Genomic DNA, 132,367 nt, shown 5'->3' with positions numbered 1-132,367 from the left:
TGCCACAAACCACACCTATTTAAGATGGCAAATTTAATACTTGTGTGTTCTGACTGTCCACCACTTATTTCCTCATCTTTTTTCCCCCGGGCCTCCCTCTGCCTGGAAACACAACAATATTGAAATTAGACCAGTTACTAGCCCTAAAATGGCCTCTAAGTGTTCAAGTGAAAGGAAGAGTCACACACCTCTTACTTTAAATCAAAAGTTCAAACTGATTCCTCTCAGTGAGGAGGGCCTATCAATAGCCCAGAGCAGGCCCACAGCTAGGTCCCTTGACCAAACAGCCAAGTTGTAAATGAATGCAAAAGGAAAGTTTTCAAAGGAAATGAAAAGTGCTGCCCCAGTGAACACATGAATGATCAGAAAGCAAAAGAGCCTTATTGCTGATACACACAAAGTCTGAGTGGTCCAGACAGAAGATGAAACCAGCCACCACATTCCCTTACGGCAAAGCCTGAGCCAGAGCAAGTCCCTAGCTCTCTTCAGTTCTGTGAAGGCTGAGAGAAGCAAGGAAGCTGCAGAAGAAGAGCTGAAGCCCGCAGAGGCTGCTTGCTGAGGTTTAAGGACAGAAGCCGTCTCTCTGACTCCAAGTGCAAGGTGAAGCAGCCTGTGCAGGTGTAGAACCTGCAGCAGGTTGTAGCTAAGATGTAGTCAGCTACGCTAGACGACAATAGCGGGGACTGCCTTCCGTTGGAAGGTGATGCCACCTAGGACTTCCATAGCTAGAGAGAAGAACTCAATGCCTGGCTTCAAAGCTTCAAAAAACAGGCTGACTCTAATGTTAGGGGCTAATGCAGCCACGAAATAAAAAGACGCTTACTCCTTGGAAGGAAAATTATGACCAACCAAGACAGCATATTAAAAGCAGAGACATTACTTTGTCAACAAAGGTCCATCTAGTCAAGGCTATGGTTTTTCCAGTAGTCATGTATGGATGTGAGAGTTGGACTGTGAAGAAGGCTGAGCGCTGAAGAATGGATGCTTTTGAACTGTGGTGTTGGAGAAGACTCTTGAGAGTCCCTTGGACTGCAAGGAGATCCAACCAGTCCATCCTAAAGGAAATCAGTCCTGAATGTTCATTGGAAGGACCCTGTTTTCAATGTTCATTTGAAAAGACCCTGATGCTGGGAAAGATTGAAGGTAGGAGGAGAAGGGCACGATAGAGGATGAGACGGTTGGATGGCATCACCAACTCAATGGACATGAGTTTGAGTAAACTCTGGGACTTGGTGATGGACAGGGAGGCCTGGAGTGCTGCAGTCCATGGGGTCATAAAGAGTTGGACACGACTGAGCAACTGAACTGACTGAATGCAGCTAACATTGAGCCAATACTCAGATTCTGAAAACCCTGGGGCCTTTAAAAATATGCTATATAACTCTGCCTGTACTACATAAATAGAACAAGAAAGTCTGGATGACACCACGCTTTTTGATAACATGGCTTACTGGATATTTTAAGCCAACTGTTGAAACCCACTGCTCAGAAGAAAAGATCCCTTTTGCGATGATGGCTCACTGCCAGTGCACATGGCTGCCCAAGAGCTCAGAGGGAAATGGACACTGAGATCCAGGCTGCTCCACACTTGCTGACACAGCATCCGCACTTGAGCGCCTGGACTAAGGAGTGATTTCAACCTTCGAGACATTATGTAAGAAGTACGTTTCCTATGGCTATAATTCCCATCAGGAAGCTTCCACAAGCCTCTTATCCTTATCCATTAGAGGGCAGACAGAATGAAAACCATAATCACAGAAAATTAACCAAACTGATCCCATGGATAACAGCCTTGTCTAACTCAATGAAACTATGAGCCATGCCATATAGGGCCACCCAAGACAGACAGGTCATGGTGGAGAGCTCTGACAAAACGTGGTCCATTGAAGAAGAGAATGGAAAACCACTTCAGTATTCTTGCCTTGAGAACCCCAAGACCAGCATGAAAAGGCAAAAAGATAGGACACTGAAAGATGAACTCCCCAGGTCAGTAGGTGCCCAATAGGCTACTGGAGAAAAGTGGAGAAATAACTCCAGAAAGAATGAAGGGATGGAGCCAAAGTGAAACCAATGCCAGTTGTGGCTGTGACTGGTGATGGGAATACAGTCTGATGCTGTAAAGAACAATATTGCATAGGAACCTGAAATGTTAGGTCCATGAATCAAGGTAGATCAGAAGTGATCAAACAGGAGATGTCAAGAGTGAACATCGACATTTTAGGAATCAGTGAACTAAAATGGACTGGAACGGGCGAATGTCATTCAGATGACCATTATATCTACTTCTGTGGGCAAGAACCCATTAGAAGAAATAGAGTAGCCATCATAGTCAACAAAAGAGTCCAAAATGCAGTACTTGGGTACAGTCTCAAACACAACAGAATGATCTCTGCTTGTTCCAAGGCAACCCATTCAATATCACAGTAATCCAAGTCTAGGCCCCAACCACTAATGACAAAGAAGTTGAAGTTGAAATTCAATGGTTCTATAAAGACCTACAAGACCTTCTAGAACTAACACCAAAAAAAGATGTCCTTTTCATCATAGGGGACTAGAATGCAAAAGTAGGAAGTCAAGAAACACCTGGAATAACAGGCAAGTTTGGCCTTGAAATACAAAATGAAGCAGGGCAAAGGCTAACAGTTTTGCCAAGAGAATGCAATGGTCATAGCAAACACCCTCTTCCAACAAGACAAGAGACAACTCCACACATGAACATCACCAGATGCAATACCGAAATTATATTGATTATATTCTTTGCAGCCAAAGATGGAGAAGCTCTATACAGTCAACAAAAACAAGACCGGGAGCTGACTGTGGCTCAGATCATGAACGCTTTATTACAAAATTCAGACTTAAATGAAGAAAGTAGGGAAAACCACTAGACCATTCAGGTATGGCCTAAATCAAATCCCTTATGATTATACAGTGGAAGTGAGAAGTAGATTCCAGGGATTAGACCTGACAGACAGAGTGTCTGATGAACTATGGCTAGAAGTTCATGACATTGTACAGGAGACAGCGATCGAGATCATCCCCAAGAAAAAGCAGTGCAAAAAGGCAAAATGGTTGTCTGAGAAGGCCTTACAAATAGCTGAGAAAAGAAGAGAACTGAAAGGGAAAGGAAAAAAGGAAAGATAAAAGCATCTGAATGCAGAGTTCCAAAAAATAGCAAGGAGAGATAAGAAAGAGTTCCTCAGTGATCAATGCAAAGAAATAGAGGAAAGCAATAGAATGGGAAAGACTAGATCTCTCTTCAAGAAAATTAGAGATACCAAGGGAACATTTCATGCAAAGATGGATACAATAAAGGACAGAAACTGTATGGACCTAACAGAAGCAGAAGATATTAAGAAGAGGTGGCAAGAATATACAGAAGAACTATACAAAAAAGATCTTAATGAGCCAGATAACCACGATACTGTGATCACTTACCTAGAGTCAGACATCCGGGAATGTGAAGTCAAGTGGACCTTAGGAAGCATATCTCCGAACAAAGCTGTGGAGGTGATGGAACTCCAGCTGAGCTATTTCAAATCCTAAAAGATGATGCTGTGAAAGTGCTGCACTCAAGATGCCAGCAAAGTTAGAAAGCTCAGCAGTGACCACAGACCTGGAAAAGGTCAGTTTTCATTCCAATCCTAAAGAAAGGCAATGCCAAAGAATGTTCAAACTACTGCACAATTCCACTCATCTCACATGCTAGCAAAGTGATGCTCAACATTCTCCAAACTAGGCTCCAACAGTATGTGAACCAGGAACTTCCAGCTGTTCAAGCTGGATTTAGAAAAGGCAGAGGAACCAGAGATCAAATTGCCAACATCTGTTGGACCATAGAAAAAGCAAGAGAGTTCCAGAAATACATCTACTTCTGCTTCACTGACTGTGCCAAAGCCTTTGACTGTGTGGGTCAGGACAAACTCTGGAAAATTCTTCAAGAGATGGGAATACCAGACCACCTGACCTGCCTCCTGAGAAATCTGTATGCAGGTCAGGAAGCAACAGTTAAAACCGGACATGAAACAATGGACTGGTTCCAAATTGGAAAAGGAGTACGTCAAGGCTGTATATTGTCACCCTGCTTATTTAACTTCTATGCAGAGTACATCATGCAAAATGCCAGGCTGGATGAAGCACAAGCTGGAATCAAGATTGCCAGGAGAAATAGCAATAACCTCAGATATGCAAATGATATCACCCTTATGGCAGAAAATGAAGAGGAGCTGAAGAGCCTCTTGATGAAAGTGAAAGAGAAGAGTGAAAAATTTGGCTTAAAACTCAACATTCAAAAAACTCAGATCATGGCATCTGGTCCCATCACTTCATGGCAAGTAGATGGGGAAACAATGGAAACAGTGAGAGACTAAAATCATGGTCCCTTCAGTGTTGGGACCAGATGGATGCCATGATTTAGTCTTTTGAATGCCGAGTTTTAAGCCAGGTTTTTCACTCTCCTGTTTTACCTTCATCAAGAAGCTCTTTAGCTCCTCTTTGCTTTCTGCCATTAGAGTGGTGTCATCTGCATATCTCAGGTTATTGGTATTTCTCCCTGCAATCTTGATTCCAGATTGTGCTTCATCCAGCCTGGCATTTCGCATGATGTACTCTGCATGTAAGTTAAATAAGCAGGGTGACACTATATAACCGTGACGTATTCCTTTCCCAGTTTTGAACCAGTCCATTGTTCCATGTCCAGTTTTAACTGTTGTTTCTTGACCTGCATACAGGTTTCTGAGGAGGCAGGTAAGGTGGTCTGGTATTCCCATCTCTTTAAGAATTTTCCACAGTTTGTTGTTATCCACACAGTCAAAGGCATAGTCAATGTTTTTCTGGAATATTCTTGCTTTTTCTATGATCCAACGGATGTTGGCAATTTGATCTCTGGTTCCTCTGCCTTTTCTAAATTCAGCTTGTACATCTGGAATTTTTTGGTTTATGTACTGTTGAAGCCTGGCTTGAAGGATTTTGAACACTACCTTGCTTGCAAGTGAGATGAGTGCAATTGTGTGGTAGTTTGAACATTCTTTGGCATTGCCCTTCTTTTGGATTTGAATGAAAGCTGACTTTTTCCAGTCCTGTGGCCACTGCTGAGTTTTCCAAATTTGCTGGCATATTGATTAATGAAAGCAAAAATATAACATTTCACTTCACTGTAGTGAAAGCACTGCTTAGAAGGAAATTTAGCTGAAAACATAGTAAAAAGGGAGAAAGGTCTCAAATCTATAATCTTCCAGTTTAAGATATTAGACAAAAGAAGTGCAGACAGAACCCAAAGCAGGCAGAAGAAAACAATAGAAGTTAGAGCGAAAATAAATGTGGGCATTCAAGAAAAAAGAAAAACCAACAAAACAATCCCTCTACAGAAGTCTGAAAAAACTGACAGACGTGTAGCTAGATCGATCCAGAAAAAAAGAGTGAAAATCAGGAAAAGAAGAGGAATTCTAATAACCTCATAGAAATCAAATGAATTTATAAGACAGTACTATGAATAATTATATACCAACAAAGCTACTAATCTAAATGAACAAATTCCTAGGAAGATAAACTATCAAAACTGTTTCAAGAAGGGGTAGTATAGAAAAGTCTGAGTAGGCTTATGCTACATAAAGACATTGAATTAAAAAAAAAAATCCCCATGAAGAAACGCTCGGGACCAGGTGACTTCACTGGTGAATTGTACAAAACGTTTCAAGAAGTAACACCAGGCTTTCAGAAACTCTTTTTAAAAACAGACGAGAGGGAAACATTTCCACCTGGCTCTGTGAGGTATTAACCTCATACCAAAACCAGACAAAGGCATCTTAAGACCACTACAGAACTATTCTTTTATGAGCACAGATGCTAAAGTTATCAACAAAATAGTATCAAACCAAATCCATCACCATCTAGAAACCTTCATACACCATGAATATCCCTTATGAATACAGACGCAAAAAGGCATCAAAAGAAAAATACTATCAACTCAACTATATCAGTGCTGAAAAAGTATCATAGGAACTTCCCTGGTGGTCTGATGGTAAAGAATCTGCCTGCCAATTCAGAGCACACGGGATGATCCCTGGTCCGGGAATTAAGATCCCACAAGTTGCTGGGCAACCAAGCCCGTGTCCCCAGAGCCCACGTTCTGCAGCAAGAGAACCCACCGCAGTGAGAAGCCCGCTCACTGCAAGGAGAACGGCCCCGCTCACCACAACTAGAGGAAGCCCTCGGGCAGCAGCAGAGACCCAGCGCAGCCAACAATAAACGTTACATACCATGACTAAGTGGGGCTTATCCCGGGAATGCAAGATATGTCCAACATATAAAAATAAGTCAGTGTAATACTCCATATCAATAAAAGCGGCAAACACTTGATTATCACTATTAATGGAGAAAAAGAATTTTGAAGATAAAAACAACTAAACACTAGGAGTAGAAGGAAGCGTCAACTATGAGAAGCCCACAGCTGACATGAATGAATGAATGAAAGCTTTTCCCCAAGATCAGAAATGAGGCAAGGATGTTCAGTCTCACCTCATCAACCCAACACTGTACTAGAGGTTCCAGTCAGCACAATTAGATGGGAGGGGGGAAAAAAGGTGTTTATACAAAAGGAAAAAGTTAATCTATGTGTAGATGACAGGATCTTGTATATTTGTGGTTGTTCAGTCACTCAGTCGTGTCCGAGTCTTTGCGACGCCATGGACTGCAGCATGCCAGGCCTCCCTGTCCATCACCAACTCCCAGAGCTTGCTCAAACTCATGTCCATTGATTTGGTGATGCCATCCAGCCATCTCATCCTCTTCTCCTCCTGCCTTCAATCTTTCCCAGCATCAGGGTCTTTTCTAATGAGTCAGTTGATGGCAAAGTAATGTCTCTGCTTTTTAATATGCTGTCTAGGTTTGTCATAGCTTTTCTTCCAAGGAGCAAGTGTCTTTTAATAGAGAAAACCCTAAAAACTCCACCAGAAAATTATTAGTGCTGTGACGTTCAGCAAGGTTGCTAGAGTCAAGATCAATATAAAAAATCAACTGTATTTTTATACACTTGCAATTAATGATTTAAAATGAATTTAAAAGAACAATTCCATTTATTATAGCATTCCCCAAAATACTTGGGAATAAAAATAAAAGGAATTCGTACACTAAAAATGACTAAATAAGAATACATCCTGTGTTCATGAATTGGAAAACAATATTATTAAAATGGCAGCACTCCCCAAATTATAGGTTTAATGAAATATCTATCAAAATTCCAGTGATTTTTTGACAAAAATCTTACAAGATGACCCCAAAAAGTTCATATGGAACTTCAAAGGATCCAAAATAGCCAAAGCAAATTTAATGAAGAACAAAGAGGACTCATGCGTCCCAATCTAAAAACTTACTACAATGCTACTGTAATAAGGTCGACTGCGATACTCACTCAAGAACAGACATACAGACCAGTGGCACTGCGCTGAGTTTAGAAATAATCCCACTCATTTATGGTCAGTAGATTTCCGTAAAGGCACCAAGATAATGCAAAGGGGAAAAAATAACCTCTTTCAACAAATGGTGCTGGGACAGCTAGATGCTCACTTGCAAAAGAATGAATTTGGACCCCTACTTCACAACATATACAAAAATTAACTTCTGTGGGTCTTAGATCTAAATGTAGGAGCTCAAGCTAGAAAATATTTAGAAGAAAACAGCTCTAAGTCTGTGCCCGTGGATGAGGTATGACACCTAAAGCACAAACAACTAAGAAAAAACAGATAAATTAGATTTCATCTTAACGATTTCATCACAAAATTAAAAACTTTTGTGTACCAAAAACCAATATCAAAAAGTGAAAAGACAGCCAACAAACGGAGAAAATATTTGCAGATCACTTATCTGGTAAGGGTCTAATATTCAAAATAGAGAACTCCTACAACTAAATAATAAAAAGAAAATCCGGTTTTTTTACGTGGGCATAAGGTTTTATTTTTTCCGGACTCCTCATTTTGCATTCGGGTGGAGCCGGTCAACAGCTATGTGTTAGTTCAGGTGGACAGCGGAGGGATTCAGCCGCACACACGTGAGGATGAAATGATGCCATTTGCAGCAGCATGGGCGGACCCGGAGACTGCCACACTGAGCTCGGTCAGTCAGGGGAGAACTATCCTAGGACATCCCTTGTATGTGGAATCGAAAAAGAAAGACACGAATGAACTTACAAAACAGAAAGCGACTGACCAACGTAGAGAACAAACTGGTAGTTGCCAGCAAGGAGGGGCGAGAAGGGGTAGTTTGGAATCGGGATGGACACGCACACGCTGCTGAGTGTGCAAGGGTCATCACAAGGACCTACCGCACAGCACGGGGAACGCTGCTCAGGGTGACGTGGCAGCCTGGATGGGAGGGGAGTCGGGGGGAGAATGGAGGCATACGATTTTAATCATTTCTTCAAAAAAGATATGTAAGTGGCCAATAAGCACTTGGAAGAATCTTCAGAGCTTCCCTGGTGGCTCAGTGGTGAGGAGTCACCACCACTCCTGCCAGGGCAGGAGACACCCGTTGGACCCCTGGTCCGAGAGGATCCCACGTGCGGCAGAAAAATGGGGCCCGAGCGCCACCCGGAACCGCGGCTTCTGAGCCCACGCTCTGCAGCTCCTGAGGGCAGAGAGCTCACGGCTCTGCAACAAGAGAAGCCGCTGCAACAGAAGCTCTCACACTGCAACGAGGAGCAGCCCCCGCTCGCTGCAGCTAGAGAAGAGCCCAGGCCCCACTCGCCGCAGCCAGAGAAAAGCCCAGGCCCCGCTGGCCCCAGCTAGAGAAAAGCCCAGGCAGCATCGAACACCCGGCACAGCCACAAATGTAAAATTTTTCATTAAGAAAAGAAAGGTACGTCTCATTATTTGCCATGAGAGAAATGAAATCACACCCACAACGGAAACCACAGCCATTGGGACGGCTATGATTTTAACAGACGATAACAAGCACTGGCAAGAATGTGAAAATATTGGAATACTTTAACACTGCTAATAGGGCTGTAAAATGATGTAGTCCCTTTGGAAAACTCTTGCTGCTGCTGCTGTGCGACCCCATAGACGGCAGCCCACCAGGCTCCGCCGTCCCTGGGATTCTCCAGGCAAGGACACTGGAGTGGGTTGCCATGTTCTTCTCCAAAACAGTCTTGACAGTTCCTCAAACAATTAAACACTACCCTATGACCCAGCAATTACTCTCCTAGGCGTATACACAAGGAGTTGAAAACACATGTTCACATATATAAACTTGTGCATGAACGTTCATAGCAGCATCATTCCTAATAGCCAAAGGTGGCAGCCCCCTGAAGCCCACTTACTTATGAATGGATAAACAAACGCGATGCGTCCATACAGTGAAACGTTATTCAACCATAAAAAGGAAGACCTTGTACGCGGTACACAAGCATAAACCTTGAAAACGATACACCAGGCGGAAGGAGGCAGGAACAAAAGGCCACCTGGGGTGTGATTCTATTTAGAGAGACTGTTCAGAATGGGCAAATCCACAGAGATAGGGAGCATGTCAGTGCCTGCCACGGGGGGTGGGCGTGACTGCTCGTGGGCACAGCGTCTCTTTCGGGGGGGAGGGTGCTGGTCCCAGGCGGGGCTCTCTCGGCGGGGTGCTGGGGAGGCCCTCCTCCTGAGAGGCCTCGGCAGGCGCTGGGACAGACAGGCTGCCGGCAGGCCGCGGCTGCGCCTTCCCTAAGAACGGCACTTCTTCAGCTCACTACTGCCTCTCACTTCCTCTTGGAGGAAAACCGCAGACAGGCCCAGCTGCACCTTCATGGGAAACCGCACCGACCGGCCACTTCCCCCAAGCCCGATTCCGACAAAAGTACACCCCGGGGCGTCCCGCCTCTCTGCTGTGGTCCGGATCAACGTTTGCTTCCTGAGTTTCAGGATCGCAGCTCACAAAAGCATATCATGACCATGAGTCATGGGTGCTTTTTTTTCTATCTTGAAAATGATTTATTCTGCTCATTTCCCCTACCCTCCGCTTTGCTCTGCCATCTGGCAACTGCTTTTCATCGTGGAAGCCCCCCCTCATTTCTGCTTTGTTTGCAGTTCGTTCTGAATCTTCAGTAGATAGCAGCTCGGGGAAAGTTCTTGGTGCTCTGCTCGCGGGAGCAGAAGGTGCATCCAGCAGGTGCCTCAGAAGCGTCACTGGTGAAGGAGCTGCACCACGCCTGCATGTAGGCCTGGCCTCTGTCTCTCTCGGGCTGATCTGAATCATCTCGGCAGGAAGCAAGATGTGCATTTCTGAGATGATTTCTGCTTCCCTGGGGCGGCGGCCGTGGCCACATCCGGAGCCGCATGGCGCCGCCAGCTCACCCCTCCTGGGTCTGCGCCAGCATCTGGTGGGAGAGGTCCCCGTTCTGTTCCAGGGGGACCGCCCGGGTTTCCTCGGGAATCCTGATTTGCGTCTGCAAATTCCCTGAAGGCCAGACTGATTCATTCCAGGCCTTTGCAAGCAGGCAGTGAGTCAGTGGGTCTTCACTTCTTTCCCACGTGAATGATTCAACACACATTCCATGCAGAAGAAAACGGGCGCAACAAGGTCAAATAAACAGGCGAGGTCTGCATGGGGAAGTGCAAACCAGGAGGCCAAGAAAGCAACGGCCAGTCTGACTCTAGGATCTGTGCTCTTTATTATCCTGCCTGAGAGCCAGAGAAGGGTCCAGAAGGGCCACACTGTGGGAGACGGGCAAAGAATCTCATTTTTCGCTTTGTATAATTATAGTAACAGTTAATTATATATTATATATATATATATATGCACATACTGCTTTAAAACACCTAATTTATAACGGAGATGAAACTAGCTATATCTTGAAGAGGCAAATCACATAAAGCTAACTATCCATTTTCTTTAAAAAAAAAAAAAAACTATCCATTTTCCACTTTAAAAATGATCTGAGATAATTACTAGGCATAGAGTCAAAACAACTTGGAAATGTTGGACACAAGGAATACCGACACCAGAGGCCTGAAAACGGTCTTCACACACTGAATACGATTTTGCATCTACAGTTCACTCTGTGGGAGGTCCTGCTCCGGCTGTGGTGGGCTCTCCAAAGACACCTGTCCAGTGACTGGATAAAGTCTGCATGCGCCAGCCCCAGGCCGCTCCAGCCACCTGTCTGCAAGGAGAAGGCCCTGAGTTCACAGCATCGCTCCATCCCTTACAGCTGGGCAGCCAGAAGGCGCTTGCCCAGAGCCAGTGTGATTTATTGACGTGCCTGGAATCCCTGGATGAGACACACTGTGCCCAGGAATCCTATTACTCATCTGTTCCCATCACTGCCCTCTCTTCAGCACTTTTTCCAGCCTCTCTCTCTCTCTGGGGCACAGCCCTCTTTCTTTCCAGTTATGCTGAGGCCTGCCTGACACATTCCGATCACTGGCAGAAAGGCAGATTTGAGAAAAGTTTCCCCTCTGTTTTCAAAAGCTGCCTCAGGCTCCACATTGCTGGGGCTGCCTGTGGCTGTGGCATGATGGGTCCGAATTCTGGCCACCAGTAGGGAAAAGTCCCCACGGCAGCCATTCTAAGACGGCTTTTGCTTTGAGTGTTCTTACCCTCGATAATGTTTGAGGCTTGTGAAATACCCGTATATCCTGGGAGTCACTTAATCAACAACAAGAAAAAGCACACACGACATGCAGAACTAGCCGTCTTGTGGACATGTGAAACGTAAGCTGACGTTTATTTCTGTTTGAGCTCTTAAATCAATTGTGTGATGAAAGATCTGCTGGAGGAAGAAATGGCTTGAAAAATAGAAATGAGAGTATAAAATACCAGAAAATACCTCACTAATTTCCACCTAAGAGGGAAAGACCCTGGCGCAGCCTGTCTCCCTACCTCCTCCCTGCCTCCCAGATGGGCTCTGGGGCAAAGAGGAGGTCCCACTGCCGTGAGCTTCAGCCTGTGTCGGTGTGTGTATGTGGCGGGGGGGGCATTTCCAAAACCCCCTAGTCCCTCTCATATAACCGCCCGTAGAGAGCTGCCGTCACCAGCCCAGAGGACAGTCCCCTCTTCTTCAGGAAATACTGATCACTCTCCCAGCCCAGCTGGTCAGGGGTTTCCAGCATCATCCCTGAGGTCAGAAGCATTGGGAAGATATAAGAAGTACTGAAGTTCCCCCACAGGTGAAACTCGAACATCCCCATGGCCTCTGTGATCTCCTGCCCACACGTGTCAAAGCCAAGACCCCCACACTTGACCAGGGCACAGACTTGGACATAGTAGGTGCCGTGCACGGTGTGAAGACCATCGAAGACCCCCAGGGCATACAGCTCCTGGGACACGGTGGGCCTCTGGTAAAGCAGATGACAGCAGAGGCCGTGTGCACAGACGTGGACGTGGCCGTCCCTTCCCCACACGGGAACCAGGGTGAAATTGTCATACATCATCTCAGAGTTAAACGTGGGAGAGGCATTCGTGGTTGATTTGGGGGCCGCATCACAATGGACGTCCTGGGCATCCTTCTCTGAGTAGGGATCCCCTGCCAAGAGTTGTAAAAACTTCCTGTGGAATGGGTCCGTTTTCCCTGTGGCGTTCCCTGCACTGATGAGGCCCGGTGGGTTTCTGGCCACCTCAGCAATTATGAGGTGGCCTTCAGGGCTGTCCATGCTGTGGTGCCAAAAGGACTTCAGAGGGGTGTGTATGCCACTCCCCGTCATCCCCAGAGATGGGTGGTGGATGTTCGCAGCCAGAAGGTTGATGCCAAAGGCGATGGCAAAACCTCTCTGAATCTGAATGGCTGCCAAGAGTGGCAGCTGGTTCATCCAGGCAGTCGGATACACAACGTGCTTCACCTCGGAGTCCTGGAGGAGCCTAACGGCAGGGTCAAAGAACAATATGTCAAAGCAAGTGAAGACGCCGAACTTGCCAGCGAAGGGGGTGTCGAAGACTGTGTGATCCACCTCCAGAGGGGTATCGAACGCTGCCTCAAAATAGAGGTTGTGTTTGCGGTAGCGGTCAACCAGGGTTCCATTACTGCTGAACACAACGTTCGTGTTAAACTGGTATCTACCGTCACTCGGGCACCCTGGGTCACTGCTATGGCAAGGCTGCTTTGTCCCAAGATTGGCCACCAGGAACATCTCTCCCTTCATAGCCATGCAACTCAGGCGCTGGAGGACCTAGAGGGGGAAATGAAAGTGTAAACGAAGGAAGTTTTAAACCCTGCCTCCTTCTTATAATTTTAGAACAGTACCTGTATTATGTCCATAATATGTAAACAGCTAACATAAATCAAGAAGAAAAGAGTACCCACCACTGAAAGCACGCAGAGAACACGGACAAGCGGGCTACAGATGAGCAAATACAAAGGGCCAACAAACACCTGAGGAGACGCTCAGTCTCTTTAGCAGTAAGGACACGCAGATTAATATGACAATGAGGTGTCATTTCTCACCTCCATAAGACTGGCAAAAATTAAAAAGGCTATTCTCTCTCTCACTGACCAAAGGATGGGCAAACAGGCACTCATGTGCTATTACTGGGGATGCAAAGTGCAACAAAGTCCTTTAAAGGGAAAACACAGTGCTCTTGAAAAAATAATTTTAAAAGTGTTTATCCTGGCGGGGGGCTGGACGTCCAATCAATGTGGCAGAATAGGGGGATGTGGAGCTCACCTCCTCGCACATACACATCAAAATACACCTCCATCTTGAATAATTCTCACAAAATACCCGCTGAATGCTGGCAGACCATCTCAAACACCCAAAATCGTAAGAGAAATCTCCACACACCGGATAGAACGAAAGAAAAAAAAGCCGAGGCGGGGGTGGATTGGGATGGGACTTGCACCCCTAAGAAGTAGCTGTGAAAGAGGAAAGGGTCCCGCACCCTGGGAAGCCCCTTCACCAAGACAGAAAGGGAGCTTCAGGGGCTCAGAGGCGAGCCGAGCCACCCACCTGGGGCAGACAGAGCAGAGAGGCCTGCAGGGATGGTCCAGCCACCAGCCTGCACTAGAGACACGCATCCACCGATGTCTGCAGCAGGGCTGGGTGCTGAAACTCAGGCTTCAGAGGACAGCCTGAGGGGCAGGACTGCAGTGGGCTGCACGCAGACAGCCTGAGGGGGCTGGAGCATGGTGAGGGGCAGGGGTGTATGTGGAAGAAGCCTGGGCCGGCCACAGAAGTGAAGAGCCTTTGTTAACAAGTGTGTGAGGCGAGGGTGGGCCTGCCGTAGGAGCCTCAGTCTTGGCACGCTCATGGAGGGCTTGCACCCCCATCAAAACCCCACTGTGAATGCACACTGCCCAAACAGAGGGGTGGGTCCACCACAGCAGCCTCTGTCTCCATGGGCGCTGATGACAGCTCTACCTCTGCAAGTTCTGCGGGAGCACCCGTGGGTTGCCTGCATGTAAAGGCAGGAATCCGAGCCCTCCCCCTGACACTGTGCGGGGTCACCCCACCACTGCCCGCTCTGTAAGCTCAGCGCCCCTGGGACATCCCAGTGGGCAGCTCCCGGGCCTGGGACAGGTCCGGCCTTAGCGGCCGTGTGCTTGTGGGGACATGCACACGGGGGCCCGGCAGGCTGCGGCTTGCTTCCGCAGGTCCTGCAGCAGATCCAGATGTGCACTACTGTGCTCGGGATGCCTGACTTCAGCGGAGCTGCGCTGGCCTTGTGAGAACGCCACCCGAGGGACACCAGGGCAGGCTGCCCGTTTTCCCATGGTTGAGAAGGGACGGAGAGCAGTGCCAAGAGCAGAGGCTTTGTATGCCTGTGCGACAGGTGACAGGTGACACCACAGAGCACACTCAGGGAGGATGGTGCTGGCAGAGGAATACTTAGTGGCTCTCTCCCAGCAGGAGTGCTCCAGGCCCCCTCAGCTCCCCGGCTCCCTCGCACCCCAGCTCAGAAATGGGTCTGGGGGCTTCTGCCCCAACAGCTCGGGAGCAGATCTGGCCCTCAGTGGGCAGTGACAACCACTGAGCAAAGAGGAGGCCCTGCTCAACGTTCAGCGCAGGCTCTGGTCACCACGACACCTGTCATACCTCCTATCCAGGGGATAATGACCAATATAGACCTAGGGAAGAACAGCAGGCATCTATACCAAAGACAGCCTTCACACCAAAAATACCAAACCCACACAGGCTACCCAGGGAGGCTACCCCATAAAGCTAGACTAGACCTCCAAGACCACAGCAGATCACTGTTTCTCCTAAACTCACAGAGCAAGAGAAATATAAGTCAAATACAGTGGAGGAACCATTCCCAATTAAAAGATCAAGAGAATTCCCCTGAAAGAACAAACAATGTAACAGACCTCATCAGCCTAATATACACTGGATTCAAGAAGGAGATAATGAAAATACTGAAGGAATTAAGAAGAGCGATTGATAAAAATGCAGATTACCATAAAAAGGACCTAGAAGCTATAAAGAGGAGCCAAGAAAAATTAGAAAACTCACTTGTCCAGACAAAAGCTGAGCTAAAGGCAATGAATAGCAGATTAAATAATGCAGAAGAATGAATAAATACTTGGAAGATAGAATAATGGAAATCACCCAATCAGAAGAGCAGACAGAAAGTCAAATAAAAAGAAAAAAAATGAAAGCAATGTAAGGGACTATGGGATAATATGGGCTTCCCAGACAGCGCTAGTGGTAAAGAGCAATGCAGGAGACACAAGACCCACGGGTCTGATCCCTGGTTGAGAAGATCCCCTGGCAACCCACTCCAGTATTCCTGCCTGGAGAATCCCATGCACAGAGGAGCCTGGCAGGCTACAGTCCACAGGGTTGCAAAGAGTCGGACACGACTGAGCGACTGAGGACACGCGTGCACACGGATAATATAAAGTGTGCCGATTTAAGCATAATGGAGACTCCAGAGGAGAAGAAAATCAAAATGGGATCAAAAATTTCTTTGAAGAAATTATGGCTGAAAACTTCCCAAAACGAAAGAAAGAAACAAATATCCAGATATAGGAAACAAAGAGAGTCCCAAACAAGGTGAACGGAAACAGACCTGCACCAAGACATTCTATAATTAAAATGACAAAAGCCAAAGATAAAGAGAGGAGTCTACAGGCAGCAAGAAAAAAACAGAATTAATTACAAGGGAACCCCCTAAGGCTATCAGCTGATTTCTCTACAGAAATGGGCTTCACTGGTGGCTCAGAGGGTAAAGCGTCTGCCTACAATGCAGGAGACCCCTGTTTGATTCCTGGGTCAGGAAGATCCCCTGGACAAGGGATAGGCTACCCACTCCAGTGTTCTTGGGCTTCCCTGGTGGCTCAGATGCTAAAGAATCTACCTGCAATGCTGGAGGCCTGAGTTCAATCCCTGGGTCAGGAAGACCCCGTGGAGAAGGAAATGGCAACCCATTCCAGTATTCTTGCCTGGAAAATCTGAGAGATGAAGAAGCCTGGTGGGCTACAGTCCATGGGGTTGCAGACAGTTGGACATGAGTGAGCAACTTCCGTTTCTTTCTTTCTTTCTCTACAAAAAAGTTGCAGGCCAGAAGGGAGCAGTAAGATACACTCATAAAGGAGTCTTAAGAGTTTTTAAAAAGTCTTAAAAGGGAAAAATCTGCACTTCCCTGGTAGCTCAGCTGGTAAGAAATGTGCCTGCAATGTGGGAGACCTGGGTTTGATCCCTGGGTTGGGAAGATCCCCTGGAGAAGGGAACGGTTACCCACTCCAGTATTCTGGCCTGGAGAATTCCACGGACTTCAGTCCATGGGGTCGCAAAGAGTCAGATACGACTGAGCGACTTCCACTTTCACTTTTCACAGGATAGTCTACCCAGCAAGATTATCATTTAGAATAGAAGGAGAGATAAATATTTTCTCAGACAAGCAAAAACCGAAGAGAATACAGCAATACTAAACCTACCCTAAAGGAAATATTGAAAGGTCTTCTCTAGATAGAAAAGAAGCAAGAATCTATGGAAAAGAGAAAATCACAATTGGAAAGTAAATCACTTCAATAAACTATTATACAGGTTTAAAAAAAAAAAAATCAAACATTTTGTGAAGGCAATGAACAGCAAAAGAATAAACATGAAGATGAAAAAGAGGACATGAAAATCATAAAATGTTGGGGAGGAGAGTAAAGAAAAGTAGATTTTTTTCAGTGAATGTGTTTCAACCCATGTGACTATAAGTCTAATGCAAGGAGATGTAGGAAGGGGTTAACATACTTGAAAAACAAGGTGACCACAAATCAAAAACATACAATAGATTCACAGAAAAACAAAAAGAGAACCTAAGTATAATACAAAATCATCAAATCGCAAAAAGAAGAAAGAGAAACAAGAAATTAACAAGTCAACTAGAAAACAAAGTCTACAATGGCAATGAATACATATCTATCAATAATTACCTTAAATGTCAACGGACTAAATGCTCCAATCAAAAGAAAGAGTGGCAGATTGGGTTTAAAAAAAAGTGCTTACAATATCCTGTCTACTAGAGACTCATTTTGGGCTTCCCTGGTGGCTCAGAGGTTAAAGCATCTGCCTGCAATGCAGGAGACCTGGGTTCGATCCATGGGTCGGGAAGATCCCCTGGAGAAGGAAATGGCACCCCACTCCAGTATTCTCGCCTGGAGAATCCCATGGACGGAGGAGCCTGGTGGGCTACAGTCCACAGGGTCGCCAAGAGTCAGACACAACTAAGCAACTTCACTGCACTAGAGACTCATTTTAGAATGAAGGACATACACAGATTGAAAGTGGGGGATGGGGACTTGCCTGGTGGCCCAGTAGTTAACACTCCTCACTCCCAATGCAGGGGCCCCAGGTTCGATCCCTGGTTGGGGAACTAGATCCTGCATGCTGTAACTAAGATCCACCACAGCCAAATAAAGATAAGTTAAAAAAAAACTGAGGGGATGGAAAAAAATAATTAATGCATATGGAAATGACAAGAAAATGAGGGTCACAATATTCATAGCAGACGAAATAGATTTTAAAACAAGGACCATAAAGAAAGATAAAGAAGGACACTATATAATGTGTATATAATTACACTTGTCAATATATATTCACCCAGTATAGGATCACCGAATGTTTAATGCATAAAACAAATGCAGACATAAAGGGAGAAATTGACAGGAATACAACAGTAGTAGGAGACTAACAGCTCACTCACATCAAACACAGATCTTCCAGACAGAAAATCAATAAGGCACAGCAATCCTAAATGATACAATAGAACAGTTAAACTTAATTGATATTTTTAGGACCTTACATTAAAAACAAACAAACAAACATTCTTTTCAAGTGCACATTGAACATTCTCTAGGATTGACCACATACTAGGGCACAAAATAAGCCTTAAGAAATGTAAGAAGACATGAATTATTTCAAGCGTCCTTTCTGACCACAACGGCATGAGATTAGAAATCAACCACAGAAAAAGAAATGAGGAAAAAAGGTTACATGGAGACTAAACAACATGCTATCAAAAACCAAAGGGTCAATCAATTATGAAATCAAGGAAGAATCTTAAAAATACCTTGAAGCAAATGACAATGAAAACACAGCCATACAAAACCTATGGGATGCAGCAAAAGCAGTCCTTAGAGGGACATTCATAGTGATACAGGCCTTCCTCAAAGTCAGAGGCTCCCCGGGTGCCCAGGGGTAAGGAGTTCACCTGCCCATGCAGGAGACACGGGTTCAATCCCTGGTTTACAGAGGATCCCACATCCATGGAGCAACTGGGCCTGTGGGCAACAACTGTTAAGCCCGCGCTCCAGAGCCCGGGAACTGTGACTACTGAGCCACGTGCCACAGCTGCTAAAGGCTGCACACGCCCTAGAGCCCAGGCTCCACAGTCAGAGAAGCCGCTGCGGTGAGGAGCCTGCACGCTGCATTCAGAGAGGAGCCCCTGTTCACTACCACTAGAGAAAACCCACAGCAACGGGACCCAGCACAGCCAAAAACAAAGAAATAAAATTTATATATATCCCCTAAAGGCATTAGAAGGAAGGAAATAATAAAGATGAGAGAGGAAATAAAGATTAAAACAACAACAGAAAAAAAATCAATAAAACCAAGACCTGGTCTTTTGAAAGGTTGAACAAAATCAACAAATCTCTAGCCAAGCTCAACAAAAACAAGAGAGAGAGAGGACCCCAAATAAACAAAAGAAGGAAAAAGAAGAGATAAAACTGATACCACAGAAATATAAAAGACCAGGAGAAAATACTGTGAACAATTATGTGCTAACAATTTAGACGACTTAGATGAAATGGACAAGTTTCTAGAAACATACAGCCCACCACAACTGAAGCTAGAAGAAATAGACAATTTGAACAGACCAATCCCAACAAGGGAAATCAAAGACACTCTAGGAAGCCACCCTCAGCCTGATACTAAAACCAAAGCCGCTACCAAAAAAGAAAAGTACAGGCCAATATCTTTGATGAATATACATGGAAAAATTCTCAACAAGATATTAGCAAACTGAATCCAGCAACACATAAGAAAGATCATATACCACAACTGGGCTATTCATCCTAGGGTCACAACCCCGGGTCACAGGATGGTTCAGTGCACGCAAATCAACATGAGATACATCACACCAACCGGAGACAAAAACCACAGAAAGAGCTTTTGATAAAATTCAACATCCATTCATGAAAAAAAACTCTCACCAAAGTAGAGATGAGAGAGAGAGGGAACATATCTCAACATAATAGAAGCTACTTATGACAAACCCACAGCCAATATAACACTCAATGGTGAAAAGCTGAAAGCCTTCCTGCTAAAATCTGGAATAAGACAAAAACGCCCATTCTCACCACTTGTATTCAGCACAGTATTGGAAAGCCCTAGTCACAGCAATGACAAGGAAAAAAAAAAAGGCATCCACATTGGAAGGGAAGAGGTAAAACTGTCATTTTATGCAGATGACATGATTCTGTTTACTGGAGTGGGCAGCCATTCCCTTCTCCCAGGGATCTTTCCCACCCAGGAATCGAACCCAGGTCTCTTGCATCGCAGGCAGATTCTTTACCTCTGAGCCACCAGGGAAGCCCAATACTATAAAAAAAAAAAAAAAAAAAAAACCCTAAAGATCCACACAAAAACTACCAGAACTGATAAACAACTTCAGTCTGGTAGCAGGATACAAGATTAACGTACAGAAATCAGTTGCATTTCTCTACACTGAAAATAAATTATCAAAAAGGAAATGTAAAAAAAAAAAAAAAAAAAACTCTTTTAAAATTGTTTCAATAAAATAAAAATACTTAGGAATAAACCTGACCAAGGGGTCGGGAAAGACTTATATACTGAGAATTATAAAACATTAAGAAAGAAAACTAGAGATGATTTAAAGAAATGGAAAGATATTCCATGCTCTTAGATTGGAAGAATTAATTTTGTTAAAATGGCCATACTATCCAAAGCCATCTACAGATTTAATGTGATCCCTATCAAATTATTCACATTTTCACAGAACTTGGACAAATAACCCTAAAATTTATATAGAACCATAAAAGACCCAGAATTGTCAAAGCAATACTGAAGAAAAAGAATAAAGCAGGAGGCATGACCCTTCCACACTTTAGACAAGACTACAAAGCTACAGTAATTAAAACAGTGTGGTCTTAGCACAAAAATAAACATGGATCAGTGGAACAGAGAGAGCCCGGAAATAAACCCACGTCGCTTCAGTCATCTCCGACTCTGTGCGACCCCACCGACGGCAGCCCACCAGGCTCCCCCGTCCCTGGGATTCTCCAGGCAAGAACACTGGAGTGGGTTGCCATTTCCTTCTCCAATGCATGCAAGTGAAAAGTGAAAGTGAAGTCGCTCAGTCGTGTCTGACTTTAGTGACCCCGTGGACTGCAGCCTACCAGGCTCCTCCATCCACGGGATTTTCCAGGCAAAAGTACTGGAGTGGGGTGCCATTGCCTTCTCTGAAACCCACTTACCTATGGTCAACTAACCTTCGACAAAGGAGGCAAGATATACAACAGAGAAAAGACAGTCTCTTTAGGAAGCAGTGTTGGGGAAGTTAGACAGCCACATGTAAGTAAATCAATGACCTTCACACCATATACAAAGTAAACTCAAAATGGCTTAAAGACTTAAATATAAGACATGACACCATGAAACTCCTAGAAGAGAACGTAGGCAAACATTTCCTGACATGAATTATAAACCAATGTTGTCTTAGGTCAGTCTCCCAAGCTGAGGGAAAAAAAGCAAAGTCAGACAAATGGGACCTAATCAAACAGCTTTTCTACAGCCAAGGACACAATACAAAAAGTCAGCCTACGGACCAGGAGAAAATATTGCCAATGATGTGACAGATGATGGCTCAGTTTCCAAAATATACAAACAGCTTATACAATGGAACAACAAGAAAAACCCAATTGAAAAATGGCCAGAAGACCTAAATAGACATTTCTCCAAAGAAGACACATACAGATGGCCAACAGGCACATGAAAAGATGTTCAAGATTGCTAGTTATTAGAGAAAGGCAAATCAAAACTGCAGTGAAGTGCTGCCTCACTCCAGTCAGAATGGCCATCATTAAAAAGTCTACAAACAACTGCTGGAGAGGGTATGGAGAAAGGAGAACGCTGTGGATGGGAATGCAAATTGGCGTGGCCACTGTGGGACACACGATGGAGGTTCCTCAAAAAACCAAAGGGATTTCCCTGGTGGCCCAGTGGTTAAGACTCTGCCTTGCAATGCAGGGAATGCGAGTTTGATCCCTGGTTGAGGAACTAGGATTCCACAGGCCACGGAGCAACTAGTGTGCCATGACTAGTGAGCCCGCGAGCTGCAACTAGAGAGTCTCTGTGCTGCAAGGAAAGGTCCCACCGGACACAACAAAGATCCCAGGTGCAGCAGCCAAGACCCAGCACAGCCAGGGGACCCAGCAAGCCCACTCCTGGGCGTGTACCTGGAGAAGACTAATCCCAAAAGAGACACACTCCCCTGTGTTCACAGCAGCACTACGCACAATAGCCAAGATGCGGAAGCAACCTAAGCGCCCACCGACTGACAGAGGGATGGAAGACGTGGTGCGCATACACAGCGGGAGGTCACTCAGCCACGAGAATGGAGTAATGCCATGGTCGACAACAGGGGTGGGCTCAGGAGATGATCAGAGTAAGCGAGGTGAGTCAGGAGACAGACAAGCACCACGCGGTATCACTTTGATGGACTCAGGAGATGATCAGAGTAAGCGAGGTGAGTCAGGAGGAGACAGACAAGCACCACGCGGTATCACTTTGATGCGGAACGTAAAATAGGACTCAAACGAACATATCTATGAAACAGGGCTTCTCGGGTGGCCCAGACGGTAAAGCGTCTGCCTGTAATGCGGGAGACCCGGGTTCCATCCCCAGGTCGGGAAGATCCCCTGGAGAAGGAAATGGCAACACACTTGAGTGTTCTTGCCTGGAAAATCCCACAGATGGAGGAGCCTGGTAGGCGACAGTCCATGGGATCACAAAGAGTCGGACACGACTGAGCGGCTTCACTGGATGACATAGAAACAGGCTCACAGATACAAAGAACAGACTTGCAGGGGCTGGGGAGGTGGGGAGCGGGCTGTGGGAGAGCCGGGGAGTTGGGGTGTGGGCTGCGGGAGAGCCGGGGAGGCAGGGTGCGGGCTGCGGGAGAGCCAGGGAGGCGGGGTGTGGGCTGCGGGAGAGATGGGCTGGGAGTTTGAGGTTAGCAGATGGTGGCCGGGGAGGTGGGGTGCGGGCTGGAGGTGGGGCGCGGGCTGTAGCAGAGCCGGGGAGGTGGGGTGCGGGCTGCGGGAGAGCCGGGGAGGTGGGGTGCAGCTGCGGGAGAGCCGGGGAGGCAGGGTGCGGGCTGCAGGAGAGCCAGGGAGGTGGGGTGCGGCTGCGGGAGAGATGGGCTGGGAGTTTGAGGTTAGCAGATGGTGGCCGGGGAGGTGGGGTGCGGGCTGGAGGTGGGGTGCGGGCTGCGGCAGAGCCGGGGAGGTGGGGTGCGGGCTGCGGGAGAGCCGGGGAGGTGGGGTGCGGCTGCGGGAGAGCCGGGGAGGCAGGGTGCAGGCTGCAGGAGAGCCAGGGAGGTGGGGTGCGGCTGCGGGACAGATGGGCTGGGAGTTTGAGGTTAGCAGATGGTGGCCGGGGAGGCGGGGTGCAGGCTAGAGGTGGGGTGGGGGCTGCAGGAGAGCCGGGGAGGCGGGGTGCAGCTGCGGGAGAGCAGGGGAGGCGGGGTGTGGGCTGCGGGAGAGATGGGCTGGGAGTTTGAGGTTAGCAGATGGTGGCCGGGGAGGTGGGGTGCGGGCTGCGGGAGAGATGGGCTGGGAGTTTGAGGTTAGCAGATGCAAACTGCTGTCTATAAAATAGACAGACGAGGTCCCACGATACAGCACAGGGAACCATATTCAACATCCTGTGATAAACCAACACGAGAAAGAACACAAAAAACGGCGTACGTGTAAGTGAACCACTTTGCTGTGCAGCGGAAATTAACACGTGGTGAATCAACCGTACATCAACGAAGAAACTTTAAAATAAAAACGACGTCACTATATGCTGGATGCATAGACAAGAATATATTAATAGTTGGAGGTGCATCCAATCATTTATAGTTTTCTCTAGAAAGCAGGGTAGGATGGGGCATGGGGCGTGCTGAAGTGGACTTGCATTTTTTTAAGTTTTTACAATAATTTTATTTATTGATTTTTGGTTGTGCCGGGTCTTTGTTCCTGGGAGCCCTTCTCTCCGGCTGCAGTGAGTGGCGGCGGTGTCGGGCTTCTCGTTGCGGGGTTTCTCTTGCCGTGAAGAGGGGGTTCCAGGGCCGCGGTCCCCGGGCTCCGGAGCACTGGCTCAGAGGTGGAGCCGCTCCGCAGCACCATGGGGTCTTCCTGGACCAGGATCGAGCCTACATCTCCTGCAGCTGGATCCTTTACCACTGAGCCACTGGGGAAGCCCCGCTTCTTTAACTTCTGTTTGGTCTGTTGTTCTAGCATATATTCATGCATTCCTTGGTGATTGAAAACCACAGTGAGCCGCAGGTGAGTAAAGGCCTCGTGGTAGCGGACACTCTCTAACTGTGGGGCACAGGGAGCTTCGGCTTGGTTTTCAGGATCTGAAGGGCTCTGCACGTCCTGGCTCCTGGCCCCTGGCCTGGCCCAGCTCCGTGTGCCTCCTGCCCGCTTAGGAGGGAAGCCAGGCCCCTCACTTACCTCCGTGTCATTGAAGCGGTGGGGCTCCAGGCACGGGTTCCACCTGACTGAGCGGGGAGATGGCATGAAGTCCAAGAACGGGTAAATGGATGTCCTTGTAAAGTTGAATCCGTGGATGCCGTCTTCTGGAAACACTATGATCTGTGCACCCTGTAAGTCAAAACATCAGAGGACAGTCTGTCAGCAGATGCCGGGAAGCAGCCCGCATGCCTCCGACAGCCGTCCTGCAGCTGCTCGGAACCAGGGACCGGAGGGCCAGGGATCTGAGCCTTGGGGGGAACAGTTCACTGGGTCTGACTCTCAGGGAACCGAGACAGTGTCCTCCAGGAACCAGGGACGTGCCTGGGGCTGGTCAGGGGCGGTAGGGACAGGTGAGCCTGGCCGGAGGGAGCGGGGTTAGGAGCCGGGGTGGTGCCCTGGGGGCTGCAGTGGGAACTACAACAGGCCCTGAACACCATGCTCAACACACACGCTACCAGTAGTCCAGTGGCTTTCAGCCTTCACTGCGCTTTTCCGTCAGGCAGGGGAGCTTCTTAAAACATACTGGCTGTTCCAGGGTGATCCGGCGGCCCATGCCTAGAGTCTGCTTCTGTCAGCTGTGAGCAGGTCCCGGGGACAGAGTTTGTCTACAGGGCCCCAGGTGACTCTAACGTGCAGCAGAGGTGGGCGCCCCCTGGGCTGGGGTGTCAGGGTCGAGCTGATTTCAGCATAGGAACCAGGACTGGGCTGTAACTTGTGTTTCTCTCCCTGGGAGTTAGGAGACTCCGTTTAGAGCCCTGGGCCCCTTACAGGCCTCTTCACAACTGGGGCAGCCCAGGGGGATGGCAGCCGCCTGAGACAGCCGGAACGGAAGGGCCAGGCCCTTTGCAGCCGCTCTCTTCTTACTGGGCTGAAGGTGCCAAGCCTGGAGCCTCAGCCACGGCGAGTGGTGGCAGAGGGCGGCGGGCAGGCACGAGTCATCGAGAGTAACAGGCAATCTGAGTCACTGCTTTCCGGAATGCACTGCACACCCTTATAACTTTTTCCTGGCTATATAAAACCCATGAAAGCTTATTTGTAGAACATTTGGAAAACAGAAATTATAAAGGAAGAATTCCTAAGCCTGTATCATGAAGATAGGAATTGCTAACATCCTGATTTCATTTTTCCCCTCTCTGTCTATGTGTGTGTGTGTGTATAACTGAGACAATAATAAACATACAGTTTTCTATCTTGATGCTCTCACTACAGAACCATCAAGACTACAAAGGTGCCAGGACTTTCCTGGAGGTACAGTGGGTAAGAATCCGCCTGCCCATGCAGGGGACGGGTTAAGTCCCTGGTCTGGGAAGATTCCCTGTGCTGCAGAGCAGCTGAGCCCCAGCACCACGTCGGCTGAGCCCATGCTCCCTGGAGCCTGCAAGCACCGAGTACCCAGCTCGAGTGCTGCAGTCACTGAAACGCGAGTGCCTACAGCCCACGCTCTGCAACAAGAGAAGCCACCTTGATGAGAAGCCTGCACACCCGCAACGAAGAGTCGGCCCTGCTCACCACAGTTAGAGACAGCCTGTGTGCAGCAGGGAGTCCAGTGCGGCCAGAGGTAAATAAACAAAATTATTAAAAAAAAAAAAAACTACAAAGACACCTTCAGAAACATCACTTGTATTAGACGCTGGATAATATTTAAGAAGACACCACAGTTTATCCTCTGTTGCTGGACAACTGTGGTGACCATCTGCCTACAGGGTACTCAAGACACTTTCTGGATGAGCACTGTACACAAATCTTTGATTGGAACTCTGGTTATTTCTTTATAAATAAAGCTTTATAAGTATAAAGCTTTATAAGTGAAAATACTGAGAGTCAAACATAGGAAAAAAATTTTAATTCTTAACATACGTTGCCAAATAGCCTTCCAGAAAGATCACAGCAAAATTCACTCCCTCCAGCAGAAAATGCATTCGGTCATCTTACTGCACATTAGAAAGGAAAATTATCGCAAACTCAGAAATAAACAAGATGAAGAATGTCTGTCTACGTTCTCTGTATACGTATGTGTTTCCACGATACAGCAGAGTACTGACTGACAAGCGCGTTCGAGGACCATTTATCTAGTGAATGTACCATTGTTTGCCTTTGCTGTTTAACAAAACATCACCCTAAAGATGATGATTTATTGCCCTGTAGGACTAAAGAATCCTCCTGCAATGTGGGAAACCTGGGTTAAATCCCTGGGTCGGGAAGATCCCCTAGAGGAGGGCATGGCGACCCACTCCAGTATCCTTTGCCTAGAGAATCCCAGGGGCAGAGGAGCCTGGCGGGCTACAGTCCGTGGGGCTGCAGAGTCGGACGCGACTGAGCGAGTAAGCACAGCACGGACACGACTGAGCGAGTAAGCACAGCACGGCACAGGGCAGCACGAGCCACTTTTGTATCCATTAGCAGATTCATTTCCACATTCATTTGACTGATGGATACACTCACATCTCTTCCTCAAATTCTCTTTTGAGCCAGCTTTACCACCTCACTGGTTCCTTGGCTAATTAATGAGTTAAATAAAACCTTTGACACATGTCCATTCTTCTCTATGTGTAAGAGTCACGTTTCTAACTTTTTGCAAATTATACTTGGACAAATGTTTTTCCTCTATTAAAAACTAAAGCTTTGAAAGCACTGAATGGTTACCTGTGGAAAGTAACAGTTATGTATACCTATTAATATTAAATTGCATTTCCTAACTACACGCCTGCCAGGAATGAGGACTCAGACTGGAGCAGAGGCAGAACTCGGGGTCTGATGCCTTCTAGGAAGCACTCTGCATGCCTGACAAAGGGCTTGAGCAGTTTCCTGATAGACCAGTAGCCCAAGAACTCCTGAGGAATTCCGAGTGCCAACCCAGGTGAGCTCCCAGCCTGATATCTTGAAGCATGACTCCTTTTCTTCCCTGTAAATGCCTCTGTCAAGAGAGAACTTGTTGGCCTGCAGGAACCTGTGCCCTTATAGCACGTTTGATACAAAACTTTGACACACACTTGACATCAACCTGTCTTGGAGGTGACTTTAACACACATAACCATGTAGGGAGCTAAGATGTCTGTAAGTCCTGAAAATGACCAGATCAACGGCTTCATCCCCGCTCCTGGACCACAAGTAGAGATGCAACGATGTCTGCAGCCAGTGTATGTCTAATAAAAACATGTTACATGTTTCATTTGGGGGCAGGTGATGAAAAGGCAGGGATACTGCAGTCACGGTCTCTGGGTTTCAGTACGGCATCTGCCGAATGTCTCAGCATGGTTTTGTGGACAGGATGGAGGGAAAGGGGGTGACATTTCAGCACGGTGCAAGCCAACGCCCCCGTGCAGAGAATGGATCTGTGTCAGGAGAAGGCCTGAGCGCATGGCCTGGGATGTTTTTACACCGACTTCAGGGCAGACTGAAACAAGCTGTGTCCAGGAGGTGTGAATGACGTGAGTGATGGTAACTGATACGCAGGACGCCCGTATGGATCCCCAAATAGCCCAACAGGCTGGAACGATGAAATTTAATGGCATCAATGGGAGGCTTTGCTATCAGATTAAATCAATTAACCTTACACGATGGCACAGCCTTGGCAGTGTGTATGTCTGTGCGAAAAGGGCTCGGGGGCTGCAACTGACAGCAAGTGCCTGGCAAGCCCACAGCGAGATGTAACTGAAAAGCTTTTCGTCTGGGGACAACACTTAGACTGAGAATGGAGACAGGTCTGCTCCGCCCTGTCCTCAACAGAGCTGTGCGCAGTTCAGGGTATGGGGTAACCCAGAAAGCCTTGAGGGAAGGGCTGGAACCGCCCCTGTCCAGGAGCTGCGGATGGGCCTGGGGACAGATCCCGATGCGCCTGGGGAGAGATCCCGATGGGCCTGGGGACAGATCCCAATGGGCCTGGGGACAGATCCCGATGGGCCTGGGGACAGATCCTGACGGGCCTGGGGACAGATCCCGATGGGCCTGGGAGAGACCCCCAATGGGCCTGGGGAGAGATCCCGGCCGTGACAGCCAGGCTGCGCTCTGGGGGAGGCAGCGTGGGTTTGGGGCGGGGGGTTCAGTCTGTCCTGTTGGGCTCGGAGGACAGGGCGATGGGCGGCAGTGGCAGGGAGGCTGACTGTCGCTCACGGAAAGAAAGCTCTTTCCTAGGAGTTCCCACCGTCCTCAAGTGGACGGGGAGCCCTGGGCCCTGGAGGCGTCCAGGGCTGGGCATCGGGTTGGGAACAGAGGAGGAGGGTCACCCATCAGAAGCAGGAGGACGCGGCCTCTAGGTGCCCTTCCAACATCAGTGTGCTCCACGTACCTGCGCTACAGGCCGCATGTCAGAACGTGGCCGGGCAGGGCTGGCCTCCCTGTGCAGGGGTGGGGGGCTGCTTGGGCAGGTGGTCTGCCCCCGACCTCACAGGCACGGGCCTCTGCCCCCAGAGGGTCCCCGCCTGTCCCCAGGAGCGGGGCATCCTTCAGCAGCCCCGCTGGCCCTTCCCCCCGGCCGTCCCTCCAGCTGGTCCCGCTCCGTCCCCGGCACAGAGGCGGCACCAGTCCACTCTGTCCGCTGGGCTCGGTTCTGTCTGGACCGGGCCCTCGGGCTGCTCGGGGTCCAGCACAGGGACCAGCAATGAGCCCCCCGCATCGTCGGGAGGCAGCAAACCCGCTCCGGGGTGGCTCCCTGGTTCAGTTAGACTCTGAAAGCCTCCAAGAGCGGGAGCGGCCAGCGGGCAGGCAGCTTTGCAGTGTTTCTGCACCTTCTTCCTACCGGGGGTGCCTTAAAGAAAGCCAAGGCCCCCGCCTGCACCCCGGCCCACTCTGTGGGCGTGGGAGCCACCAGACACCCAGTTGGTTTAGCAGGCCCCACGTGTGATAACCAGGGGCCTGGCCCGGCATGTCCCCCAGGCTGGAGGGGAAGCATCACCTGGGGATCTTACAAAATAATAGATTCTGACTCTGCAGGTCTAGGACGGGGCCCTGTGTTCTGCATTTCTCACGGGCTCTGGTGGGCAGGCTGATGCTGCTGGTCTGCAGACCGCCCTCTGAGTAGCGGGCCTCTAGCCCCCTGATGCGGCTCAGTCCTGAGTATTCTTTGGAAGGACTGATGCTGAAGCTGAAACTCCAATACTTTGGCCACCTGATGTGAAGAACTGACTCAATGAAAAAGACCCCGATGCTGGGAAAGACTGAAGGCGGGAGGAGGAGATGACAGAGGATGAGATAATTGGATGGCATCACTGATTCAATGGACATGAGTTTGGGTGGACTCCAGGAGTTGGTGAGGGACAGGGAGGCCCGGTGTGCTACAGTCCATGGGGTTGCAAAGAGTCGGACATGACTGAGCAACTCTACTGAACTGAGCCACCTAATTCCTTCAGCTCAGCGCTCTGGGTCTGATTTCGCAGAGGGGCTGCAGGGGACCACCGACCCGGGGCCAGCCCGCCCTGCTGAGCACGCCTTGCCTTTCGGGCCGCAGTTGTCACTTGCTGCTCGTAGACGTCGAGGTTCCGATGCATGAGCTCCAAGGCTTGCTCGCGGCTGGTGAGGGCCAGCGGGTCGGGACTCAGGAAGGATTGGTGCTCGTACACAGCGGCCACGTAGCGGGAGGCCTGGTGGGGCTCAGCCGGACAGCCCTCCTCGGCCAGGCCCCCCGGGATGGCCACAGCCACGCAGCAGCTGCACAGGAGAAGGGCCAGCTGCCGGCCGGCTCTGGACATGGCGCCGCTCGTCAGTCTAGAAGGGGAAGGGGTGAGGAGAGGACGGCTGAGGCCAGGATCCTGCCAGGACCGGGGCTTCCGCAGATGCAATTCGTTATTCCCGGCAACTAGACGTACCCGCCAGGACGCTGAAACTCAAAGGCTTTACTTCACGTTCCTAATAAAAGGGTGTGCGATTCTCTCCAAACATGGAGCGAGGGCCCCTTAATAAAACGGCTCACTGTGTTAACCGTCTGGATCAGAACATTTCCAAAACAGACCCAGTGTTGGCCACGATTGTTTCCCCAGCAGGACTCTTCTAGCTGCAGGCTTCAGATTTAGGCAATAATAACTAGTCTAATGGTTTTACATCATTCTGTGACGTACCCCCTCACCCCACAGCCTGCCCTCCATATGCACGCTCACGCTGCAGGTCAACCGTCCAGACCGGCTGTGATGGCTGTGGTCCTCTAAGTACAGCTCGGCTACCCTGGCCATAAAACCTGAGGCATCACAACCCTCCCTGCCTTTCTTTGGTTGGGAGTGAATATCTATATACTTCTATAAAGGCTTACACATAAGCCTCCCCTTAGCCAGCACAACAGTCTTTAACTTGGTGCAGAGAAACTGCCGACTTAAATTCTACTTAAATGTCAGTTTACAGATGGGCTAAAAGAAGTCTGCCATCACAGCATGGCTCCCCTCACCCCTCCTTGAACTTGAGAATTGCCATCATACACTGCGACTTTTTCTACTCCTGTCTCTGGGATTTCCAAAACTCCTGGTTTTTTTTTTTTTTTTTAAAAAAAAGCATACTTATTTGGAAATTAAAATCCTTCAGCAGTAATAAAATGCAACTTTTTGAAAATAAATGAGAATTTTCTGGAAAGGAAACTCAGCTTTCTAGCTCTTACTGTAAGAGATTAGAAGTAAATCATATCACTTACAATGAGACTTCTGTGTGTGCCTTTTCCCCCCAAGAACAGGAATTTTAATATTTAATAGTTATCTGTCACTGGGCGTTTTTACACACAGTTCTGCCTTGAAAATCGACCTGGTCTGGCAGCCAAAGCCCCTCCCCTGGCACACAGATTTGCCGGGTGGTGCCAAGGCCGGGCCCCCTGCTCTCTGGAGATGTACCCAGGCTGACCAACCACCCAGGAATCCAGCTAAACATCAAGACAGCAGAAACAGATCAAGAAACCATATTCTGCTCCTTAATGAGAAAATGACGTCCCGCCCAAGTCGGACTCAGAGGCCCTGTGCTTGCTTTCCAAAACCAGACTCTCCAGGCACCACAAATTTCTTTTTCTTGCAAAAGTTCCAAAAATAAAAGCAACTCTAACTATTTTCAGGAGCAGCCCGGGCTCCGGGTGCTCCGTCAGAACCCCCACGGACTCAGAGACTGCTCCGGCCAGGCAGCACCCCTTCCCCTGCCCCAGCGGCCCCTCGCAAACTGCCCCTCCTTCCCTGGGGAATAAAGGGTCCACCCAAACGCCAGGCCCCGGGGCGCTGCCGTGTCAGGAGGTCAGAACAAGGGGCCTTTGAGCCCACGGTCAGGAGCTTTTGAACAGAAACAGAAGTGCAATTGATAAGCTTTCTTACTTGAGTTTTGTTTCTGAAGACCAGCAAGGAATAATTTTTGAAGTCTCAAAATCTGTTTAACATTCCAGCTCTGGTTTCAGAATGATGATAATGGAGAGTGGTTTGAGGGGGGATACATTCATCTTCAAAGTCACATTCGCAATGTAAGGCCGTGGCCTCCCTGAGTGAGTGAGTGAGTGAAAGTCGCTAGTCGTGTCCGACTCTTTGCGACCCCATGGACTATAGGGTCCATGGAATTCTCCAGGCCAGAATACCAGAGTGGGTAGCCTTTCCCTTCTCCAGGGGATCTTCCCAACCCAGGGACTGAACCCAGGTCTCTCCCTAAGAGGGAGGAAAACGAGGCCCCTGATGGGGGTGCGTGTGGGGCAGATGACCCGGGGCCGGGTGCGTGCAGGTCAGGAGGCCCTGGAGCAAGGGCGCTGTTTGCAGGCCCTGCTTTCTCAGCTAAGAGCTGCCCACCACTGATGTGGGGACGCAGAACCTTTGTTTACGTCTCAGGGACTGCAATCTGGCAAAGCAAGGAACTCGCGGAAATGGCACGGAATCACCTTTCTTTCTATTTTGAGAAAATAAATTTAGATTCTTTACAAAAGGTGCCATCATTTCTGCGTGAACAGAGGTCAGTCAGGAATGAGCGGTTAGGCAGATTCAGCCAGGTAGTCACGCTCCAAAGGAAGTAAGCCTACTGAGGCAGCAGAGAATGAGTCATTCAAGTAAAAATAGGCACCACAGCGTCCCTGCTGCAAAGCGGTGCCACCGCAGACGTTTTAACCGAATTCTTCATGTGGCAGGAGCTCTGAAAGGCAGGGCTGGGGGGCGGCCAGGATGCGAGGGGGCCCGGAGTTGGCTCGGGAGCCATGCCCGTGGCTGAGGGGTGGGGGGCTTCCCGGGAATACCAGGGCCCTAGAGTCAGGAGGTTTCTGGCAGCCCAGCAACTGACCCCCCTGCAGAGCTGGGCAGGGCCTGGACCCTGAACACAGAGGTGGCTGGAGGCCTGTGTTCAGTCTGAAGAGTGAGCTACGGAGCCTCCTTCCATCATAGGTATTTGACGTGAGATGAGACTCCAAGAAGGGCCCGGCGTGGAGGCGTCACTGAAGCGACACCTGACTCCCACCCCCTGCTTCCTGTGCCCCCCTGAGCCGGCAGGGAGATGGCAGGGCTGTCGGACACTCATTTCAATGTCCATGTGACGCCTGCCCGTGCCAGATGCGGGCGCTGGCCTCAAGGACCCAGTGGTGAAGGTTCCCAGCCCTTCCGAGTGGACCACCCCCCACCACGTATCTGCCACAATGCACATAGAGGGTCCCTCACTCGTGACTTTATGATGCTGTGAAAGCTGTATGCTTTTAGCAGAAACCGTGCTCGGGACTCAGAATGGGGGCCTGCCTAGCGACCCTCTCTCAGCCTGCACGTGGCAGACTGGACCCTAAGATCACGAGGCTGAACAACCCGCACTCTGACAACCATCTAGGCCCCACACCTCGTGCTGTTTCTCCTTTCCAGTAGGTGTTCCAGAAATCCCGTGAGACTTCCACCCTTTATGACAAACCAGGCCTGGGGTTAGAGGGTTCTGCCCACCTGCAGACTACTGTGAGTGCTCTGGGCACAGTAGGTGGGCTGGGTGTGCTGAGTGCACTTTCTACCTTCAGATCTTTCAACTGATGACGAGTTTATTGGGACATTAATCCCACCGCTATTGCCCTGCTGACTGTACTTCATGCAGCAGCTGGCAATAAGTAGGAAGGAAAGATAGAGACAGGGGAGAGGGCAGGGAGGGCCGGCGGTGGGGGTGGGGGCAGGTTTTAGATCAGGAAGGGCTCAAAGAGACCCTGGTATCTGAAGAAGGTGCAAGACGAGGGCTGTGGACTCCTGGTGGGGAAAGGGCTCCAGCCAGAGGGCTGCTTGGTTACAAGGGCCAAGTGGGGGCTTCGGGGATGGCTCGAGAAACAGCCAGGAGAGCAGAGGGCTGGGAGGTGGCGGAAAATGAAGTCAGAGGGCGGCAACGGGCAGCTCCCCCAGTGGTTCCCCCTCTCCTCCGGCCCCTTCTCCACGGAGATTCAGGTAGAGCCTGAGCGCTCAGAGCCGTTCCTCTGTTCAGAATCTCCCAGTGACTCCCAGGCGCCCCCACAGGGAGGGTCAGAGCTCTCACGGTCCCGACAGGAACGGCGGCCGGGGTGGAGGGACTCCTTCACGCCAGCATCCTCACCTGCCCACTGCCTACAGAAGCCTCTGCTTCTCATTTCATAAGGAAGCATGCTCCCTGGATGCTCATTCTGCTCGGGAAAGTTCCTGCGATCCATGAGGGAAAGCAATCAAAGCCTTAAATCATGATGTGGAAATCGATTTTGTGGAAATTTGGTAACACGTCAATCATGAGATATTTTTACACACAAGGAACTTGGATTTTCCATCTCGCTACATGAGTCACTTTGATAATTACCTGTGCTTCCTTCCTAGCCTTGCTATTACAGTAGTGTCTTTTGCAATAAAATGAAAGGATTATTATGAAGGTATTCTTAATAAGATAATTTCAGAGGTGGGTATACACCTTTAAAATTTTATATTTAGATGTCCTGATTGTTTTAATAAAAGAGCTTGTCACTTTTCACTTGCCGGGGAGAATAACAGCCCCCTTATTCGGAAAGAGGCAGGAAGAGTTGGCAGAGGAAATGTTACATCCCGTGGAACAAAGCGGGACCAGATAAGTTATTAGGAACGTGTGGAATACACCTCTGCATGTGTCCGACAGGACTCCAAGAAAAACACTGTGAAGCTCTAAATAGTTTTAAACCCATTCTCATGAATTTTGTGATTTCCATAAGTCCTTTCACATAAGTAAGTATGAGCATCTTGTAAGTCAGACAGGAGAAATATGATATCCCTTATATGCAAAATCTAAAAAGAAATGATACAAATGAATTTATTTACAAAACAGCAACATACTAACAAACTATGAGAACTCATGGTTGCGGCGGATGGGAGTGGGAGGATGGAGGGAAGGGACAGTTAGGGAGTTTGGGATGGACATGGACACACTGCTGTATTTTAAACGGAGAACCAATAAGGACCTACTGTAGGGCACAGGGAACTCTGCTCCATGTTATGTGGCAGCCTGGATGGGAGGGGAGTTTGGGGGAGAAGGGATACATGTATGTGTACGGCTGAGTCCCTTTGCTGTCCACCTGAAACCATCACAACATTGCTAATTAGCTATATTCCAATAGAAAATTTAAAAAAAATTTTTTTTCTAAAGAAATCAGCCTATGGCTGATTCATGTTGAGGTTTGACAGAAAACAGCAAAATTCTGTAAAGCAATTATCTTTCCATTAAAAAAAGAAAAAAAGAACGAGTGCCCCTCTCCATCTAATTTATATAATCTGAATTTAAAGAAACCCCAAGGAAGCCCCCTCCTCTAGAGCAATGTAAAGCCCCACGGCGTTGGAGCCCAGTTTCCTGCGAATTTCCGCCACCAAGACTCCGGTGCTTCAGGGGGCCGCGGAGGGTGGTGCTGGGGTTCAAGGCTGAATTCACACGGGACAGTGAGTAAGTTACCAGGCACTGCAGGCTGAACTGGTAGGTCGTGATTTCCCTTAAAAAACAGCCCAGCTGTTCTCACCAAACAAGAGAGGGACACACAGGAGTGTGACCACGGCCAGGCCTTGGGCTGGCACCTCTTTCTGTCCACTGCAGTCACTTCTCGTGGAACGCCCGATGAGCAATCACAGATCACTTGAACTGAAATAGGGCCACCTTTCTTTTCCTCAAATGGGATATTATCTCTATAATTGAAGACAAAACCGCCCCGAGACGCGCGGGTGTTGAATGAATGGAAGAAGGCTCTTTTTTTGTTTTTTTTCACTCTTGTGCAGAGAAGACGGCCCGTGAGGCTGAGCCTCCAGGTCTGCAGCTGCCACCCTGTGGGCAAACTGGGTACCACTGTCAGCGCGAATGCCACAACAGTGGTCCTTCTTAAGAAGTAAACAGGTGTTTTTCCCCCTCCTTTCCTTCTCCCTTTCATTTCTAACATTTCACCTATCTTGTTTACAGTGAAAAAACTAGAAAGCATTTGATTTTCCAACACTGGGGTCTCGTGAAAGCTATTTTTTTTTCACTTTGTCATGTTCCTAGGACCTATTGCTTCCTCTGTATTCACAGGTGCTAAGCTAGCTGTGATTTCTAACAGCTGTGAGTGGGTGTGCACAGCAACACAGCCCACGGCAGACGCACAGGACTGTTCACAGGGAAATCTGGTCGGGGTAAAGCTCTACAGGGACTCTTTTATACGGACGCGGCCTTGCATTTCACATCGCATGCTAACATTTTCAAACCACTTTAACATCCACTGTTTCATTTTATCTTCCTGTCACACAAAGCAAGAAAAGCAGATGGTAAAACGCCACTTTCCTGGTGAGGGAGTCCTCCAGGACCAGTTAGTGGTGACAATAGAGAAAGCAGTTCTCCTGGCTCCTGGTCCAGCCCTCCCAGCACACATTCAAGACAAGGATAGTTTATCAGAACTTCAAAGACCACGGTAGTGTCTTCAATGCAGCTGCAGCAGAATTCGACAGAAATTCACAGCACCCTCCCATGAGTATGGGTTGTCAGACCAGAGCAGGGGTTCTCAAACGTGGGCCTGATGCTGGGACACCCGCAGGGCTTGACCACGGAGCTCCGAGGACCCTGTTCCTGGGAGTTTTAACTCAGAAGCTCTGGGGTAGGGTCCGAGAATATGCATTTTTCTAACAAGTTCCTGGGTGATGGTGGAGCTGATGCTCCCAGCCTGGGTCACCAGGAGAACCACTGGGCTGGAGGGTAAAGGCAGGTCCATTGTGTCTCTGTCTTCTGCTCACGTCAAAGAAAAATGTGAGCCAGAACCATCACCTTTATTTCTCAGGAGCCTCTCCAACAGGGCTGAGAGAACGTGGGCAGATTTCAGAGTGTTTCCACTATATTACTGAAAATGAGCAGCGAAGTAAACTATCAAATTGGAGGTGGGAGGAGTCCCCAGAACAATCTGATCCAGGTCAGTTAAATAATTCAGTGCTTGTTTTTGCCTCAAAAGGAATATCACAGTAGAACCAGATTGTTGCTGATTTTCATATGTTTAAAGTCCCTGATTTTAAAAGAATAAAACAGGGGTAATAGATAGATACTCCATTCAGTAATTTCATAAGATGAATAAGAAATATGTAGAAATACAATAAAATAAATGACATATTTATAAATTTTAATTTTTAATTTAAAAAATTTGTAAATAGTATACATTCATAAATAAATAGATAATCTGAAAAATCTTCCAGCTATATTCTGCAAAAATGTACCGGATTTCTTTTCAAAAATTTATCTGAAATCTTAGGGAGCCAAAAATGAATTGCTGAGAGCTCTTCAACTGTGGTTCATAGACCTTGGATAAGGGAGCAGGGCGAGCTCAGAGCAGCTGTGCGTCCTCACTCTCCGCGGGTCTTGGGCCAGAGGAACAGTGCGGGCGGTTGTGGCGACCCTGCTCTTCTGGGACATCTATGACTTCTGGCTGGGCTTCACCTTCCCAGCCTTCCAAAACTGTCATCAAGGTCTCTGAAATAAGCCTCCATGGTGTCAGCAAAGAACTGTCTTTCAAAGCCCTTGAGAAGCGCCGCCCCCCCCCCCCCCCCGCCCATTTCTGTATTGGACTACCTTCAATCAGAGTGGTCAGAAGAAGCACCTTTTAGAGAATGAGGCCCTGAAGGCTGGACGTGGAGAAACACAAGCAGTAGACAGAAAGCACGATGCTCTAGAACCACAGGTCAAATATTCAGGGAAGATGTGCTCAGAAGTGGGCACAATGGAACGGCTCTTCATGAATTAAGCGTATGGTGGACACGATATCCCTAAGGCAAGACAGGCCAAAGATCAGGACCTCAAGGCTTGTCACTCCCGTGCTGGCGAGGGAGACACCCACGTCACAGGACCAACAGGATGGTGGGGATGCCCTGGATGCAGGCAGCGGAGAACAATGGAAACCACGGTCCCCAAGTCAGAAGAACAATCCCTAATAGGACAGTCCAGAAACACTGAGAATGGGTGACAGTAGGAAGAGTAAATGAAACAACAAAAAAAGCTAAAGCAAAACAAAGCACTAGAGAAAACCTGCCAAAGGCCACCTCCTCCTACGGAGGGTGCATGAAGCATATACGGGAGAGGCACAGCTACGCTCCCCAAGAGAGGAGCAGCGACAAGCAGGCAAGTGGGTCCAGGTGCTGTCAGTCCTGAGTCCTGGTGGACGATGCCTTCAGCACAAGCGTGGTGGCAAGATGTAGGTGACCCACCGCCAAGCAGAGCGCAGCACACAGTCCTGGGTGAGAGTGACCGTCTCACGTGCGTGGCAGAGAACTGGTTACCATCTCTGCTTTTGTTCTCCTGGAGGCGCTGAGCATGCCCGGCTTTGGATAGACTGGGCATTTTTTGTGTGCCTTTTCCCCTCTGGCAAGGGTCCCAGCTCAGCCATGACTACATCCTGGGACTAACGCAAGTCCCATTGCCCTGGGCCATGCAGAGCATCTGAGGGCAGACGCCTGACTGACTGCTGCAGCTTTCCCAGTTGGGGAACTTTGGCCCAAGTTCCCCAAGCTCATAGGTGCGACATTCCTCAGCACTCAGGGCGAAGCAGTGGAATACAGCCTGGCTCTTTTGGAAAAGAGGCTACTCCTCAACTTGAAAGGGACCAACATCTAGAACCAGGATTCAATTCAAATTAATTCTGTCCAAAGGCCTACACTCTTTTCATGCCACCACACTCAGAATAACAAGAGGAAAAGTTTGACTGAAGAAGTGATATTGGGATGACTGAATAACAATTTGGAAATAAGTTTAAACTTACACCATACACAAAAACAAACTCAAAATCAGGAGTTAAATATTAAATGTTAAGAAAGCTAGAATAAATTATAATTGGGTATCAGAGGGTTGATGAAACAACGGTCTAAAATCTGAAGCAGTTAAAACAATAAAAGAAACAGATCAATAAATTAAAGTTTAGATGCAAAATTGAACCTCAAGATAACACTTACAACTAGGCGAGGAACAAGAACAGATGTAAAGAAGAAAACAAATCATAAACGAACACTCTGAAAGACTCTGAACTTACGTACAAAATAAACATTAACTTGTACTATTTTAAAATACTAAATTTGGACAAATAAACTAGTAAAGTAATAATAAGTAGTAATTTCTTATTGGGAAAAAAAGTTTGACAGTTTGTATTATAAGTCACAAAAGTATGCTTCCGGGATTTGATCTTAGGAAGTCATTTAAGTAAGAAGAAAGTCAGTTGAAATGACAGCATACTATGGAAGTAAAGAATATGGGCTTTTGAGTTTTAAAATATCTGATCTGAAATCCTGGCTCTGGGACCTTCCTAGTGGTCCACTGGTTAGGACTTTGCGCTTTCACTGCTGAGGGGCCCAGGTTTGATCCCTGGTGGGGGCATTAAGATTCCACAAGTCATGCAGTGCAGCCAAAATAAATAAATAGAGTAATTAAATTCTTTAAAAAGGATCCTATAAGAAAAGCAAACTAAGATTATTCGCTAGCAAGTTGCCACAAAGCACATAAACATTGTAACCAAATATCTCGCCATAAATGAAAAAGCCCCAAACAATTGGTTTATAAGACAAACACACAAAAAAAACCAAACACAAAATCATTTTTAAAAGGAAGGAAAAAGAGAGGCGGGGCAGGGGTGGAGGGGTAGAGAAAGGAGAAGAGAGAGGAGGGGGAGGAGAAGGCAGGGGGGGGAAATGAAATGTTATTTGGTAGAACTTAATTGGAGGAGGAAATGGCAACCCACTCCAGTGTTCTTGCCTGGAGAATCCCAGGGAGGGCGGGGCCTGGTGGGCTGCCGTCTATGGGGTCACACAGAGTCAGACAAGACTGAAGCGACTTAGCAGCAAGAGAGAAGGAAAAACAAACACCATCAAATAAATTAAGGCACACTTCCAGTTACAAAATAAGTCCTGGGATGTAATGTACAGCATGGTGACTATAGTTTATAATACTGTATTGCATATCTGAATGTTGCTAAGAAAGTAAATCATAAAAAATTCTCATCATAAAAAATATTTTCAACTATGTGTGGTGACTGTGGTGATCATTTAGTAATGTACACAGATATCAAGTCATGATGCTGTACACCTGAAACTAACATAATTTTACATGTCAATTACACCTCAATTTTAAAAATGAACTTAAATTAAAAAAAAAAAAGAAACGAAAGCAAGTACAGAACAGCACAAAGAATCTGATGACGCTGTAAATAATATACGTGACAAGGGGTCAAGAATGAGAAAGTGAGCAACGTGAATGGAAATGTAGAACTGAAAAGGAATCTAGAGGAAATGACAGATAGGGAGGGCTGGTGAATGAGAGCCAACATATACACAATTGGGAAACCCATAAAAGAAAAGAGAAATAAATGTGCCGTGGAGACACCCTTCCCTTGAATGCAGGTAGAAGCTATGCTTTGCTTCCAGTCAACAGAACATAACAAAGGTGAATGGATTTCACATGTAATTAAAATCTCAAATCAGCTAATTCTGAGTTCTTTAAGAGATTATCCTGAGTGGGCCTGACCTAATCAGGTAAAGGACTTTGAAAAAGGAACTGGTGTCTTCCCTGGAGTCAGACACTTTCTCTTCTCCTGTCCTTGAAGAAGAAAGCTACCAGGACTTCTACTATTGCAAGGAAATTATTCTTCTAAACACCAGTTGAGCTTGGAAGAGGACTCAGCCTTGGATGAGACTGTGAACCCAGCTGACATCTTCACTGTACCCTTGGGAGGTCCTGCTCAAAGGGTGCAGTTAAGCTTGCTCAGACGCCTTGACCACTGAAACTGTGAGATAATAAATATGCTGTGTTTTAAGTTACTAAATGTGTGGTAAGTTGTTACACATAGATAATACATAATGATACAATAATAGATAATAGATAATGGAAGAGGAACATTATTTAAAGATGTAATTGAAGAAAACTTTCCAGAAAGAAAAGCAGATTTGAACTTACATATTGAAAGGACACACCAAAACTCAGGAAGGAAAGAAACAGAATCTCAACACCAGTACATCGTCTAGTAAGATTCCTAACCTTCAAAGACAAAGTGGGAATCACTTGGAAAGCTGAGTAAAATGATCAAGGGCATTTATAAGAGCACAAAATCAGGCACTCCTCAGACTTCGCCACAATAACGTCAATGCTAGTAAACCCTACATAGAGTCCTTCTGAAGAAGAAAATATGAACCAGGAGTTTTCTTCTATGCCAAACTGTGTTTGAAGTATAGAAATAAGAGATAATAGACTGGACAATGCAAGAACTCAGGGAATATTATTTTTATCAGTCTTTCTTGAAAGAATACATATAGGATAAACTGCCAACCAAGAGGTGATTTTAAAAATATGGCAAATAAACTGACAATAATCCTTTAACAGGACAGCTGGATCCAGAGACTGGATTGAACTCAGGTTCTATCCTTTGGGGATGACTATGCATGGTAGTATGTTCTTTTGGCATGAGACGTGTGTCTGACTCTATTTTTATGATCTTAGAACAAACCATCAATCCTTAATGCCTTTTTCTATTCATTTAGAATTGCAATGCTGGTAGTCTATTATTTCATTTTCCTTCATTAATTGTAGTGGTTTTTATAAAGAGATATTTTATCTATTATTTGGTTATCTAATGGTACAGTTCATATAGCAAAGACAGGATAAATGCTAGATTCTCTCTCTCAATCTTTTTAAAATCAGTTTTCAAGACAAGTAACTTATTATCTGAAGGTGACTAATTTTTTAAAAATATTATAAATTCAAGGATTTGAACATATTTCATGGGTTTTTTCCATTGCAATTATTATCATTATAGAAACTCATCCTTGACTCATAGTAGCCTTTTCGAGTCAGCCCTTGATTCCTCTTGACATCACTCTAATAGTTTTTGACACCTTCTTTGTAATTTAACACTAAAAGATGTCCCAAGCTTACTGTATACATTTCCTGGCTCAGAGTTGGAAGTGGCCATTTCTCCAAGAAGTCTTGGGCACAAAAACTGGTTCTTTGAAAGGACTAATGAAATAAACAAGACTGCATCAAGATAGATCAAGGAGAAAAGTAACAAAAACACATGTACATGTACATGAAAAACTAAACAGGAGCACACTTGTGATTACAACGGAGATCACAGAACTGATTACTGGATGCTCTGGTACAAATATGTGTTAAAAGGATATCTGGATGAAAATGCCAAGTTTTTTAGGAAAATAAAGCTTGCCAAAACCAAGTTCAAAAAGGATAGGAAAATGAAGCAGACCAATTTCCCAAGAAAAATTAAATTATCAAAGACTCTCTCTAAAAGCACCAATCCTGGTATATTTTTCAGTAGAATTCTCCCAAACATCCAAGTAAAGATACATACTGTATCTTTTTTATACAAACATATTTAAACATAAATATTGTATACAAACTATTCTAAAACTTTTTAAAGGACAGTATAAGTATAACCTTGATACCCAAGCTAGATAAGGATAGTTCAAGACAGGAAAATAACGGTTGACTTTCATTCTTAAACATAAATGCAGGAAGCTTAAATAAAAATAATAGCAAACTTAATTAAGCAATGTTTACATCATGACCAAGTAGGATTTATCAAAGAATGATGAATCATTTAATATGAGAAAGCATATCAATTCACCACATTAACACATTAAAGGAAATTAAAATGTCACATATCAGTGCTTCTTATCTATACTGTATTGGAGGTCTTAGCCTGTGCAATAAGATAAGAAAAAGAAGAAGTATATATGCAAAGGAGAAATGCAGATGGTCCACAAGCACCTGAAAAGATGTTCAACATCACTAAACATCAGGAAAATGCAAATCAAAACCACAATGAGATATCACCTCATACCTATCAGAATGGCTAGCATCAAAAAATACAAATACAAACGTTGGTGAGAATGTGGAGAAAAGGAACCTGTGCACATTATTGATGGGAATGTAAATTGGTGCAGCCACTGAGGAAAACAGCAGGGAGGTTCCTCAAAAAATAAAAATGAAACTAGCAAGTGATCCAGCAATTTCACTCCTGGGCATAGATATAATGCTAATTCAAAAAGACACACGCACCCTAATGTTCACAGCAGCACTGTTTACAATTGCTAAGATTTGGAACCAACCTAAGTATCCGTCAATAGATGAATGGACAGAGAAGACACACAGAAAGCAATACTACCCAGTCATATCAAAGAATGAAATACCTTACATGTGCAATCTAAAAAACATAAAAAACTAGCAGATATAACAAAAAAGCAGCAGACGCATAGAGACAGAGAACAAACCAGGGGTTACCACTGGAGAGAGTGAAGAAGGAGGGGGCATTAAGTGGTACAAACTATTATGTACAAAGTCAGTCACAAGGATATATTGTACAGCAGAGGGAACATAGCTAATATGTAATAATAACTATGAATGGAGTACAGCCTTTAAAAAATATTTTAAAATAATTGAGGAATGTTAAAAAATACAAAATATAAAAGATATAAGGACAAAAAAAAAGACACAGAACTTTCATGAATATGACATGCTTATCAACAAAGTCACCCAAGAGAATCTATGAGCTAATTATAGTTAACAAGAAAATATAGTAAAGTAGTTAGATTTGGGACCAGCACATGAAAATTAATTGCATTCTAATACACTGACCCCTCCAAAAAAACTAGAAAATGCAAATAACCAAATAGTAAGATACTTAGACATAAACATAATAAAAGATTTTTATTAAAGATTGAGAAAAATAAAATAAATGGAGAGACATATATCATGCTTATGTTAAAACAGACTTAATATAAAGATACTGTTCTATCCAAGTTAATTTATGAACAATGTAATTCCAATTAGAATCTCAGAGTATTTCATGGAACTCGATAAACTGATTTTATAATTTACACAAAAGAGAAAAAGGCCAAGAATAAACCCAGTGGCAGGATAATGGCCCCACAGAGAGGTTCACATCCCAATCCCTAGAAGTTGTGAATATGTGGAAAGGGGGAATTAAGTTTGCTGATAAACTGACTGAAATAGGGAGATTACCCTGGATTGTCCAGGTAAACTCAGCATAGTCACACAGCCCTTAGGAACAGAGAAGCAGGAGAACCTGAGTGAGTAGGACTTGGCCTGACACTGCTCACTTTGAAGATGGAGCCAAGAATGTGAGAGGCCTCCCGAGGCTGGAAGGAGAAAGGCGTGGATTCTCCCCTAGAGACTCCAGAAAGGACTGTGGTCCTGCCAACGCCTTGATGTTTTATCCCAGTGAACCCTGTGTCAGATGTCTTAACTACAGAACTCTTAAAATGATAAATTTATGTTGTTTTAAGCCATTCGGTTTGTTACGGCAGTGGCAGGAAACTAATTACATTAGGTGAGATGGTTTCAAAATGACAAAGTAGAACAACTTATCCTACCAACATAAAGGCTTATTTCAAAAATGTAGAAATTAAGATAGGATTGGACTGGATTGGGGTAGGAAAAGAACAGAGAGTCTAGAGACAGGCCAACATGCATGGCAACTTGATAAATAACCTAATGGATCACTGGGAAAAGAATGAAGTACACTATCAAAGACGCTTGGACAACAGGTATTTTAGTAAACTGACTATACAAACGGCTAGAAATTCTTCTCTCTCTGTTCATGTTCCTTTATCATGAAACACTAATGCCATCCCACTCAGAGTCTTAGCTCCACTTGTAATGCACTTTGGCTAATGGGATGTTAGCAAACGTAGGCACACAGAGGCTTTCACGGTGGGATTTGTCCCCTTTTGCAAACTGCTGCCAAACAAAGAAGCTCAGGGAAGCTTACTGAATGATGAAAGATACATGTGCAGTGAGGATAAGCCTGCCACCCCTGGGGATATGCAGTCAACCTCCAGGGGCAGAGTGACCTTGCTAACTAGCAACTGACCACAGATAATGAAGAAGCCCAGTTGAGCCCAGCCTCACAGGATTACAAATTAAATAAGTGGTGGTTGCTTTAAGTCACTGAGTTTTAGAATGGTTAATTACACAGCAAAATCTAATTGATATAGACATATTATGTATCATTTGGGGAAAAAATACTGAATTGCTACTTGTCATCATATATAAAAATCAATTTCAGGTAGACCATGAAGCTTAAATACATATATATATATATATATATATAAAACACATATATATAATATTTATAATACTTGTAAAATATACATATAAATATATATAAATACATTTATATATATAAAACCTAAACTTTAAATAAAAACACACCAAAAAAATTCCTTACAACTTCAGTTTACGGAAAGTCTTTCTCAAGCAAGATACGAAGAGATAAAACATAAAGGAAAGGAACTGTCAGTTGTGGGAATTCCCTGGTGGCCCAGTGGTTAGGACGTCACACTTCCACTGCAGGGGATGTGGGTTCAATCCCTCATTAGGGAACTAAGACCCCATAAGTGGTGCAACTCAGCCGAAAACAAAGGAAAATAAAACAGAATAATTATCAGTTGTGACCACACACCAAGAAAACCACAAAATTCTGTACATCAAAAGTAACTATGTGCTATGTGCTAAGTCGCTTCAGTCCTGTCTGACTCTTTGCAAACCATGGAATGTAGCCTGCTTTCTCTGTCCATGGGATGCTCCAGGCAAGAATACTGGAGTGGGCTGCCACGTCCTTATCCAAAAGGAACTATAAACAAAGTTAAAAGACAAAGAATAAGCATCCAGAATATATTTTTAAAAAATCTATAAAATAAATAAGAAAAAGATAAACAATAAAGAACAGGACAAAAGATATAAACAGGTAATTCACAGAAGAAAACCCAAGGATAAATCCAAACACATAACTGTGTTAGGTAGTTAGAACAGGAAAAAGGAGTCCAGAATGGTGGTGGCTAGAAGACAAGGAAGGGAAAAGCCCACGAAAATGGAACAAAGGAAGGTCTGAGGACCTGAGTGAGGACCTCAGGTAGAACAAACAGCACTCGTGGCTAGCCCAGTTTACACAGGGCAGGCCTAGGGCGAGGAAAAGACATATAAAAAGAGGAGCCAAAGGGCTGGGGGTCTCTCTCCCACGGGCGCGCTCTCTCTCTCTTCCCTTCACGTCTTTTAGGTCGGTATACGCTCACACCTCGAGGATGTATTTTCCTTTATTTTCTAAATAAAACTGAGCTGTAACACGGAGCTGTAACACTGTAGAGAGCTGTGACACACTGAGGGCTTTAACATCCATTGCTTCAAATTTTTGTTGTGATGAGACAGAACCGAGGAAATCACACACTCCCTTGACAGGATGCTCCAGGCAAGAATAATGGAGTGGGTTGCCATATCCTTATCCAAAAGTAACTATAAGCAAAGTTAAAAGACAAAGAATAAGTATCCAGAATATATAAAAACATCTATAAAACAATAAGAAAAAGATACACAATCAATAAAGAACAGGACAAAAGATATAAATGGGTAAATCACAGAAGAAAACCCAAGGATAAATCCAAATATGTAACTATGTAATCTATATCTGTGTGTGCGTGTGTGTGTTAGTTGCTTAGCTGTGTCCGATTCTGTGCAACCCCATAGACTGTAGCCCACAAGGCCCCTCTGTCCATGGGATTCTTCAGGCAAGAACACTGGAGTGGGCTGCCATTTCCTTCTCCAAAAGGAACTATAGATAGAAAGAAAGTCAAGTCGCTCAGTCGTGTCCGAGTCTTTGCGACCCCATGAACTAGCCTACCAGACTCCTCCATCCATGGAGTTTTCCAGGCAAGAGTACTGGAGTGGGAATCTATATCTAGATATGGAAATGGAAATGAAAATCCATTTCACAACTATAAAATTGGAAAAAAAAATTTTTAATTCCACAATTGAGGATGCAGAAAAAGGGGAGTTCTTATATATAGAAGTCAGGGGTATAAATTGGTACAGGAAGTTTAGAGATCAATTTTTCTAGTAAAACTGATGATGACCTGCCCAAGTTAAAGCAGTCATCTAGCTAGAGGAAACCACACATCTTGTAAACAATGGGGGGTCCTTGGACAGACAAAGAAAAGCAAGAATCTAACCAGACTAACAGGAAACTACACGTTGGGGGTGGTAAGTGTCCTGGAGGCAGACAAAGAAAGGTGGGAAAAGGCAAGAATCGCCAGTGTCTGAATGTAACCTTCTGTTCACTATGCCCTCATTACAGTAAAATTAGCCTTGCAAATAAGATATTCCCATCATGCACCAATGCCATGACATTTCTGATTAAGGCTAAATAAGGACAGAAATGCCTCCTCCCTAAGGAAGGCAGAGCTAGGAAGAAACTCAGAGAATACAATGATCCCCAGACCCCTGCCTCCCCAGTGAACGTTCTATCCCTTCATTTCTACACTCCATAAACCAGCCTGCCAAAGAAACTCAGTGCAGTTACTCACCTGAGACTGCCTGCTCTTGCCTTGAGAGCATCCTTTCCCTTAAATAAATCCTCACTTTGCTTTCATGACCTTCCTAGCTCATCTCTGAATTCCTTCTGCAACGAAACAAGAACCTACCTTCTGATAACACCTCTAGATACAAACGCATACAAGTTCACTCATACGCACGAGGAGACACGCAAGAACGTTCAGGGAAAAATGCTTATAACACCAAAAAGCTTAAAACAGCCCAAATGCCGTTGCCTAAAGAATGGACATGTGGGAATGATAAACACTGAAGTCAAGTAGTGGCCACCACTATGGCACGGGGGCAGATGTGATGGGGGAGGAAACACAGACTCTGCCCTATTTGTAATGTATTTCTTAAACTAGGGCCGGGTACCTGGGTGTCTATTAATCTCTCTTCTTATTCATGTGTCTGAAAGATGTCATAAATGACATTAAGTATATATATATAAAACATATAAAATCAAAAATATAAATTATAAATGTATAAAAAAGAAAGTGAATAAAACAATACATCACAGCTAAGCTGTAAACAGAAACTCAAAGGTCACAATGCAGAAAAAAGTTTAAGGGCTTGCGTTCCTCATCATGAAGATGTCCCTCACCTCGGGTTATACCTCAGTTCAACTCCAAACCCTGGGAATCATTCAGAGTTTACCCTGGAGCTGACACAGACTAGATTAGAAGCAAAAGAAAACAATACAGGGACCTCCCTGGTGGTCCAGGGGCCAGGACTCTGTGCTCCCAATGCAGAGCGCCTGGGTTCACCCTTTGGTCAGGGAACGAGACCCCACATGCCGCAGGAAGATCACAGATCCCATGCAGCAGAACTAAGACCTGGCACAGTCAAACGAGTAAATGAAATAAGTTTTTAAAAATATGATACAATATAAAAAGCTAAAGGAAGGGGCTCAAATGAAGGCTGGTGGTGAAACAGAAGAAACACATGAAAACAGAAAACATTTTAAACACTGATAACCATGTTTCATAGGTGAGGGCTGCTGATGCCCTAGCCCACAGACCACTCCCAACTGTGGAGTTCCAGCATATGGAGACATTCTATATTACGACTTCTAAGCCATCTGAAATAAACCACTTATGTCCTCACAGCATGACCTATAGTTGTCACCATTTCTGGTGCATTTTCCAAAAAATAGACACCTTATCAGTGATCTAATAATTGCTGATGTCAAACCCCATATTTGTTTAAAACAAAACAAAGCTCCTTCAGTTTCTGCCCCCGGAGTGCTTCCACTCCAGTTCTGGGTCTTGCTGAGTCTCATTGGCATTAAAAAACAAAGCAAAGGTGAAGAGCCTGCAGACCAAGGGCAGGGATCCAACCACTCTCTATGTCACACAGCAACTGGGAAAAACTCCCAGTCCCTGTCTGCCAGTGACAGCCATTAAATCTGGCCCTGCTGGTTCAATAATGAAGTTGCTTCTCACTGGCTTCACTTCAGACCTATTTCTGAGATTCGGTACAGTTCATAAGCTTAATGAGAAGCAAACAAAATTAATTTAACCTGCTTTATTCAAAGAACCATTTGATGTAGTTTTCAAGTTTGGTTTAAAAAAGAGTGTTCTACATAGACTTCCTTTTGGGTTATTGTTGCTTTTGTTTGTATTTAAGATACTCAGTTTCAGTTTTCTCCTCTGTTTCAGTCAATTTTATTTTATTTTCAGCCATTCTATAATGCATCATGCTGCTGCTGTGGCTGCTGCTAAGTCGCTTCAGTCATGTCCGACTCTGTTCGACCCCACAGACAGCAGCTCACCAGGCTCCCCCGTTCCTGGGATTCTCCAGGCAAGAACACTGGAGTGGGTTGCCATTTCCTTCTCCAACGCATGAAAGTGAGAAGTGAAAGTGAAGTCACTCAGTCGTGTCCGACTCTTATCGACCCCATGGACTGAAGCCTACCAGGCTCCTCCGTCCATGGGATTTTCCAGGCAAGAGTACTGGAGTGGGATGCCATTGCCTTCTCCAATAATGCATCATAAATAATCCCAATTCATTTCTTCACACAATAACCAAACACTTCACATTTTGATAAAATATGCCTACGAGAATATTTCTTACAGGTTCAGTTAGTGTTATGCTTTCAAATAATCACATGGATTTTCAGTGTCCTTGTTAGTTTACTAAAGTTAAAACACAATATCATAATTCTGGGGCCTAAGAAGTTCCTGGGGTTCCCTGGCAGCTCGGTGGTAAAGAAGCCACCTGCAGTGTAGGATCTCAGGTCTCGAGCTCACAAATAGAGTAACCAGTATGAAAACTCTCTGATGACTGACTCTGCTCTTTGGATAGCATGTTATCATTACTCCACCCTTTTCTTTTAAAAAACAAACAAACTAGACTTACTCCTCCTTTGGCCTCCTTCCACCAATAAACAAGGCAAAACAAACAAAATTTCAATAAAATATCCAACAAATAAAATTCCATGCCTACCACCAATTTAAATAGTAAACGACGTGGTTAATGCTTACAGTGTCTGCATAAAGGCCTTGGATAAGTTACTGAAGAATCCTGGAATCTGCTCACTGCCATTGGATTGAAGGCAGTTGCTCCAAGTGCCTGCAAATCTTGGAGGGAGACTCTCAGTACTTCTGCTGAATCATGAGACCCAAGTTCACCATGGAATGTTATGCCCTGTACTCAAAGGTGTAAAGGTGAAACAAGTTTCAACAGACTCATCGACTTCTCCCCCAGCTAAAGGGCAGAGTCTACTCAGTTGAGAATTTATCCTTTTGCACAATGTTAATCTGAATTCAGGGGGTTTGTTCCAATTCATAGTTCAGTTTTCACACTATACTGAGTGATTCTGTCAGTGAATCTTTTGGGACACCAGTGAACCCAAGTCCATGAACTGACTAACCACCACCTACACATTCTGTGCTATTAATGTCAAACTAGCCTTGAACCCAAAAATCCAAATTAAGCATCAGTATTTGATAATAGGCAAGCACACGTTTAATTATTAACTCATGCGTGCAGCATGAGTATGGAGCTGGTGCTTCTCAAGTCAGGCTGCAAATCAAATTTAGATAGCAGCTTTAAAAAAAACACAGGTGACTAATTTGTCCTAAGATGCTGATTCAGAAGATGTGGGGTAGGCCCAAGCAACTGTATATTTAAAAAAACTTTCAGGAACTTCCCTGGTGGTGCAGTGATTAAGACTACTTCCTGGTTGATGAACTAAGATGCCACATGCTTGACTGTGTGCTATGTCGCTTCAGTTGCGTCCGACTCTTTGTGACCCCATGGACTGTAGCCCGCCAGACTCCTCTGTCCATGGGATTCTCCAGGCAAGAATACTGGAGTGAGTTGCCATGCCCTCCTCCAGGGGATCTTCCTGACCCAGGGATCGAACCCAGATCTCTTACATTCCCTCATTGGCAGTCAGGTTCTTTACCACTAGCCCCACCTGGGAAGCCCAAGATTCCACAGGATGCTGGGGAACGAAGCCCTCAAGCCACAATTACTGAGCACTCCCGCTGTAACTAGAGAGAAGCCCACATGCCCACAACAAGGAAGCTTCATGGCGCAACCAAGACCTGACACAGCCAAAAATAAATATTTTTAAAAATAAAAGGCTTTCCACGCAATTCTGATGCTTGGGGGTAGAAACTGTCACATAGGTGCTGACAGAAACAATCCCACACGATAGAGAGATGAAGGGTCAATGCTTCTCAAACAGGGGCAGGGGACATTGTGCCAAGGATTATTCAAAGACACACAAAGAACATTTTGTGTTCAAAGTTGGCATCTTTCCGGAATGCCAACTTTCATAGGTATTTTAAAATGTCATTTGTATTTCGGTGGCTACAAGTGTCATTTAAGAGCTGTACATTTAAGTATATGTTTACCTCAATTAAAAAGATCACTTTTATATTAAAATATGGGCAGATTCTGGAATACAATGCAAGATCTGCTTTTATTTTTTAGATGAACTCTAAAACTTTAAAGAAATCTCCCTCTTAGATGGGCTACATTAGGCTGGGTCCCCATACCCAAAGATGCAGCCATTCTCATTCCTTTGCTTAGAATGGGAGTTAGGACTTGAAATGCAAGGGGAAACCTTTTTGGAAGAGCTCAAGGAGTTTAGGAATTCTTTCATTTCCAAAGTTTCTCATTCATTTCATTACCCAGGACCCACTCTCCTTGCTTCCGGCTTCTTTGCCTGTTTTAAGCCGCTCAGTTGTGTCTGACTCTTTGCGACTCCATGGACTGTAGCCCACCAGGCTCCTCTGTCCACGGGGATTCTCCAGGTAAGAACACTGGAGTGTATTGTCTTGCCCTCCTCTGGGGGATCTTCCCCACCCAGGGATCAAACCCCTCTCTTCTGTCTCCTGCATGGGCAGATGGTTCTTTACCACTAGTGCCACCTGGGAAGCTGCTCTGGTTTCTTTCCTTCCCACATATTACTAGTCTTTCTGCTTTAAAACACTTCAAATCCTCAACAACTTAAAGTTCCACTCTTCCTCATGATGTGAGAAGTTCTGTTTGCTACTAAGCAGGTAGTCTAATGCCCCTGAGGCCCTGGCATCATGAACCACACACTGTAAAGACATTTTCACTCAAAAATGCATTTTAAAAGGTTGTCTTCCTGTGATAAACCATGATAGAAAAGAGTATGAAAAATAAGTGTGTACGTAGAGGCAGAACTGAATCACTTCGCTGTACAGCAGAAATTAACACTGTAAATCAATAAATACTTCATCACTTTTTTTTTTTTTTTTTTTACAAAAAGGTTCTCAGCTGCAGGAGCTGGTTATAATGAGAGGCTGACTCTGAAGATTCAAAACTCTCCCCACCATTTCCTGACTTCACTGTAAAGGCAGGGTGAAGGGTTATTAGCAACGATTACAGAAAATAACCGTTAGAAGTTAACTAGGCTCAAGGGGCCCTTCTTATCTCTTGTGGCCAAAGGGCGGAAGGGTGAAGGGAGCGCAAGACGTCTGGTCCAATGGCTCTGGGCAAGTTACTTCAGCTGTCGCTGGGAGATTCGGTGTCGTAGTCTAAGTTAAAGAGTACGCATCCGCCTACGGATTTAACTAGTTGGCATTCATCTTTAAGGATTGCAAAGTTACGAACGTATCCATCAAATAAGCGTGTACGTCAAAGCCTAGAATACAAGGGGACAAGGGGACGCGGGGACACGACCACACAACGCAAAAAAAAAGCCGCATCGACCAAAATCCGGCGCCAACCCACCACTCGCGTCCCAGCAAAACCCGCGCTCAGCCCCGGAACCACGCCCCTTTCTGCCGCGGCCCCGCCCCTGACCCCGCTTCCGCCGAGCTCTGCGCAGGCCCCACCCGCCCTGCCGCGTTCCGAAAAAGCTGCGGGGCGGGGCCGCGAGTGCGCGCCACGCCCCCTTCTGCAGCGGCCCGCGCCTGCTTCCCCCTCCGCCCAGACTCTGCGCAGGCGCCACCCGTTCCGAAAAGGCTCTAGGTGGTAGGCTGAGGCCCAAGACCCCACTGCGGGCCCACCTCTCACGCGCTCGGCGGAGGCCTCCGCCTCCTCCTGACTGACGCTCCGCGGGTTCCGTGAAGGGCGGGCCGGGGAGAAGGGCCGGCCCTGACAGGAAAGAGTGTTTACCCGGCGCCTCAGCGCCAGTGGGCTGGCTGCAGCCCCGCTCTCCGCCCCTCTTTAAAGGTGCCGATCGCTCCCCTCGTCCCTCAGAGGAGCGGCCTCACGGTTGGTGTCCTCAGGGGTGCCTTGACAGGGTGACTCCGCGCTAGCCTGCTGTCCGCTGCGGTGGAAGATGTCGGAAAGTAACCTGGCGGCGCTCAGTGACGGGCTTGAGGGGCAGGTGTCCGGGGCGCGAGTCATCGCCCAGGCCCTGAAAACCCAGGTGTGAGACCTGCCAGCCGCAGAGAGCCCTACGGAAGCCCGACGGGGCCGCTGCGTTGTCTTGGAAACGGGAAAGCGGCGGGATGGGGAGGTGGGCAGAAGGGAGGTTTGCGGGAGGTTTTCTTTTTACCGCCTCGGTAGGGCGGGCTGGGGTCCCGGCCTCATTCCTCTGCTTTTGGCCGCCCCCCAGGACGTGAATTACATGTTCGGCATCGTAGGCATCCCGGTGACCGAAATCGCCCTTGCTGCGCAGGAGGTGGGCATCAGATACATCGGGATGAGGAATGAGCAGGCAGTAAGTATGGACTCAGAGCCCAGCGGGTTCTCGGGGATGAGTAACAGTGATGACAGATAATTGACTGCAGACAGTAGCTGCTTACCGCTCACTCCTCTAATACTTTACGCTTATCAATCACAACGCTCCTGGGAGCCAAGACCGATTGTTAGTCGTCATTGCAGATGAGAACAATGAGGCTCCAGTTAAAAATAAATAAATATAAAGTAAAATTATTAAAAGAGAGATGACAGCCCCCCCCCCCCCGCCCACACACACACACACAGAAGTGAAGAAACTTGCTCAAGGAGACAGCTGGTATTGGCGGAACCAGGATTTGAACCCAGGTGTTCTCGTTCTGGAGTCCTTGCTCTTACAACTACAAAGTATGAAGCTCTGCCAGGTCTACAGTGTCAGAATCAGAAGGGACAGCCACCTGGTCTGAATCCTGGCCCCCTGTGCTTCATTCCTATAACTAGCTATTGTTGTGTGTCTGTTTCTGTGTATTATTTGCCTCGTCTGACTTCCCTATTAGGCTGTGAGTTCCAGGGGGTCACAAATACGTATTTCTTCTTCGCACATCTGTATCCCCAGTTTATCCGTGGGGCCTGCCCATGATAGTACCTGCAACATGAATGGGGAAAGGTCACGTCTCAGGTTGTGTAGTAGGTGGCTCTGCAAGGTGACAGGCATCACAAAGGATAAAGCCATGACTGAACTCCAGAGATGTCCCAAGACCCAGGCCAGTGCTCATTCCACCTCATCACATTGCCACCGTTCTTAGAGGCTTATTTGGAAGCCCAAGAAAGGAAGTTAGGACGTTTTGTCTCCCCGTCTCATTTCTTCCTAAAGGGCATTTAGCATTTTCCCAGGTTATCTTTTGTGTTTAGCACCTTCCCCCTCTTTTATAATGAGCTGGAGTACAGTTTAAAAATAAAAACTAACCATATGAAGGCCATAAAGGAAATTTCAATACATCTCCAAGCAAGGATTGAAAATATACAGTATGTGTGACCAGACCATGTGGAAATAAACTGGAATTTAACAACAGGAAGATGGAAAATCCCCAAACATTTGAAAATTCAATGAATGGTAAATATTTGAAAAGATTAATTAAGATCAATAAACTTCACAGCAGATTGATTAAAAGAGAAAAAATATATAAATTACCAGTATCAAGGATGAAGAGGGAGATGTCACCATCAGCCTAACTAACCAGTGGGGTGAAGAAGAAATCCCAATGGAAAATGGAAAACATTTTGAATTTAATGATGATGAGAAAATGAGATCTCAAACATGTGAGCAACAGCTAAGCAGTTCTTAGAGGAAATAGTTTTAAATGAATCTCTTAGTAAAGAAGATCAAAAATCAGTGCCCTGAACATGCATTTTAAGAAGCTAGAAGAAGGAAACCAAAGTAAATCCATCAAAACCACTATGAGGTACCATTTCACGCCAGTCAGAATGGCTGCGATCCAAAAGTCTACATGCAATAAATGCTGGAGAGGGTGTGGAGAAAAGGGAACCCTCTTACACTGTTGGTGGGAATGCAAACTAGTACAGCCACTATGGAGAACAGTGTGGAGATTCCTTAAAAAACTGGAAATAGAACTGCCTTATGATCCAGCAATCCCACTGCTGGGCATACACACTGAGGAAGCCAGAATTGAAAGAGACACGTGTACCCCAATGTTCATCGCAGCACTGTTTATAATAGCCAGGACATGGAAGCAACCTAGATGTTCATCAGCAGATGAATGGATAAGAAAGCTGTGGTACATATACACAATGGAGTATTACTCAGCCATTAAAAAGAATACATTTGAATCAGTTCTAATGAGGTGGATGAAACTGGAGCCTATTATACAGAGTGAAGTAAGCCAGAAAGAAAAACACCAATACAGTATACTAACGCATATATATGGAATTTAGAAAGATGGTAACAATAACCCTGTATACGAGACAGCAAAAGAGACACTGATGTATAGAACAGTCTTTTGGATTCTGTGGGAGAGGGAGAGGGTGGGCTGATTTGGCAGAATGGCATTGAAATATGTATAATATCATATATGAAACGAATCGCCAGTCCAGGTTCGATGCACAATACTGGATGCTTGGGGCTGGTGCACTGGGACGACCCAGAGGGATGGTATGGGGAGGGAGGAGGGAGGAGGGTTCAGGATGGGGAACACATGTATACCTGTGGTGGATTCATTTGGCAAAACCAATACAATATTGTAAAGTTAAATAAAATTAAATTTTAAAAAAAAGTAAATCCAAACTGAAAGTAGTAAAATGATAAACATGAGAGTGGAAATCAGTGGAGGAGAGAACAAAGGAACAGTAGAGAAAAGCCACAAATCCAAAAATTATGTCTTTGAAAAGATCAATAGATTTGGTAAATCTCTAGCAAGACTGATAAAGAATAAAACATAAAAAGCACAAATTATCAATGTTAGGAATAAAAAATAGGGCATTCCTATTGATCCTGCAGATGTTTAAGCAATTATAAGATGATATTATGAATAAACTAGATGATATGGACAAATTCCTTGAAAAACTAAATATCAGATTTAGATACTTAAGTGATTATCTGAAAGGTACAGATAGAAGATTACTTGTTAAAATGAAAAATATTCCATTTTCCCCTTATTGAGAGTAAATTATTACATACATACTTTATACATGTATAATACTTATTACTTAACATGATTTAGTACTATAAAAGTTCCAAAATGCTTCAGTCCCAGTGTTTTTTCTTTGTAGGCTTGCTATGCTGCCTCTGCAGTTGGATATCTGACAGGCAGGTAAGCTCAAGTCTATGTTTTATTTCAGCTTCTTTTTTAAACTTGAGTTGTAATTAACATGTAGTATTAAATTAGTTGTAGGTGTCCAACATAGTGACTTGATATTATTATACATAATGAAATGGTAACTACAGTAAAACCAGCTCCCATCTGTTACCATACAAAGTTGTTATATACAGTGTTATTGACTGTGTTCCCTATGCTGTACATTTCATCCCAATGACTTAGTTATTTTATAGCTGGCAGTTTATATCTCTTAATCCCCTTCACCAATTTTATCCATTTCTCTACCCACCTTCCCTCTAGCAGCCACCAGTTTTTTCTCTGTGTCTATGAGTCTGTTTTGTTTGTTCATTGTTTTGTTTTTGAGAGTCCACATATAAGTGAAATCATATGGTATTTTATTTTCTCTGATTTATTTCACTAAGCATAATATCCTCCAAGTTTATCCATGTTGCCACAAAGATTTCATTCATAAGATTTCATTCTTTTTTATTGCTAATATTTTATTGTGTGTGTGTGTGTGTGTGTGTGTGTGTGTGTGTGTATAAATACCCAGGATGGAATTGCTGGATTGTATGATAGTTCTATTTTTAGTTTTTTGAGGAACCTCCACATTGTTTTTCATAGTGGCTGCACCAATTTAAAGGCTGTCTTAAATAGAGGTTGCTACTTTATAAATTGAAACTGGTAAGCTGAATTGTATGGAGATACCATTTTCTTCAGTGCTTTAAGCTTAGAAAGTCATCTAGGGTAAAGCATTCAAGTTCAACTTAAAAAACTGGAGCAGAACACTGCATTTCAGGATTACTTTCTGTCAAAGACCAATTTACATTATATATTTACTTGTTAAGAAATTTTTAAAAACCAGCTTTTTTTACATACAGAAGTACACTCAGTAGTCAAAAATTTGCTTCTGTATGCAATCACCTTGATTTAGCCCAAATATAGTAGCAAAATATGAAATTTAGTGAAATACAGTGTGAGGATGGTAAATACCTTATTTCTTGCAGGAAGACTGATATCTTTTTTAAAAAAACTAATTCAAAAATATTCTGATAATTGCTTTACAGCTGTAGTAAAGACCTATGTACCCTTCCTTTGAAGTCCAGGAAGATTATGTTCCACCCTAAAGCGGTATGAATCAAGTAGTACCTTTGACCTGCTTTTAATGTAGTCAATTCTGTTTTGGTTTCAGGCCAGGAGTCTGCCTTGTTGTTTCTGGCCCCGGTCTTGTCCACAGTTTGGGCGGTATGGCAAATGCAAACAAGAACTGTTGGTAATTAGATTCTTATTTTTTTTATTATTATTATTACTGAGTAATTAGATTAGTATTTAGTAATTAGATGAGTACCAGATTAGTACTGGTAATTAGATTATTATTATTATTATTACTGAGAACACTTTCCTGAAAATATCAACACATGATTTTATCCAGTGGAGAACCACTGCTCTGTGGTGGGAAGACGAGGGGTCATATGCTTGAGGAAATGACTTAGTGAAAAATTAAGAAGAGTGTTAGGAAGAAAATAAAAAAACATGGATAATTCTTTTACCTAGAGAAAAACACTTAATATTTGGGGATGAATATGTGTATATTCCATATCTATATATGTAAGTGAATGTGTGTGTAAGTCTCTTTAAGTGAAGAATTGTTTATTAAAGATCCCAGCTCAGTCTGCAAGAATGTATTTAATTTTTCACCTTGTCTTGCATAACCAGCAGGACAGTTGAAATTGTATTTATTGAGTTGGTATTATAAACAGATTAGTTGCTCTTGTCCTTAATCCTGGTTCTTAATCTCTGATTCTTTACCAGTACAATCATGTTAAAGGGGGCTGTGTCTTTGTCTTTTTCAATAATTTAATTTATATCTATTTGGTTTTGACTGTGTTGGGTCTTTGTTGCTGAGTGGGCTTCTCTCTAGTTGCGGTGGGTGGGCTTGTCATTGCACTGGCGTCTCTCGTTGGGAGGACAGGCTCTAGGGCACGTGGATTCAGCAGTTGCAGCACATCTGCTCAGTAGCTGGGGCTCCCAGGCTCTAGAGCACAGGCTCAGTGGTTGTGGCACACAGGCTTAGCTGCTCCGCTGCATGCAGGATCTTCCTAGATCAGAGATCACTCCTGCGTCTCCTGCATTGGCAGGAGGATTCTTTACCACTGAGCCACCAGGGAAGCCCAAGGGGGCTATATTCTGTTCAATTCATACAATGTTTAAATTTCCCATGGGAAGGGCATTATTTTCTTTCTTGCCATGTGTTTCTTTCAGGTCCTTCTTTGCTTTCTTCCTACACTTTCTTATCAACTTCAGTGTCTCATAATTTTTAAGTAACTTTAGCTTTGCTATCTTTTATTTCTCCCTGAGAATTTTATTGCTGAGGGATTTTTCTCATCATTCTGCCATTTCCAAATAGACTTAGTTAGGAAAGTGCAGGAAAAAAATGTTTCCTTCTCTTAATCTCGAGAATAATAGGAACAGCATAACAATTCATTTTATATCATCACCACCCAGAAGTTTTAGCATCAGTATCCAGAAGAGGCAGGGGAGAGAGGGGTATGGAGAAAAAATATTTACTATAAATTTCAGATTTTTCTGAAATTGAGGAAGTGTTTTCTCAGACCAAGATGTTTCCTAAATCTTTTTAAATTAACAGTTTTTTAAGAGAAAATGTAATTCTCTTTCTTCTTTTAACATTCACTGAGTGTTTTCTATTCTCTGGGCACTTGTTGTAATTCTCTTTTAAAAAATTAATATTTCAGGCCCGTTGATTGTGATTGGTGGTTCCTCTGAAAGAAGTCAGGAAACAATGGGAGCCTTCCAGGAGTTTCCTCAGGTACCCGTCTCTAAGATCTTCCCTCTGTAGTATAATTATACTCCATTAAGATTTATGGAGAAGAAATTAAAACTCCTATCTGCAAAATAAACACATAAAATAGAAATACCTGAGATAACTTAAAAGGTGATTTTCTTCAACTACAGGAAACTCTCAATGTGAATGTTAAGAAAGCTTAGGCTCTACCTAGCAATCTTCCAAGAAAGATAACCTTTTTGACAGAAATTTAAACTCAGAAAATAAGTTCTTTAAAGAATCAAGAAAATTCAGGAATAAAAATGATTTGGGACTTTCAGACTTTGAGGAAGAGAAAAGTTGAAAGGAAAAATAAGGAAAAATCCCGCTCACACCTGCGGGACTAAAACTACCAACTATTCCATAGATTTTATACCAAAAAGTACTAAGACAGACAGTTTCTATATAATGCTTCAAAGTACACTAAACAGTGAAAAATTAGCAGTACTGAATTTATGCCAAACAGCATAGCAACAAAACATATAACTGGAAAACTGGCAGAAATGTAAAAATAGATTATTATTATTATAATGAGATATAACAGATAAAGTTGTGTATCCCTGGATGTAGAATTTCTGGGTCCAAGGATATTCTTACTTACATTTTTAGGAGATATTGTCAACTTCTCTCCCCATTTATTTTCTCACCACGGTTTATGACTGTTATTACCTAACTTTTTCATTTTTGCCAATCTGAGAAATGAAAACGGTGTCTTGTTTTGATTTTCTTCCTGAACTATACCAAGGCAGATGTTTGATTGTGCTTTGCAGAGGCTTTTAAGAAACAATCCAGATAATGCATTTTTCTCCATCTTTCCTCTAAACATAATAGAATGTAGTGACTCAACATTTCGTCTTCTTTCAGAAGAGTAATGTGATACATGCGCTTATTTTAAGTGACTTTCTTTTCACGTATAGGTTGAAGCTTGTAGACTATATAGCAAGTTCTCTGCCCGGCCAAGTAGCATAGAAGCTATTCCATCTATTATCGAAAAGGTATAGTATTTAATTACAAGCTGTCTAGGTCCACTGGTTTTTCTCAGTTGTTTATACCTGTGTTACTTTTATTCTCAATAGAGACAAAAAAATTTGGAATATATCATGCAGTTAACAATGATATTGATAAATAGCTACATACATTTTAATATTCACTATCCTTAACTTACTGAAAGAACCACATAAAAGAAATTTTTTGGAAGGATTTTTTCCTGTACTTTAGTTTTTAATTTTTTAAATTATGGAAAAGTAGAAAGAAAGATAAAATGAAACCCTGAGTGCCTTTTCTCTTATACTTCTGTAAGATTATTTTTGAAAATTAGTACTAATGCATATAAGACCGTCTGTTAGTTGATTAAGCAGTGTATTAATAAATTGTGTGATTTTACATTTAAGCTGTTTCAAAAGCCATGTATTAATAGAAACCATCTGACACGTATTACAGCATCACAGTTTCTGAAATCTTTGTTAAATCATTAAGATTAGAAAGTAGGTGAAAGTACATGTTACAAAAACTTGGCAGGCAGAACCTAGTAGATAATTTCTAGGACTAAAGCGTAGTGAAAAATGAATTTTAAAGCCCTAAGTGAGTACTTTCTTATGTCTCCCCTTTGAAACAAAAATATAGAATCAATAGAGTGCATTTCAATTTTAATTAAAATTGCTTATTTCTAAGGATGTTGCATCAACTAAAGATGTCAAGAAAAATTAAAATAGTATTTATTTCACAATTTTAAATTATATTTGAGTAGGATGTGATAATGAGGATTGAGATTTTTTAAATTTTTTCTTCCGTTTGTAATGAACTTAGGCAGTGAGGAGCAGTATTTATGGTCGTCCAGGCGCTTGCTATGTCGACATACCTGCAGATTTTGTGAGCCTCCAGGTGAACGTGAGTTCTGTAAAGTAAGTAATAGTTAATCGGAGTTCTTTCTCAATTATGTTACCGTAGGCTTACCCTTCTAAAAGAATTTACCTAGCAGCTTATAAATTACAATTTTCACTTGTCTTAACTTTTGCAGATTTGGTGATTAAATTGAATCCTGGCCAAAGGGCTTAATTCTCTTAATTAAAATTGTATTATTTAAGAATTACCTTGGGGTTTAAATACTAAGTCAAATACTTGGAGCTTCCCAAAGTCATTTGAAATTATTCTTCCAGTAACCATAAAAATTTAATCCTCATATAGTGTGGTTATTTAGAGTCTTTATGGTTGATATAAATCAAGAGTTGAAATGACTATTGAAAAATTACTGTAACTCAGCATAAAAAATTTTAATCTGTCTCTGTGATTTAAAAATAGTTCAACACCAGATGTTACTATGATTTGCCAAGTCCCCTTATTCCGTACATAAGCACTGAGTGAACAATAAGTACAACAAACTGGTAAATAAGTCACCCGATAAGGTTGGCTACTTGGATTAATGCATCACCCTGAGTGCCGTTTAGCACATTTCTGCCGTCAGGGACTCGGTGGTCCTCCAGTTACTACTGAGATACAGCAGGCATTTCTGTTCACTCAGGATACCAAGTCTGGCTTCCATTTGGGAGTCAGTCAGAAAGGGTGTCGATTTCTTATAATTCCTGAACATGAAGATCAAAATAAGATTATTGGGTTTGCAATTTTTGTAAAGACTTGAATGTCCTTTTTTGGTATTATATTCCCAAGTTTTGTATAGTATGATGTTTATTGATTAGGGTAAATGAAATAAAACACTGAGGATTTGGTGTCTAGAAATAACTATGATCATTTTAATATTTCTTTTACTAATGCATATTGTGGTACTAAAATGTGGACTTAGTGAGTGGTAATATAGTGAGGTAGGTAAAGCATGGACTTTGGAGACAGAACAACTTACTTCAGCCTAGTTGCCACACACCATCCAGGGATCCTGGGCAAGTTACTTACTTTCTGAGGAGTTGTTTTTTTCCCCCTACAGTAATGAAATGGATGTAATGATAATACCTAATCTTATTATTTTGAAAATTAAATGAAAATACATGGCACATAGTATTAAATATTAGGATTTGTTTTATTATTTCAACCACAGTAACTACCACTTCATTGCAAAGTCATTAGCTCTGTTTTCCTGTTAATGAATTGCTTATTTGGCTATTAGATGATCTTAGGGAATAAATGTTGATTTATCAGATTTTATAGATATAATGGTTATATAGGAAAAAGTGTTTATCTTTTAGTTTTTAAATCTTGCTGCTATAATCTTCTTTAAAATGGCTTAGGAAGAAATGTATATGTGTGTTTATGTGTGTACAGGTGAAACAAATGTAAAATATTAGTAGTGGCCTCTACAGGGTGGGTATATGCAGTTTATTATACTATTTTTTCTACCTTTTTTTTGTATTTGATATTTTCATAATAAAAAAGTTTAAAATTTGGCATCCTTTAATTAACAGAGCTCTTTATTTCCAGGTATGTGGAGTGCTGTATGCCACCTCCTATTAGTATGGCAGAAACCTCTGCTGTACGCATGGCAGCATCTGTTATTAGGAATGCCAAGCAGCCCCTTGTCATCATTGGGAAAGGTAGCATTGAATGGAACTCTAAATCTTGCTAGGCTTTCAAAAGAATGCCGATTCTGTTTAGAACTTGTCCTCATTATTTGCTTCCCTGACGTATCAGACCATAAAGAATCTGCCTGCGATGCAGGTTCGATCCTTGAGTTGGGAAGGTTCCCTGGAGAAGGAAATGGCAACCCACTCCAGTATTCTTACCTGGAGAATCCCATGACAGAGGAGCCTGGTGGGTTACAGTCCATGGGGTCACAAGAGTCAGACATGACTCAGCGACAACAGCTGGTGGACAGACCTGATCATCAGTAAGTGTGATGTGTGTAGAGAACTGAGGTGGGTTCTCGGGAGATAGCAACAACGTTCTTGTTTGGTGATGTGGAAAACAATTCAGAAGAGATGATGCTGTAGCTGCCCAGTGGAAAAAGACATGGGTCGCTGGTCACGGAGTGAACACAGAGAACCCAGGTAGTCCAGGAAGAGGGAACCGAATGGACCAAGATATTGAGGCAAGAAGGAGAATACAAGGAAGTGTTCTGGATTTTTAAAAAAGTAAATATTTTTCATCCTGCATGGGTGAGAAAAGATTGTAATGTATTTTTATAGGGGTGAGCATTACACGAATCTGAATATACTACACCATTTGCTTGGATTCAGCAGAGAATTATAAATACTGGATGTGGAGTAATATTTACTAACTCTGAGGAAGAGCATAAAGTTAAATAGCTAAAATGACAGCCTTGGTAACATGAGAAACGAAATCATTTCTGTATCCAAACAAGGAGTTGTTTCTAGTGCCATTGAGAGTGTAAGACATGGTTATTCCTACAGGCACGTAACTATAAATAAACAAATGGTGTGACTGCCTCGGGGTTAGTCCTGTTGCAGTCACTGGATTATGGAACCTGCAAAGTGATCTACAGAGCTTTAGAAACTTAGGCTCCTTGTTAGAATTTCCATACATAGACTAGGCCTGGTTGGCTGGTGGTGGGGAGCAATGTGTGAGGTTGCTTTTACCTGTCAGAGCAAGGTCTTTGCTTTCCCACCTGCACCTCCCAGTCTATGTGTGTTCAGGTAATTGTTAGTGGTAGTAATTCAGGAGGAACAGCATAGAACCGACAATTAAGAACAAGAAGAGTGGAAGGTGCAACTTTTGTTTGTGGGTAGACATACTTCAGAATAATTGATACTATTACTTGGCCAGGGGGAGGGAGGAATTAGAACTACTGCCTTCTTAAACATTTTAAAATACCAAAGATAAAAAACTGTAAGTCACCGTTTGTTTCGAGTTTAAGCCCTGAGCAGGAGAATCTTTGAGAAGTTCTGAAAGCAATCTCACATGAACTCTTGTAAGTGTCTGGAGCTTAACTGCCTTGTCCAGTACATTTGGATTCGTTGTAGGTGCTGCTTATGCCCACGCAGAGGAGAGCATCAGGAAGCTGGTGGAGCAGTGTAAATTGCCGTTTCTGCCCACCCCCATGGGAAAGGGTGTTATCCGTGACAACCATCCAAACTGTGTAGCTGCTGCCAGATCCAGGTATGGGGCAACTCCAGATTTTAAATACAATAGCTTGGCAGATTTCAGGCTCATTTAAATTAGTTTGTGACTTGAATGAATCTAGTAGAAGTTCTGAAAGAATCACGTATTTTTAAGCATACCTGTTTCTTTTTACTTTTCAGCACTTTTAATGCTGTTCTGTATCTTCTGACCCTCGTAATTTCAAATGAGAAATCTGTAGTCATTTGAATCTCTGTTCGCCTATATGTAACACTATCTTGTTTTTCTGTGGCTGCGTTCAGAATTTTTTTTTTTTTGTCTTTGGTTCTCAGCAGTTTGATTATGATGTGTTTGGACACATTTTTTTTTAAATTTATCCTCTTTGAGATTTTCTAATCTTCTTAAATCTATGCATTGATATCTTCACCAAATTTGAAAAGTTTTGACCATTATTTCTTCAAATATGTTTTTCGGCACCAGTCTTTTTTTCTGGAGTAACACAAGATCGTTGATATTGTCCCAGAGGTCCCTGAATAAGTGTTTCATTCTTTTTAATCCTTTTATCTTTTTTATATTTCCTCTTTCTCTGCTGAGAACTTTAAAAAGTTATTTATTTATTTATTCATTCATTCACTGATTTGTTTTTGGCTGTTCTGGGTCTTTGTTGCTGCACACAGGCTTTTCTCTAGTTCCAAACCAGCCGGGGTTACTGTGGAGTCCAGGCAGTGTGGCTTGCAGGCTTCAGGAGGTGAGGTGTTTGGGCTGAGTAGTTGTGGGGCACGGCTTAGTTCCATGGCATGTGAAATCTTCCCACACCAGGGATTGAACCCGTGTCTCCTGCATTGGCACGTGGGTTCTTAACCACGGGACCTCCAGGAAAGTCCTCTCTGCAGAGAACTTTTATCTTCCCACTTATTTGAAAAGTATTTTTGTCTACCTTATGGAACATAGTCATAATAGCTGATTCAAAATACGTTTACTAATTCTAACATCTGGGTCATCAGTACAATTGGTGTCTATTCCTTATATTTTCTTCTGAAATTGGTTATCTTTTGTGTGTGTGTGTGTTGAGTAGTTTTTGACTGTATCCTAGAATTTTGAATACTATGTTGTGAGATTCTAGATCATATAGAAATCCTCTGTAGAAGGTTGATTTTGTTTATTTGTTTAACAGGCAGTTCACTCGGTTGCTTTCAGACTGCAGGTCCTATCTCACTCACTGTGGGCATAGTCCCAGGGTCGGTTAATCTCCAAGCTTCTGCTGTTCTCCTTTGAGGCTGCCCAATCGTGCCCAGCCCAGGGGTGAGCCGCAGCCCCCATTCTGGATGTGAACATGCTAGTTCCTATCCAGAACAAGGGATTTCCTTTCTCTCTTAGGACACAGCCCAAACCCTACTCCCATTTCCCAGAATCCCTGTTCCTTCCCCTTGCTGATACCTTATAGTACCATACAACAGGTGCTGCCTTTGAAGCAATGTAGCAGAAAAAAAAAAAAAAGATGTTAAAAAAAAGGGACATGCCCCCATACTTTCCACACCACAGGGGCCTCTTTTCCTAGTTCCTCTTGCCTGAAAAATGAAGTTTCTCTTGGGAATTTAGCTGCTTAGGACTGTGGTCCAGTGGTTAATGAGACTGTGTACTTCCAAGCAGGAGGCGTGGGTTTGATCCCTCATGGGGGAAGGTTGTGCATGCTGTGCGGTGTGGCTGAAGAAAAGAGGCAAAAAGACTTACTGCAGTGCTACTGTGCTGCACTCAGAGCACAGTTGGGAAAGAGACATAGAGAAAAAGAAAATTACAGAGCTTTTCCTCCATGCTTTCAGGCATCGCAGGCCCCTTTTCCTGATTTTCTGGCCAAAACACACTTTCTGATAGACCACTTTTTTTTAAATTTCTTTATTTTGAAATATTATAAATATACAAATGAGAGAGTAATTTAGTGAACACTATGTAACCACCGGGAGATTGCCGGGAGAAATACCAATAACCTCAGATATGCAGATGACACCACCCTTATGGCAGAAAGTGAAGAAGAACTAAAAAGCCTCTTGATGAAAGTGAAAGTGGAGAGTGAAAAAGTTGGCTTAAAGCTCAACATTCAGAAAACGAAGATCATGGCATCCGGTCCCATCACTTCATGGGAAATAGATGGGGAAACGGGAAACAAATCACTGCAGATGGTGACTGCAGCCTTGAAATTAAAAGACGCTTACTCCTTGGAAGGAAAGTTATGACCAACCTAGATAGCATATTCAAAAGCAGAGACATTACTTTGCCAACAAAGGTCCATCTAGTCAAGGCTATAGTTTTTCCTGTATGGTTTTCCTATGGATGTGAGAGTTGGACTGTGAAGAAGACTGAGCGCTGAAGAATTGATGGTTTTGAACTGTGGTATTGGAGAAGACTCTTGAGAGTCCCTTGGACTGCAAGGAGATCCAACCAGTCCATTCTGAAGGAGATCAGCCCTGGGATTTCTTTGGAAGGAATGATGCTAAAGCTGAAAGTCCAGTACTTTGGCCACCTCATGCGAAGAGTTGACTCATTGGAAAAGACTCTGATGCTGGGAGGGATTGGGGGCAAGAGGAGAAGGGGACGACAGAGGATGAGATGGCTGGATGGCATCACTGACTCGATGGATGTGAGTCTGAGTGAACTCCGGGAGTTGGTGATGGACAGGGAGGCCTAGCGTGCTGCGATTCATGGGGTCGCAAAGAGTCGGACACAACTGAGCGACTGATCTGATCTGATCTGATGTAACCACCACTCCACTTCATCTAATATCAAATATGTTGTTGCTTAAGGTTATTTCTGAGAAACAAAATATGACAGATTTGTTTGTAGTCCCCGCATGTCTTACCTGATCCCATCCATTTCTTCCTCCCTCTCCACAGTTCACCGTTGTGCTACACTTGGTAATTTTCATGTTGTTATGCACACACTCAGTTAGCTTTGAGGATTTTTAAAATGTAATGTTTGCTGTTCAGCCTTTAATGTTACTCATTTAATGCTATTTTAATAGGCTCATAACTGTCCCTTTTTTTCATAATAGTATACATTGTATGGGCTTCCCTGGTCGCTCAAACGGTAAAGAATCTGCCCATAATGCTGGAGACCCAGGTTTGATCCTGGGTTGGGAAGATCCCCTAGAGAAGGGAATGGCAATCCATTTCAGTACTCTTGCCTGGAAAATTCCATGCACAGAAGAGCCTGGTGGGCTACAGTCCATGAGGTCACAAGGAGTCCAACATTACTGAGTGACTAACACTCATACATTGAACAGGAGCCAAATTAATTATTACACTGTTTTCTTAAAATATACTTTAACTTGGGTTGAACTGAAATTTATCTTCATTCTTGTTGAATTTTAAGAAGGTAATATTAATGACATTAATAATGTAGAAAAGATTGTAAGGGGCTATAAATAATTGTATCAAGAATTTTATGGGCTTTGGAGTATCTATAAGCAAATCTATCTCTCCATTTCCAGTTTTTATGTGTTTGTTAAATTGGACCACAGGACCAAAGCAGTGTATAAGGATAGTTTTTTTGACCATATAGTTAAAATAATAGCTAAATTTCTGTGAAAAATAGCATAAACCACTACAGAAAACAAAAGCAAAAGATCCTCTTTGGGCAAAAGATAAGAAAAAAGGGAAACAGTCAAGAAGTAGAAAGAACAAAACCTATGGCAATTATGATAATAAAAATTATCCTGCAAAAAGGCAGAGACTTTGAATTGGATCAATAATAATGATGGTTATATGTATCATTAGAGCCACAGCTAAAAATGATACAATGTAAAAACAAGCAAAGATGTATGAGGTAAACAAAAGGGAAGCAAGAGTTGATAGCTCTGTTACTATCAGAGTGGATATCAAAGTAAAAATAAAAAGCAAGTTACACTGACAAAAATATTAGGATATTAATATGTAAAACTTACAAATACACTTGGTGTAATATTTTTTGAAAGCAGTTTGGAAAAGTGAATCAATCATCGTAAAAATACCTGCTTCTAGGAATCAATACGAAGTGGTCAAATAAAGATATACAACCCAGACTATTAATAGCAAAGAAAATATTTAGCAGTTGAGAAGAGCTGAAATAAATTTGTGTCCAACAAAATGTGTATCTTTTAAAATTTGTATTTAAGAATAACTTAATAAGAAAGGAAAGCATATGGTAAGCAAAAGTGCATGAGACAGTATTTAGTATATAAGCTCAACTATTTAAAAATATACATGCGTAGAAAAAAAAGTGAAAGTAAAAGTCGCTCGGTCGAGTCCTGCTCTAGTCCATGGCATTCTCCAGGCCAGAACACTGGAGTGGGGAGCCTTTCCCTTCTCCAGGGGATCTTCCCAACCCAGGGATGGAACCCAGGTCTCCCGCATTGCAGGCAGATTAAAGACTAATGAAAATATGCCAGGATATTAATAATAGTTTATAAGTTGATAGTAATATTGGGTAATTTAGGCTTTTTCCTTATACTTTCCTGTTTTTTCTTGATTATCTACAGTAGACTTGTATAATTTTTCTAATGATGAAAAAGTAATAAATGCTATATAGTATGGTAGTATTTTCTGCTTATGTCAACTTTTAGATTACCATTTAAATAGGATGACTTCATAAATTATTTCAGTTTGAAAGATCGAATTTACCATTTAAGCCCATTCTGAAGAGCAGGGCAAACTCCAAATTATTTAGACTTTTCCAAATACTTTAGAAATTAATTTTAGAATAATTCAAATAAGAATGTAGATATACTTTTTGTTATATCAGATTTTTCTTTTTAATAGGGCTTTGCAATTTGCTGATGTAATTGTTTTACTCGGTGCCAGATTAAATTGGATTTTGCATTTTGGACTGCCTCCAAGGTATCAGCCAGATGTGAAGTTTATCCAGGTACTCAAAGAAGAGAGACTTAAAGTCAAAGCTATGTGTCCTTCATTGTTCTCTCAGCATTACCAGCTCTGCTTTCTTCTTGACTTTTATAATGAACAGTTTCTCTTTTTACTTAGGTAGAATTTTATAAATTGTCTAGCATAATTACAGGTACCAAAGTGAGCTGCCTTTTCAAGCCTGTGAAACATGTTTCACTTTGCTTCTAACCAGAAAACCTTTCAAAATCAAGTTTTAAATAGTTTGAAAAGCACAATTTGCTTCTTCTTTAGAGTTAAAGGTAGACAAAAGAGTTTCAAGTAGGAGGTAAATTAGAACAAAACATTCAGCACTATTAGGAATTGAGTAGTTTCTTTAGATTCCCAAACTTTCAAACACCCTTTGGTTAGAAACCTCTAAACAGTGGTGCAACTATGTCATTAATCAATGTTTAGAATAAGCTTTTTATCTTTATAAACCCATTTCCCTACTGGTAGAAAAACCAGTACTAGTGCGTGTACAAACCTGCTTGCCCTGCATAGATTGTGTAAAGTAAAGACCTTGCTACAATGCTGTCTTCTCCGTTTACCTTTTACTTCCTAAGTCAACTTCTAGCATTGAAAACTAAAGCCACAGACAAGCAAGACCTGGGTTGTACTGGAAGATGCTGCCACCTCTTGATTACAGAATAGAGTCCATCCTGAGTTACTTCTCAGGAAGCTGTCTTCACTGACCCACGGCCATCCAGAAATGGAGCAGAATTCTGAGTAAATAGGGCATAGTCGTGCTTTTCCTGGATTGTTGTTCAGCCGCTCAGTCATGTCTGACTCTCTTTGACTCCACTGGAGTGCAGCGCACCAGGCTTCCCTGTCCTTCACTATCTCCTGGAATCTGCTCAAACTCGTGTGCATTGAGTTGGTAATGCCATCCAACCATCTCATCCTCTGTCACCCCCTTCTCCTGCCCTCAGCCTTTCCCAACCTTTTCCAATGAGTGGCTCTCAAAATGTGGTTCCCGGACCAGCAATTTCAGCACCACTGGGAAGTCTGTTAGGAATGCACATTTTGGGGCCCCACGCTAGACCTCTTGAGAGAAGAAACTGAGGTGGATTCTTGCAGTCTCTGGTTTAACAGGCCTACCAGGTTGTTCTGATACATGTTCAAATTTGAGAACTCCTGCTCTGAATAGGAATTCTAGTGTAATTAAGTATTCAAAACTTTTATTAAGTATTCAAAACTTATTATTCAAACCTATAATTGATCAACTCAAATGTATTCCTATGAGTATAGTGGAATAATACCGAAATTCTACAGAGTAGATTTTAAAATGAGAGAAGTTAGTGAGGTTTCTGTACTAGCCATGATCCTCATAGAGTTCATGGATTATTACTTTTATTAAGGAACTTCTTGAATATCAAATCTTAATCATATGCTTATGTGTAACATGCACAGTCCATTTATTCAGTCTTGATTCTTTAATTATTTTTAAGAATAAACATGGCTTGTTCTTTAGTCTTGTCTCTTTTTTAGGTTGATATCTGTGCAGAAGAATTGGGGAATAATGTAAGGCCTGCTGTGACCTTGCTTGGAGACGTAAATGCTGTCACTAAACAGGTGAGAGCTTTCGCCCAGGTTCTAGTTTATGTGGCTTGGTCTCAACTGAAGTCAGTTCTTGGGAATGTTTCACTTGGTAACAGGTCTTTTAATATATAAAATAAAATTTATGATAGAAAGCTATTCTTAAATATAACTATAGAACTTAATAAATCCAACTCCTTATATATAGATCATTTGTATGTGAGTAAGTTAAGCATTTTTTAAATGAGTGACAATTTAAAGGCATTTGTTTGGCAAACTGACCCAGCTATCTGAAAGATTATTACACAGCTTCCAGAGGAACTGAACTTACAGCCAAGAAATGACTTTACCTACTGGAAAAAATTCTCACTTAGTGTTTCTTTTGGCAATAAAGATATTTTTACTCTTCAAGCTGTTACCAGTGACTTATCCAGATTCTTATTATTTGCATATAATTTATACATTTCACTGTGATAGGAGATAAGATATAGCACATTTATCACTTGACTTTGGATATAAATTAGTGTCATAATCATCGTTACACAAAATTAGGGTGTGATCCCAACCACATATTAAAACACACTCCGGAGCATTTGACCTGTATCATGGGAATCCCTGGGTATTAGGGCTCTGAACCTTCTTGCCCAGGTTCTTTGATTTTCCTTCTAGTGTCAAACGGAGAGGACTGTGAACGCCCCTGCCTGTGATGTGTGCTTGGGGCATCACTTCTGTTTTGTCTTATGGGATCCCAGCTTCTGGCAGAGGTTTTCTGTGGTACCTGTTCATCTTCCATCAGTCGTTTACTGCCAAGAGGAAAAACAGAACATGAGTGGTGTGAAGGGTAGGCTAGTGTAGCTGTGTTGTCTTCTTTAGAAGAGACTTTTATGCTAATATGGTTTAAGCTTATTTTGAAAAAGGAAAGAAAAAAATTTCTTTTTTTTTTTTTAGCTTTTAGAACAATTTGATAAAACACCATGGCAGTATCCTCCTGAGAGTGAGTGGTGGAAAGTTCTGAGAGAAAAAATGAAGAGCAATGAAGCTTTATCCAAGGTAATACGGGACCCACTGAAATTCAAGAATGCTGCGGGTCCGCGGTTGTTAGTTCTGTCATAGCATGCATACATGTGCATCCCTAAAATCACTGTGCATAAGATACACACACACATTCATGTATGTATTATGATAAATACAGCACCTGAGTTTCTTGTGAAAGTGCCACTGGAAGGGTTACCGGTTGTGAGTTACCGCGAAGTGGTGGAAAGTGGGGATCTGACACTGGGCAGAGCGCTAAGAGTCAGTGTGGATGGCTGGGGCTCCTTAGCCTCAGTTTGACCTTGGTACCAAGTCACAGGAGATCTTTTGGAACCTTAAATGCTGGGGCATGTTTTTCTGCCTTTAAGGTGTAAGTTCTTTAAGGCATTCATTTAAATAAGTGTTTCATCAAAATTGAAAATTTGATCTAATGTATAGCCACCTTTTTCTTTTTTTTATTTCAATTTTATTAAGGTATAAAATTATAAAGTAAAGTACATCATGGTACTTTGGTATATATCATGGTACTTTGGTATACATGCACACTGTGAAAGAATTCTCCCTATCTAGTTAATTAACACATCCATCCCCTCACTTTTATGTTACCTTACGGTATGTTATGCTGCTGTGTTCTGTTCTGTTATGTCATTGAGACCATTTGTAGCCTTCTTTTTCAATTGAAATTTTTGTATCACTGCTGGAAATTCTTTCGCAACTTCCTCATCTGTCCTCAGGGCTTTACCTGGTAGCTGAATGCTTTGGAAATTGTAGTAATGTATGAAATTACCAAACCATCCACTCTTAGCCCAAAAACGTACCACTTCTGCAGGATTCTTCAGTTTCTATTTAAAGTCTTTACTTACGGATAGTGTTTTCTCTTTGATGGTGGGAAAGGTTGTTCCTGATTATTCCCCCCACTGTTCTATGTCTTCCTCTGCATCTTGGTTCAGCTGGGTGCAGTTTTCTGTGTTTGGGTACTGTTTCTAACTGATAGAATCATGCATAAGCAAATATGAAATTCCAGCTATATTCACTGTTCCCTAATATATCAATTGTCTTGGAATAAATTTGCATTTTCCAAACAAGTAGGGTTGATTATATATGATTCTTTCTTTGGAATTTTAATCAGTGTCTGTTTCTTCTATCAAGAGCCAGTCACACTTCTTTTTCCCGAATGATATTGTGATTAATTCCTTCTTTTCTGTAGGAATCGCCTTGGTTTAAGATGGAAGGATCTTCCCTGTCTTCTCTGGTGCAGGAGTACAGGAGGGTCCCTCATCCGTCTTGGGTATAATCTCCAGCAAATGAAAGTGGTCCAGGTGAAGAAGCAGTACTGGGACCAGATGGGGCTCTGCTGCTGATAATCTTAAAGGCATTTGGCCAGACAAGGCCCTTGACCTTGACCCTCGGGAGTAGTGGGTGAAGCACAGCCCCTTTCCAGTGCTGTGTGTAGGGAAGGACTAGACTTTCAGATTTTCTAAAACCCGAACTTCATTTTTTATTTTTAGTATAAGGCCATATTTTATATGAAAATCTTCTAGAATAAAATTTTCACTTTTTTCCTAAGGCAGTGTTTTCCTGAAAGTGCTCAAATAAGACTTTAGTTTTGCTTAACCTAGTGTTTTTAGCTGTCTTTACTATGGCACGTCTCGGTCTTTAATATGCTACTGTGCACTGTGGATCTTCAGGAAGAGATTATTTCTTGGCTTATTTGATTGTGTCTCAAGTTGGAGCTGGAACCTGTTTTGCTTGGTCTATTCTCTCGGACTGTATACAAGTCAGATAGCTTCTCAGAGTGGTTGTCTGATGGCCATTTGGGAATTTCATAGCTTACATTAGGTTGGTGAAAAAGTAATTGCGGTTTTGGACTGTTACATTTTAAATCATTATAACTAGGCTCGAACATATCTTTATTAATCAAAATAGGACCCGTTACAATTAACACATTTTTGCCAACAAGAAATAAGATTGTTTATGCCTGTAGCATGAAAATCCATGCTTTGGGATTCAGTGAACTCTTGGAAAGCATTTTCTACCTCCTGTTGGTTATGGAAGCATTTTCCCTGTGAAAAGTTGTCAAGATGCTTGACGATGTGGTAGTCGGTTGGCAGGAAGTCAGGTGAACGTAGCAGGTGAAGCAAAACTTCAGCCCGTGGGCTGTGTGGCATGTGGTCGGGTGGTGTCGTGCAGAAGAATTAGGCCCGTTCTGTTGATCAGTACCAGCGGCGGGTGTTGGAGTTTTCAGTGCATCTCATCGATTTGCTGAGCATACTTCTCAGATGTAATGGTTTCACTGGGATTCAGAAAGCTGTAGTAGATCAGATGGGCAGCAGACCACCAGACAGTGACCATGACCTTTTTTTGTTGCAAGTTTGGTTTTGGGAAGAGTTTTGGAGTTTCTTCTCAGTCCAGCCACTGAGCTGGTCATCGCCAGCTGTCATGTAAAATCTACTTTTTGTCTCACGTCACAGTCCAATCAAAAAAGGGTTTGTTGTTGTTGCATAGAATAAGAAAGGACAACACTTGAAAATGACAATTTTTTTGATTTTTGGTCACCTCATGAGGCACCCACTTAGGTTTTTTGCCTTTCCAATTTGCTTCAAGTGCCAAACGACTGTAGAACGGTCGACATTGAGCTTTGGACAACTTCTCAGGTAAGGGATCAGCTTACAGTCAGCTTCAGTGATTACTCTCCGTTGGTCACTGTCAGCTTCTGATGGCTGGCTGCTGCACTCCTCATCGTCAAGGCTCTTGTCTCCTTCGCAAAACTTTCTGCACCACCACTGCAGCGTACACTTGTTAGCATCTCCTGGGCCAAACGCGTTGACGTTGTGAGTTTTCTCTGCTGCTTTATGACCCATTTTGAACTCGAATAAGAAAATTGCTCGGACTTGCTTTTTGTCTTAACATCATTTGCCTAGTCTAAAATAAATATAAAATAAACAGCAAGTAATGTCATAAGCAGAACAGCACAAAGTGAGAAACGCACATGAAAATGATGTGTAACAAAACCATGTTTATTTAAGGGTGCATTCCAGTGTTGAACAGCAAAGCTCAGCAGTACAGAACCACGGTTACTTTTGCACCAACCTAAATAGTTGTTGCAAATCAGTTTGAAAGTAGCTTATTGATGATTTTTATTCTCATTGTGTCCTAATCTAATTTGATTATATTTCCTTCTAATGTTTTAGGAATTAGCTTCCAAAAAATCTCTGCCTATGAACTATTACACAGTATTCTACCATGTTCAAGAACAACTACCCAGAGAGTGTTTTGTGGTGAGTGAAGGAGCAAATACTATGGATATTGGACGTACTGTGCTTCAAAACTACCTTCCTCGCCACAGGTAAGGCTTCCAAGAAAGGAATTATAATGAAATAATGTGTTCAATTAGAAATGACAAAAAGCAAATTAATAAAAACATTTGAAAATTCTATGTGTCCATAAGGACATACTTCATAAATATATTTTTAGTAAAGGTTTTGGAGCACTTCTGTGCTTGGTATGAGACTGACGAGCTGCCTGTTGCACTAAAGAGGCAACTTAAAAAAACACTTGCTCCTTAGAAGTAAAGCTATGACAAACCTATAGCATATTAAAAAGCAGAGACATCACTTTGTCACCAAAGATGTGTATAGTCAAAGCTGTGGTTTTTCTCGTGAGAGTTGGACCATAAAGAAGGCTGAGTGCCAAAAAATTGATGCTTTCAAATTGTGGTGCTGGAGAAGACTCTGAGAGTCTCTTGGACTGCAAGGAGATCAAACCAGTCAATCTTAGGGGAATTCAACCCTGCATATTCATTGGAAGGACTGATGCTGAAGCTGAAGCTCCAGTACTTTGGCCACCTGATGTGAAGAACCAACTTACTGGAAAAGACACTGCTGCTGGGAAAGGTTGAAGGCAAAAGGAGAAGGGACTGGCAGAGGATAAGATGGTTAGATAGCATCACTAACTTGATGGACATGAATTTGAACAAACTCTGGAAAATAGTATAGAACAGAGGAGCCCGGCATTCTGCAGTCCATAGGGTCAAACTCGACTTAGCGACTGAACAGCAATGCTTGGTGTGCCCTGAGGTCATGTGATAATTTGTGTACTCAGTGTTCTGAGGATATATTCACAGTCTTCCAAGCAATCATAGGTGATTTTTCCCATTCATTCTGCTTATCCGCAACAAATTAGTTTCTCACAGTCTTAAAACTTAATAATAAGGAGGATGTTTTTATTGTTCTTTATTGTTCCACGAGCCATGTGGATATGACTAGATTTGTGCCAACCCCACCATCTGTGATATGCCCAGAGAGTTTCATTTTAGCTCTGTTCCCCAACAGACTTGATGCTGGTACTTTTGGAACAATGGGAGTCGGTTTGGGATTTGCCATTGCAGCTGCTATAGTGGCTAAAGATAGAAACCCAGGGCAGCGGGTCATCTGTGTGGAAGGAGACAGTGCATTTGGATTTTCTGGCATGGAAGTAGAAACCATCTGCAGGTAAAAAAGCATCCTGAATCAGGGTATTTCTTTCTCTGAAATATGAAAAATTATACCCAAGACCCACTTGCCTAATGCAAAACAGGGGAGTAGTTTTTAGGTCACTGAAAAAAGTTCTGGTCTGAAAAACTCTTGATTTCTTTGGGGAGATAGCACAGCTTGGTGGTTAAGAGCACAGCCTCTGGGTCAGATGGCCTGGATTATTTAAATGCTGGCTGTTCCACTAGGACCCAAAATAAGTCTCTTAACCAAATTTCAGTCTCCTCTAAAACAGGAATAGGAGTCGTACTAGTTTCTACCTTAAACGACAGTTGTGAGGAACAGTTGAAGTAATCTAGGTGCTTCAGGGGGTGGATTAAATATGGAAGGTTTCATTCTTGTTAGCACCCAGATCTGTGAAAACCAAGGTTCAGAAAAACTCAGTGATTTGTCCAAGGTACACAGCTGCATAGTGGTAGGACCAGTCTGCCAACCACTAACCTTTCACTCTTTCTACCGCTCCATGATATTTCTGTTAATAATTTGATAATCTTTATTAGGGTTTCCCTGATAGCTCAGAGTGTAAAGAGTCTGTCTGCAGTGCAAGAGACTGGGGTTCCATCCCCGGGTCAGAAAGATCCCCTGGAGAAGGGCATGGCAGCCCACTCCAGTCTTCTTGCCTGGAAAATCCCATGGACAGAGGAGCCCGGCAGGCTACAGTCCATGGAGTCGCAAAAAGTCAGACACAACTGAGCGACTTTCACTAGGATAACAAATGCTTAATTTTTAGTCTTATCCTAATACTACAAAAAAGCTTATGGAAAACTATCCATTTTCAAGTTAAAATTTTAATCCAATGAAAAGAAATTGCTTTCGAATGGAAAATTATTTCCTTTATATTTTGCTTTCAATTTTAGGTACAACTTGCCAATTGTACTTTTGGTGGTGAATAATAATGGAATTTATCAAGGTTTTGATACAGATAGTTGGAAGGAAATGTTAAAATTTGGAGATGCTACTACAGTGTAAGTAACCCAGAATAACATATATTTACTTTTCTCATCGAGTTTAATCTGTTTAAAAAGTGTGCTGTACCGGAATGTGCCTGCGTGGTGTAAGTATTGCTTCTTTCCATGGCTGGCTGCTCTACAGGGCAGGAGTTCTGTCTGCATGGTTCCTTTTCATACAACCATCCTTGATTGGCACTTCAATGAGCAGTTTATGATCAGGGAGCCACTGAAGTCTCAGGTGAATGAGTTTGATGTCTAAGCCTTGTTAACAAAAAACTTATTGCAAAATGCCCCTAGTCCTACTATTCCTACTGTACAATATAGGGATATAGATGTTTACATATTATTCATGATACAGAGGTCTTCCTTTTACCACGCTAAATTTTGGTCATCTGATGCCACAGTCACCCTGAGACAGTACTGTGGCTGGCCGTGGGATGTGAGAGATGTGAATCTGGCAGCAGGGCATGGGTATGTTTCTTAAGCCTTGCTGACTTTGTCGTTTTGTTGTGATTTGCGGTTTTGTAGTAATCACTCCTTTTTTCTTCTTTTTTATGAGAAGAACGATTCATAATAATTGATGGTATAGCTTACACTGTCCATCAAGGTAGCTACTAGCCACATATGGCTGTTTAAGTTTAAATTAAAAATTCAGTTTCTCTTTTTAATCAGTCACATTTAAAGTGCTCAGAGCAGCAGGTCACTAGTAGCTACTGTTTTGGACAAAACAGATATAAAAATTTCCATCATCATAGAAAGTTCATTAGACATTGTCACATAGACAATAAAAAATGTATGGAAAGTTTAATTTACAGGCATCTCAGTTTACATATGCCTTTCAGTTTAGCTGAAATTTTCCCACAAATTATTTCAGACAAATTATTTTCTATTGACTATGACCTTCTTTTTCAGGGCCCCTCCAATGTGTCTTCTGCCTCACTCACATTATGAGCACGTCATGACTGCATTTGGAGGCAAAGGGTATTTTGTACAAACACCAGAAGAACTCCAGAAATCCCTGAGGCAGAGCCTGGCAGACACAACTAATCCCTCCCTTATCAACATCATGATTGAGCCACAAGGCACACGGAAAGCCCAGGTAAAGGCAATTGCTAAGCAGAAGGCATCTCTCAACCCACCCCCAAAAGTATCTACCAAATAGAACACCCTCTCATTTACAGAGTTCTGTGTAAACCATTTCTTTTTTTTTTTTTTTTGTAAACCATTTCTGAGTTTGTCACTGTCATCTGTTTGTTCAATGAGTATTTGTTAAGATAGGTATTAGATGTGCTATGTCAGGTGCTAAGAATAGCTTAGTGAGCAAAGCTAGGCTCAGTTCTCACCTCGTGGAGTTTATTGTCCAGTCAGAAAGTACAGTCCGTCACCTCTCAACTAGAATGTATCACAGTAAAGTGAGGCAATTCCTCTGAAGGAAAGAAACCCAGTTCTGAATAAACATAAAACAAAGGAATCCAAGAAGTTGTGGAGGAAAGGGAACCTTCCTGCCCTATTGATGGGGGTGTAAAGTGGTGCAGCCACTGTGGGAAATAGTATGGAAGTTCCTCAGAAAAGTAAAAACAGAGTTGCCATATGATCCAGCAGTCCTGCTCCTGGACATGTATCTGATGCAAACCATAATTTGAAAAGATACATGCACCCAAGTGTTCACTGCAGGAGTAATGAAGACATGGAAGCAACCTAAATGTCCATCAAGAGATTAATAGATAAAAATGTAGTACCTGTATACAATGAAATATTACTCAGCAGTAAAAGGAACAAAATTATGCCGTTTGCAGCAACATGGGTGGGCCTAGAGATTATCGTATTAAGTGAAGTAAGTCAGAAAGAGAAAGACAAATACTGTCTGGTATCATTTGTAGGTGGAATCTAAAGTTTGACACAGATGAACTTACCTGTGAAACAGAAGCAGACTGATACAGAGAACAGATTTGTGGTTGCCACGGGGGAGGGCGAGAGGGAAGGGATGGATTGGGAGTCTAGGATCAGCAGGTGCCAACTATTATATATAAAAGGGGTAGGCAACAGAGTCCTACTGTATAACACAGGGAACTATGTTCAAAAGTCTATTATAAGCCATAATGGAAAAGAATATGAAAAAGGGTATCTATATACATGTATAATGGAATCACTTTGCTATTCATCACAAATTCACACAACATTGTAAATCAACTAAGTATACTTCAATAAAATAAATTTGAAAACAAGCAAAAAAACCCACAAAGGAATTCAGTTTATACTGGAGTCACCAGGAAGTCTTCTCAGAAGTGATGCTTAAACTGAGAGCTGAAGGATAAGTAAGGAAGTAGGACATGCTCAGCAAAGAAGCGAGAAGAACACTGTGCACAGACTGTTTAGCAGGACAGAGCGTGGCAAGTCCAGGAAACTGAAAGAAGGCCAAAGTGGCCAGAAGGCAGAGAGTGGATATAGTCTCAATAGGATAGGAGATTATATAATAGGGTAATTTGGGCAATTATATTCAAAGTTACTTTGGCCTCTAAAGCAAAACTGCAGTATAGACTATACCAGTAAAATAAATGATAAAGTTTATAGCCTGCTCCTCTTCCATTCCAGATTAAGTTGCTTTTCATACTTACCTTTGTACTTTGATCCTGGTCCAGCTAATTTTGCTTTCTCTTAAATACCTGGCCTTCAAGCTTACACCTTGCATATCAGCTGTTGTTTTCAATGTTTTGTATATTTTTTCAAGGAGCTTTTGTCTTGGTTCTTTATACATCTGCTGTTAGATTTTCTTCTGTTTTGAACAAGGCAGTGGACAAATGGGCAAAATGGACACCTGGTAAATGAATGTAAATTACCTTATTTGGAATCTATGAAATGTACAGAATTGTACTGAAATTCTGTTTTTATAAAACAGATAACAAGGACTTTGGTAAAAGGAATAAAGGGGAACTACAAAACAGCCAGAAAAGAACAAAATGGCAATAAGTACATACCTATCAGTAATTACTTTAAATATTAATGTATTAAGTTCTTGAATCAAAGTAAATAGAGTAGCTGAATGGATAAAAGATACATCTATATGCTGCCTATAAGAGACTCACTTCAGTTATAAGAACACACACAGACTGAAAATAAAGAGATGGAAAAAAATAATCCGTGCAAATGGAAACCAGAGGAAAGCTAGAGTAGCTGTACTTCTATCAGATAAAATAGACTTCAGAACAAGAGACTGTAGCAAGAGAAAAAGAAGGGCATTGTGTAATGATAAAGGAGTCAATCCAACAAAAAGACATAACATTTATAAATATGACATAGGAAAGTACATAGACATACAACATAGGAAAGTACACGCATACACATGGATATAAAGCAAATATTTACAGACCTAAAGAGAGAGAGACATCAGTATAATAATATTCAGGAACTTTAACATCCACTTACATCAGTGATAGTTTCAGATCAGATCAGATCAGTCGTTCAGTCGTGTCTGACTCTTTGCGACCCCATGAATTGCAGCACGCCAGGCCTCCCTGTCCATCACCAACTCCTGGAGTTCACTCAGACTCCCGTCCATCGAGTCAGTGATGCCATCCAGCCATCTCATCCTCTGTCATCCCCTTCTCCTCTTGCCCCCAATCCCTCCCAGCATCAGAGTCTTTTCCAATGAGTCAACTCTTCGCATGAGGTGGCCAAAGTACTGGACTTTCAGCTTTAGCATCATTCCTTCCAAAGAAATCCCAGGGCTGACCTCTTTCAGAATGGACTGGTTGGATCTCCTTGCAGTCCAAGGGACTCTCAAGAGTCTTCTCCAACACCACAGTTCAAAAGCATCAATTCTTCGGCACTCAGCCTTCTTCACAGTCCAACTCTCACATCCATACATGACCACAGGAAAAACCATAGCCTTGACTAGACAAACCTTTGTTGGCAAAGTAATGTCTCTGCTTTTGAATATGCTATCTAGGTTGGTCATAACTTTCCTTCCAAGGAGTAAGCGTCTTTTAATTTCATGGCTGCAGTCACCATCTGCAGTGATTTTGGAGCCCAGAAAAATAAAGTCTGACACGGTTTCCACTGTTTCCCCATCTATTTCCCATGAAGTGGTGGGACCGGATGCCATGATCTTCATTTTCTGAATGTTGAACTTTAAGCCAACTTTTTCACTTTCTACTTTCACCTTCATCAAGAGGCTTTTTAGTTCCTCTTCACTTTCTGCCATAAGGGTGGTGTCATCTGTATATCTGAGGTTATTGATATTTCTCCCGGCAATCTTGATTCCAGCTTGTGTTTCTTCCAGTCCAGTGTTTCTCATAATGTACTCTGCATAGAAGTTAAATAAGCAGGGTGACAATATACAGCCTTGACGTACTCCTTTTCCTATTTGGAACCAGTCTGTTGTTCCATGTTCAGTTCTAACTGTTGCTTCCTGACCTGCATATAGGTTTCTCAAGAGGCAGATCAGGTGGTCTGGTATTCCCATCTCTTTCAGAATTTTCCACAGTTGATTGTGATCCACACATTCAAAGGCTTTGGCATAGTCAATAAAGCAGAAATAGATGTTTTTCTGGAACTCTCTTGCTTTTTCCATGATCCATCGGATGTTGGCAATTTGATCTCTGGTTCCTCTGCCTTTTCTAAAACCAGCTTGAACATGAGGAAGTTCACAGTTCACATATTGCTGAAGCCTGGCTTGGAGAATTTTAAGCATTACTTTACTAGCACGTGAGGTGAGTGCAGTTGTGCGGTAGTTTGAGCATTCTTTGGCATTGATAGCTTATCCAGACACAAAATCAGTTAGAAAACATCAACCTTCTATGACGCATTTGAACAGATGGACTTAACTTACTGACTGAAAACATTTCAGTATACACTTACATGACAAATCACTGGCCACAGGCGTTAGTTTCTGCAAAAACTCCCCAGTCAATAACGTATGTATTCAGAACATTCCTTTCAAAAACAACAGTATACACATTCTTTTCAAGTGCACATGAAACTTTCTCCAGGATAGATCATATGTTAGGACACAAAACAAATCTTCATAAATTTAAGAATAAAATCATACAAAGCATCTTTTTCAGCCACCATAGTGTGAAACTTGAAATCGATTACAAAAGAAAACTAGAAAATGTGGAGCTGAAACAACATGTTACTGAGCAGCAAAGGGGTCAAAGAATAAATTTTTAAAAAATTTAAATGAAAATGCTAATAAAATATATCAAAATGTATGGGATGCAGCAAAAGCAGGTCTCAGAAGTTCATAGCAATAAAAGCCTACCTCAAAAAACAAGAAAAATTTCAAACAACCTGACTTTACACTTGAAGAAACTAAGGGGGGAAAAAGCCCAAAGTTGTTAGAAGGAAGGAAATAACAAAGGTCAGAGCACATATAAATAGAGTCTAAAAGCACAGTAGAAAAGATTGATGTAACTTAACTCTGGTTCTTTGAATAGTTAAAACTGACACAACTTTATCTAGAATCAGCAAGAATAAAGGGAGAGGACTCAAAATCAGAAATGAAAGATGAGCCATTACAACTGATACTGTGGAAATATAAAAATTCATAGAGACTACTGTGAACAAATATATACTAATAAATTTGACAACCTAAATTTATGGATAAATTCCTAGAAACATGTAAACTACCAAGACTGAATCATGAAGAAATAAAAAATTTGAATAGACTGATTAGTAGTTAGAAGATTGAATTGGTAATCAAAACCTCTGAAACAAAAGTCCAGGACCAGGTGGCTTCATTGGTGAATTATACCAAACATTCAAAGCAGAATTAATATCAGTTCTTCTCAAATTCTTCCAGAAGATAAAGGAGGAAGGAACACTTGTGAAGTCATTTTTACAAGGCCAAATTTACCTCAATAACCAAGATCAGACAAGGATACCACAAGAAAAGAAAATTATCCTTGATGAACATAGATGTAAAAACCTTAATAAAATATTAGCAAACCAAATTCAACAATACATTAAAAAATTATATTGTATGATGAACTAGGGTTTATTCCAGGTATTTAAAAACAGTTGCTATCTACAAATCAGTCATTGTGGTACACTACATTAACAAAATGAAGGATAAAAATAATATGATCATCTCAATAGATGTTGTTTTGGTTCAGTCGCTCAATCCCTGTTCAACTCTTTGCAACCCCATGGAGTTTCCTGTCCTTCACCATCTCCTGGAGCTTGTTCACACTCATGTCCATTAAGTCAGTGATTCCATCCAACCATTTCATCTTCTGTCACCCTCTTCTCCTCCTACCTTCAGTCTTTTCCAGCTTCTGGGTCTTTTCTAATAAGTCAGCTCTTTGCATCAGGTGCCCAAAATATTGGAGCTTCAGCTTCAGCATCAGTCCTTCCCATGAATATTCAGGATTGATTTCCTTTAGGATTGACTGGTTTGATCTTGCAGTCCAAGGGACTTTTCAAGAGTCTTCTATAGCACCACAGTTCAAAAGCATCAATTCTTTGGTGCTCAGCTTTCTTTATGGTCCAATTCTCACATCCATACATGACTAGTGGAAAAAACGTAGCTTTCATGTAGATGAGCCTTTGTCAGCAAAGTAATGTCTCTGCTTTTTAATATGCTGTCTAGGTTTATCATAGCATTTCTTTCAAGGAGCAAGCCTCTTTCAATTTCATGGCTGCAGTCACCATTTGCAGTGATTTTGGAGCCCAAGAAAATAAAGTCTGTCACTTTCTATTGTTTCCCCATCTATTTGCCATGAACTGCTAGGAAAGATTGAGGGCAGGAGAAGAAGGGGATGACAGAGGATGAGATCAATGGACATGGGTTTGGGTGGACTCTGGAAGTTGGTGATGGACAGGGAAGCCTGGCATGCTGCGGTTCGTTGGGTCGCAAAGAGTCAGACACGACTGAGTGACTGAACTGAACTGAACTGATGGGACTGGATGCCATAATCTTAGTTTTTTGAATGTTGGGTTTTAAGCCAGCTTTTTCTCTCTCCTCTTTCACCTTCATCAAGAGGCTTTTTAATTCCTCTTTGCTTTCTGCCATAAGGGTGGTGTCATCTACGTATCTGAAGTTATTGATATTTCTCCTGGCAATCTTGATTCCAGCTTGCACTTCACCCAGCCCAGTATTTCACATGATGTTCACTGCATATAAGTTGAATAAGCAGGGTGACAGTATATAGCCTTGATATACTCCTTTCCCAATTTAGAACCAGTATTCCGTTGTTCCATGTCCAATTCTAACTGTTGCTCATTGACTTGAATACAGATTTCTCAGGAGGTAGGTAAGCTGGTCTGGTATTCTCATCTCTTTAAGGATGCTTCACAGTTTGTTGTGATCCACACAGTCAAAGGCTTTAGCATAGTCAGTAAAACAAGTAGATGACTTTCTGAAATTCTCCTGCTTTTTCTATGATCCAGCAGATGTTGGCAATTTGATCTCTGGTTCCTCTGCCTTTTCTAAATCCAGCTTGAACATCTGGAAGTTCTCGATTCACATACTGTTGAAACCTGGCTTGGAGAATCTTGAGCGTTATTTTGCTAGCATATGAAATCAATGCAACTGTGTGATAGTTTGAACATTTCTTGGCATTTCCCTTCTTTGGTATTAGAATGAAAACTGACCTTTTCTACTCCTGTGGCCACCGCTGATTTTTCCAAATTTGCTGGATTGTTGAGTGCTGTACTTTCACAGCATCATCTTTTAGGATTTGAAATAGCTCAACTGGAATTCCATCACCTCCACTAGCTTTGTTCGTAGTGATCCTTCCTAAGGCCCACTTGACTTCACACTCCAAGATGTCTGGCTCTAGGTGAGTGATCACACCTTTGTGGTTATCTGGATCATGAAGATCTTTTTTGTACAGTTCTTCTGTGTAGTCTTGCCACCTCTTCTTAATATCGTCTGCTTCTATTAGGTCCATACCATTTCTGTCTTTTATTGTGCCTGTCTTTGCATGAAATGTTTCATTTGTATCTCTAATTTTCTTGAAGAGATCTCTAGTCTTTCTCATTCTGTTGTTTTCCTCTATTTCTTTGCACTGATCACTTAGGAAGCTTTTCTTATCTCTCCTTGCTATTCTTTGGAACTCTGCGTTCAGATGATTTTATCTTTCCTTTTCTCCTGTGCCTTTCACTTTTCTTCTTTTCTCAGCTATTTGTAAGGCCTCCTCAGATAACTATTTTGCCTTCTTGCATTTCTTTTTCTTGGAGATGATTTTGATCACCACCTCTTGTACAATGTTATGAACCCCCATCCATAGTTCTTCAGGCATTCTGTCATATCTAATTCCTTGAATCTGTTTGTCACTTCCACTGTATAATTATGAAGGGTTTGATTTAGGTCATACCTGAATGGCCTAGTGGTTTTCTCTACTTTAATTTAAGTCTGAATTTTGCAATAAGGAATTCATGATCTGAGTCACAGCTCCTGGTCTTGTTTTTGCTGACTGTATAGAGCTTCTCCATCTTCGGCTGCAAAGAATATAATCAATCTAATTTTGGTATTGACCATCTGGTGATGTCCATGTGTAGAGTCTTCTCTTGTGTTGTTGGAAGAGGGTGTTCGCTATGACCAGTGCATTCTCTTGGCAAAACTCTGTTAGCCTTTGCCTTGCTTCATTTTGTACTCAAGGCCAAACTTGCCTGTTACACCAGGTATCTCTTGACTTCCTACTTTTGCCTTCCAGTACCCTATAATGAAAAGGACATCTTTTTGGAGTGTTAGTTCTAGAAGGTCTTGTAGGTCTTCATATCTCGGTTCAGACTTCAGCTTCTTTAGCATTAGTGGTTGGGGCATGGACTTGGATTACTATCATATTGCAGGTTTGCCTTGGAAATGAACAGAGATCATTCTGTCATTTTTGAGACTGCACCCAAGTACTGCATTTCAGACTCTTTTGTTGCCTATGAGGGCTACTCCATTTCTTCTAAGGAATTCTTGTCCACAGTAGTAGATATATTGGTTATCTGAGTTAAGTTCACCCATTCTAGTCCATGTTAGCTCAGTGATTCCTAAAATGGTTTGTAAATACACACAATGGGTTATTATTTAGCCGTAAAAAGGATGGAGTCTTAGCACTGCAACAACGTGGGTCGGCCTTGAATGCATTGTGCTGAGAGACTCAAGTCAGAGAGAGGTGAGTGTCATATGACCTCACGTATGGAGCCCCAAACAAAAACCCCAGCTCATAGGTGCAGAAAATGGGTTGGTGGTCGCCAGAGTTGGTGGGTGGGGAGTGGGCAAAATGGCCTATGGGGGTCAAAAGGTACAAACTTCCAGTTATAAATATAAGTCTTCGGAGATGTAATGAACAGCATGATAACTGTAGTTAATAATACTGTGTTGCATATTTGAAAGTTGCTAACCAAATAGCTATTACAAGTTCTCATTACAGTAAACATTTTTGTGACTATATGTAGTGATGGATGTTAGCTAGATTTGTTGTCATCATTTTTTGATGTGTACAAATGTCAGGTCATTGTGTTGTATACCTGAAATGAGTATAACGTGTGTGTGTGTTAGTCGCTCAGTTGTGTCAGACTCTGCAATCCCATGGACATAGCCTGCCAGACTCCTCTGTCTATGGAATTCTCCAGACACAAATACTGGAGTGGGTTGCCATTTTCTCCTCCAGGGGATCTTCCTGACCCAGGGACCGAACCCACGTCTCATGTCTTCTGCATTGGCAGGCGGGTTGTTTACCGCTGACGCCACCTGGGAAGCCCCTGAAATAAATGTAATGTTATGAGTCAATTATGGGGCCTTCCCAGTGGCTCAGTTCAGGGGCCACAGGAGGTGCAGGTTTGATCCCTGAGTCAGGAAGATCCCCTGGAGGAATGTATGGCATCCCACTCCAGTATTTCTGTCTGGATAATTCCATAGACAGAGGAACCTGGTGGGCCACAGTCCATAGGGTCGCAGAGAGTGGAGCATGACTGAAGCGACTTAGCATGCACGTGTGTCAATTATACTTCAATTAAAATTTAAAAACAGGGAGAGAAAGGCTTTGGCATAGCCTCTCTAGGCTCTTCTCATAGCAGAGAGAAGAGATACTTAAGAAGAAGCATGGTGATGGGGATGGTGAGCACAGAAAGACTAGGCCAGAAAGATGATGAGTTAGGTGAGATTAGCACAGTTTACATGGAGCAAGCAGCCAGACTGTTTTAAGATAGGTCAACTTTCAGAATCTGCTCAGTACCTTTGTGGGTTTATTGATCACCTTAGAAAGAAACTCTTTGTTCAGATAATTCTGTCTAGCTAGACACCCAATAGATAGGTTTTAAAATCCCGTGTCCTTTTGTCTAGCTGAGCACCTACTTTCCAGTAGCTGGGGTGTTAGTGTTGCAGCCAAGAGCCCCTCCTCCTGGCATCAGAGCATCAGAGCACTAAGGGCTAAAGCCCTGGTAAGTGCGGTCAGAGCACAGACAAAACAGACCGGTGTTATAGTCACAGGAGGGCCCTGACTGATTGTCCTCTCTCTGCTACCACGTTCACCTTTCTAAGTGATCTGCTTCTAGTGGTCTGTTGTGGGTTCTCTATGAACCTGGAGGATATTGCTGGAGAAATATAGCCTCCTACTTCCTCTTTTATAATTCCACGAGGATTATCCTTGTATTTTTTTGCATCTACTACTTCAACATATGTGTCTTCATTCCGGTAGAATTCCACTTATATTACAGTTTCTAAGCTGTTTACTTTTCATTGATTAATTATGTGTCCATTGCCATTTGTCATTTTTTTAAAACAAAGTACAGTTGATTTGCAGTACCATGTTAGTTTTAGGTATACAACATAGTGATTTTTATAGACTACACTCCATTTAAAGTTATTATAAAATATTGGCTATATTCCCTATGTGTGTTAGTCGCTTAGTCGTGTCCGACTCTTTGAGACCCCACAGACTGTAGCCCACCAGGCTTCTCTGTACATGGAATTCTCCAGGCAAGAATACTGGAGTGGATTGCCATTCCCTTCTCCAGAGGAACTTCCCAACCCAGGAATCGAACCCTGGTTTCCTGCATCACAGGCAGATTCTTTACCGTTTAAGCTACAGGGAAGTCTATTCCTATGCTGTGCAATATATCCTTGTAGCTTAGTTACTTTATACAGAGTAATTTGTGTCTCTGAATCTCATACCCCATCTCGTCCCTCCGCCTGTCCTTCTCCCCACTGGTGACCACTAGTTTGTTTCTGTATGTTTAAGTCTGAAAAGATAACATGCACCCCAGTGTTCAGAGCAACATTATTTACAATAGCTAAGATATGGAAGTAACCTAAGCGTCCATCAACCAATAAATGGATGAAGCAGATTCTTGTATGGACTTCCCCGGTGATTCAGTGGTAAAGAACCTGCCTGCCAATGCAGGAGACACAGGTTCAGTCCCTGATCTGGGAAGATGGGACATGCCACGGAGCAACGAAGCCCATGAGCTGCAACCACTGACTCTGTGCTCCAGAGCCTGGGAGCTGCAACTGCTGAGCCTGCAGGCTGTGACTGCTGACGCCCGTGCACTGCAGAGCCTGTGTGCCTCAGAGCCCGTGCACCTCAGAGCCTGTGCTCCACAGCAGGAGGAGCCACCGTGACGAGAAGCCCGCACTCTGCAACTAGAGAGGAGCCCTCGTTTGCTGCATCTAGAGAAAGGCCTGTGCAGCAGTGAAGACCCAGCACAGCCATAAATAAATGAATAAATAAATTTTTAAAAGATGTGATATACATGTACAATAGAACACTATTCAACCATAAAAAAGGAGATCCCATGATCTGCAGCAATGTGGATGGACCTAGAGGATATTATTCTTCGTGACATAAGGCAGACAGAGAAAGGGAAAGAGGAGCGACACTGGGTGTTGTCACTTCTTGATGTGGAATCTGAAGTAAAATGAATGAATGTGACTGTGAGCAAAGAAACAGACTCAGATACAGAGAACAGACTGCTGGTCACCACTTATCACTGATTCATGGTGTAGCGGGCTGCTTGCTGTACAGGGAGGACCTAATCTCTGCAGTTGCCAGTGTCCAGGCTCTATGGGTAGGATAGTTTCTGTCCTGGGAAAGGCTTCCGTGCACTGCTCTTTCTACCAAAGTTCTGCTTAGATGTGGGAGCTTGGTCCTCTTTCCTCCCTCATCTCCTCCTTTTTTAAAAAATTAATTTTTATTGGAGTATAGTTGGTTTATAGTGTGTTGGTTTCTGCTGTTCAGCAAAATTAACAGTTATTCATATATCCATTCTTTTTTAGATTCTCTTCCCATGTAGGTCACTACATAATATGACTAGAGTTCCCTGTGCGATACAGTAGGTTCTCATTAGTTACCTGTTTTATATATAGTAGTGTTTATATGTCAATCCCTGTCTCCCAGTTTCTTCCCTCCCCCACCATGCCTTTTTCCCCTTGGTAACCATAAGTTGGCAAGAATACACACAAGAACTATACAAAAAAGGCCTTAATGACCTGGATAACCATGGTAGTGTCATCACTCACCTAGAGCCAGACATCCTAGAGTGTGAAGTCAAGTGGGCCTTAGGAAGCATCACTACGAACAGAGCTAGTGGAGGTGATGGAATTCTACCTGAGCTATTTCAGATCTTAAAAGAAGATGCTGTTAAAGTACTGCACTCAGTATGCTAGCAAATTTGGAAAACTCAGCAGTGGCCACAGGACTGGAAAAGGTCAGTTTTCATTCTAAACCCAAAGAAGGGCAATGCCAAAGAATGTTCAAACGATCGTACAGTTGCACTCATTTCACAAGCTAGCAAGTTAATGCTCAAATCCTTCCAGCTATGCTTCAACAGTATGTGAACCGAAAACTTCCACGTGTACCAGCTGGATTTGGAAAAGGCAGATGATCAAATTGCCAACATCCATTGGGTGATAGAAAAAGCAAGGGACTTCCAAAAAAACATCTACCCCTGCTTCATTGACTACGCTAAAGCCTTTGACTATGGATCACAACAAACTGTGGAAAATTCTTAAAGAGATGGGAATACCAGACCACCTGACCTACCTCCTGAGAAACATGTATGCAGGTCAAGAAGCAACAGTTAGAACCAGACATGGAATAACAAACTGGTTCGAAATTGTGGAGGGAGTGTGTCAAGGCTTGTCACTCTGTTTATTTAACTTATATATGGAGTACATCATGAGAAATGCTGGGCTGGATGAAGCACAAGCTGAAATCAAGATTGCTGGGAGAAATATCAATAACCTCAGATATGCAGATTACACCACCTTCATGACAGAAAAGGAACAGGAACTAAAGAGCCTCTTGATGAAAGAGGAGAGTGAAAAAGCTGGCTTAAAACTCAGCATTCAAAAAACTAAGATCATGGCATCCAGTCCCATAACTTCATGGCAAATAGATGGGAAACAATGGAAACAGTGACAGACCATTTTCTTGGGCTCCAAAATCACTGTGGACGGTGACTGCAGCTATTAAATTAAAAGACGCTTGCTCCTTGGAACAAAAGCTATGACAAAGCATATTAAAAAGCAGAGACATTACTTTGTTGACAAAGGTCCATCTAGTCAAAGCTATGATTTTTCCAGTAGTCATGTGCAGATGTGAAAGTTGGACCTTAAAGAAAGCTGAGCGCCAAAGAATTGATGCTTTCAAACTGTGGTGTTGGAGAAGATGCTTGAGAGTCCCTTGGACTGCAAGGAGATCCAACCAGTCCATCCTAAAGGAAATCATTCCTGAGTGTTCATTGGAAGGACTGATGCTGAAGCTCAAGCTCCAATACTTTGGCCACCTGATGTGAAGAGCTGATTCACTGGAAAAGACCCTGATGCTGGGAAAGACTGAAGGCGGGAGGAGAAGGGGACGACAGAGGATGAGATGGTTGGATGGCATCACTGACTCGATGGATGTGAGTATGAGCAAGCTCCGGGAGATGGTGATGGACAGGGGGGCCTGGTGTATACTGCAGTCCATGGGGTCACAAAGTTGGACACAACTGAGCGACTGAACAATGACAAACCATAAGTTTGTTTTCTACATATTTCTGTTTTGTAGTATTTCTGCTTCTTTCATACTCTATAGTTTTTTTGTCTGCCCTGATTACTATTAATGGGGCAAGATTCAGAAAGTGATATTAGGTTGTTTTGTAGGAAGAGACAGAAGATTCACTAATAGATTTTTAGCTCCTTTTTAGGAAAAGCTGTAGATCAAAGACAAAACTCATTTACCCCCACTGTGGCTAGTGTCGTTATAATGGGACTTTTGGATTTTAGAGCAAGCAAGATAGGATATAGTTTGATGTAGTTATTTCTTTTGACTGAATATTTGTTTCTTTTCTTTTTTTAGGATTTTCACTGGCTGACCCGGTCTAATCTGTAAAGATGCCAATGAATGACTTGAAGAGTTTTCTCTTTCCTATAAGATGGAATTTTATTTTTCAAAACAAAATTACTATAATCTTAAAATTGTCATGCAAAAATTAAATAAAACATTTCTAAGTGACATTTTATAGTATAGGAATTGATTGAAAATATAAAAAGCTACCAGAATCCTACCACAGAAATAACCATTTACAGATGGAAGAAGGGGTTAATTACATTGTATTGTGACTACCTAACTGTTGAATTACACATCAGTATTCTTTTAAACGAATCCCTTCTTAACATCACATATCTTTTAGAAACCTCTTCAGACAAAAAACAGTTTCAAGAACTGTATACTGAGAGGCATGTTGAGTGAGTTGGAATACCTGGACTGTTTCTGCCTCGTGGTTTATCCACTGAGCACTTCGTTCGTTAGTCTGCCCAGTGTCTGATGGGGCTTGTTCTACACTATAAGTTGTGTGTTTGTTTTCTTTTTCTGGAAAGAACTTACCAAGCCAAAGGAGAAGTCACATCACACCCAAACTAATAATTTCAGGGTATGTTTGGATTATCAACCTCAGTGTATGTGTACCACATTGAGAGCAACTGTCAGCAGCCTTAATATATAGAGAACTCTTGTTGATAAGAAAACTGTTAATGCACTAGTCAGAAAATGGGCAAAGGGCATGAATGTATAATTAATAGAAAAAAGCAAATGATCAATCAGAGTATGAGTATGAATACAAATGAGTATGTAAGTTAAACTTGAAAACCTCTTTTATACCCCAGCTCCTCGGCAAAGCACTTTTAAAATTACAGTTTTCAGCATTTGGTGAGGGTGAAATGAAGAGCGGAGCACTGTGTCGAAATTGGTGCAAATTTCACTGAGGGATTCTAGCAGTGTTTGTATTCACAATCATAAAGTGTTCATACCCCATAACTTTGGACCCAGTGGGCGTATTTCAAGAATGTAGTTTAAAGAAATAATGAAATATTTCGTCAAATATTTATTTGTAAGCCCCTTCAGCATGGCTTTATTTAGGAACAACCCCAGTGTTTAATGATAAGACATTGGTTATATAAGTTATGGTTTTTCAACATCATAAAATAAAAATTGTGTTGAAGAGAATGTTTATTAATGGAGAAATAAATGACAACCCACTCCGGTATTCTTGCTTGGAAAATCCCATGGACAGAGGAGCCTGGTGGGGCCCGTGGGGTCCCAAAGAGATGTGACTGAGCATAATCACAGCTACCAAAATGGATGGGTTCAGGATATACATCTGTACTCATTCACAGATAATATACATAGAGAAAAAAGGTGGGCATGAAGTAAACCAAAATTTTGATATATCTTGGTGATGGTATGTAAGTAATTTTTATTTTTTGTACGTTTTTTCCTACTTGTGTAAGATTTTAAAATGAAAATTGTTATATAATTGTATTCTCAGAAACATATTGTTTTAAGAAAATACTAGAAATGGAAATTATTTTCAGAGTTCTTGTTTATTATCTGCAGTTTTATATATGAATTGGGGTATAGGACTTTATATCTAAGTTCAGCTAGTTTGACTGTGTCATACACATCAGACTTGTATCCATCCATTGGCTTGTTAGGGACCTAAGTGACCTCCGCGAAGCGGTGGCCTCCAGCTTTGAGGTATGAGCCGAGGAGATGCTTGCATGAAGATGTGGTTTCACGTGACAAGCGCATGAGATCAGGCCCCCCTCTTCCCCGGCAGGTCCCCTTATGGAGTTCTGCGACACACACTGCAGAGCCTGGGCTGCAGAGGAGAAGCAGAGAGTGGGTGGCCCTGTCATCTCACCGGGTGTCCCGTGCTCCCCGTGGACGCTTACCAGGGTCCAGCCCCGGTGGATCCAGGGAATTCGAAGCTGGGACGGTGTCGGCGATCAGGAAACAATAGCTTATTTAAATGTTAATTAAAGATATAAAGAGTGGTTAAATAAGGATAGCTCAGCGAAGAAATTCAGTGAAGAAAAGAGGCTGAATAACTTGGTTTACCTTGAAAGCTAATAAAATTCCAGGACAAGGGATTTGCGTCACATATGTAGGCCGCAGGCGTCCTCCCGTTCTCCCAAAGGAGAGGAGACACTAAGGCCTCCCCAGTCAGATCTTAGAAGCCCAGGCATAATTAGTAGGCTTGACGAGCCTCCACGCTCCAGATTGGAATTCAGCCAGAAGGTGAGAGAAAGAACGACATGGGGAGACCAAGCTTCGGTGAATAAGGCCTGCATTTTATTTTCCAAAGTAGTTTTTATACCTTAAGTTGTGCGTGGAGGATAACGGGGGAAGGTCAGCAGTCCTTGATCCTTATCGAAGCCAGGCTTTCAAACTTATCATATGCAAAAGTTTAGGTGATTTACATCATCTTCTGGCCAGGAGGCCTGTTAACATTTTATGACCCTTTCTTCATTTTTCTCTAAAGGTGATTATTCTAAAGTCAGGCACCACCCTCCGAAAGCATTAGATAAAGTGCATTCCTATAGGGCAAACGTGTGTTGGGCTATAAAAAGAAAAGAATTAACTCAAGGGTCCAAGGTTACAAACATTAAAGCTACTACTTACATTCCTATACACCAATTATATTAATCAATACATTCCCAGGGACACAGTAGGTAGGGATATGGAAACTTAGCAGAAAACATTGGCCCAACAAGTGAAAAACCCTTCACCAATAGAATTTCTAATCAATCTTTTAACTGCTCAAAGGAATCTGTATTTAGACAGTTTAGAACATCTCATGCCTCTCACGGTTGGGAGGCTCTGAACAATCACATGTGGCTGGAAGAACCTGTTCAGGCAGGCTAGAGGACTTCCAAAGGAGTTTGTAGGTTGAAACACTCTTGTCATGCCCAGGAACTTTATTAACTGGAGCTGTAAGTTAACTCTTTTTCAGAGAGAGGTGGTGGGGGACAGCCCCCCAGAAAGTCAGAGGTGTAGGTGAGAGCACAAAGCAGTAAAGTAGGCAGACTCTGGCTTTGGGGGTGGATGCTCGAGAATTTCCAGGGGGACTCCTGAGGCTCGATCCTGCCTTTGCGTATGTCGAGCCTCCTTCCTCGGGCAAAGGTCACGGGCGGAGTTCCTCACGTTGGCTCCCGGCAGACGCTGGCCTCTGGAGGGCACGTGCCGTAGAGTTCAGTTCAATTCAGTTGCTCAGTCGTGTCCGACTCTTTGCAACCCAATGAATTGCAGCACGCCAGGCCTCCCTGTCCACCAACTCCCTGAGTTCACCCAAACTCATGTCCATCGAGTTGGTGATACCATCCAGCCATCTTGTCCTCTGTCATCCCCTTCTCCTCCTGCCCTTAATCCCTCCCAGCATCAGAGTCTTTTCGAATGAGTCAACTCTTCGAATGAGGTGGCCAAAGTATTGGAGTTTCAGCTTTAGCATCATTCCTTCCAAAGAACACCCAGGGCTGATCTCCTTTAGAATGGACTGGTTGGATCTCCTTGCAGTCCAAGGGACTCTCAAGAGTCTTCTCCAACACCACAGTTCAAAAGCATCAATTCTTCAGCGCTCAGCTTTCTTCACAGTCCAACTCTCACATCCATACATGACCACAGGAAAAACCATAGCCTTGACTAGACGGACCTTTGTTGGCAAAGTAATGTCTCTGCATTTGAATATGCTGTCTAGGTTGGTCATAACTTTCCTTCCAAGGAGTAAGCATCTTTTAATTTCATGGCTACAGTCACCATCTGCAGTGATTTTGGAGCTCAAAAAAAAAATAAATAAAATAAAGTGTGACACAGTTTCCACTGTTTCCCCGTCTATTTCCCATGAAGTGATGGAACCAGATGCCATGATCTTCGTTTTCTGAATGTTGAGCTGCCAACTTTTTCATTCTCCTCTTTCACTTTCATCAAGAGGCTTTTTAGTTCTCTTCACTTTCTGCCATTAGGGTGGTGTCATCTACGTATCTGAGGTTTTTGATATTTCTCCTGGCAATCCTGATTCCAGCCCAGCGTTTCTCATGATGTACTCTGCATAGAAGTTAAATAAGCAGGGTGACAATATACAGCCTTGACATACTCCTTTTCCTACTTGGAACCAGTCTGTTGTTCCATGTTCAGTTCTAATTGTTGCTTCTTGATCTGCATATAGGTTTCTCAAGAGGCAGATCAGATGGTCTGGTATTCCCATCTCTTTCAGAATTTTCCATAGTTGATTGTGATCCACACATTCAAAGGCTTTGGCATAGTCAATAAAGCAGAAATAGATGTTTTTCTGGAACTCTCTTACTTTTTTGATGATCCAGCAGATGTTGGCAAATTGATCTCTGTTTCCGCTGCCTTTTCTAAAACCAGCTTGAACATCTGAAAGTTCACAGTTCACGTATTGCTGAAGCCTGGCTTGGAGAATTTTAAGCATTAGTTTACTAGCCTGTGAGATGAGTGCAATCGTGTGGTAGTTTGAGAATTCTTTGTCATTGCCCTTCTTTGGGATTAGAATGAAAACTGACCTTTTCCAGTCCTGTGGCCACTGCTGAGTTTTCCAAATTTGCTGGCATATTGAGTGCAACACTTTCACAGCATCATCTTTCAGGATTTGAAATAGCTCAACTGGAAATCCATCACCTCCACTAGCTTTGTTCGTAGTGCTGCTTTCTAAGGCCCACTTGACTTCACATTCCAGGATGTCTGGCTCTAGGTGAGTGATCACACCATCGTGGTTATCTGGGTCGTGAAGATCTTTTTTGTATATTCTGTGTATTCTTGCCACCTCTTCTTAATATCTTCTGCTTCTGTTAGGTCCATACCATTTCTGTCCTTTATTGAGCCCATCTTTGCATGAAATGTTCCCTTGGTATCTCTAATTTTCCTGAAGAGATCTCTAGTCTTTCCCATTCTCTTGTTTTCCTCTATTTCTTTGCATTGATCACTGAGGAAGGCTTTCTTATCTCTCCTTGCTATTCTTTGGAACTGTGCATTCAGATGCTTATATCTTTCTTTTTCTCCTTTCCTTTTCATTTCTCTTCTTTTCACAGCTATTTGTAAGGCCTCCTCAGACAGCCATTTTGCTTTTTTGCATTTCTTTTCCATGGGGATGGTCTTGATCCCTATCTCCTGTACAATGTCACAAACCTCCCTCCATAGTTAATCAGGCACTCTATCTCTCAGATCTAGTCCCTTAAATCTATTTCTCACTTCCAGTGTATAATCATAAGGGATTTGATTTAGGTCATACTTGAATGGTCTAGTGGTTTTCCCTACTTTCTTCAATTTCAGTCTGAATTTGGCAATAAGGAGTTCATGATCTGAGCCACAGTCAGCTCCCAGTCTTGTTTTTGCTGAGTGTATAGAGCTTCTCCATCTTTGGCTGCAAAGAATATAATCAATCTGATTTTGGTTTGACCATCTGGTGATGTCCATGTGTAGAGTCTTCTCTTGTGTTGTTAGAAGAGGGTGTTTTCTATGACCATTGCATTCTCTTGGCAAAACTCTATTAGCCTTTGCCCTGCTTCATTCCATATTCCAAGGCCAAATTTGCCCATTGCTCCAGGTGTTTCTTGACTTCCTACTTTTACATTCCAGTCCCCTGTAATGAAAAGGACATCTTTTTGGGGTGTTAGTTCTAGAAGGTCTTGTAGTTCTTCATAGAACTATTCAACTTCAGCTTCTTTGGCATTACTGGTTGGGGCATAGACATGGATTACTGTGATGTTGAATGGTTTGCCTTAGAAACGAACAGAGATCATTCTGTCGTTTTTGAGATTGCACCCAAGTACTGCATTTCGGACTCTTTTGTTGACCATGATGGCTACTCCATTTCTTCTAGGGGATTCCTGCACACAGTAGCAGGTATAATGGTCATCTGAGTTAAATTCACCCATTCCAGTCCATTTTAGTTTGCTGATTCCTAAAATGTAGACGTTCACTCTTGCCATCTCCTGTTTGACTACTTCCAATTTGCCTTGATTCATGGACCTGACATTCCAGGTTCCTATGCAATATTGCTCTTTACAGCATTGGACCTTGCTTCTATCACCAGTCACATCCACAGCTGGCTATTGTTTTTGCTTTGGCTCCATCCCTTCATTCTTTCTGGAGTTATTTCTCCACTGATCTCCTGTAGCATATTGGGCACCTACCAACCTGGGGAGGTCCTCTTTCAGTATCCTATCATTTTGCCTTTTCATCCTGTTCATGGGGTTCTCAAGGCAAGAATACTGAAGTGGTTTGCCATTCCCTTCTCCATGCCATTTACTCATCTCACATGCTAGTAAAGTAATGCTTAAAATTCTCCAAGCCAGGCTTCAGCAATACGTGAACTGTGAACTTCCAGATGTTCAAGCTGGTTTTATAAAAGGCAGAGGAACCAGAGATCAATTTGCCAACATCTGCTGGATCATCAAAAAAGCAAGAGAATTCCAGAAAAACATATATTTCTGCTTTATTGACTATGCCAAAGCCTTTGAATGTGTGGATCACAATCAACTGTGGAAAATTCTGAAAGAGATAGGAATACCAGACCACCTGACCAGCCTCTTGAGAAACCTATATGCAGGTCAGGAAGCAACAGTTAGAACTGGACATGGAACAACAGACTGGTTCCAAATAGGAAAAAGAGTACGTCAAGGCTGTATATTGTCACCCTGCTTATTTAACCTCTATGCAGAGTACATCATGAGAAACGCTGGGCTGGAAGAAGCACAAGCTGGAATCAGGATTGCCGGGAGAAATATCAATAACCTCAGATATGCAGATGACACGACCCTAATGGCAGAAAATGAAGAGGAACTAAAAAGCCTCTTGATGAAAGTGAAAGAGGAGAGTGAAAAAGTTGGTTTAAAGCTCAACATTCAGAAAACGAAGATCATGGCATCTGGTCCCATCACTTCATGAGAAATAGACGGGGAAACAGTGGAAGCAGTGTCTAATTTTATTTTTTTGAGCTCCAAAATCACTGCAGATGGTGACTGTAGCCATGAAATTAAAAGATGCTTACTCCTTGGAAGGAAAGTTATGACCAACCTAGATAGCATATTCAAATGCAGAGAGACATTACTTTGCCAACAAAGGTCTGTCTAGTCAAGGCTATGGTTTTTCCTGTGGTCATGTATGGATGTGAGAGTTGGACTGTGAAGAAAGCTGAGCGCTGAAGAATTGATGCTTTTGAACTGTGGTGTTGGAGAAGACTCTTGAGAGTCCCTTGGACTGCAAGGAGATCCAACCAGTCCATCCTAAGGGTTATCAGTCCTGAGTGTTCACTGGAAGGACTGATGCTGAAGCTGAAACTCCAGTACTTTGGCCACCTCATGCGAAGAGTTGACTCATTGGAAAAGACCCTGATGCTGGGAAGGATTGGGGGCAGGAGGAGAAGGGGACGACAGAGGATGAGATGGTTGGATGGCATCACCGACTTGATGGACATGAGTCTGAGTGAACTTTGGGAGTTGGTGATGGACAGGGAGGCCTGGCGTGCTGCGATTCATGGGCTCACGAAGAGTTGGACAGGACTGAGCGACTGAGCTGAACTCACTGGATGATAGTTGACTGAGAACTCATCATGTTGGAAACAGCTCAGTGGATATTTTCTGTGGTTATCTCATGTGTGCACCTTTGGAGTAGCTCAGCTTATTCTGTGACTGGCGTGTATTTTCCATAGAGAAAAAAGTCTCAAATCTATTACAAAGAAATAATAGAATTTTGAACATTAAAGGAAAGTAAAAGTAATATTGCTTCCAGAAATATATTTGTTCTTTTATTACCTCTAATTTAATAGTACAATACAATACAATATTGTATTAGTTTCAAATGTTTAATTTAATGATTCAGTATTTTTATACATTATGAAATGGTCACCGTGGTAACACCAATTGCTATCTTTCACCATGCAAAGCTGTTACAATATTATGTTGCCAATGTATGTTATACGCTCATGAGCTATTTATCTTACAGCTGGAAGTTTTTACCTTTTAAACTTTGTCCCCTCTTTTATCTGTCCTTCACCCCACTTTCTTCTGGCAACCACCAGTTGGTTCTACCTATGAATCTGTTGTATTTTGTTTGTTCATTTGTTTTTCAGTTTTTAGATTGCATATTGAAATCATGTACTTGTCTTTCTCTGTTTTACTGACTTCACTTAGCATACCACTCTCCAGGTCAGTCCTTGTTGCTGCAAATGGCAAGACCTTGTTCTTTAAATGGCTGAGTAGTATTATATTAATACCGCATCTTCTTTATCCAGTCATCTATGCATGGACATTGAGGTTGTTTCCATATCTTGGCTATTGTAAATAACACTGCAGTGATCATAGGGGTGCATGTATCCGTTGAATTAATGTTTTTATTTTCTTTGGATAAATACCCAGAAGTGGAATTACCGGATTGTACTGTAATTCTATTTTTAGTTTTTTGCAGAACCTCCATATTGTTTTCCATAGTGGCTGCAGCAATTTCCTTTAGTGTTTTTAAGACATTTCTCTAGGCAATGGGGAAGTAGTACACTGCCATGAAGAAGTGGTACATGGCTAAAGTAAATGTAGATTTAAAAGTGACTGTGATGAAGTTTCACATGAATGTATGAAGAAAGTTGGAAACCAGTTAAATTCCAGGTGGGAATTATGACTGAGAAACCCTAATAAAGCAGAGTGTGCTGACTGCTGTGGACAGTGAAATGTATACAGATGCAGTCTGAGTCATCTGGTGTTTGCTGGTTGCATTTGTTGGCTGCTAATCTGAATAACAGGGGCAACCCAGGTGGCTCAGTGAAGAATCTGCCTGCCAGTGCAAAAGACGCAAGAGATGCAGGTTTGATCCCTGGGTGGTGGGAAAGATCGCTTGTAGTAGGAGATGGCAACACACTCCAGTATTCTTGACTGAAAAAATTCCGTGGACAGAGGAGCCTCGCAGGCTACCATGGAGTCTCCAGGAGTCAGACACGACTGAATGACTGAGTACACACACATGCACTCTCGCAATCTGAATAGTGAAGTCATGTGGGTAAAGGAAATTGAAAATCCGGTGACATCCTCCCAAAGATAAGATGCAGATTAAGGGACACCTTGGATTTGGATCTGACAGGCACGGATGCCTATGCCTCTGGTTTTCATCAGATTATTTTGGATCATCCCTCTCCTCCAAGCCCTTTCTTTCCAGGAGAGAGGCTGGCTAGCTGGTCAGTGAACCCATGGTGGACCAGTTGTATGGTTACCCCTGCAGTTAGAGAGAGAAAAGGCCCAGCTAAAAACACTTGGATCTCCAGTTTCAAAGTTTGAAGGGAACGCTTTAAATTATGACTCAGGCCTGGAAATACCCAGAGATGGCATCATCCACCGTCTCCTTCCCAGGTGTCACTGGAGCTGGCTCTGTAGTCACTCTATAGCTAGCGCGTTTGTCCTGAGCCTCACTCTCCGGCCCCAGCGTATTCCCAGGAGCTGGCTCCTCGAGGCTCAGGGAGAGAAGGACATCAGGCCCAGAGTCACCTCAGCCTGAGCCCTGCCATGCCACTTCCGCTCCAGTGCTCCGTGTGCTGCCCCCCATTTGGCGTGTGGTGTCAGCTGTATTGTCACCTCTTCCACGAAGCCGTCCACTCTCCCAGCCCTCCTACAGCACCTCGTTCACTACTCACATTATGCTTGGTGAAATGAATCCCCATCCCCCTTCCCGCCTTGGCTGAGTCCCTGTGCACCCAGGTGCTGCCCACCCTCCTCTTCCGGGGCTTGCATCTGCTTGCTCTCTTTGGCAAGCTCCTCTGAGGGCTCCCATGAAGAATCTACTCCCACAAGTCATGTAGTGAAATATACATCATGGACGTCACAGACATTTTCTTGCAAGGGTGGAGACCCAGGAGGGGTTTATGTCACAAAAGGTACAGCAGACAACCCTGAGGGTGCAGAGTGGAGAGGGTGAGCCATTCGGCGTCAAAGGCCAGCCCTGGGGCCTGGGTTAGACACCCCCACCATCCTTAGCAGAGAGAGATGAGAAAGCCTTCCTCAGTGATCAGTGTAAAGAAATAGAGGAAAACAATAGAATGGGAAAGACTAGAGATCTCTTCAAGAAAATTAGAGATACCAAGGGAACATTTCATGCAAAGATGGGCTCGATAAAGGACAGAAATGGTATGGACCTAACAGAAGCAGACGATATTACGAAGAGGTGGCAAGAATACACAGAAGAACTATACAAAAAAGATCTTCACGACCCAGATAACCACGATGGTGTGATCACTCACCTAGAGCCAGACATCTTGGAATGTGAAGTCAAGTGGGCCTTAGGAAGCATCACTATGAACAAAGCTAGTGGAGGTGATGGATTTCCAGTTGAGCTATTTCAAATCCTGAAAGATGATGCTGTGAAAGTGCTTCACTCAATATGTCAGGAAATTTGGAAAACTCAGCAGTGGCCACAGGACTGGAAAAGGTCAGTTTTCATTCAAAGAAGGGCAATGCCAAAGAATGCTCAAATTACTGCACAATTGCACTCATCTCACACACTAGTAAAGTAATGCTCAAAATTCTCCAAGCCAGGCTTCAGCAATAGGTGAACCGTGAACTTTCAGATGTTCAAGCTGGTTTTAGAAAAGGCAGAGAAACCAGAGATCAACATCCACTGGATCATTGAAAAAGCAAGAGAGTTCCAGAAAAACATCTATTTCTGCTTTATTGACTATGCCAAACCTTTTGACTATGTGGATCACAATGAACTATGGAAAATTCTTAAACAGATAGGAACACCAGACCACCTGACCTGCCTCTTGAGAAACCTGTATGCAGGTCAGGAAGCAACAGTTAGAACTGGACATGGAACAACAGACTGGTTCCAAATAGGAAAAGGAGTCCATCAAGTCTGGATATTGTCACCCTGCTTATTTAACTTCTATACAGAGTACATCATGAGAAACTCTGGACTGGAAGAAGCACAAGCTGGAATCAGCATTGCCAGGTGAAATATCAATAACCTCAGATATGCAGATGACACCACCCTTACGGCAGAAAGTGAAGAACTAAACAGCCTCTTGATGAAAGTGAAAGAGGAGAGTGAAAAAGTTGGCTTAAAGTTCAAAATTCAGAAAACTAAGATCATGGCATCTGGTCCCATCACTTCATGGGAAATAGATGGGGAAACAGTGGAAACAGTGACAGAAGTCACTGCAGATGGTGACTGTAGCCATGAAATTAAAAGATGCTTACTCCTTGGAAGAAAAGTTATGACCAACCTGGACAGCATATTAAAAAGCAGAGACATTACTTTGCTGACAAAGGTCCATCTAGTCAAAGCTATGGTTTTTCCAGTAGTCACGTATGGATGTGAGAGTTGGACTGTAAAGAAAGCTGAGCGCAGAAGAATTGATGCTTTTGAACTGTAGTGTTGGAGAAGATGCTTGAGAGTCCCTAGGACTGCAAGGAGATCCAACCAATCCATCCTGAAGGAAATCAGTCCTGAATATTCATTGGAAGGACTGATGCTGAAGCTGAAACTCCAGTACTTTGGCCACCGTTTTAAATGAGCTGACTCATTGGAAATGACCCTGATGCTGGGAAAGATTGAGGGCAGGAGGAGAAGGGGATGACAGAGGATGAGATGGTTAGATGGCATCACCGACTCAATGGACATGAATTTGGGTAGACTCCAGGAGTTGGTGATGGACAGGGAAGCCTGGGGTGCTGCGGTTCATGGGGTCACAAAGAGTCGGACAGGACTGAAGGACTGAACTGAACCATCCTTAGAGTCGTGTAGGGGTAGGGATGGGCCACAAGAATCCTGACAGAACTGGGCCAAATTCCTACCTTGGCAAAATGGAGGTCCAAAGTAAAGTTGAGTTCCTGGGAATACATGCTTCTTTCACACGTGAGTCCTGTGGGCTAACCCATCGCCGCACTCCCGACTCCCTCTCCTGACTCAGTGCCACTCCTGCCCCACCCCGCCCCACCCTGCCACCGCTCCAGCTGTGTGCCCTCTCCCCACCACCCTGCCTACCTCATTCTTCTGCGGAGTTTATAGGCTTTTCTCCATTTAATTATTCTGTGTTAAGTCTAGTAGCACAAAAAGATAGTATTTCCATTGGAGTCTATTTTAAAATTCAGTGCATTAATAGAAGAACTGCCGATGACAGCAAGGTCAACAGGTAAAGGTGGTTTCTTGCTCACAGTTCTGGAGAGGTGGCCGGGAGGTGGTGGGGGTGGTCTCCGAGAAAGAGGGGATGCACGGTGGAGGCCTTTCCCGTGCTTTCCTTGGGAAGAAAGAGGTGAGTCAGAGTAAGCAGGTTTAGGCTTAGCCAGTTTAAACAATATCCATGGGCTCCAGGGTGCCCCAGGCATCTGGACCCTGCGGTGATTAGGGCCGGGGAGAGAAGCCTGGAATGTGAGAGCCCAATGCAGAGTGAGACAGAGGGAGGTGGGGATGATGGGCTCAGGATGGATTTGTATGTGAAAAGAGTTCTTTGCTCACCAGGAACTCATTAACCTGGGAGGGGCAGTCACCGGGGCCAGCAAGACCCTATGTCAAAGCATTCAGATCAGTTCAGTTCAGTTCAGTCGCTCAGTTGTGTCCAACTCTTTGCGACCCCATGAATCACAGCACGCCAGGCCTCCCTGTCCAACACCAACTCCCAGAGTTCGCTGAGACTCACGTCCATCGAGTCAGTGATGCCATCCAGCCACCTCATCCTCTGTCGTCCCCTTCTCCTCCTGTCCCCAATCCCTCCCAGCATCAGAGTCTTTTCCAATGAGTCAACTCTTCGCATGAGGTGGCCAAAGTACTGGACTTTCAGCTTTAGCATCATTCCTTCCAAAGAAATCCCAGGGCTGATCTCCTTCAGAAGGGACTGGTTGGATCTCCTTGCAGTCCAAGGGACTCTCAAGAGTCTTCTCCAACACCACAGTTCAAAAGCATCAATTCTTCGGCACTCAGCCTTCTTCACAGTCCAACTCTCACATCCATACATGACCACTGGAAAAACCATAGCCTTGACTAGACGGACCTTTGTTGGCCAAGTAATGTCTCTGCTTTTGAATATGCTGTCTAGGTTGGTCATAACTTTCCTTCCAAGGAGTAAGCGTCTTTTAATTTCATGGCTGCAGTCACCATCTGTAGTGATTCTGGAGCCCAGAAAAATAAAGTCTGACACTGTTTCCACTGTTTCCCCATCTATTTCCCATGAAGTGATGGGACCAGATGCCATGATCTTCGTTTTCTGAATGTTGAGCTTAAGCCAACTTTTTCACTCTCTACCTTCACTTTCATCAAGAGGCTTTTTAGTTCCTCATCACTTTCTGCCATAAGGGTGGTATCATCTACATATCTGAGGTTATTGATATTTCTCCCAGCAATCTTGATTCCAGCTTGTGTTTCTTCCAGTCCAACGTTTCTCATGATGTATTCTGCATATAAGTTAAATAAACAGGATGACAGAAAATAAGCTGATGCACTTAATGCAGAGTGGCAGTAAATGGATACTTATTAAATATTCTTTTAAATATTAAATCTGAAGTGAATATTTGCATTAGTGAATCTTAAATTATGTCTGTTCAAGAATCAGGCATCTTTGAATCTATTAAAGTATTTTTTCTGTCCCTCGGTGGAGTTTAAAATTCTCATAGTATTGGCACTACGCAGCCTTTGTTAAACTGGTTCCTAGACGTCCTCATAGTTCCATCGGTGAAGAGTCTGTCTGCAATGCAGGAGACCCGGGTTCGATTCCTGCGTCAGGAAGATCCCCTGGAGAAGGAAATGGCAACCGGCTCCAGTGTTCTTGCCTGGGAAATCCCATGGACGGAGGAGCCTAGCGGGCTAAAGTCTATGGGGTCGCAAGAGTCGGGCACGACTGAGCGACCAAGCACACAGACGTTGATCTGTTTTGTCACTCTCGTAAACAAGCTCTTATCTTCCACTCTATTCACACTTGGCTGCTGTTTGAGTAGTTTGTGTGTTATTTCCACACCTCAGTGAATTCCCTCAAACCTCTTCTTCCTTTCTGTCGCCTGCTGGCACTGGCTAGTACTTCCAGAACAATGCTAAATGACCCTGGTGACTGCCGCCCAGACCACTTTCCTCGAGGTGCTTAGAATCAGGATGTCCTTTCCTCCTTTCTTCCTTCTGGAGGAGCAAAAGATGGCAAGAAATCTGCCCGCCAGGAGTTACTGAGGCTGGAGGGTTTGAATATCTTCCCCAAGGGATATAACAAGATGGAAAAAGAATCCCAGTTTTTTATGCTTGTGGTCGCCGGCGAGTAAAACTGACTTCTTGGCAATCGACTTAGACTCGTGGCAGTGCTGGTCAAGTTACTCGCCACCTCGACTTCCCTCCTTCACGGCACCAAGGCCAGGGATGCAGGCAATGCACTGCCTCTGTCATCTGTGCCTTCAAAATCTCAGACCAAGGGCCCCAGGTGAACCAGCAGGAGGCGACCTCCTTTGCTGCCTCCCTCCCGTGTGTGCACGGTCGGGGCCCCAGCAGGGGACTTTGCTTTTTAGTCCCGGTGCTCCGCGAAGCGGATGCAGAGATGGCATTAAGCATGCGAGAATCTGATTACGGGAAACGTCTGTGTGAGAGAAAACAGGAGGGGCCGGGAAGGCTGGGAGGGCCTTCAGACGCAATGCAGACCAGACCCCAGGGAAGGGGAGAGGCGGCAAGGCTGGGTGGGAGCGCCCTGGCCGCCGCGCAGTGCCAGGAAGTGTTGGGCGCAGACCTGGGAGGGGAGCAGCTCGGATGCCTGCCGGGAGCCGGCGAGAGACATTCGCTCGTGACAAAGGTCAGGAGGAAGGAGGCTCGGCACACGCAAAGGCGGGATCGAGCCTCGGGAGTCTCCCCGGATATTCTCGAGCATCTTCCCCCAAAAAACCAGAGTCTGCCTACTTTATTACTTTGTGCTCTCACCTCTGACTTTACTGGGGGCTGTCCCCCACCACCATCTCGCTCTCTCTGTCAAAGAGTTAACTTACAGCTCCAATTAATAAAGTTCCTGGGCAATTAGGAGTGTTTAAATCCAAACCCCTCAGATGGCTCTCTAACTCGCCTGACAAGTTTACCCGGACTCCTACAGCTATGCATACGATTGTTTACAGTCTCCCAGCCGCGAGAGGCACGGGAAGCTTAAGATATTCAAATAGTTTAGAGCCTCTCAGAGAGTTAGAAACTGTCAGAATAAACTAGTAAAGGATTTCATTGATGAGCCAATGCTTGTTGCCAAGTTTTCACATCCCCTGAATTGTATCCTTGAATGTGTATTAATTAATATAGTTGGTATGTAGAAAAAATAAGTAGTGACCTTGGTGTTTGTAACTTTAGACCCTTAAGGTAATAAAGTCTTTCCTTTGTTGTAAACCCATTACACATCCACCCTATAGGAATGCAATTTTATCTTCGGAAGATGGCGCCAAACCTTAAAATAATTACTCTTAGAGAAAATAAGTCTTTGTTGATAAGTCCTTGTCAAGAGTCATAAAATGTAAATAGGCCTTCTGGCCAGAAGATGATGTAAATCACCTAAACCATTTGTATACGATAAATTTGCAGGAAAGAAACCCTGGTTTTTGATAAGGATCAAAAGCTGCTGACTTTGCATCCCCTATTATCCTCTATGTGTAACTTAGGCTATAAAAGCCCCTGTTGAAAATAAAGCTACGGGCCTTGCTCACCAGCGCTTGGTCTCCCCATGTCATTCTTCCCTTTAACTTCCAGCTGAGTCTCCATCTGGAGCGCGGAACCCACCACGCTTACTAATTATGCCTGGGCTTCTAAGACCCACTCGAGAAGGTGTCTGGGGTGGGGCACCTTCCGCTATTCGAGAGGGCGCCTGCGGCCTACGTAAGTGGTGCAAACTTCTTGTCTTGAAGTTTTATTGGTCTCCCGCGTAAACCAAGCTACTCAGCCTCTTTTCCCCACTGAATTTTCCTACTGAGCTATCCTCATTCCATTACTCTTTATATCTTTGATAAATATGTAAATAGTCGCCGACTCCGTCTCCCCTTCGAATACCCTGCATCAGCCGGGGCTGGACCCCGGCAGATGACGCGGACAGGTTTCGGGGAGCCTCGCAGGGACTCTCTGTCGGTGCCGCCGCCACGGGCCGCCTCTGGTGGTGTCTCTACTGCAGACTGTTTGAGCTGAGTAATAAGGGGGCCAAAGTTCGTTCAGCAAGACCTAAAAATCTAAGGCTCTGACCCAGGTCTCTCAGCAGCTCGTTTTTCGGCTTTGGACCGGGACTGTCCTCTTGGGTAGAGCGTGAGTTTGCATCCTCCTCTCCTCTCCTCAGTTTCCACATCTCTGTAATGGGGGGAGGCAATGGAACACCTAATTCAGAGCTGCCCGGTGCGCGTGTGTTTACAGGTGCGCTTCGCAGGAAGCCATGCTCAAGGGTGCGCTCTGATCTCCAGCACCCCTCTCCCTCACACCCTCCGGCCCCCAGACCCACGTGGAGGCCTGCCCCCACTGCGGTAAGAAATGTCCCTGTGTCCATTCAGTGATTCATGAGCCTCTGACATCTTGTCTGTCCCCCTTGGGAATCTGGGCTGCCGCCAGCGTTTGACTCCCCTGCTTCCTTCCACACCTCAGCACAGTCCTGGGCTGTCTGTGCAAAACCAGGAAAAGGCGCATTCATTTGAGCCAAACCGAATTAGCCAGGCCAGTCGGCGGCTGGGAAGTCACGTGCTGCTTTCCCAAACCAAACAGAAATTATTTTTAGATTATTCATTATCCCTGCCCCAGCTCCATCCTGTTACAGCGCATCAGAGAAAATCGACTGCAGCCAATTAATGCACATGTTGCAGCCGTTTGTTTGCACTGACCTCCGTGCACTCATTTGTGGAAAGTGGTTGAAACTGATCCCTAGTTCTCAACCTTGGAAGCATCCTGCCATCACCTGGGGCGCTTGTATTTTTTCTCAGCTTTTTATAAATTGAAGTATTTTACAGCTTTGTGTTACTTGCCTGTTGTTGTTCAGTCACTCAGTCGTGTCCAACTCTTTGCGACCCCATGGACTGCACACGCCAGGCCTCCCTGTCCTTCCCTAACTCCTGGCGCTTGCTCAAACTCATGCCCATTGAGACAGTGATGCCATCCAACCGTCTCATCCTCTGTTGCCCCCTTCTCCTCCCGCCTTATCTTTCCCAGGGTCAGAGTCTTTTCCAACGAGTCGGCTGTTTTCATCAAGTGGCCAAAGTATTAGAGTTTCAGCCTCAGCATCAGTCCCTCCAATGAGTATTCAGGATTGATTTCCTTTAAGATTGACTGGTTTGATCTCCTTGCATTCCAGGGGACTCTCAAGAGTCATTTCCAACACCACAGTTCAGAACCATCAATTCTTCAGCGCTCACCTTTCTTCACAGTCCAACTCTCACATCCATACATGACCACTGGAAAAACCATAGCCATGACTAGATGGACTTTGTTGGCAAAGTAATGTCTCTGCTTTTTAATATGCTATCTAGGTTGGTCATAACTTTTCTTTCAAGGAGTAAGCGTCTTTTAATTTCATGGCTGCACTCACCATCTGCAGTGATCTTGGAGCCCAAAAAAATAAAGTCTGACACTGTTTCCACTGTTTCCCCATCTATTTGCCATGAAATGATGGGACCAGATGCATGATCTTAGTTTTTTGAATGTTGAGTTTTAAGCCAACTTTTTCACTCTCTTTTTTCACTTGCATCAAGAGGCGCTTTAGTTTCTCTTCTCTTTGTGCCGTAAGTGTGGTGTCATCTGCATGTCTGAGGTTATTGATATTTCTCCCATAAATCTTGAGTCCAGCTTGTGCTTCACCCAGCCCAGTGTTTCTCATGATGTACTCTGGTATAGAAGTTAAATAAGCAGGGTGACAATATACAGCCTTGACGTACTCTTTCCCCAGTTTGGAACCAGCCCGTTGTTCCATATCCAGTTCTAACTGTTGCTTCCTGACCTGCATACAGATTTCTCAGGAGGCAGGTAAGGTGGTCTGGTATTCCCATCTCTTTAAGAATGTTCCACAGTTTGTTGTGATCCACACAGTCAAAGGCTTTAGCACAGTCAGTGAAGCAGAAGTAGATGTTTTTCTGGAACTCTCTTGCTTTTTTGATGACCCAGTGGATGTTGGCAATTTGATCTCTGGTTCCTCTGCCTTTTCTAAATCCCGCTTGAACATCTGGAAGTTCTTGGTTCACATACTGTTGAAGCCTGGCTTGGAGAATTTTGAGCATGACCTTGATAGCATGTGAGATGAGTTCAATTGTGTGGTAGTTTGAACATTATTTTGCATTGCCCTTCTTTGGGATTGGAATGAAAACTGACCTTTTCCAGTCCTGTGGCCACTGCTGAGTTTTCCAAATTTGCTGGCATATTGAGTGCAGCACTTTGACAGGATCATCTTTTAAGATTTGAAATAGCTCAGGTGGAATTGCATCACCTCCACTAGCTTTGTTTGTAGTGATGCTTCCTAAGGTCCACTGTACTTCATATTCCAGGATGTCTGGATCTAGGTGAGTGATCACACCATAATGGTTATCCAGGTCATTAAGGTCTTTTTTGTATATTTCTTCTGTGTGTCCTTGCCACCTCTTCTTAATATCTTCTGCTTCTGTTCAGTCCATACCATTCCTGTCTTTGCATACTTTCTGATGTTTAGCAAAGTGATTTTTTTCAATTTTTTATTATGGTTTATTACAGGATATTGAATATAATTCCCTGTGCTATACAGTAGGACCTTGGTGTTTATTTCATATGTGGAAGCTTGTATCTGCTAATCCTGAATCCCTAATTTATCCCACCCCCACTCCTTTCCCCTTTGGTATCTGTATGTTTGTTTCCTATGTCTTTGAGTCTGTTTCTGTTTCATAAATAAGTTTGTGTCATATTTTAGATTCCATATAAAAGTGATATAAGATATTTGTCTTTCTCTTTCTGACTTACTTCACTTAGTTCCGTCCATGTTGCTACACATGGTATGATTTCATTCCTTTTTATGGCTGAGCATGGCACCCCACTCCAGTACTCTTGCCTGGAAAATCCCATGGATGGAGGAGCCTGGTAGGCTGCAATCCATGGGGTCGCTAAGAGTCGGACACGACTGAGCGACTTCACTTTCACTTTTCACTTTCATGCATTGGAGAAGGAAATGGCAACCCACTCCAGTGTTCTTGCCTGGAGAATCCCAGGGACGGGGGAGCCTGGTGGGCTGCCGTCTATGGGGTCGCACAGAGTCGGACACGACTGAAGTGACTTAGCATAGCATAGTATTCTACAGTATAGGTTTTACATCTGCTTTATCCTTTCATTTGTCAATGGACATTTAGGTTGCTTCCATGTCTTGGCTGTTGTGAATAGTGTAAATGACCGAGTGGATCACAACAAACTGTGGAAAATTCTTCAAGTGATGGGAATACCAGATCACCTTACGTGCCTCCTGAGAAACCTGTATGCAGAACAAGAAACAGCAGCTAGTACCAGCCATGGAACAACAGACTGGTTCAAAATTGGGAAAGGAGATCATCAAGCTTGTATGTTGTAACCCTGCTTATTTAACTTGCATGCAGAGTATATCATGCAAAATGCTGGGCTGGATGACTCATAAGCTGGAGTCAAGATTGCTGGGAGAAATATCAATAACCTCAAATATGCAGATGACACCACCCTCATGGCAGAAATCAAGGAGGAATAAAGAGCCTCTCGATGAATGTGAAAAAGGAGAGTGTAAAAGCTGGCTTAAAACTCAGCATTCAAAAAACTAAGATCATGGCAACCATTCCCATCAGTTCATGGCAAATAGATGGGGAAACAGTGACAGACTTTATTTTCTTGGGTTCCAAAATCACTGTCGACAGTGACTGCAACCATGAAATTAAAAGATGCTTGCTCCTTGGAAGAAAAGCTATGACAAACCTAGACAGCACATTAAAAGCAGAGACATCACTTTCCTGACAAAGGTCCATGTAGTCAGAGCTATGGTCTTTCCAGTCGTCCTGTATGGATGTGAGAGTTGGACCATGAGGAAGGCTGATCACTGAAGAACTGATTCTTTTCAACTGTCATGTTGGAGAAGAGTTTTGAGAGTTCCTTGGACAGCAGGGAGATCAAACCAGTCAATCCTAAAGGAAATCAACCATGAATATTCATTGGAAGGACTGATGCTGAAGCTGAAGCTCCAATACTTTGACCACCTGATGCGAAGAACTGACTCATTAGAAAAGACCCTGATGCTGGGAAAGACTGAGGGCAAGACAAGAAGGGGGAGACAGAAGATGAGATGGTTGGGTGACATCACTGTCTCAATGGACATGAGTTTGAACAAACTCAGGGAGATAGTGAAGGACAGGGAATCCTGGAAAGCTGCAGTTCATGGGGTCGCAGAGAGTCAGACATGACTTTGTGACTGAACAACCACAGCACTGAACATGGGGTGTATGTATCTTTTGGAATTAGAGTTTTCTCCAGATATATACCCAGGACTGGGATTGCTGGATCACAGGGTAGCTCTGTGTTTAGTTTTTTGAGAAACCTCCATACTGTTCTCCATGGTGGCTGCCCCAATTTACATTCCCACCAATATTGTAGGAGGGTTCCCTTTCTTCCACATCCTCTTCAGCGTTTATTTTTTTTGCAGGCTTTTTAGTAATGGCCATTCTGACCAGTGTGAGGTGATACATCTTTGTTTTGTGTTGTATTTCTACGGTTATTAGCAGTGTTGAGCATCTTCTCATGTGCCTGTTGGCCATCTGTATATCTTCTTTGAAGAAATGTCTATTCAGGTCTTCTGCTTATTTTTTGATTGGGTTGCTTGCTTTTCTGATATTAGCTGTATGAACTGTTTGTATATTATGGAAATTCAGCCCTTGTCAACTGCATCATTTGTAAATAGTCCCTCCCAATCTGTAGGTTGTCTTTTCATTTTGTTTGTGTTTTCTTTGATGTGCAAAATCTTATAAAGTTTGATTATATTCCACTTGTTTTGGTTTTTGTTTGTTTGCTTTTATTTCCATTGCCTTGAGGGCCTGACCTAGGAAGACATTGGTATGGTTTACATCAGAGAATGTTTTGCCTATGTTCTCATCTAGGAATTTTATGGTGTCATGTCTTACATTTAAGTCTTTAAGCCATTTTGAGTTCATTTTTATATGTGGTGTGAGGGTGTATTCTAACTTCAGTGGTTTACATGACACTGTCCAGCTCTCCTAATCACTGTCTTTTCTGAAGACACTGTCTTTTCTGCATTGTATGTTTTTGCCTCCTTTGTCAAAGATTAACTGACTGCAGGTGTGTGGCTTATTTCTGGGCTCTTGACTCTATACCATTGACCTATGTGTCTGTTTTTGTGCTAAGACCACACTGTTTTGATTACTGTAGCTTTGTAGTATTCACTGAAGTCTGGGAGCGTTCTATCTCCAGCTTTGTCCTTCTTCCTCAGGATTGCTTTGGCAATTCTGGGTTATAGTTCCATATAAATTTTAGGATTATGTGTTCTAGTTCTGTGTAAGATATCATGGGAATCTGTAGATTGCTTTGGGTAGTATGGCCATTTTAACAGTATTAATTCTTCCAATCCGAGAGCATGGGATATCTTTCCATTTCTTTGAATAATCCTCAATTTCCTTTATCAGTGTTTTAAAGTTCCTACCACATAAGTCTTTCACCTTCTTGGTCAGGTTTATTCCTGTTTGTCTTGTTGATACAATTTTAAAAGAGATTTTTTTGTTGTTGTTTTTTTCACTTTAGCTGGGGAGCTTTTGAAAATCCTGGTCCTCAGTTCACAGCCCAGCCCAATTGCATTAGAATTTCTAGGATGGGACCCAGGCATCAATCAGTGTCTTTTAAAGCTCCCCTGGTGATGCCAGTCTGCAGATCAGTTTGAGAACAAGTAAAAGACAATTTCAAAGCTTTTTTCCATCTCTAATTCCAGGGACAGTGATACTGAAGAGGGTACTGCTTACTTCTAATTTAATTCATAAAATAAGAATTGTGTGAGTGAATATTCCAGCAACTTTGTAATTTTATATTCTTCTAAAATTCCCTGCTCTCAATCATCCTCTTTGGCATCTTGGTCACTCAGTGTTTAGACTCATAATTAATATCTTTTTCCTGCATAAATCTTTATTTACATCATGGTGGTGGTTTAGTTGCTAAGTCATGTCGGACTCTTGTGACCCTATGGACTGTACTCCAAGGCCAAATTTGCCCATTGCTCCAGGTGTTTCTTGACTTCCTACTTTTACATTCCAGTCCCCTGTAATGAAAAGGACGTCTTTTGGGGGTGTTAGTTCTAGAAGGTCTTGTAGTTCTTCATAGAACTATTCAACTTCAGCTTCTTTGGCATTACTGGTCGGGGCATAGACATGGATTACTGTGATGTTGAATGGTTTGCCTTGGAAACGAACAGAGATCATTCTGTCGTTTTTGAGATTGCACCCAAGTACTGCATTTCGGACTCTTTTGTTGACCATGATGGCTACTCCATTTCTTCTAGGGGATTCCTGCACACAGTAGCAGATATAATGGTCATCTGAGTTAAATTCACCCATTCCAGTCCATTTTAGTTTGCTGATTCCTTAAATGTAGACGTTCACTCTTGCCATCTCCTGTTTGACTACTTCCAATTTGCCTTGATTCATGGACCTGACATTCCAGGTTCCTATGCAATATTGCTCTTTACAGCATTGGACCTTGCTTCTATCACCAGTCACATCCACAGCTGGGTATTGTTTTTGCTTTGGCTCCATCCCTTCATTCTTTCTGGAGTTATTTCTCCACTAATCTCCAGTAGCATATTGGGCATCTACTGACCTGGGGAGTTCATCTTTCAGAGTCCTATCATTTTGCCTTTTCATCCTTCTCATGGGGTTCTCAAGGCAAGAATACTGAAGTGGTTTGCCATTCCCTTCTCCAGTGGACCACATTCTGTCAGACCTCTTCACCACAACCATTCCATCTTGGGTGGTCCCACATGTCATGGCTTAGTTTCATTGAGTTAGATAAGGCTGTGGTCCATGTGATCAGATTAGCTAGTTATCTGTGATTGTGGTTTCAGTCTGTCTGCCCTCTGATGCCCTCTCTCAGTGTCTACCATCTTACTTGGGTTTCTCTTACCTTGAATGTGGGGCATCTCCTCATGGCCACCACTCCTGACCTTTACAAAAAAGATCTTCATGACCCAGATAATCTTGATGGTGTGATCACTCACCTAGAGCCAGACATCCTGGAATGTGAAGTCAAGTGGGCCTTAGGAAGGATCACTACGAACAAAGCTAGTGGAGGTGATGGAATTCCCGTTGAGCTATTTCAGATCCTAAAAGATGATGCTGTGAAAGTTCTGCACTCAACGTGTCAGCAAATTTGGAAAACTCAGCAGTGGCCACAGGACTCGAAAAAGGCAGTTTTCATTCCAATGCCAAAGAATGCTCAAACTACTACACAATTACACTCATCTTACATGGTAGTAAAGTAAATGCTCAAAATTCTCCAAGCCAGGCTTCAGCAATACATGAACCATGAAACTCCAGATGTTCAAGCTGGATTTAGAAAAAGCAGAGGAACCAGAGATCAAATTGCCAACATCTGCTGGATCATGGAAAAAGCAAGAGAGTTCCAGAAAAACATCTATTTCTGCTTTATTGACTATGCCAAAGCCTTTGACTGTGTGGATCACAATAAACTGTGGAAAATTCTTCAAGAGGTAGAAATACCAGACCACCTGAGCTGCCTCTTGAGAAACCTATATGCAGGTCAGGAAGCAACAGTTAGAACTGGACATGGAACAACAGACTGGTTCCAAATAGGAAAAGGAGTACATCAAGGCTGTATATTGTCACCCTGCTTATTTAACTTATATATAGAGTACATCATGAGAAACACTGGGCTGGAAGAAGCACAAATTGGAATCAAGATTTATAGGAGAAATAGCAATAACCTCAGATATGCAGATAACATCACTCTTATGGCAGAAAGTGAAGAGGAACTAAAAAGCCTCTTGATGAAAGTGAAAGAGGAGAGTGAAAAAGTTGGCTTAAAGTTCAACATTCAGGAAACTAAGATCATGGCATCTGGTCCCATCACTTCATGGGAAATAGATGGGGAACAGTGGAAACAGTGTCAGACTTTATTTTGGGGGGCTCCAAAATCACTGCAGATGGTGATTGCAGTCATGAAATTAAAAGACGCTTACTCCTTGGAAGGAAAGTTATGACCAACCTGCTGCTGCTGCTAAGACGCTTTAGTGGTGTCCGACTCTGTGCGACCCCGTGGATGGCAGCCTACCAGGTTCCCCCGTCCCTGGGATTCTCCAGGCAAGAACACTGGAGTGGGTTGCCGTCTCCTTCTCCAAAGCATGAAAGTGAAAAGTGAAAGTGAAGTCGCTCAGTCGTGTCCGACTCTTAGCGACCCCATGGACTGCAGCCTATCAGGCTCCTCCATCCAAGGATTTTCCAGGCAAGAGTACTGGAGTGGGATGCCATTGCCTTCTCCAGACCAACCTAGACACCCTATTAAAAAAGCAGAGATATTACTTTGTCAACAAAGGTCCATCTAGTCAAGGCTATGGTTTTTCCAGTAGTCATGTATGGATGTGAGAGTTGGACTATAAAGAAATCTGAGTGCTGATGAATTGATGCTTTTGAACTGTGGTGTTGGAGAAGACTCTTGAGAGTCCCTTGGACTGCATGGAGATCCAACCAGTCCATCATAAAGATCAGTCCTGGGTGTTCATTGGTAGGACTGATGCTGAAGCTGAAACTCCAATACTTTGGCCACCTGATTCAAAGAACTGAGTCATTGGAAAAGACCCTGATTCTGGGAAAGATTGAGGGCAGGAGGAGAAGGGGATGACAGAGGATGAGATGGTTGGATGGCATCATCGACCCAATGGACATGGATTTGGGTGGACTATGGGAGTTGGTGATGGACAGGGAGGCCTGGCGTGCTGCAGTTTATGGTGTCGCAGAGAGTCGGACACGACTGAGCGACTGAACTGGACTGAACTGAAGAATGTCAACAGATGCTCGGCCTTTCTTCGGGCTGGAGTACGAGACATGGATCAAACGATATGCAAAATGGACAGAAGGAAATAGTCCATCCAGGGACTCACTCAAGTGAAAATGCCTAAAAACAGTCTTTTTTTTTTTTTTTTTAATTATTCCTAAGTAGCTTTGTTTTCTAAAATCATAGACTATCAGAAAGTTTCATCAGTAAGAATGACATGTGTCATTCTTGCCCAGAGGAGCTAAGTCACTTGGACGCAGAGAAACAGCCTTGGTTTGCTGCTGGGCAAATCTCAGATCCAACTCCTCAGGTACCAAGTTTCTGCACATGACATTTTCCGTCTGCCATAACCCTGTAGTGTCTGAGGAAACACAGCCTCGGGGTCCATTTCAGTCATGAACGGCTGTGGAATCTATATGGAGCCCGCTTTGCTCTGAGTCTACCCAACCTTTGATTCGGTGCTCTAACCACTGGGATGGGCGGGGCATTTGGGGGAGGACGGATGCATGTGTGTGTGTGTCTGAATCCCTTGCTGTTCCCCTGAAAGTACCACAGCATTGTTACCTGGCTAAACCCCAAATACTCTAATCACTGAATTGTATACTCTAATGTGGTGAATCCTACAGTATGTGAATTTATGGCCTGAGAAATATGACATCTAGTTTAAAGAACGATAGACAAGAACTGGGCGTGAAAACTGCTGGGCCTTAACGTCACTTTAGGGCTTCCCAGGTGGCACTAATGGTAAAGAGCCTCCTGCCAATGCAGGAGACATAGAGGCATGTGTTCAATAACTGGATCAGGAAGGTCCCCTGGAGGAGGCCATGGCAACCCACTTCCATATTCTTGCCCGGAGAATCCCATGGACAGAGGAGCCTGGCGGGCTGTACTCCATAGGGTTGCAAAGAGTCGAACACGACTGAAGCGACTGAGCACACAAACAACGTCACTTTGGCTTCCCTGGCGGCTCAGCAGTACAGAATCTGCCTTGCAATCGGGAAGATCCTCTGGAGAAGGAAATGACATCGCGATCCAGTATTCTTGCCTGGGAAATCCCTTGGGCAGAGCAGCCTGGGGTCGCAAAGAGTTGGATACAACTTATCGTCTAAACAACAACAGCGTCACTGTACACTGAGTTGCTTTGATGACTCAATTGAATAAACTTGTTTTCCGATTAGAAGCACACAGAAAACTCAGCTTCATTTGTATTCTGCCAGCCCAATACTTCCCCCAAACCTTTTGCTAATTCTCCTCTACTCTTGTTTGGTGATTCCCCCTCATGGTTCCTCTGGGGTGTGGTCCTTCTCTGCAACGTCCCTGACACTCGTAAGCTGGCTGGAGAGAACCCTGGTCCCGAGGCATCCTGGACGTGGTCTCTCTCCAGCAGGGGTGTCTGACCCTCAGGGGCCCCTCCGCAGGCTGCTCTCTCCAGCAGGGGACCTGGGCTCCTCACCTGGGGGGCTGACTCCCACAGAGACTGAAAGCTGCTAGTCTTTCTGAAGACTTGGGAGTGGGACAGTTATCACGTCATTTCTCTGGCTCTCTGTGGGACACGGGGAGTATCTGGCTACATTGCCCACACTGTGCTGAGATGCCCAGGCCTCTCTCAGGTGCCATGCTGGATGTGGCTTCTCCCTGGGGTCCACACTCTGGGGTGGTGGGGTTCAGGCCTCTTGTGCTGGGGGCTCCCCAAACCTGGTAAACATTTCCATCCTCTGAGGTAGTGCATGCCACTGATGGAAGGAATGGGGGGCTTTGGGAAAACAAAAACAAGATGTGGAAGAGAAGACAGTTAAAATCTAAATATTTAGTACAACTTTTCTAGGAAATCTCCAGTAGTGATGGGTATTCTGTTTTTAAGTTCAAGTTCAGTCGCTCAGTTGTGTCCGACTCTTTGTGACCCCATGGACTGTAGCACGCCAGGCCTTCCTGTCCATCACCAACTCCTGGAGTTTACTCAAACTCATGTCCATCGAGTCAGTGATGCCATCCAACCATCTCATCCTCTGTCATCCCCTTCTCCTCCTGCCTTCAATCTTTCCCAGCATCAGGGTCTTTTTCAATGAGTCAGCTCTTCACATCAGGTGGCCAAAGTATTGGAGTTTCAGCTTCAGCATCAGTCCTTCCAGTGAATATTCAGGACTGATTTCCTTTAGGATGGACTAGTTGGATCTCCTTGCAGTCCAAGGGACTCTCAAGAGTCTTCTCCAACACCACAGTTCAAAAGCATCAATTCCTTGGTGCTCAGCTTTCCTTATAGTCCAACTTTCACATTCATATGGATGTTCTGTTTTAGATAGCTATTAATGTGTGGTGTTTTTTTTTTTTTTTTTGGCTGGATCTTGAAGCTTACAGGACGGTAGGTCCCCAACAAGGAACTGGGCCCCTGCAGTGGAAGCATAGAGTCCTCACCACTGGACCACCAGGGAAGTACCAGGCAGCTGTTAATGTTGATTATCAGTGTTGTTTTGATCTGAATTTGAGGTAATGATAATCAAGTTTACATAACTCAAGAACTTTCATACATATAATTTATTTCATCTTCACAGCAATCTTTTGAAAGGTGTGTTTATCATTATTCCCATATTACAGATTATCTGTAATTCCCATATTACAGATGAGGAAGCAGGCTCAGGGGAATCAAGGGACTTTTCCAAGGTCACATACTGAATGGTTTTATCTTGAAGGGACCATTTTAAAAGAAAAAAAAAGAGTTGAAAGAAAACAAATGGGCCTGTGGTTTTAAATGAGGACTTTTAAACTTTTTTTAAAATTATCCTGCAAAATACTGGGCTTTTGGGTTGGGGGTGGGGGAAAACCTCAGGATTCCTAAAGAATAGCAATGGCAAAGTATGGAGAACAACCATGATTAAGTGAAAAAGAAATAGATCACATTGTTCCTATTTAATTCGACATTTATCAAATCCCCACTGCTCACTTTGCTGACCCTGTGTGTGGAAGACGTGAGCCTCTGGATTCCTCTTCTGAGAAAAGACACACACCACGCCCAGTGCCCTGGGCCAGCTAACGGGGCTGCCAGACTTTGGGCTGATATTTGACTCGTGAGACTGAGAGCGAAGGGGCTGCAGGGGAGCAGGAGGGAGGGGCCTAAGGATGTAAGGTTCCGGGCCCTGAGCGACAGCCGCGTGAGCCTAAAGCCAGCCTCTCAGCAATAGCCGCTCCTGGCAGTGTGTCTGAGTGTCAGCACCTGAGGCTGCTCCTCAAGCTCCTGTCTGAAGGCACACACCAGAGCGTGAGAGGGTGTCCGTAAGACCTCAGACATGGGAGACCTTGGCTTTGGACTCTTAACTTGGAAAATTGCTTCCCAGTAGGTCTCTAAATAGACTTTCCCGGTGGCTCAGATGGTAAAGAATCTGCCTGCAATGCGGGAGACCCAGGTTTGATCCCTGAGTCAGGAAGATCCCCTGGAGAAGGGAATGGCAACCCACTCCAGTATTCTTGCCTGGAGAATCCCATGGCAGAGGGGCCTGGCGGGCTACAGTCCACAGGGTCACAGAGAGTCGGAAGGATTGAGCAACTATGACTTTTACTTTTCAGGTCTTTAGATATACAGTGACGCTGCCTGTAAATCATCATGTAAAAAACACTTTACACTTATAAATTTTTAAATGCCAGACTCCATTTTAAACAAAAATAGACTGGAGAGAGAGAGGTCACGGACAGAAAAATAGTATATATTGGTATTGCTTTCTTTCCTTTTTCTCTAAAGGTGTATATAATTGCATACCAGGACAAACAAGTTTTAGCTATTTGAGTATAAACCGTTTCAGCTTTCTTTGACAGTGTGACTCAGCTTGGGTAAATGGAGTTGAGAATGATCCATAGAAAAATAAAACAGACTGGCTATTTATGGAGCAGCTACTAATGGAAATGGAAATGCTTTTAGCACATGCTCTTTCCAGGAATCTCCCAGACTGACTGAAATAAGGCAGGAATAAAAATGGAAAATCACTTTAGAAGGTCATTTGAATATTGGATGCTACCACTTATCATTTGCACTGAGTTTGTATAGCTCCTAATTCAAGAACTGGTGTTTTTTTTTAAGCTACTTAAGTAGCCTTTTTTTTTTTTTAAGAGTCTTTATTGAAGTTGTTACAATATTGTTTCTGTTTTCTGTTTTTTGGTCCTGAGGCATGAGGGATCTAGCTCCCAGACCAGGAATCGAACCCACACCCACTGCCTTGGAAGGCAGTGTCTTAACCACTGGAGCCCCACGTTCTGGGCATCTAAGGGAGAAAACTTGGCCCATTTCTGTCCTGTTGGGGTGTGTCTCATTTCCAAAGCACAGGATGTCAGGAGACGGAAGACAGTGTTGGGTGTGAATGGCTTCTGGGCTACGGTGTCACACACTTGGAGAAAGAATGCTGAGCTCAAGAGAAGGACTGGCTGTGTGCACCCTGCAGATTCAGGATGGAGAGCTGGTGAGGATGCATGAGGAACCAAGACACCTTTGGAGGAGGAAAGAGCAGGTTAGAAAGCACGGGCTGGAGTCAGGAAGAGCAGACAGAAACTGGGGGAAGGACCGCACACACTCTCAGGTGCTCCTGCCTTCAAGGAGGGAGCGTAGCCCTCCTTCCTCGGAGTGTGGCCTGGACTCACTGACTTGGCCCCAGTGACAGCGTGGCTCTTCTGGGACTGGGTCACAGAAGGCTTGTGGCCTTTTCCTTTTTGCATATGGCCTTTTCCTTCTTGGATCGCTGTTCTCGGGGAAGCCTGCTGATACGTCATGAAGACACAAATCCCTGAGAAGGAGTCTGTGCGGCCAGCAAGCGAGGTCTCCAGAGAGCCTCCTCGCCCAGCCAAACCTTCAGATGACTGCCGAGACCAGACCCCCGCAACCCGCCTCCCCAGTGTGAGGACCCTGGCTCCCGCCCTCTTCCCCTCCCATCACCCACACACGCCGTCGGGCCCTCAGAAGATAAGGATCTTAAATCACGGGGCTTTTGGTGTGTTTCCCTCTCTTTAGCCCACAGCCCACCCCACGGGGGCAGACGGAGGAGCAGTGGGAGTAGACCGATGAGTGAACACGACTGGGGGGCTCTGCCTGGCACTACAGCACCGGAAAAGCCCGTGCCTGGAGCTGGAAGAGCCGTGGCGAGCAGAAGGGCCCCGTGTGAGGACAGTCCCCGTGGATGGTTAGGGCTGCTTGAATGTAGACCTGAATAGGAGCACTTCCTGCAGGCGGAGTCTGGGGGGCCGCTGAGCGCCTGAACTCCCCACAGAAGGGCTGAACTCACTATGAGCACATCACACCCCGAGGCTGGGGAAACCCGTGTTACAAAGGCATAGGCTGCAGTTGTGTTGTGGCGCCTTTAACATGCTTTCCTCCTTCGCCTTATTGAGGCATACTTGACAAATAAAAATGATGCATATTTAAGATCTACAATATGATGTTTTGATATATGTATACACTGTGAAGTGATAACTACAAATTACCTAACATATCCACCTCTTCATGTAGTTACCATACAAGGGGAGTAAGAAAACTTAATATCTAGTGTCCTGCTGCTGCTGCTGCTGCTGCTGCTAAGTCGCTTCAGTTGTGTCTGGCTCTGTGCAAGCCCATAGATGGCAGCCCACCAGGCTCCTCTGTCCCTGGGATTCTCCAGGCAAGAACACTGCAGTGGGTTGCCGTTTCCTCCTCCATCTACTCTCCTAGAAAATTTTAAATGGTGTAAATATGGTATTATTCATATTAATCATAACGCTGTACATTCGGTCTTCAGAACTTAGTCATCCTGTGTAGCAGTAGCTTTGTTCCCTTTGACCAGCTCAGTTCAGTCACTCAGTCGTGTCCGACTCTTTGCGACCCCATGAACCGCAGCACACCAGGCCTCCCTGTCCATCACCAGCTCCTGGAGTTTACCCAAACCCACGTCCATTGAGTCGGTGATGCCATCCAACCACCTCATCCTCTGTCCTCCCCTTCTCCTCCTGCCCTCAATCTTTCCCAGCATCAGGCTCTTTTCCAGTGAGTCAACTCTTCGCATCTGGTGGCCAAAGTATTGGAGCTTCAGCTTCAGCATCAGTCCTTCCAACGAATAGCTCAGTCCTTCCCTTTGACCAACATCTCCCCATTTCCCTCACCCCTGCAGCCCCTGGCGACCACCATTCTACTCCTTCTTGCTGTGCACATGACTTTTCTAGATCCCATATGTAAGTGAGGTCCTGTAGTGTTTGTCTTTCTGTGCCTGGCTTATTTTATTTCATATACTGTAATGTCCTCCAGGTTCTTGTATTGATGTGATTTGAATGTTTTTTCTTTTCCATAAAGGCTGTACCAATTTATATTCCCACCAACCGTGCACAGCGTTTCTCTTTTCTGGCCAATGCTTCTCTTATTATTTTGATAACAGCCATTCTGATAGGTGTGGGGTGGTATCTTGTTGCAGCTTGATTTCATTTCTCTGATGATTATGATGTTGAATGTCTTTTCCCTCATACTTGTTGAGCATTTGGGTGTCTTTGGAAGAATGTCTTTTCAGGTTCTTACTCTTTTTAGTTTTATTTTTAAAGCTTTTAAAAATTTTGGCTGCCCTGGCTCTTTGTTGTGGCATGTGGGTTTTCCCTTGTTGCAGAGCAAGGCTTTCTTGTCATGGTCCAAGGACTTCTCTAGTTGTGCCAGGCGGGCTCCAGAGTTGCACGGGTTGTGGCACGCAGGCTCTCCCCCAAGTTGCAGTGTGTGGGCTTCTGTCCCACGACATGTGGGATCTTAGTTCCCCAACCAGAGATTGAACCTATGTCCCCTGCATTGGAAAGCAGATTCTTAACAACTGGACCATTAGGGAAGTCCCTCTTGCCCTTTTAAAAATTAGGTCATTTGTAATCTTGCTTGAATTGTTTGAATTCCTTCTATCTTTTGGATATTAATCCCCTCTGAGATGTATGGTTGGCAGATATTTTCCACATTCTGTAGGTTGTTTCTTCACTGTTTCTTGTTTCCTTTGCTATACCGAAGCTGCTTAGTTTAATTAAATATCGTTCGGCTATCTTTGTTTCTGTTGCCTGTGCTTTTTCCGGCCATATCTTTAAAAAAGCGTTGCACATACCAATGTCAAGAAGCTTTCCCCTTACGTTTTCTTCCAGTATTTTTCTGGTTTCAGATCCTATGTTTTAGACTTTAATACATGAATTGAGTTGTGTATATAGTGTGCAGTAAGGATCCAATTTTATTTTTCTGCATGTGGTTATCCAGTTTTCCCAAAAACATTTATTGATGAGACCGTCCTTTTCCCATTGTTGTTATTGGCACTTTTGTGGAAGATCAATTGACTGTAAAAATGTGGATTTATTTCTGCATTCTCTATTCTATTTTATTGGTGTATATGTCTGTTTTTACACCAGTATCTTACTATTTTGATTAATATAACTTTGTGATATATTTTGAAATCAAGAAATGAAATACCTCCAGCTTTGTTCTTTTTGCTCAAGATAGCTTTGGTTATTGGTGTCTTTTGTGGTTTCATATAAATTTTAGGATTGTTTTTCCTCCTCTTAAAACTGCCATTGGAATCTTGATAGGGATTGCGGTGAATCTTTAGATGGTCTTGGGTAGTATGGAAATTTTAATAATATTAATTCTTCCAATCAATGAACACAGAATCTGTTTCCATTTTTATGTCTTCTTCAGTTTCTTTCATCAATGTTTTATATTTTTAGTGTACAAATCTCTAATTTCCTTGGTTAAATTTATTCCTAAGCATTTTATTTTATTTCATGTTATTGAAAATTGAATTATTTTCTTAATTTCTTTTTTACATAGTTCATTGTTAGCATATAAAAAGGCAACTGATTTTTCTGTGTTGATATTACATCTTGCAACTTTACTGAATGTGTTTATTAACTCTAATAGCTTGTTTGTGGAATCTTTAAGGTGTTCTCTTTGCAATATCATATCATCTGCAGAGACAATTTTATTTCTTCTTTTCCAGTTTAGATGTCTTTTCTTCTTCTTGTCTAATTGCTCTGGCTAGGACTTCTAGTACTATATTGAATATAAATGATAAGAGGGGGAACTCTTGTCTTTTTCCTGATAGCAGAGTGAAATTTTTAGCTTTTCACCATTTAGTATGATGTTAGCTGTGGGCTTGTCATATATGATCTTTTTTTAAAACATGCTTTTCAAAAAAATGTTCTTTGTAAAATGTTTGGAATTGTCTGTGGAAAATTGGAAAAATCAAGTGAGATATAAGATTTTATTCAAAGGGGAAAACTCAACTAAGAGAATGCTTTGAATTGACCCTTATATAGCAAGAAAAATTAAAAAATCTGAATTTGGGGTGCTTTGGGGGGTATTTGCAGCCATGAAATTAAAAAATGCTTATTCCTTGGAAGAAAAGTTATGACCAACCTAGACAGCATATTGAAAAGCAGAGTCTAGTCAAAGCTATGGTTTTTCCAGTGGTCATGTATGGATGTGAGAGTTGGACTGTGAAGAAAGCTGAGCGCTAAAGAATTGATGCTTTTGAACTGTGGTGTTGGAGAAGACTCTTGAGAGTCCCTTGGACTGCAAGGAGATCCAACCAGTCCCTTCTGAAGGAGATCAGCCCTGGGATTTCTTTGGAAGGAATGATGCTAAAGCTGAAAGTCCAGTACTTTGGCCACCTCATGCGAAGAGTTGACTCATTGGAAAAGACTCTGATGCTAGGAGGGATTGGGGGCAGGAGGAGAAGGGACGACAGAGGATGAGATGGCTGGATGGCATCACTGACTCAATGGACGTGAGTCTGGGTGAACTCCGGGAGTTGGTGATGGACAGGGAGGCCTGGCGTGCTGCGATTCATGGAGTTGCAAAGAGTCGGACACGACTGAGCGACTGATCTGAACTGAAGGAATATAAGACAACAGAGATACAAGAAATAGTAAGTACTAATAACCAGTTTATCGCAAGTTTTAGGTTCTTAAACAAGCTCTAACACATTGCTTTTTCACAGATCTCAGGCAATAGTTCAAACAGGAATTATAGCTTTTGCTGTCAGTTTCAGCTATAAACCACTCTCATTTCAGGCTTTAGAAAGTCCAGCTCAATCTTTTATATGCTTGACACCTGATCTATTTTCTGTGTCCTGCACCACACGGTGGTCAGAGAAACATCTTTCATGCCTCTGCTCTGTAGCAGCCTTCTTTCTTCCTGGGTTAGGGCAGGGCTAAAAGAAGCCATTAGCAGTCCTTTCCTCCCACCCCACCAGGTCCATAAGTAATGTGTTTTGTATATATAAGAGTCTAGACAGTCCCACATATAGGCTGAGAGGGAAACCAGCATTCCTTGAGCACCCACTGTGTGCCAGGCTTTCACCACATGGGAATTCCTTTCATTATCATAAAACCCAAGAGCCCAGTTTGCAAATGAGGATGTAGAAGCTCAGACAGGCTTAGCAACTTGCCTAAGATCACACAGCCAGGAAACAGGAGTGAATCCAGTTCTGAATTGTAACCACTCCCAAATTTGTATTCTGAAGCTCTAACCCCGGTACTTCAAATTGTGACAGTATTTGAAGTTAGGGCCTTTAAAGAGGGGCTCTCATACAAATTTTTTTTTTTTTTGTATAGTTCTTCTCTGTATTCTTGCTACCTCTTCTTAATATCTTCTGCTTCTGTTAGGTCCATACCATTTCTGTCCTTTATTGTGCCCATCTTTGCATGAAATGTTCTCTTGGTATCTCTAATTTTCTTGAAGAGATCTCTAGTCTTTCCCATTCTATTGTTTTCCTCTCTTCCTTTGCATTGATCACTGAGGAAGGCTTTCTATCTCTCCTTGCTCGTCTTTGGAACTCTGCATTCAGATGGATATATCTTTCCTTTTCTCCTTTGCCTTTAGCTTCTCTTCTTTTCACAACATTTGTAAGGCCTCCTCAGACAGCTATTTTGCTTTTTTGCATTTTTTTCTCTTGGGGATGGTCTTGATCCCTGCCTCCTGTACAATGTCACAAACTTCCGTCCATAGTTCTTCAGGCACTCTGTCTATCAGATCTAATCCTTTGAATCTATTTGTCACTTCCACTGTATAATTGTAAAGGATTTGATTTAGGTCATACCTGAATGGTCTAGTGGTTTTCCCTACTTTCTTCAATTTAAGTCAGAATTTGGCAATTAGAAGTTCATAATCTGAGCCACAGCTTGCTCCCAGTCTTGTTTTTGCTGAGTGTATAGAGCTTCTCCATCTTTGGCTGCAAAGAATATAATCAGTCTGATTTCGGTGTTGACCATCTGGTGATGTCCACGTGTAGAGTCTTCTCTTGTGTTGTTGGAAGAGGGTGTTTGCTATGACCGGTGCATTTTCTTGGCAAAAGTCTATTAGCCTTTGTCCTGCTTCATTCTGTACTGCAAGGTCAAATTTGCCTGTTACTCCAGGTATCTCTTGACTTCCTACTTTTGCATTCCAGTCCCCCATAATGAAAGGACATCTTTTTTGGGTGTTAGTTCTAGAAGGTCTTGTAGGTCTTCATAGAATTGTTCAACTTCAGCTTCTTTGGCATTACTAGTTGGGCCATAGACACGGATTACTGTGAAACTGAATGGTTTGCCTTGGAAACGAACAAAGATCATTCTGTCATTTTTGAGATTGCACCCAAGTACTGCATTTTGGATTCTCGTTAACTAAGAGGGCTAATCCATTTCTTCTAAGGGATTCTTGCCCACAGTAGTAGATATAATGGTCATCTGAGTTAAATTCACCCATTCTAGTCCATTTTCAGTGAAGGCAATGGCACCCCACTCCAGTGTTCTTGCCTGGAAAATCCCATGGACGGAGGAGCCTGGTGGGCTGCTGTCTATGGGGTTGCACAGAGTCGGACATGACTGACGCGACTTAGCAGCAGCAGTAGCAGCCCTCTGATGGAGAAGGATAAGAGGCTTATGGAAGCTTCCATAAGCTTCACCGGATGGTCAATACCAAAATCGAATTAATTATATTCTTTGCAGCCAAAGATGGAGAAGCTCTATACAGTCAGCAAAAACAAGACTGAGAGGCTGACTGAGGGGGAAACAAAAAAGAGCTTCATGACCCAGATAATCATGATGGTATGATCACTCATCTAAAGCCAGACATCCTGGAATGTGAAGTCAAGTGGGCCTTAGGAAGCATCACTACAAACAAAACTAGAGGAGGTGATGGAATTCCAGTTGAGCTATTTCAAATCCTAAAAAATGATGCTGTGAAAGTGCTGCACTCAATATGCCAGCGAATTTGGAAAACTCAGCAGTGGCCACAGAACCGGAAGAGGTCAGTTTTCATTCCAATCCCAAAGAAAGGTAATGACAAAGAATGCTCAAACTACCGCACAATTGCACTTACTCACACACTAGTAAAGTAATGCTCAAAATTCTAAAAGCCAGGCTTCAACAGTACGTGAACCATGAACTTCCAGATGCTCAAGCTGGATTTAGAAAAGGCAGAGGAACCAGAGATGAAATTACCAACATGCATGGCATCATTAAAAAAGCAAGAAAGTTCCAGAAAAACATCTACTTCTGCTTTATTGACTATGCCATAGCCTTTGACTGTGTATATCACAGCAAACTGGAAAATTCTTCAAGAGATGGAAATACCAGACCACCTGACCTACTTCCTGAGAAATCTGTATGCAGATCAGGAAGCAACAGTTAGAACTGGACATGGAACAACAGACTGGTTCCAAATAAGAAAAGGAGTATGTCGAGGCTGTATATTGTCACCCTGCTTATTTAACTTATATGCAGAGTACATCATGAGAAATGCTAGGCTGGATGAAGCACAAGGTGGAATCAAGATTTATGGGAGAAATATCAATAACCTCAGATATGCAGATGACACCACCCTTATGGCAGAAAGTGAAGAGGAACTAAAAAGCCTCTTGATGAAAGTGAAAGAGGAGAATGAAAAAGTTGCCTTAAAACTCCACATTCAGAAAACTAAGATCATGTCATCTGGTCCCATCACTTCATACCAAATAGATGAGGAAACGGTGGAAATAATGACAGACTTTATTTTAGGGGGCTCCAAAATCACTACAGATGGTGACCGCAGCCATGAAATTAAAGAACACTTGATCCTTGGAAGAAAAGTTATGATCAACCTAGACAGCATATTCAAAAGTAGAGACATTACTTTGTCAACAGAGGTCCATCTAGTCAAAGCTGTGGTTTTTCCAGTGGTCATGTATGGATGTGAGAGTTGGACTATAAAGAAAGCTGAGCGCTGAAGAATTGATGCTTTTGAACTGTGGTGTTGGATATGAGTCTTGAGAGTCCCTTGGGCTTCAAGGAGATCAAACTACTCAATCCTAAAGGAAATCAGTCCTGAATATTCATTGGAAGGACTGATGTTGAATCTGAAACTCCAGTACTTTGGCCACCTGATGCAAACAGCTGACTCATTGGGAAAGATTGAGGGCAGGAGGAGAAGGGGTCAACAGAGGATGAGATGGTTGGATGGCATCACCGACTCAATGGACATGGGTTTGAGTAAGCTCCGACAGTTGGTGATGGACAGGGAGGCCTGGCGTGCTGCGGTCCATGGAGTCTCGAAGAGTTGGACATGACTGAGCGACTGATCTGATGACTGACTGAATGCAATCTGACTGGTCTCCTTATAAGAAGAGGAAATTTGAACACAGACCTCAGGGATGCCCAGGCACAGAGGAAAGGCCATCTTAGGACACAGCTAGAATGCAGCAATCTGCAAGCCAAGGAGAAAGGCCTCAGAGGAAACCAAACCTGCAGACACCTTGATTTTGGACTTCTTGCCTCCAGAACTGTGAGGAAATACATTTGTTGTTTAAGCTACCTAATCTGTGGTCTCTTGGTTATGGCAGCCCTAGCAAATGAATATATGCTAATGTACTTTCCAGACACTTTGTAGAGAATCACAGACTGTAATTGAGGATACGTGAACATCTTCTCCTCTGAAGACTATTTTTCAGGAGTTGTTGACGTGGCATTAAGGCACAGAGGCCAGAGCGGGGCAGAACTGGTTGTTTTGTTCCAGGCCAGGTGCATGCCTGATGTGGGAGGTGTCCTGACATGGTGGAGAGAGCCTGGGGCAGGTAGGGGAAAAGGCACGCACCAACCCTGCACTTTACACAGGGAACCTGGAACCTCACATTTATAGGCCAGACTGTGTGAAAGGTGCCTTACATGTGTCATTTCATTTACAGCCAAGGCCTCTGAGGCCTCTGCAGCTGCAAACATATGTTTCTCTTGACAAGAGGCAAGTCTGCTCTGAGACGTTGCAAGGGGAATCTTGACCCAGGTTGAATTACTCTTAGGGATTTGGGTATATTGCAGTGTAGTTTATCTGTCTCACATAAACCATGGAAATCCATTCATTAATTCATGTAATACTTACGAAGGTCTAGTATCATATTTGACACTTGGGAGGATAAAGAGATGAGCCAGTCAAGAGCCTTGTACTCCAGGAATTAATCATCTACTCAGAGAAGTAAGACATGTACCTATACTGCAAGATCGCAAGCACAGACTAGAGCTCCATTTACAGTGGCACACATACATATACACAAGCATTTTCTTTTGAATAGTTTAAACGACCTCCTACCACGTGGCACGGCCTTGTCTAAGGCATTTAGAAGTAGTGTATTGAATCCATAGTGTGGAAGAGGAGACCCCTCTCCCCACACTTACACCCTGGGCTGCCCTGTCTAAGGCCATATGCCCATGCTCTCTCAAAATAAATGAATTATCAGTCTCATGGGTCAGAACCCAGGACCTTCACAGGGTCATGTAGCTCATGGATGGGCTTACTCTGCCTCAAAGGTCAGCTCTGTGGCCTCCTGAGAATCACAGGGGCGGCTCACCCAGGTCTGGCTTCCAACCCCGTTCTCTGGAGGGGAGGTAAGCAGAAGCCAGAATAAGGCCTGATGATCTCAATTCCTTGAGGAGGAAGCAGCAACCTTCTGTGGCTTCCAGGTCTGCCCCATATTCCCCAGCTCAGCCTTCACCAGAATCTGTCTTGCCTTTTTTTTTTTTTTTACAATTAATAAAGTGCTCCTGGTTCCCACTTGGGTGCTGAGAACCCCCGGTCAGGTGTACAGGGTGGGGAGAGGTGAGTCCAGAGGTCAGCTGCACCTAGTGCGGGGAGCCTTCATGGAGGAGGGACACTGAAATGTGGAGACCCGGGAGGACTTGGACATGAAGGGAGGGAGGCTCTGCCTGGAGGAGAGAGCTGGGGTTCTGGGATCGGCGGAGACAGGCGGGAAAGGCAAGGCCACCGTCCCTGCTGGCGGCTCGCAGCCGGGAGTGCCCTGTGCACGTGTGGGATCTTCCCCCCGGCCCGTCTTTCGCACTAAGAGACCTCCTGTGTCCCAGGCCCCCGGGCCCTGCCTTCCTCCAGCACCTTGGCCCATTCTCTCTCCTCTGAGGCCCCTGTGGCCATGAGGCCCTGCCGCTGGCCCCCAGTGGGCCATGTCCATGCCCACCCCATGCCAGGGAGGGCCCGCTCCCCATTCCCTGCGGTGTCTGCACTGGGGCTGGAGGTGTGTGGAGAAACCAGGCTCCAGGATATTTGCACGCTGGTTCTGTGGCCCTGGCGTGGTCGCCTCAGCTGCCTTCCCTGGCTTTTGTTCCTGCATCTGTAACACAGAGAGTGACCGTTTCCTCCCGCGGGTGAGACTGTCGAGAAATCACATGTGGGCCAGCGCAGGAGGTGTTGGATGACTGGGTTTTTATCCTCTGAAGCCAGAAAGACCTCAGAGTCTCCCCAGAATCCCTCCCTGGGAACGACAGTCAAAAGTCACCTCATACCTTCCTTGTTGGCTCTGACCCGCCTCCTGCCAAATTCCAGGAGCCTGCGTGGCAGAGGCCTCTGACCCTGGATCTACAGTCCTAAGCCCCTCCAGGCCTTGCCCAGAACTTCCGCAGAGTCTGAGGAAAGACATTCCGGTCCCGCCCAGTCTCCACTTTGTCCGACAGCCACCCAGCCCGTGAGACATCTGCCCTTCACCAGTGCTTTCTGTTGCACAGTGGCTCAGTCGTGTCCGACTCTGCGCGACCCCATAGACGGCAGCCCACCAGGCTCCCCCGTCTCTGGGATTCTCCAGGCAAGAACACTGGAGTGGGGTGCCGTGTCCGTCTCCAATGCATGCATGCACGCTAAGTCGCTTCAGTCATGTCTGACTCTGCGACTGCATGGTCAACAGCCCACCAGGCTCCTCTGTCCACGGGGTTCTCTAGGCAAGAAGACTGGAGTGGGCTGCCATTTCTTCTCCTTTCTGTTGTGCAGTGGCTCGGTCGTGTCTGAGTCTTTGTGACCCCGTGGACGGCAGCACGCCAGGTCTATTGACTTTATAAAGACAGGGAGGAAGAGGCCCCTGAGCAGGGCTGTTGTGCTTTAGCTGGTGGTGTCTGCACACGCGGTACCCTGCTCTTCACAGGTGGCAGCTGTGCCTTTTGGTCTCTGCTACCCTTTGGGGTCCAGAATTCACCCCAAGTGCCAGGCACCCAGCTGGCTTAGTCCCATGTCGTTCCTTTGTGTTTTGTTGCTTGAGGAGAGGTGTGTCCAGGTGTGAGCACCGCAGCAAAGAGTCCCGGGGCCCAGGCCTGTCTCAGGGCCAGTGTTTCAGGAGAAAGACAGAGAGGTCCAGAGGGGCGAGGGGGGGAGCTGGGCGGAGCGGCCAGGGCGCGTGGTGGGGAGGCGGCGGCGGCCGGGCGTCCATTGGCGCAGCCCCGCTCCAGCTTAGAGACGCCCAGCCTGGCGGTGATTCACGTCCTCTCATCTCCACCTTCCCGACCCTCCTCAGGCGCCCCTGCACACCCACATCCATTTCCGAGTCTGTTTCTTACCGTTTTAAGCCAGGGTGCTCCCATTACCACGCGAGTCAGAGCTTGCCTCTCTCTCCTGTCTTCAAACCCTCCACTGGCTTCCATCTTAAAGCCAGACTCTGATGACCTGACCCCGTGCCTTCGCCCAGGCTTTCTCCCTCACCCACCCCTGCTTACTCTACTCCAGCCGCAGGGGCCTCCTTTCTGCTCCTGAAACAAACACCATGTCCCCTCAGGTCTCTTTGCCAAGCTGTCACCTCCTCGGCGAGGCCCACCCTGATTAGTTCTCTCTCTCCAATCTGTATTAGTCCGAATGTCTGGTTCATGCCTGGACTGTGCTTCTTGTCTGCCCTGACAACTTCACTAGAAAGCGATTTCCCAAGGGTGAACAATTTTATAGATTCAGTTCGCACTAAACCCCCAACTCTTAGATTTTTGCATGGGACACAGCAGGAACTAGCTGAATGAATGAATCTCTTTCTTGCCTTCCTTTTTTTTTTTTTTTTTCCATTTCCATCTTCTGCAATTTAGCCTTGTCCATCTATTTCCTAAGGACACATGTGTGTTTGCAAAACTCTGTATATAATGAAACCAGTTATCGCATAATCCACGGTAACCACAGGGAGCATTTTTTCTTTGCTCTCTCTAGTCCTTAAAAAAGAAAAATCACCTGTTCTCTTAACCCAGCTTCCGTAGGTATATATTTGGGCCTTGTGGATATAGTCCT

The 132,367-nt window shown here is 43.7% G+C and overlaps 2 protein-coding genes across 3 annotated transcripts; one reads left to right on the top strand and one right to left on the bottom strand.

Annotated features, from left to right (window-relative positions):
• Positions 1–11,666: 11,666 nt before the first annotated feature.
• On the bottom strand, positions 11,667–52,770 carry BTD (biotinidase). Of its 2 annotated transcripts, none has more exon segments than NM_001102206.1 (4): positions 11,667–13,136; positions 24,143–24,292; positions 29,593–29,863; positions 52,402–52,770. In NM_001102206.1, coding segments are annotated over 3 exon segments (1,578 nt in total). In that variant the 5' UTR covers positions 29,848–29,863; positions 52,402–52,770; the 3' UTR covers positions 11,667–11,963.
• HACL1 (2-hydroxyacyl-CoA lyase 1) lies at positions 52,350–91,104 on the top strand. Its single transcript, NM_001098949.1, is given in 17 exon segments — positions 52,350–52,766; positions 52,956–53,060; positions 55,805–55,845; positions 57,044–57,125; positions 58,607–58,678; positions 59,611–59,688; positions 60,500–60,594; positions 62,120–62,232; positions 63,619–63,754; positions 68,506–68,611; positions 70,117–70,200; positions 71,113–71,214; positions 74,388–74,542; positions 75,528–75,686; positions 76,583–76,690; positions 77,588–77,774; positions 90,949–91,104. Coding segments are annotated over 17 exon segments (1,746 nt in total). The 5' UTR covers positions 52,350–52,676; the 3' UTR covers positions 90,982–91,104.
• Positions 91,105–132,367: the final 41,263 nt, after the last annotated feature.

This window comes from Bos taurus, chromosome 1 (genome assembly GCF_002263795.3).
Source record: "Bos taurus isolate L1 Dominette 01449 registration number 42190680 breed Hereford chromosome 1, ARS-UCD2.0, whole genome shotgun sequence".
Lineage (NCBI taxonomy): Eukaryota > Metazoa > Chordata > Mammalia > Artiodactyla > Bovidae > Bos > Bos taurus.
This window is presented reverse-complemented; position numbering and strand designations above follow the sequence as displayed.

Coding starts and splice junctions, on each gene's coding strand:
- BTD (XM_005202148.5), bottom strand. Junction 24,293..29,592: donor TGACAACTGCGGCCCGAAAG/GCAAGGCGTGCT, acceptor TTTGACTTACAG/GGTGCACAGATCATAGTGTT. Junction 13,137..24,142: donor ACCGCTTCAATGACACGGAG/GTAAGTGAGGGG, acceptor TTCCCCCTCTAG/GTCCTCCAGCGCCTGAGTTG.